This window comes from Molothrus ater, chromosome Z (assembly GCF_012460135.2).
Source record: "Molothrus ater isolate BHLD 08-10-18 breed brown headed cowbird chromosome Z, BPBGC_Mater_1.1, whole genome shotgun sequence".
In the NCBI taxonomy this organism is placed as follows: Eukaryota; Metazoa; Chordata; class Aves; order Passeriformes; family Icteridae; genus Molothrus; species Molothrus ater.
Genome location: NC_050511.2, coordinates 45330824 through 45475002, shown reverse-complemented (window position 1 = coordinate 45475002; position 144179 = coordinate 45330824). Strand labels below are relative to the sequence as shown.

Below are 144179 nucleotides of genomic sequence, written 5' to 3'. Positions count from 1 at the left end.
CAGTTTTCCTAGTTACTTCAGTTCCACGTGCAGCTCCAAGTGGTAACAATGGTAAAATCCCCCACTAATTCTATCCATATTTCAGAGAAATCTCTTCTTCTTGATAGAAGCACTGTGCTCTAAGTAACTCTTTCCAAGCCTGCAGAGAAAGCTGCCAATACCTGGTGATTTCTCTTGTGCATTTTGCTGTTTCTGCTTACAAAATTGTCCTTGCGGAGGTATAGAATGTAATTCAGGAGGATTTTTCCTAACAGAAAAACCTCATTGAAGAGCAGAATCATTCTGGGGGTTTGGGTTAGTTATACCAGGCTCTTCTCTTGGACAGCAGCTGAAATACTAATTTCATTTTTCTGTTAGTTAAAAGTCTAAATATCCCATAATTTCTGCAACTTGTGATAAAGGATGCTAAATGAACTTTGGAGCACTTGTTCAAGGACCACTAATATTTTTGCTTGAAAAGCATTTTTGAAAGTAATTTTCAGTGACAGGATAAAAAAGGTAAAAGCTAATGTTAAATCACACAGTCAAAATAACTTAGCATCCTCATGCAAAGCATTGCTCCCTTACATTAAATGAGTTGTTCTGTAAGAGTGTTTTTAACTAGATGCATAGACCTTAAGATCAGAATGAGGATGGAAACTATCTGAAAACAACAGTGAAAAATTAGTTTAAATAACTTTTTTTCATATGTAAAAGTTGATAGAAATAAAAAAATCCATTTATAGGCCATGACTTTGTACTGTTAGATTGTCCCTTATAGACATGTCCTAAAACTCAAATGCAATTTAGAACTCATCACACTGGACTTAAACTACTTGCTGATTACTTTTTCAGGTCGCATATGAGGGAGATCCTTTTGCTATCCACTTATCACTTGGCCTTCTGAAAGGCAATAGCATTGTTACACAAAGTTTGTAGAAAACCCAGTGTAAAATTAGCACAGAAAAATGGTTACTGTACATTGAGAACATTGCAGAATAAAGTGTGAACCAATCTAAGATTTTCCTGAGAATTATAGTACACTTGAAATATTGGGACATATTGATTCACAGCTCTTTATGGCATCACCAGTTAGTGTCGTATTGTATTTAATTCCAAGAGAAGGAAAAAATCCCTAATTTATTGCACAAGTTAAAGGGCAACAAGAAACTAACCCACAAAATCCAAGCACGTGTAGAACTGTTACACAGGAATGATGGACTGTTACTGTCCCCTGTAACACAGAACATGATAGTAAAGGTCCTTGTGCACTTTACCTTGCTGAGGAGCACCTTATTTCCCAGAAGGCATAATAGGTTTCTGCAATAAAACTATTCAGCACAATAAAATGAGAATCTGCCCTGGTTTATTTATCAAACATAAAGAACAATTAATATAGTCAAACATAATATTTACTTCTGACTCATGAGTTAGCATATCTAGATACACACATGAAAGTCTGTGGTTTCTTTGGTTTTGGAGGTTAATTTTTGTCTTGCAAGTTTTCTAATTTATCTGCCACCATGAGAAATACAGCTGTGTAACTTCCAACAGTGAATGTCAAGTATTTCTATATTACAGTGAGGTTGCATACGTCTTTCATTTGAAATTAACTTTTCAGTATTGATGACAATAAAGAAGCAGGGGATCATGATCTAAATCCATTATTCTGAATTACCAAGTGCCTAGGAAAAGAGGATGCTATAAATCAGAAGAAAGTTAATGAAGAACAGGACTAATCTGGGATTTTAGACAATAAGAATGTTAAATACTGAGAAATCCCCAAATACTGAGAAATCCCTACAGAAGTAAATAAAGGCAAAACAATTAGGGTTTGAAGGCTGAAATGCCTTCCCTTTTGTAAGGGAAGAGGCTCCTCTTGGCAGAATTTAGAACAAAAATTTAGAACTCTGTTAAAGACTTGGTGAGGTAACATCTGGGTTAAGGGATTGGGCTGAGCAGTGATCCTCTGGCTGAAAGGCTTTCCAAAATTACATACCCAGTTTGGAATTAGATGCTAAACAAGGGTTTCTAGGTTTTTGGGGTTTTTTTTTCTTTTCTTGATGACAAAGAGACTAAGGGAGAAAGGACATGCAACATACGAAAATCCAAGTTTCAACATAGGTAAGAAAGCATGTGCTCAGAACGCTGCCTCCTTTTCTTTCGTATTGAATGTAGAGAATACAAAGGGCTCTGCACTGGCCACAGTAGAAAAGCATCTTGAGTTTGTTTGATACTGCAGCTGTTAAAGCTAAACTCCATCACAACTGCTTCCTGACACCATTTCAGATGGTCTTCAGATCTCTGACTCTGACTCCTTGTCAAGTCTGTTATTCATACAAATATTCACACCATTTATCTCCAGTCCAAGTATGGGACTACGAGTGGCTGTGTCTCAAGTGCTTTCAAAAGGTGCTTAATCTTAACTTCCAATAACAGAGAATTCAATTTCCCTAAGAAATTATTTGCATATTTATTACTCCTTGTTAATATCTAGCATATAAATGAATCTAGTCATCTCAATCACTTGAAAACCCCACCTTTCATGTGACAAAGCAAAATGTCAGGATTGTTAGCTGATTAAGTATGAATAAAAAGGATCTTTATGGTGATAATCATGATCATTATTAGCAATCAAAGTCTTAATCATGGCACAGTTATTTTAATATTGTGAATATCTTGATCATGTAACAGACACAATTTTGGAAAAGAAAGTTTACGAGTTCTTCAACACATAGAGAATTTATTTTGTGAACAGAATCTTCTGAGTTGTTACACAGGCTGTCAACACGCTGCTCCTGTAGATTTTTATTTAATGGAAGGAACTGATGGAGACCTTACTAAGTAAAACATAGGTTTGACACAGACCAGACAGACTTGTCTGACTGAAGGAAAAAATGTGTTGAACGAAAAAAACCCAACAAAACAAAACAAAATAACCCCAAAACCCAAATACAATTAGAATGCAGGAAAAAATAACTGAGTGCTAATAAAGAATATTCATTCATTATGATGGAAAACTCTAAAAAGAGATATTATTGAAAAAAAGAGAAAATTCAACTATTTGATTTTCAGAACACATACTTAACTCTTACAGACACTATATCTTCTTGGATTTTTACATCCATTTATGAGAGAAAACAGGGTTTAAATTCCAGACCAATGACAGGAATATGGCACTCTGCCTTTAGGAGTATCCATTTCCTCTATAGAAAATTATTTTTGGTGAAATAATTTGCATGGTTATACAATATATACAACATCCAGAAAGGGGAAATAAACATGACATGGTACAGTGAGTTCTAATAAAAATAAATTTAAAGATCATATCTGTGACATTCTCAGCTTTCAGGCACATGACGTTGCATTCCAAAAATTTTCATTATTAACATTCAATGATAGAACATAAAAATGGGAAGGCATCCCTAGAAATCTCAATATCCTCTAATTGTTTGCCTCCCTCAAGGTTAAAGCTGTACATTCAGCTATTTTTGAAAACAAATAGGACTGGGAAGTTTTTTACACAGAAATTTCATGTCAAAAAGGAATGGAAAAACCTTTCTCATTGAGAAAAAAGCATAAAAAGCAAAAGAAAATGCAAAAAAAAAGCTTGCTTATAATGTTTTTTAAATTGTGGGGGAGAAAAAATAGTCTTGATGGTGTTTCAGGTAGAGATTTCTGAAATCTATGAAGTACAGCATTATAGTGGGGCAGATTATGGTAGGAAAAGGGGGAAAGGTTTTAAACTACAAGAAGAGAGTTAAATTAGATATTAAAAAGAAATTCTTTGCTGTAAGGGTGGTGAGACACTGGAACAGGTTTCCCAGAGAACTTGTAGATGTCCTACCCCTAAAAGCATTCAAGGCCAGTTCGGATGGTGCTCTGAGCAACCTGGTCTCTTGCAGGGAGGTTGGAACTAGATGACCTTTAAGGTCCCTTCCAACCCCAAACATTCTATAATCCTGTAATTCTGAGGTTCAATGATTCTATGTCAGTACACACTGATTAAACCTTTCACTCAGCAAAGGTTTAGATTTCATCTTTCATGCATTCAAATGTTCACTTTCCAGCTCAAACAAATGAAGTTTTTGATAAGAAAAATGAATTTTCAAGGAAATCCTTATCTGTCATTGGCAGGTACCTGCTCTGGTTATAAAGTGCTGAAAGTTACACTTGCAGATCAGCTCCACATGTCCTCTGCAATTCCAAGTAAGTCTCTGGGACCAATAGATTAATTTCTGTAGATGAGGAATCTTCTGTGACTGTGAGTTGTGGTTTAACCCCAGTCAGCAACCCAGCACCACACACAGCCATTCTCGCTTAATGCCCCACCAGCAGGATGGACTGGGCAGAGAACTGGAAGGGTAAAAGCTGGAAAATTCACAGGTGGAGAATAATTCAGTTGCATAGGGAATGCAGAAACCACACACAGAAGCAAAACCTCCAAAGAACTCATTCACCATTTCCCATTGGCGGGCAGGTGTTTTGCATCTCCAGGACAGCAGGGCCCCTTCAGGCCTTACAGGGACTTGGGAGGACAAATGCCATCACCTCCAACATCCCCTCCTTCCTCCTTCTTGCATGCAGCTTGAAACACTGAGCAGGATGTCAGAGGGTCTGGAATGTTCCTTTGGTCAGCTTGGGTCTCTCCCCAGCCTCCTATGTACTCCCAGCTTCCTCACCAGCTTGGCAGTAGGATAAAGCAGAAAAGGTCTTGGCTCTGTGTAAGCCCTGCTGAGAAATAACAAAAACACTTCTATGTTATCATCCCTGTATTCAGCACAAATCCAAAACACAGCACCATACCTGATGGATTGAAAAAAACTAACCCTAATCCATTCAAAACCAGCACATAGTGCTGTCATTATCCCAAGGACTTGCAGTCAAAAGCATCCCATAAACCAATAGAATATCCTCAGGACACAGACACTGAAAAGAACACCAAAAAGTGAAAACAATCATTAAAATGTCACAGAAAAGGAAAGCCAACCAGAAACCCAGAATCCACTCAGCATAAAATATTGAAGTTCATGAAGGAAGAGATAAGGTCAAAGTCACAGAGAACTCTAAAAATAGATGTACCAATATTATCCTGAATTTCATTTTAGTTAGAAATAATTCTGATGAAAATCTTTCACTAGTTTTTATGATCTTATGAGAAGGCATATGATTAGTAGTTAAGAGTGCATTTTTATTTGGGTAGCACTGTCAGTTTGATTGTATACAGAAAAAGTACTGCTAAGAAAAAGTAAAGATTTTTCACTTTGTAGTTAATACTAGAGTGTTGCATAATTAACCCTTCCATGTCCGTACAGTCTGTCAGGCTGTGAGGACTATCCAAAATTGCAGATGATAGCTCCCTTTTCCTTTTATCTAGGGGAAACAAAAGGGAGACATCCTGACATATGAACAACTAGTATCCATGTTCTGGAACTCTGTAGCAAACAAATGTATTTCCATTTAGAGCATTGGTTTTTGTTTGGTTGGCTTGGAGGTTTTGTTGTTGGTGTTGTTGTGGGGTTTTGTTTGGCTGTTTCATTATTTTTTATTGTTGTTTTGATTTGGTTTTACTTTTGGATTGTTAGTGAGGTTTTTATACCCTGTAAAAAATCCCTGTGGAAAAACAAAAGTTGGAACAGAAAGACTCTTGGTGACTTTTTTGACCATGACACTACAAAGTCAGAGTATTTTACTGAATGTAATTTGCTAGTTTTAACACTGCATACTTAAACTGTACTTGGAATTCATAGCTAAGTTCAGCCCATCTGAAGCACAATTAAATTATGCATAGTGTGGTGATGACATGTCCTTCTAGTCCAGTGTCCAACTAAGAGGACCAGCAATTTCCATTACCTGATTGTGCCTTCCTAAATGGAATTTAGTTTCTACAGCTTTGCAGATAACAAGGAAATAAAAGACCACATATTATGTGTTGAGAAGAACTGACAATATAAAACATGTTTATGTGAACATCACATGTTAATGTGAACATCTCCACATATGACCTGAGTGTTTAAATAATGCATTTTTTCAGCACTCTGAATGCTGAGATACCTTGACTCCATAAGGAAGTCAGAGTTGAAGCACAGTTTTTTGCTAGTTCAAGAAAGTTTCCAATTATATAATTCTGTGCATTCAAATGTCAAAATCCCATGGCAAAATTATGTGATTCTTACATAGGATATGTATACAATAATGAGTAGAAGGAAATGGAAATGACAAAAACAGAATCTTCTGCATTAGTTATTGGGTGCATAAGATTCTGAACAGGAGAAATTGAAGGTTTAGGACTGTGTTAAATACATAATCTCAAGCACTAGTTCAACTCCAAACATAAAATTTGCCATGCCCTGTTTGTTAAAGTCCCTTGGGTGTTCTTTGAAGATGTGTCCACTGGACACTACCACTCTAGCAAACCTCTCTACGAAATTCCTGCTGCTGCTGAATTTAAAATGAACATGCCCTGGGATTAAGTGTCCCAGCGTACTCTCCAGAAACAGATCTAAGGTCAGCAGAAAAGACTGCCAGAGATTCAGGTTCTCAGCAGGAGTTTTTTAAAGGCAAGTAGTGTTTGTGGTAATGAGGAGGACACCTAGAGACTTAGCTCTCTCTAATTATGTTAAGATGTCCTCAGCCTTAATTGGAATATTGCTGCCAGAAACATTCTAGACCACACACCTGGGAAAATGGCACTAAGCACACAATATTCAAAGTGGAACGGGAAACAATAGCTCCAGAGAGATCAGACAGATGAAGGGAATGACCCTATCTCAGAGACTGATGCAGTGCAATGACCTGGAAGGCTCAAGCTGTGGAGGTGCTGACTACCACATATTCCACAAGGACTGTGTTTCAGCATTTTCTCTCTACTGCCCAGAAGTCTTTGTCTTGAAGAATAGCAGCAGATTGCAACCAGATGTCCAGGAAAAGACTTGACTTCACACAGCTGACTTTTCAGTCAGCTGTGTGAATTTTAGATTTTAATTCCAAATTACCTTCAGAGAAAGGAATACAAAGCAAATTTGGGCCAGCTTTTTCTTTAATATCTCTGGACAGGTCTCCCAGTTAAAGCTGAGAAAGGTCAGGTTCAGTACGTGCCATCTAGAATGGCTATCCTGAGGTGAATCTTGTACAAAGATTCCTAAGGCTTCAGAGGATATGTTGCATTGGCCAACAGAGCAGAAACCTCATTATTTAGAAAACTACTACAGATGTTCTCCATTTCTTCTGACATACTCAAAAAACCCCAGCATTACCTTTTCTGAGAGTTCCCTCTGCATTCTAAAAACAAGACTTAAAAGCATTGTCACAAAATCAGAATTGGATCACTTGTCCTTTATTCCTGGTTGTTTTTTTGAAATGATTGCTTCCACAGGATAATACCATGTTTTGTATTCAACAATATAACAATCTCAGCTTTTGATATTTTGATATTTGTGGGAGTTTTTCAGTAGCAAAAACCAGTCAGATTTATACCATGGGTAAGATGGCCAAATGAAAATGTGGGCTTTTGGACCAGCTGATCTTCCAAATCTGGATAAGGCAAAAAATAAGCCACACATGTGTTCATGCTCTTCTTCCATGGCTGATAATAGATGAAAACAGAGGCACTGTTTATGGTTTGACAGCAATAAGAATGTCATTTTAGACAGATTTTGATGTAATAATACTATGGTAGAGTAGCTTTTGTCATTCCCATGTACACAACAAAAGAGCTTTCTTTTTATCTCATTGACCAACCATCAAAAAATAGTTCCAGCCTTTTGTAGCTCAGGGATCACATTTTCTACCACATTCTAGTAGTCTCTTAGCAAGATGACAATCAGTTCTACTCTCAGACAGGCAGTGGAGTACTTCTCCACTGAGACAGGGTTTTCCAGGTGGCACAACTGAAGCCTGTGTCATGGAGTTCCCTAACAGAAAAAGGAAACAGGGGGTTTGTCCAGTAGCAGAAACAGCCATTCAGGGTTTAGTCTTTAACACAGGCAGAGTTTTGCCATGGTGTTCACCACTTTTAACAGACAGAAGGCAAATATTTTATTGCCCCTTCCCAGAAGTGCAACATATAAACATCCTTACAATAAGAATCCCTGGTTAGCTCCTAACACTTTCCTTTGCATCAGGAGGAAATCCCAGTCAGAGCCCCTTGGTACCTTGAGGCTGGATATAAAATTGTGGCTGACACCTGGCATAGGAGTATTTATCCATTGCACAGTGAACATTTGAAGTATAGGGCACATCTACTGAATATTTAGCAGTGGTTCACTGTGCTCATAAAACATGGCACCCATCAAAAGAGGGACAGGCACCAGAGTTTATTCATAACCAAGCTCAACATCAATATCACTAAGTATCTGTAAAAGTTTCCAGGAGTACAGACAAAAGTGTCCTGATATGAAAATCCAGTAAGAAATTATACATGTTTAAAAAGTGATTATCTGAATTTAAATCTGTTCTTCCATTCAGTCATCATTTATAGATGTTCTCTGAGTTTATGAAATAGTCTCAGAAGTAAGGCTAATGGATACTAGTGGTAGATGTCAGGGAATTATTCTCTCCACAACATAGAGAGAAGCAGAACATGTATATTCTTTTCTGACTGCAGTGCAGGAGCTGTACACTGCTCTGTTTGTACTTAGCACAGAGAAGGTAACTCTGAAAGAGTCTGCTGTAGTGACCCATCGTGAAGCTTTAATGGGATGGATCCCTCCTGATGGACAGATCCAGAGCTGCCTGACACAGACTGACTGACCAAAAAAAAACCCCAAAACTGCGCTGCCTATACTCAAAGCAGAATTAGTTATATCTGGCTTTAGTAAAACGGTTACAACTATAAAATTACTTTTGTTTACTGACTGAAAGAATGCTTAAGCTCTCAGTACCAATTAATTTATTCTGAACTGCTCTATTTTAAGAAACATTAGCAGCACATCTTCTCTACGCTTCTAACCAATAGCATGGATGTAATGAAATACCGATGGTTTTGTTGCTCGCAAGCAGGTTTGCTAAAGTAGCTTTGAGACTGAGGAGGTCTAGATACCAGAGCATAATCATATTTTTAGTGAAATGTGGGTCCCTGCTTTCCTTTATCAAGGGCATCTGGAGGGTGATTGAGAGCTTTGAGTCAGGTGTCTATATTCACACCTCAGCATCTAAATGCCCATTGTTTTTTTTTTTTTGAGTCATCATCAGAACCTTTGCTTTCCACAGACATAAACTAATCGTGCAAGTGCTTTGATCTCCATAAAATATGCTGGGACTCATTCATAGCTGTGTATGGAAACACTCATCTTGCATTTTCAGCAACAACTTATGGACTCTATGCAAGCTCACCTTTCTAAAATTAACTTGGAGCATTTGGTGATTCACTGCAAAGTACAAGCTAAAGGATTTGTCTAATATGAAAGCAGAAGATTGAACTCTTCCTGCACTTGTTATGTGGACTGGGTAAAAGAACTCTTGGCGTATAATGGGCATATAAGTTGCTAAGACAATAATTTCAAATTATAAGCAACAGAAAAATTTGTGTAATAGCAGGGTAATACAAAAGAAACTTCCACTTCCTGTTTTGCTTTTCAGCTATTTCAGAGCATAATAAGAGATGTCCCAAATATTCAGAGACATCTCTTAAAGAAAAGAAACATAATACACTTCAGGGCAATTAAGATTTTCACTACAATGTCGTAAACACTTCTAACATAAGGATTTAATGAAAATTATTAACTGTGTGATTAAGGGTAGTTGGGAATAATGCAGCCTAATAATTATTAGTCACAATGCTTTTCATCATGTTCTATGCAGAAAACAATGTTTAGATACCATCCTTTCAAACATACTACAAAACAGAAAAAAATTAAATGCCCTCAGAATTATGGTCTAACCAATAATAGTATTCCTCTAGGCAAACAGGGGCAAGCATTTTTGAGAAAAACATGACACGAGAGTGAGTGTATTGGCCTTGCTTATGTATCAAATGCACAATGTTCCTGCAATGCCTATTTGGAAACATAAAGCAGTATTTCTAAAAGGATTTGGAAGTCTTAAGTGATTAGAAAAATCATCTCTACTACTCAAATAAATTTTCCTGATGAGGTATCATAGCAACAATATGCAACTTTTGTTCCACTGGAGAGAATACCATGTTTCTGGTGAACAGCTTATACTTCACATTCCTTGCATCTTATCACATTTTATTTTCTGATAGAAAATTTTAACACTCATGTCACCTAAATTGCATAAATCTCACTTGTGATTACCCATAAAAGGGGCCAGTGAAAAGATTTGCCTGCCTTGATTTACACGGATGTATTGAAGAGGGTTGGTGTTTGTCACCATCCAGACTCAGTGAACTCGATGAGAATAGTTCCACTGGCTTGTCTGAATCCATCCCTGAGATTTTCAGTATTTTTCCACAAAATGTCCAGTGCTTGCTCTGACTCCAGAAGTCTGGTCCCCCTTCCCTGTTCCCATACAGTTGGTGGGCTCATCAAACAGTAGCTTCCAGAAAACAGGAGAAACGAGCAGAGCTCAGCTAGAGGAGGAGCTGAACCCAGGGTGAACTCAATCTTCATGCACTTCATTTTTCTAAGAAACATTTTCTGAAGTGCAAGAGGTTTTATTTTCTGATTAGGGAAACTGAGGAAATCCTAAAAGTAGGTGCTTCACCAGCTGAAATTACCACAACCTGGGATTCTGTCCTGCTGCTTTTCTGAGCTGTGATCTATTGGTGACAAAGTGTTCCATGCTGCACCTTCGAGGGCAGCAAGGCAGCAGGAGCCAACACAATTTAATCTAATTGTTTAAATGGTTTATCCCACCCACCTGCTCTGACATCTCTTCAGGTACAGTGGTTTGCAGCACTGGCCAGTGTGTGGAGCACCTGGCAAGAGCCTGCTAACACTGCAGTTTGTCCCTGCAGAATGTTTTTTAGCATCAGTCTTAACAATGATTACTGTTTGGGGTCTTATTTATTTAAGCATTTGAGTTATAACTCCCAATATTTATGCTGTGTAGCACCTGTCTGTACTTAGCAAAAGAACACTTTAGCTTAAAAGAAAAAAGTGCAATAATAATAGATGCTTTATATTCACTAGTCAAAATGTCTTTGTGAAGATGTTCAAAGCACAAATGAGAATTCATGCTCAGTGATGCTTTATACAACAACTTCCATTGATTAACCATAATTTATGATTAAAATTTTTTCTCCTTTTAACATTCAAAGTACAAAAAAAACTTTTGAGTATTAGAAGCTTTAACTTTTTATGCTATAATATAGGCTCTATTTCATTAAGTAAGATCAGGATCACCCAAGTGCACTTTTGTTAGGAGTAAGTTTATTGAAGAGAAAACCTATTTTAATTTTTTTCAGTCAAGAATATTCACAGTATAGAACAGCAGCACCAATAAGGATGAAAGTGAAGCTGTCATACCAGGAAGTTTGGACAACATAGTTCTAGCAAGTGCTTGAACAATTTCATCTCTGTTTTTCCCTGATCCCTGTGTTTTTGTTCATGGCTGCAACTCAAGAATTATTACAATTAGAGTATTTATCTCTTTATGCTGTAGAGAGAAGAGAAAGAAGAAAAAAATAGGCATCCTTCAGAGAACTTTTCAGAAGCCTCATCCTGTCTTTTCTTCTTTTTTTCTTTGTTCATAGGACACATTTCCATGGAATATTTGGGGTTATTATCCTATTTACATGGCTCACTCCAGAATTTAATATTGTTATACTGCACCAACTTTCTAGTTATGCACCAACTCTTTCAGCTATTTAGGAAAAGAATGCATGCACAGGAAAAATGCATTTCCTAAATTTCATACCCAGAAATATACAGTATTTTTTTTAATTCTGCACCATTCTAGTCCATTGAATTGCAGACTAGGAATACTATTTAAATTCAAAAGAGATGCTTACAATCAGATTAAAGTGTTTATTAATACTTCAAGCTGATCGTTCTAAAGACAATTTTCACTGATTTCTACATAAAGAAGCTTATTCTTCTCAGTATGTTTCTAATTTGACCATTAAACTCCTTATATATATTACTAAATGAGACCTCAAACATGAGGAAATGAGTTAAAATTTTAATGATTTTACTTTATTATCTTTGTTCTAGATATTATTAAATCCTTGTTGCAAGCCCATAGGAACAAAGTTTATTAAATATTGTTTTATTTATCTTTCCTATTTTCTATGGGAAGGGTTCTCCTTTATTTTGCTAGTAATTCACATTATTGCTATAGAAGCCTAATTGGTATAACTAATTTTAATTTATGGACACATACTGGAGCTTTTTCCCCCCAAAAAGAGAGCTATGAGACCCCTACATTAATTTGGTTCAAAAACTGCTTCTAAAACCTGAAGTTGATACCATCTTCCCAAAAGGAATGGTATGTGTTTTGTTGCCTAATGGATTTAGAATAGGAATTTAAATAATTAGAAATCCTGTAGAAACTGTCAGATAAATGGCAGAATTATGATTTACAGTTCAGGTTACTCAGAATGATACAAGGTGAATGTAACAGTGTTTCTAAAGTCAAGGGTGGTCATTATTAAATACAAGTATAAGAAGAAAGCATATCTTATCAACTCTTGTGATGAGCAGAAACAAAGACAAAAAGAGATGAAATTACTTACCCAGGGGGTCTGCAGTACAATTAAGAATTATACAAAATGCCTGCAATTCTACCCAAAAACCTTAAGCATAAACTAGAAATTTTTTCCTTCTTGTTTATGCATCCATTAGTTGGTATTTAAGGTCTCAGAATTCTTATCCTGTGTGTTTCTAAGCATATAATATTACTTTGATTCAGCTGCTATAAATGTCCTGCTTAAGAAGATTTTAGAGGATTACTAGGTTACCCGTAGGAAAAATGAATAGGATTTAAAAAATATAATATTGAGAACTTGAATATGAATAGCTTTTTAGTATTCCTTCAAAGTGCTCCTTTGTGAAATCAGAAAGTATAAAACCACTATCCCACAAAAAGTGATGGATTTGCACAAAGCCATGGATAATATATATGCTAGCGTAGAACATAAAATGTATAAATACTAAGAAGTTATTTATTAAAACCTGAGTTGATAGGAAATGGGCTGAAGAGAACATCCAAGAATCTTCTGTTATGCAAGAAAAGCCAGATCTAACAAGTAGTACAGCCATTTCTCATTATTTCTGCTTAACAAACTGTGATTGTTAAATCAAATTCACCCTTTAATCTACAAAGTATAATTCATTTAACAAAACTATTTTAGAAATCTATTTAAGAAAAATCCACAAACTTGAAACATTAGGTTGGCATTTCTGGGCATTTTACGGAATCCTGCATCTACACTCAAAAGGTTTCAATGTATTCTTTAAAGTCTCAGCAATTGCCACGCACTGAGCAGAGTACACTCTCGTTGCAGAAACATCCATTTATTTATACATCCACATAAAGTATTTTCTTATTAATTAAATAGGTAAAGTTAAAATCAGCCTATACATATGTTATCCAAATAAATCAAGGATTTTCCTTGAAGTATCTGAAGATATATGTAATTCAGCATAAGAAATATCAGTGTGAAGACATGGATGGCAAACTTTTACATAGGTGTGACAGATCAGTATCAGCTTTTGATATCCTCAAGGTGAACCCTGAAACTGAGGGGTTTGCTCCCATTAAAAATCCCAGATATTATTCTGGAATACTCTGTCTTGTCTGTGGAGGACAATCTGAAAGTTGACACTTTGTCACACACATCCCCCAACTGTTCTGCAGACAACACACAGATAACAAAAAAAGATTTAGAAATCCTAAGATCTATTTCAAGCTTGAGTATTGAAAATTAAATCACACAGCTAAAGTGAGCCAAATGAATCACCTGAAGGTGGTCACTGAAAGGGAGAGTGTTTATTTGTTGCTCTTCTGCTCTCTGACATGAAGAAGGAATTAAATAAAACCATTAGGTCAGTTTATGTATTTACAGATAATACTAATAAAGTAATGCTTAAATAATCTGCAAGCAAGATTCATGATAGAATATTGCTAGTGCCAGATCTATTGCTAGATAAAATATTGCTAATGCCAAGTCTGGCCAAGAATGCTTCCCTGCAACTCTGCCTGCTGATCAGAAAATTTTGCATATTGGAAATGAGGGAAATCAGCAATAATTTACCATGGAAAATAGCAGTTTTCTATATAAACATCTGTGAAGACTATGACTGAATTTTAGCATATTGCTTAGATGCATTGAGTGAGCTTGATTTTGGATCAAGATTATTGCTTCTCTGTACCAAATAAAACAGGTAGAAAAACACTCAACTATTCACATTCATGGAGTACAAATATAATACCTGAGTCTGAATAAACAATTCTACTCAGATTGTCAGATAACTGAAATATTTTCATCCTTTCCTCGAAATAGATGTACCTGATTCTGTATATTTGTCGTATTTCAATGCGCCAGAAAAAAAGTATCTTCAAGACTTGATAAAGACTGAGGCAGTTTCAGATGCAGTATTGACAGATTTCTGCTGAACATAAAATGCACAAAGAAATATTATTTCGTCTTTCTAAATATTCTGAGTATTTGGATTGATCTAGGAGATTTTTTTAATTGTCATGTACACAAAAGTGGAAGTGCCCTCATATCAGAATCAGTTCTTTTCAGTTGTCAAAGTATAAAGCAATACTGGTAGTACTATAAAGTACATGTGTCAAGCAGTAAAAATGATGTAAACATTGACTATTGGACATCATACATAAGCAACTCTATACCTGATTTGAATATGGTCATGGTTGCAGCTGTATATTTATGCTTTATGGCCTTTATTTGCCTCATCGCCCATGTGAACAAACAGCTAATTTGGGTCATCTATTTGTATATGTGCGCAATTTCCTACATAAACAGAATTGATGCATGTGCAAAACAAGCACTTGTTTTCAATTTCTTCACTTGCAACTTCAAATTATATCTTTTGTGGGATCATCTATATGCATGAACTATTTTTGTCTTAATTTCATATAATGATTGAAAGGGTTTCTAATTCTATATGGAAATACTAGTTTCTTGGTAAGAGATAAATGAAACTTCCTAGACATGCAAACCTTCTAAAACTAAATTGGTATCAGTAGTTTGATTACACATGGGCATACAAAGAGACTCTCTGAAAAACACAAAATGCATTTTCATTTGGCTTGTCAAATGAAAAGTGGAAACATTCTCAAGGGAACAAGAAAAATTATGTCAGGTATTATTACGTGCTCTGACTTTTATCTCAAAGGGCAAATATTTGTGATATAGTAAACAAGAAGTAAAGGTTAATAAAGTGAATATGAGAAGGCTAAAGAAATGCTGTGTCTTTTAAATGTAATAGAATTAATTTTTGTTTCAGGACAACTGCTAGAAGAAGAATAAAAAAAGAAATCCTTATATGGTATGTGTGGAACATGGAGATGTTTTACAGTGTTTGTCTTCAAAGGCTGATACATCTATATCTGAGAATCTAATTCTGAGTTACCTTGTGGTTTTACATTTCCACACATTTTTTTCCCTGTCATTGGTAGTTTTTCCATTTTTAAGGGTCTGGCAATTTATGGAAAACCAGATTATCAGAGTTGATATTCTCATGAATGACACATTTCTTTGAAGTCCTTGGGTAAAATCTAGAAAGAAAATCTTTTTTCTCTAGAATAGTTTAGGAGTCAGGGCTACATAATACCAAAGCAATACAGTCGCATTTTCATATTTCATAAGAGAAAGAAAGAAAATAAAAGGAAACAAAGAAAAAATATTTGAATAGAGACAATTAATTCTGCACAAGAATCATTAGAATAATCAAATATTAATTTATATGCTCTCTCTAATATAGTAAAACAGTTTCAAAGGCAATGTGAGGGCTGCTTATGGCAGTGTTACAAAGTTGGTGGATGAAAGTGACTGAGCTTATCTGGACTTGTGCAAGGTGTTTGCCACTGTTCCACACAACATCCTTGTCTCTAAACTGGAGAGATGTGGGTTTGCCAGATGGAGCCCTAGGTGGATGAGGAATTGGCTGGATGTCACACTCAAAGGGTTGTGGTCAATGGCTCAGTGTCCCAGCAGTGGCCAGTGGTATCCTCAGGGTTCAGTGCCAGGACTGGCGCTGTTCAACACCTTTTTTGCCCCATGGATGGTGGGATCAAGAGCAAGTCTGCCACTGAAACTGAGCTGTGAGGGGCAGTCAACACACTGGAGGGAAGGGATGTCACACAGAGAGACCTTGACACTCTAGGCTGGTGGGTCTGTGCAAAGCTCATAGAGTTTAATGAAGTCCAAGGTCCTACACTTTGTTGGGGCAATCCCAAGCACAAAATCAGTGTCAGTGGGGAATGAAGAGAAAGCAATCCTGAGGAGAAGTACTCGGGAATGTTGCTGGACAAGGAGCTTGACATGACCTGGTGATGTGCACTTGCAGCACAGAAAGCCAGCCTCATCCTGGGCTGCATGCGAGGAAGTGGCCAGCAGTGGGAGGGAGATGAATCTGTTTGTGTGTGATCCTGCCTGGAGAGCTGTGTCCAGCTATCCTGAGATCCCAACACAGGAAGTACATGGACCTGTTGGAACAAGTCCATTGGAGGTCCACAAAGTAGATCAGAGGGCCGGAGCACCTTTTCTACAGAGACAGGCTGAGAGTGTTGGGGTTGTTCAGTTTGGAAAAGAGAAAAATCCAGAGGACCTTAGGGCACATTCCAGTACCTGGAGGGGGCTACTAGAGTTCTGTACAGGGACTTTTTACAAGGACACGTAGTGGCAGGACTAGGGGGAATGGCTTTGAACTGAAAGAGGGTCAGTTATATGGTAGAAAGATGGTAGAAATATTTACTGTGAGGGTGGTGAAGCACTGGGGAAGGTCCAGAGAAGCAATAGGTGGCCCATTACTGCAAGTGTTTAAGACCATGTTGGTTGAGGCTTTGAGTAACCTGGTCTTGTGAAAGGTGTCCCTTCCCCTGGTGGGGGAGTTGGAAACAGATGATCTTTAAGGACATTCAAATCCAATCCTTTCTGTGATTACATGATTGTAGTCCAAACAATTTCTCTAACCTAAACAAGCATGTACTTTCTTATGCCAAAAAACAAATCTTTTGAAACTCATAGTGGGCTGCATTCTGCAGATCAAAATGGATTTTGCCTAGGAGGGATGCTTGAAAACTTATTTCAACAAATATACAAGGGTCTTTGACTTAAGCTTTGCAAAAGAGTTCAGAATAGTATGCCCAGTTTTTGATTTGTATCTTCTAGTGCATGGGGAAGGTGACTATATAAAATATATAGTATTAGGCAAAGAAAGCACTTTCATATTTCAACAAAAAGGAGACATTTGTATAGAAGCTCTGCCTCATCTTTGGAGCCATTTTTCTCTGTTATACTACACACAGTTACCTTGGTTCCCTTACCATTGCTATCATAGCTGGAAGCTATGACTCCAGTGGAAGTTGGGGCAGTAATGATGCAGTCTTAAGTATCCTGAATTTAGTACCAGGTACTAAGATTAATGGGTAATACATCACCAGTTCTAGAGCAGAATGTAAGAGAGGTTTTTGTAAGAGTGAAAAACTATAATAACCTTGCAGAAAACACTGCAGTGTTGTGAATGCCCTGTTCAGTAACCTGTGGTACCAGAAATAAATTGTCTAAATCTGTTCACTGATTCCCTCAATACATTGAACAGACGCCTGGTCAGCCTTAAAGGGGAAACTTCAGGCATTAAAGTAAGCAGACAGTATTTCTTTGCAAATGTCATGAAGGTATGAACTCAAGCAATGGTGGATTGCTCCTGCTGCAGAGGGTGAGAGCATACAGCTGCTGCCTGCTCTGCAAAGGCATGAAGGCTCTCTCTGTGGATGCTCTTTCTGTGAAGGCAAGAAAGAGATAATCAGCTGGGTAATGGCTAATGCACTCAGCAGACAAGATAATGGTAGAGTTCGAAGAAGACAGCAGTAAAGCAGTTGCATAAGCCAAAGACTGTGACTGTGACTGAAAATGGTGAGATGTGAAAGCTCCTTACTGTGAGGAAAAGACATTTCATTTTGTGTTAGAAGATAAAAACTGGAAATTTGCTTTTCATCTTGGAAAAGGTAAATGGTCTCTGTTAATATGAGAAATTTGGGGGGTTTTATATACTTATTTTTGAATAGGAGACTTCAAGAAAATTACCTATGACTTGATAGGCAGCATGTAAGAATATTTAACTATTCTGTGTATAAGGATTATACGTGGAGTCTTTAAGTTAGAAAGTTCTTCTTTCTGAGAAAAAAAAAAAAGGTTTAAAAAATCAAAACCTCTGGGTTATATTAAGAATATTTCAAAGGCACTCAGTTTTGACTCATTAATCTGAGTCTGAAATTAGTAGGGATCACACATCCTGGACTTCAGTTACAATATCGTTTGTTTCACTGAATGCTTCAGTTTTAGAGAGTATGTGGAATTCAGCCCACCTAATTTTAGCCTTCAGAAAGAACAGTGCCTTTATGTTATCCTGCTATCTTGAACCCTCCCCAGTCAATGGAACAAAAAGATCACTTCACTAAGGTCATAATAAATCAGGAAGAATATCTAAACCAGATGGAATAAACATGTTAAACAGATGGAATATGCTGTGTCTACACAGTGTGTTTTTCCTCTTTCACCTCCTTTTCCTTGCTTTTGTAAGGGGCACTAGAGACAGCTCAGAGAAGAGACCTATTAGTTTTATGCCACAATTAAGCAAAATACTTCTGCCTGTCAGTAACCAGCATTCACCCTACCTTTAGTTTGCCATGACAAGCTGTATTAACAAGAAAAACATCTTTGGGTTCTGCAAATGCTTTACAGCTTCCATCTGGCAGCCAGTTGGTGGTGTCAGCTCTGGGCCACGTTACATAAGCTGCCTTCTGCAGAGCTGTTCTTCCCCAGCAAGCGCCAGGAGCAGACAGCCGCCACGCCGCAGTACAACTGCTGCGCTTGTTATCCCAGGCAGGGCAGCCCACGGCCCCTGCCTGCCTGCCAACAACGGCTTCAGGAAAGTATCACCCTCATTAAATTCACCACAGATATTCCAAACAAGAGACACAAATGTTTTCCTCTCCCTCTGTGTTTAAAGCAAAATGCAGCGCGTCCTTGTGTGGAGAGGGTTTTGTGCAGTTCTAGAAACGCGCAATGACCAGAGCACGGATCACACCTTGTCCCCCAGGGCACAAAGAGGTGTATCTGACCACCTCTCCGTGTGCTATGGCTGAAAGCACTAGTGCTCAGGAAAATTCCTCTGAATTGCCACTGCATTAGTTCTTGGAAAAGTTGAAGCTGTCAATTCAGCACTAGAAAAATTGTTTAAACAGCTCTTTGAATTCTAATCTCTACTCGAATGTTGATCTCCTGGTTTGGACTCTAAAACAAGTTTCCATCATTTTTAATATTTTTCCCCCAACTTCTAATCACCTTTGTAAAATAAAATATGTACATCTGTATAAAAAATATACATATACATACACATGTACATATATCTGTAATAAAAATATACATCTGTAAAGAGATTTTCTTTTTACACAGATTCTTCCAGATTTTTTCCTAAGTGGAATGAATGAAAATGATCTTGCAACCATTTTTTTTTAAGTTACAGCAGCAATTTTCTCAAGAAAATATTTTAAAAATATAAAAAAGAAAATACATTTTTGCTCTCAGCTTTTGAAATCTTTAGTGCAGAGTGAGATAAATAATGGTAAATGTTGTGAGAACAGGATTTAAGCTGAAACCAATGGCTCTTTAATATGCATTTGTAGTCTTAGAACACATAGCTCGGCAAGTTTTCATTGCATGACTGAAGAAATATGAAGTTGTATCTACAACAATTGATAAAAAAGAAATTCCTGCACTTTGAGATGAAGCTAAATAAAATTTATAACATTGGTAACAAGTAAACTACTGTTGGCTGTAGTGGAAAATGGGATAAATATTGGCTTACTGTAAAATCAGTAAAGGAACATTAATAGTATTTTTATTTAAAAATATTTCCAAAAATCAGTATGAAAAGAGACTAACAATGGAGGCATATATATCCATGTGTCCACTCCCAGTCTATGACCTTATATTTCAGATATATACCTTATTAATTGAACTGCTTGGAAACACAGAGATTACTTTTTATTTTTGTGTTTTCTTCCTTTGTCTTGCAATTTTATAAGTTAGTTTTAAGTAGTAACCTTGTGCAGAGTTTTCTGCAGAATCACAACTAATATGATTGATGAGATGCTTCATAGTAGAGAAATAAATACTGCACTGATTTCTTTTGAGATAGGTCTCTATATAAAATCTGCAGAAAATACTATTACAACTGTGAAACTCTTCTTGAAGAAAAAATCCTAATTACATACAACAGGCAGAATAATTGTTTTCATAACGATCTCTTCCTATCTGCTTCAGTACCTTCAGACATACCTGGCTAACAGCACCAGGAAAAAAAAAGCCCCACAAATGCAAAAAATATTTTTCTCTGCATTTTGCAAAAGAAATATTTTTTAAAAAAATGTAGCTGTCATTTCTGTGAATGCTGGCCATCTGTCTGCATGAAGTCCTTTTGCAGGTTCATTAGCTATAGGAATTAAAAGAAAAAAACAGTAACTATATATTTAAATTTTCTTTCCATTTTTTATGGTGCTGTGAAGTTAACAGATGGACTCTAGCAACATGGAAACTGGATTTCCATTTTCTGAATTAAATAGACTTATCTACAATAGGTTTTAGCTCTAGTCAGATGAGCATGCTGATTACATAAAAAGTGGCATTAAAATTTTGCGACATTTGAATGTGGGAAAGAGATTTAGAGCAGAAAAAGATGTATAATAAATGGTCTTGCAGAGATGGGCATAAACATGCTATAAATTAGCTGAAAGTTGACATAGTACATCCTATTACAATTTAATGGCCTTGTTTAGCTATTATAATATCCCATTTTCAAGCAGCAGTTACCTTTCCTAACGGGCAGAAAGAATGGCCAGGCAGGAGAGCCAGCAGCTTCATTAATAAGATGAGGGTTGCAAAGGTAAGCAAGTTCAGGAAGTATGGAGAGAGAGTATAAAATCAGAGATATCATGGAATATTCATTTCTCAGAACCTCTTTAAGGTAACCTTGCTTTCTGGGGCACTTATGCTTTCCTAATCTAGGAGTGTTTTCTTTCTCTTTAGATTTCATATAGTAGGATTCTTTTTTTTTTGCTAACTAATGGCTTAATTTGATGTCCATCCTCCTCTTTTAAAGTATACTGTTATTCCCCTTCTACACTCTTTTTATCTTCTCAATATAAAGTCCTGTTATTTCTTTTTTCATTAACTTATTTTCCAGGTTGAAAGTTACTAGTCTATTTAATTGTTCCACATAAAAAAGACTTAAAAAAATTTAAAACCTCCAAAGTTTTACGTCTGTGATGATGCTTATTGCTCTTTTCTAATCTTTTATTATTTTTTTAAACTTTTCTTTTCATTATTATTTATGCAGCTTTTGACAGGGGATGACCAGAATAGCACACAGGATTCAATGGGACCAACATGATTTTTACAGAGGTGTAGTACAGAATTGTGCTCCTCTCCATTACTTTCCTTCCACTTTTTTGCCCTTTCCTGATTGCTGCTCTTAGGTTTTCATAGGACTGCGTGTCAAATCTCCTCGGATTGTCTTGAAGGAAGAATTAGGATTTTTTTCCCACATGCATTATTTAAAGTTTATCTATACATCTGCCATTTTATTATTCATTTTACTGCATGAGATTCTTCAGCAGCTCTTCAGTTTGCTTTTGTTTTTACTTCTCTGTATATCTTCAATAATGCCACTTTGTTGATCATCCCCTCTTACAGGGCAGTTACAGTCATAATGAACACAAGTGATCTTAGCAAGGAGGTTCATGGGTTTTGACTAATTGCTTGCACCATTATGAATGCTATCTCCTCTGGTGTTGGTTTTTGTGTTTAAACAAGTACAGGCACTCCTACTCTTTCATTGGAGACTTTGCTGAGTACTTTGAATGCCAAGAGTGTTACCAGTATGACAACTGGTTTGCACCTTTAATTCTTTCAAAGACCTGCAACTGATCCATGGGGCCTGACTTCACTTTACAAATGGAATTCCCTTGCTGTGTGATGCTTCCCAAGAGTACTTGTTTATCCATTCTTAGGAAAAATGGGTGATGACATTCCTGAGAATAAATTGACTCATAGAATGAATCATAGAATGAGTAGTAAATTCTATGATTCTATGATTCATATTTTTTTCAAATTTTCTCAGTCTCAACAAAGACTGTTGTGTAGCTTCCAAGAATGTCTCTTGAGTCCTTTTTAAAAATTGCAGTCACATTTGCCACAAAGTGAACTGCAGATACCAAGGCAATTTGAACTGGTCTATTTACACTTGAGTGAGTAGTACTTTTTTTTATCCTTGCAAGGGTCCAAATTTTTGAGGTCAATGCTCCTCTGCTCTTGTTACTTGCAACTCTCAAATATATCGGGTGTTGTATCCACATCACTTCTGCCAATACTAACATTTAAGACAGAACAGAGAGGTTCTGGTTGGGAATTACTTAAAGTTCATCCACCAGAATTGAAAATGCAAACTTCAATTTATGCTTTCTGTCATAATCATTCTGTTATTTGATAATTTACTTAACTGGAGATTTCCGCTTCTGGTTTCTGCTATCATTGGAAAATATCTATTCATGATGATTTATTTTGCAACCACCTCTCTGGAATTTTGAATGAGTCAAACACATCACATGTTTTTAAAAAGCAAGGGAAGATTGGAGTTTATTTCGTGCTTCCTCAGAACCTACATTTCCATTCCTGAGACTTGATATAGGTACTTGCTTAGTACTTGTATTTACATGTACCACATTATACATGAGGACTGAAATTGCAATGTGTCATGACTTGTTGGAACTTGATATTCTTAAGTACCTCCAGTGATGACAGTTCATCCCATTTCATGTAGTCATAAATAAGGTGTGTCTTAAAACATAAAGGAAGATAACTAAAGACAAATACATCAGTGTGTAAAACCAACATCCACAAATATATTTTTAAAAAAAAACATAAAGCATAAATATTTTATCTGAGAGATTCTATAAGGAAATGGTTTTTTATTTTACTTTGTATTTTCATTGTCAGTATCTGGCAGCACAGGGACAGGACAGGTTTTACAAAGCAGAGAGCTTAAATGGAAATGGAAGTTCCCATGAGCAAAAAATACCTGAAAAACAGTTTCAACTTAACCCCAGCTAGTAACTAAGCACCACACAGAGCCACTCAGTCACTATCCCCTTGGTGGGTTTGGGAGAGAGAATCAGAACAGTAAAAGCTGGAAAACTTGTGGGTTGAGATAAAGACAGTCTAATAGGGAAAACAAAAGCTACACACACAAGAAAGAAAAGCAAGGAATTCATTCACCACTTCCCATGGGTAGGCAGGTGTCCAGCCATCTCCAGGACAGCAGGGCCCCATCACAAATAATGGTGACTTGGATAGACAAACACCATCATTGCAAATGTCCTTCCTTTGCTCTCACCCAGTTGTGATTGGCTGAGCATGAGGCCATGGGGCATCCCTTTGGTGAACTGAGATCAGCTCTCCTGGCTGTGTCCCTTCTCAATTCCTTGTGCACCCCCAGCTCACATACAGTGGGATGGTGTGAGAGACAAAAAAGGCCTTGGGTCTGTGTAAGGGCTGCTCAGCAGCAGTGAAAACATCTCTGTTATCAGCACTGTTTCCAACACAAACCCAAAACACAGCCCATACTTGTTACTGTGACAAAAATTAACTGTATCCCAACCAAAACCAGCACATGTGAACAGCTTGTTCTCTTGTTAACTTTGGCTTAATGCACTAATCCAATTTTTAAATAACATGGTGTCACAAAACTAATTAAAATGAGTAATATATGCTAATTCCTATATGTGTGATTTGGGGGACAAAATAAACAATATTCTAATTGCATTTAGGAAGTCTTCTTGGAATTGGGGAGTTTGGAATTGGTTGGAGGTTCAGAAGAATGAACAAAAGCACAAAACCTACAGAAAACTTATGGGAGATAACAGTTAAGAATTGAAACTAAAGACAGAAGATATTTATTGAAAATTGCAAAGGCAGTAATTATGTGTTGTTTGTGCAACCATATAATAGCAAAACCAATCTTTTTTTGGAATATAATTTTATCACCATGTCTTGAATACTGACATCCCTTTTGGAATCACTGCTACCTATTGAAAAAAAGTAGAAGGTCAATGAAATTAATAACAAAGAAATTAGAGACTATAGATATCTAAGCAAAGTGAAATCGTGAGAGCTGTAAAAATGAGCACCTGGTGGTGGTTGAAGAGTAGATGCAGCAAAAAATGATAGCTGGCCATATGTTATGTAGACCTTTCTATGATTCAGCTCTCAGGCTTTAGAACGGGGTAAGTGTACGGTTTTCCAGTGGATTGTCATTCATTCTTTCATAAACGAACCACATCTATGTAATGCGGTACACCTCAAAAAGCCATAAAAAAATAGGAGTGTCCTGAAGGCCACTATAGTGTAGGTTACATTTTACATAACAGTACAGCAAATAGTGACTTTTAAATCATAGAGCATTTTTCCATTTATCCTAAACTGTAAGTGAGAATTACAAGAGCACAATTCTGATCTTTGTGAAAACGTGCTCTAATGAAAATTACATACTTGGCTGGGTTAAAGATTTTACAAGCTCTCATAGAGCAAACTCCCATGTAAAGCTGACTTGGCAGTTTACCAGAAGTATTCCATTTGTTTTATTGCATCCTACATCATGGTTTTCTGCAACAGAGCCTTGGCTTTATCCCAGTGACATTTACTCCAGCCTGCAATAAAGCAAATGTTTTATGAGTGTTCATAGTAAGTACAATTATGTATCACTTTTGAAATAACTGAAGCTTTGGGATTTGCATTTTGAAAACTCTGGAGCTTAACTGTTGAAATCAGTGTTTTCAGTGTAATTTTCAGACCTAAAATGAAAATGACTTAATTTTCTGAAGAGCTAAACACCACCAAATCCATGAGCACATAATTTTGGCAGTAGTGGCCTAAAAACCAGAAATCAAGGCATCATTAGGTATCTAGTTATTCCGTATGACTTTAGACACAAAACACCTGCTGCTGTTCTTATAAAGGTGAAGAACTACATAATATACTAAAATATAAAGAAATATATATCTACACTTACACTATGCAGATGAAATCTCAGCTTCTTCTAAGGCAGCAGTAAAATCTTGCCAATTGTTACAAAGCTTCATGCATGGCAATGTAGCATCAAGTATTATGACACAATAAGGATACATTTAAAGGAGACTGGCATTTTAAAGAGACCAAGTAGAGTTCTTTTCCAAATAAGTCTAAAGATATGATTTCCTAAATATTACTAAAATACTTTGATATTGACATCTGTAAAAATCTGCCTAACAGCATGTGCAATCAAACAGTGTAATTGATGTGTTTCTAAACATCTCTGCTTTTCGTGAAATTGCTCAGAAGCCTTAGTTGGGTCGGCACATGTGCTCAAGACGATCACCAATGCAGGTGAGGAAGATATGTCTTTATGCAGAGGTTAAAATCCAGCCTGAAGATTCTCTGTGAATTGTTTTCCAAGATGTGCTTTTCCTAACTCTGCAAGTGCAGAGGTTATCAGAGGAAATAATGATACAGCTCTACATGAATGCAGAAAAGATTAGCAAAACAAACTGTACCTTAGCACTAAATCCATTGCTTCTTCAACAATACCCGACAAAATCACATGTATCCTATTTTTTTATTGTTATACAAAGATAATTAAGAATTTAAAAAAACCCACAATCATCTGGGGTACTGATTTAAAAATGTATCATGTCTAGAAACAACTGCTTCAGTATATCCACAAGCAAAAGAAAGAACTCTCTTCAATCTATTAATTCAAATAATATTACCCGTAACTGTCAATGCTTCAAGAAATTGAAGTCACCTTCTAGAAGCTGGACCTGCTTCATGTCACAGGGAGGAACTACAAAAGAGCAGTGTCTCCAAGTAGTCTTACTGAAGCCACTGTTCCCACTACATTCACATATATAGACTGTAAATGGCACTGTACAGCTGTAAAAAACCTCTAAAAAGCAGGAAGAACAGACAGAAACTGCATTTAAGATCTATGTTCCTCTGTAACAGCTACAAATCTACAAGCTAGTCTGGGTCTACCTTAAACCGAGCTTGAACTGGCTTGTAGAGAGCCATGCCCTCACTCTCTCAGGACTCATATTTCATTATTCCTTTCACAGAGAAGTATTGGAGTTTGGAACAAGTAGAATTCAAAAGGAACCAAAACTTTTCTGAAATAAGGAACTTTACCACAAATAATTTCTAAAACCTGATCAGTCTTGAGTCTCAGGAAGCTTTTGTCACTTTTTTATTTCTTTCTTCCTCCTGCTTCTCCATAGGAAAAGGCTCCAAATCATCGTGCCCCCATTCTGGATGAATACGAATTCCAAAGAACTTTACATATGGAACTATCATTTTCTCTGCCATGATTGTCTAGTCCATACCATATCAATAATCTCATATCTAGGTCATAAATATGACACAGATAAAAGAAACAGATTTTTTATGCTTCTAAGATAAAAGCCCTTGGAACTTCAAAGCGAACACACATTTTATTACATTCACTGGGAACACACTACAAGGATTTAAAGAGAATCAGAAGACACAGACTGCATAAAAATCAGTAAATAATTCTTTGGGTCTTGTCTGAGCAGGAGGATTGAGCTAGGTAATCTCCTGCATCTCGTCTAACTTCAGTGAATCTATGGTAACAAATAGATCATTTTCAGACTGACAGCCATGCCCATCCTACTGCTAGAGGAAGTTTTTGGTATGTGTAGAGTTTATTACAGCATGTCTCATCAAACAAGGGCACAAACACTGACATGGTCTGGGTTTGGAACAAGGAACAGGTAAGTGTGGGAAGAAGGGAGAAGTACTCCACATAGTCTTTTGCATTGCTTCTGTGGAGGTGGAAGAGGAGTTTTGAACTGCCCCATCGAGGTGTGTGGCAAGATCCTTTTATGAAGGCATAGGAAACAGAGAAATGGGCTTTAGGAAGCTACTTACAGACAGAGCTGAGCTGGTGTCTTTGAAATTGTTAAAAAATACATTCAACAACATGAGACACTGTCACTATGAAAAATATCCTTTTAAAACAATGGGTTGAAAACCACAGAAATATCTTTCAACTATATCCAGTTTCTTTTGTTACCTAATTTAGTGAAGATAGGACTACCAATCCCATCCTTTTGCATTTCTTTCTGTGCACTTCATATCAGTCATGCCACATAAATCACTCCGTGTCTTCAAGCCATGGCACATCCAGTTTAACAAGGCATTGCTCTTGAGTAGAGAGAATACTCTGTGAAAATCAAATAAAGAGAACTACAAATAAAAGATTAGGAAGTGCATCACTTTCAGTAGAGAAAACTTAACCCAAGCCTGTGGCAAGTTATCAAACCAAAGTCAGAAGTCCCTTGGAGGCAGAATTCCATTCCTTATCTCTAAATCCTGCTCTTTGCTGTAGGGTTTCAAGGCACAGTGTAAAGCTAGACAGGACTTGGTCAGAAGCTCAGAAAGACCTCAACAAACATGGGTGCACATTGTGTGGAGAGTCTGACTAAGTGTAGTAGGAAGAGCCTATCCAGATTATCATTCCCTTCAAAAGTCTTAGCAGTTTTACTAAATAGTTGAAAGAAGAACAGATTAGCTTTAGATGAGCTCAGTAACTTAATTACAGCCAAATCCTGGAGTAATTCACTAGACTATCTGAAAACATTACTCTTGATTTCATGCACTAGATCACAGTTTAAACTAAAGATGTCATAGACCCTCAGTTCTCACTAGTGATTCCTTTATTTTTTCTCTAGAAGTAGCAGTGTATTAGATGCCAAACACCATAAAACAGCACTAGGGAGGCAAGATGACAAGAAAATTAGTTTAAAATGGGGACACCTTCAAGGCAGCATATTCTTATTTTTGTTTTGATAGTGATAAACCAGAGAGAAAAAAAGTGAAATATTAGGGAAAACAAGAGTAGAAGAACCTGGTCCCTTTAAAGAGTTCTTATGTGACCTTGAAGAAAGTTGATTTAGTCAAATGTTGCTTGATACTTAGTTTAAATTCATCTACCTCACAGTAAAAATGACCTGATTTCAAAAGATGATGAATAGTAATCAGTCATGGCAAAAGATGGTAAGAGGAACTTGGAGAATTTCTGTCAGTGGTTTGCTAATAATCCCTTCAGAAAATGCTTGTAGAGAGAGACTTAGGCATCTCAAACCCAACTTTGGAACAGAAGGGGATGAGCACTCTTGGTCCAAGAGCATTTTGTAAGATTTATTTAAGCATCTTAACCTTAAAAAGAAGCTTACATATATGTATACACGCACATGTTTATATGTGCTTTGAAAGAGAAAGAAATTTTATTTGTCACCTAAACTAAGACTTAATATAGAATATGCGCTGGAAGTAAAGCATGAATATTTTTACAACTTCAGTGACCTCTTCAGTTTCTCATAAATGTACATATATATAGAACAAAAGCTTACCTGAGGTATGGAATAAAGAAGTCTGGCCTACATTGTAGGGTAAATTCATAAAGTCCATGCTAATCCCATCTCTAGGAAATATTTCAAACTTTTTTTTCTACAAATATTCTGGTTTCTAAGTGTGGAAATTTTATTGCAATTTAATAAGATGCTATCTTGGGGCATTTAAAACATGGGTAATGCAAAAGGCTATTTTCTTAAAAGATATTCTAAATAAACCTACTAAAAACACTTCAAAGAAAAACTGATACACAGGATCTGTCTCTGGTAGAGTTGCCACTGCAAAATGCATGACAGAGTGGTGACAACTGAGTATTTCTCATGAGTGGCACTCATTTTCTATAACATTTCTTCTGCCTCCTTCAGTCTTGTAGTAATGTAAAGAAATATATTTTCCCACAATATTTTGCATGTTCTCTGTAACTAGGAACTGAACACTGGAGGAAACTTTCTTCTCCCAAGGCTGAAGTGGTTACAGGGACAGCTTGTCAGAGCACATTTGGTATGTAAATGTTAAGTCATGCTGAAGGAGACCTGACTCCACTTAAATTTCTCTCTCTCTCTTCTGTTCACCAAAGGCAGAAACTCAGGACAAGGGATTATTTCTATATTGGGTACTGTGCACTTCTAAAATAATGAAGTGAACTTAAAACCCAGAGGACTCTGTTGCATTTGGTGGCTTTAGAGCTGCAGAAGTTAATACCAAGAAAAGGTAGTAGCTAATATTTATTCTACAGGCACTGTGCCAGCAGATCATGTAAACTGACTTCCTGATCAAAAATTCTGAAGAAGAAAAAATTATGTAACATGTTCTGAAGATTTTAAAAGTAATCTGTTGATGACCTTTACTTCAACAAAGTAACTTCTCAGCTCTGCTTTCTGGGCAGGATGGAGATATCTAAGTTATTTTCAGCTACAGAGCGACAGCCTACTCAAAATGTCAATTAAATTATGCCACACCATAGAAGTTGAGGAATGTCTTTTAAGCAGAAATCTACATGGAATATGTGCAAATAGAAGTTGTTCTGCAAGAAAGGGAAATGTACCCAATTCCTTAAGGCTCCCTATTTAAAGAATCATAGAATGGCCTAGGTTGGAAGGGACCTTAAGACCACCCAGATCCAACCCTCTGCCACAGTTCAGAATATCTTCTGCTACATCAGGCCCATCAAAGCCACATCCAACCTGGCCTTGGGAGGGCAGCTTCCAGGTACCCACATCTTCTTTGGGCCACCTCTGCCAGTGACTCACCACCCTCACAAGAAAGAATTTCTCCCTAGTATCTAATCTAAACCTATTCTGCCTCAGTTTAAAGCCATTTCCCTTCATCCTGTCACCCCACTGGAGAAGGCCACCCATTTGTCAGGCATTATCCACTTAGCGAAGGCACATTGCTGATTGGTCATCAACAATTACCTAACCTTTTTCTTGTGCATTTCCGTATTTTCCAGGAGTATCTGACCTATGATGGGTCCAGAAACCTAGGTGAGACTTACTGGCCTGTAGTTCCCCATTCCATCCTTACATACCCTTTTTAAAATGTAGGTTATATGTTCCCTTTTCCAGGCAATGGGGACATCACCAAACTGCCACAACTTCTCAAATATGCTGGACAGTGTTTTAGTCATTTCCTTTGCCAGTTCCTTCAGGATCCATGGGTGAATCTCATCAAGTGCCATGGATTTGTGCACCTTCAGGTTTCTTAGATGGTCTCAGAACTGATCTTCTCCTATAGCATGTGTTTCTCCAGTCCCTTTACTTTCTGTGACTTCCTCAATTTGGGCAGTGTGGCTGAAGCACTTACAGAGGAGACTGAGTCAAAAAATTCATGGAGTGCCTCAGTCTTCCCTATGTTTCTGGTAACCAGGTCTCCTGCTCCCTTCCAGAGAGGGCCCATATTGTCTCTAGTCTTCTTTTAATCACCAGTGTACCTACAGTAAATTTTCTTGTTGCCCTTGATATCCTTGGCAAGTTTTAATTCTATCAGGACTTTAGCTTTCCTAACCTTATCCCTGGCTGCTCAAACAGGATCTTTGTATTTTTCCCAGGCTGCTGTCCTTGCTTCCACCTCTGCGCACTTCCTTTTCATGTTTGAGTTTGTCCAGAAGCTCTTCATTCATCACATAGGCCTCTTGATATTTTTGCCTTACTTCCTCCTTACTGGGGTGCATCATTCCTGAGCTTGGAGAAGGTGATCCTCGAATATCAACCAGCTTTCTACGGCCTCTCATCCCTTCAGGGAGTTACCCCATGGTACTCAACTAAGCAAATCCCTGAGGAGGCCAAAGTGTGCTCCTCTGAAATCCAGAGTAGTGAACTTGCTATGTGGCTTCCTCACTGCCCCAAAGATCTCAAATTCCACCATTTTATGGTCACTGTAGCCCAGGCTGCCCTTGGGCTTTCCATTCCCCACTGGCCTCTACTTCTTGCGAAAACAAGGTCCAGGATAACGCCTTTCCCTGTTGGCTTCTCTGTCTCTTGGAGAAGGAAGCTGTCATAACTGCATTCCAGAAACCTCCCAGATTGCTTATGTCCTGCTGTTTTCTCCCTTGAACTGCACTCAGGGCAGTTCAAGTTCCCTCTGTGGACCTGGCTTGTGAATGTGAGGCTGCTCCTGTCTTGTCTACAGAGGGACTCATCTGCTCAATGTTCCTGGTCAGGCAGCCTGTAGTGAGCCCCTGCTATAATGTCACCTGTCCCTGCCCTGCCTTTAATCCAGATCCATGACCTCTCAGTTGGCTCCTCATCCATCCCAGGGCAGAAATCCATCCACTTTAGCAAGTCCTTGACATGGAACAGAAGGCAACACTTCCTCTGTAGAAATAATCCTATCCTGGAGAAACACAAAACCAAAAATCATCGCATCAATAATTTATTCCATTTCTGCTCAGGAACTGCAAGCATGTCTCCTGCATTTGATTGCTGCAGTAGGTCAATGATTTCTTCATTGTCCAGAGAGTTTCCATGAGAATCTTTCTGAGAGTTTTGTCTTCAATGGCCCAGATTTTTGTACTTTTTTTGGCAGCATTGGTGCCCACAGTGATTTGAATCCTTTGATCTTCAAGCTCTGATTTCCACAGATGCACATCATCACTAGGGAAGATTTGTATTTCTGTTGGTTGCCCTGACACTTGTGATCCTTGTTTTCCTTTTCTTCAATTCAAGACTTCAGAAAGTCTCATTTTACCTCAACAAAACTAAAACAGATCCTTTTCTGTTTATTCACCTCTTCAGTGTCATAAAGGGATCACCATAGAGAGTCTCACACTTCCATAACTTGCTGTTTCATCCTGGTGCTGATGCAGGGCTCAAGCTCAGCCCAATTAGAGGCTTCATTTGACAGAGCTGTCAACCCTTGACAGCTAAAAAAGCACTGCACCCACTCCTTATTAGCAATTCTACAGACAGAGCAGAAGCCATTCTCCTAATGCCTGAACATACAAACTTCCAACACTTGCCGCAATGGGAGTGTCCATCTCTCATACAACACTCTACCTGTGCTGCCTTCAGTACACTTTTAAGTTCAAGTTCTTGAAGCCAGAACCTTGGAAAAGACATGCTTAATCTTTTCTCCATCATCTCTGCTGCTGCACAATCTGTGGACCTTTTCCTACAGCTTCTTCAGTTGGGAGCACCATTTCTCAGCACAGGCACACTTCCTGCAGCACAGGGAGCCTTAGCCCACTGCTCCATTCCCAACAAGAGGCCCTAGGCCCTCCTGGAAGGCAGCATCCACCCACCAGAGCTCTGACAGGATAACAGCTCAAGGGACACAGGGACAGGTACCCCAGCAGCTGTTGAGGGCTGCTCTGTGCTGCAGAGACACCACTACTGAGGACACACATGCCTTTCTATGCCAAGCTGCTGAGCCCCATGCTGTGCGGCTTGTTCTGCAAACTGCCACGTTTCTTGGCTGCCTCTGAGCTCTTCCTCTGTTAGCTGGCCCCTCTTACCAAAGGACCTCAACTACAGAACAGCCTGGCAACCAGCATCTTCACATGTATACAATAAATATGCCCATAAATCTTCACATAGAATGAATTTCAGAGAGTAAACCTCATGATAGAAACTGCTTTCCAGTAGATTTTAATTTTCTGAGTAAAATAGATGTAATGGAATAAATAGGCAATTATGGCACTCAGGTATTGAAATTACCCCATCAAACATTTTAGCATGGTTGAGCTAGAACTCTTTTTTGTGTTTCCAAAAGAGCAGAAACTATCTTCTGAGGACTACTTGGATAGTAAAGGCAAACCATCCTGGGTAGCCATAATAAAGTATTCTTGTATCCTATACAGTTATGGTTTTGAAGACTCTGGGCAATACTCTACATTTTCTGACCTCAACAACACTTTGGGAGGAAGCACTTTTCTGCTATACTACTACCTGTTCAAATTATTAGATTAGGATTCTCATTTATACAATGTCAGTCTTAGTTCAAAGAGGATTTCTTTCTTTTTCTGACTGCTGTGATACAGGGAGAGGTCACACACTAGGCAGTCAAAAGTTCTGGTCACAAAACTGTTTTCATCTCTCCCCAGGGAAGAAGGTGAAGAAAAAACATCCAAGAAGAAGTTTCTTAGCTATGGTTTACAGGAAGAAACTAAAATTTTGATGTGATTCGTGTCTTCTGGATGCCACCTGCTGGGTAGGCAGGAAAGTGTGAATTCTCTGTAGCCTGTCCGATAGACAACACCAGGAAAGGAGTGCCACGTGTACAGTTTCTCTCCAGATATGTCAGTACACTTACTGCTTCCTCCAAAGCTTTTCTTTCTTTGGCTTTCATAGATCTGGTTTCTGTAGTTTCTCTTCCTCTGCCTCTTTTGTCTTCTCAGAAGGCTTTAAGAATCTTTGTCACCTTTTTCTCTCACTGTAGTCTTGTCTGTGGGGCTTGCCATCAGTAATTAAAATCAAACAGCACTGCTATGTTGTTTTAAAATTAATGTTCTTCCACCAAGATGGTTTCCAGAGTCATGGTCTTAAGCTCTGCTGTTTCCTTTTTTTTCCCCATCATATATTTTTTTTTAATAATAAAACATTTTATGTTCAGAAAACCAGGAAATATGTCTTAGATTAACAGATTTACCCTTTGAGGTTATTAGGCAGAGATAATTATCATGAGTTCCTTGTTTCACATTACCTCACAAACTGAGAACTGTTCTCTAGGAAAAGCAGTTTTCGGTGGGTTTTCCTCCTACTTTTTTAGACAGCATCTCTGGTCTTGTTTGTTACACAAGGAATGATTACTGTAGTTTGTTCCCAAAGGGCCATCAAGAAGCGCTCAAAAGCCCCTGAACTTTTCATTTGGTTAAGCAATTGACAGTAGCCAATATTTTTGAATAATTTGGTATGTATTTCTGAAGAATTTGGACTGTTTTAGGTATGAGGCCTGCTTGGTACTCTTGAAATATTAAGCCCTGAAAAAGAATCATTGGAAAAGTAAAACATTGACTATAGTACAACATTAAGGACAAAGATGATGATGTTATTGCTCATTTAAAGGGTAGCTTATTTTGTCTGCACCTTCTTACAAAGTATTTGACTACATTTATATACAAAAGCACTCAGAGATATATAAAAATGTATTTGATTTTAAGGACACCCCTTTGTCTTTTTTTTTCCTCGTTTTAATTTTTCTCTTTTTGTATTGCCACGTGAAAAGATGCATATTTGGACCTTCTTATTCCTCTTTCTCCTTCAACTAAGAACACTGTTTCTACAAGGTAAAGCAAGTTAAATTCTCTGCAACATTAAGCTTCAGCCTTTCCAACTGATTAGTAATCATTCCTCTGATGATGCTAGAAAATAATTCAGTTTTGACTATGAACTTAGGTCACCTCTCTGAAATATTTATTTACCTACTGACTTTCACTACAAGCAGGCTATCAATTTTCTATCCAGACCTGACATATCACTGTATTAATCAGAAATCCTACACAGTGGTTTTTTCAGCTATAGAGCAAATGTAATATCCTTCTCTGTTCAAATGAAATAAATAAAAAGATTAATAAATGGTACTGAGCAAAATTTCTCTCTTCCTTCTTTCAAAATAAGTATCTTGATTTCCATGAAAAATGCTGTCTGCATATTTCAATCTGGTATTTCTACTTCTCTTTACATCTGATAGTTGCCTATCTAATCCTTCCTTTTCAAATATATTACAGGATTCCTCAAAATGACGAGTATTTACATCATTCCAGAACATCTGTATTGCAATCTACAGGTAAGACTGTACATACATTTAATTATCACTTGCAACACTGAAAATTGACAAAGTGACCACAGAAATTGGTATTAATGACATAAATACTCACATGATAAATCCTATGGGAGATAGAAAAAAAATTGAAAACCATGGCAAACTATTAAAAAGGACTAAAAAAAAAATCCATGACCACTCCTTCAAATCCACAAAAATTCCAAACACATTCTTCACAGTTTCCATTTAACATCTCTAAGTCATGGAGTCAGCAAGACCCATAGCATCTTTCTTACTATGTGGGTATGGTTCATGGATCACCTTCAGCATGAAAAAGTCCTGATAGAAGCCAAAGACACAAAGGCATGAGAGCTTTCAAATGTCCATAAAAGGGAATTTAGACTGCAAATAAGAGATTTGGAAATACTTGAATAGAAGGATGGTCACTGAAACCCTTCTGATTATAGGGAAGACCTGAGATGCTGGAAAAAACAACTGCTTTTGATACAAATAATCACCATAGACAACCACCTCTCATGAAGGGAGTAATATGGACAGGTAGCCTCCTACGTTGATTTTTGGTTCACACAAAGCAAAACTCCTGAGAAGGATGTGCTCTGTATTGTATATCCAAGCCAGGGATAGAAAGCTATGCAGCATCCCTGGTTAGACTGCAATCCCAAGGCAAGCCAACCCATGACTGTCTGTCCAGCTGCTGGAGCTCCTTGTCCCAGCACTCTGTGTGGGAGACATTCCCAGTAAATTACAACTGTCTCCTTCAGTTTTAGGTTACTACAGATTATCTTCAGTGTTACGATTTACACAATTTGTTTGTTGCCACATCAGCCAGATCTTCATGCAGCAGATCAGTTTTTTCTGTTCCAAACTCAGTGTAAATTATCTGAAGAAAATAAAACTGGAAAAACTGGAAAACTATATAAAATACTATACAAAACTGGAATAAAACTGGAAAAACTATATAAAGTAGCACAGTTCGAAAACATCTTGAAGTCTACTGGTTCACCTTTTCAAAATTAGAAATGCAGCAACTCACTTATAAATATATTTATTTTTATTTAAAAAGACCTGATTCTTAAAATTCGTGCTTGGTTTTTCCAGTGCACTCACACCCTTATCTCAATTTTCAGTTTAGTTTTTCAGCTCATTAAAAGCTCCACCCTCTCATCTTTCAATATAGGTTACAATTGGCAATCAACTTATTCTAATTACAATTAAATTATGTTTCATGCCTCATTTTCTGTCAAATCACTCTCACAACAAAAGTGGAATATTTCAGGTATTGTCACCTGTTATCTCATAAACATATCCTTGCTTACTTGCATGCCAAATTAATTCTTCCTACCTCTACAATGAGATATCTTCTGGGACTAGGTAGAAAGGAATTCCTAAAAAGTCCTAAGTTTCCACTCACAGAAGTCAAACAAAACACAATAAAACCTTTGCTTGTCAGAGAAGAGTGGAAGTATCTTTGTGAAAAGTGGTTCCCTCTGAAACCTCTTCTCATAAAGAGTTAAGTGATCTGTTCTTTTTGATGAAAATGATCTAGCTTTAATTCCTTTTCATTCCTTAAATTCCTTTTAAGCATAATTGTTTTGATGAAATTCATTGTTTTAAAAAAAAATTCATTCAGGGCTGGAGTTTAGTGTAAAACAAATGGTGTCAGTGACAAATTCCTTTCCCCTTTGTTCCTTGGAGCTGAATGATCAAAATGTTGTGTGTAATTTACCCTCCCCTGGGACCTGCAAAGAGGCAGGGAGAACAATTAGTGCTCCCTGATATTGGTATCGTACATGCATATCTGCTAACTCTTGAACTACCATGGGACCTCATTTGTCTATCCAAGAAATCTCACTGAAGGGGGAATAAATTAATTTCAGCTGTTACAATTAATATGTAAACTGTGCCTTTGAAAGCAGACTTTAAAAAAAAAAGTATATTTTAATGTGTTGTTTTTTTTTTGCTTTTGTTAGAAAGGACTGAATGACCTTACTCCACAAACAGTTACTAAGGAAGAAATTACATATATTGGAATAAGAAAGAGCTGACAGGAAGCTGGGATGTTTTCAGACAACATTGCTGCTGGAGAAGTTGTACTGTCAAAGCCTTGCCAGCCATTGCAGCTACAAACACATTATTATTAACAGCTCCCAAGCATTAGCAGCTTGCTCTTCTGAAAAACAGATCAGCTACTTCTGTGACAAACAGATCAAACTTCCACTTATCATTTTATTTTCAGAATTTTTAGCAGGTCCTCTTAAGTATTTGGACCTCAAAAGCTGCAGTCATTACAGTGTTATATGTAGTTCAGACTATTCACAAGGGGAAACTTGTTTTTGGCAGTTGGAGACCACAGATGGACAGAACACTCTTTTATTAATATAGTCATTTCCAATCATTTCATAATAAGTGCTGAAAATTAATTTTCCTGCTAAATGTAAAGGCACATGGAGGACCAGGATGTGATTTGTGACAGCCAGCATAGCTTCACTGAGGACAAGTCCTTCCTGATCAGCCTACAGTGGCCTTCTCTGATGCAGTGACTCCACCAGTGGACCAGCTTCAATTTATCTGAACTTCTGCAAAACCTTTGACACAGTCCCCCACACCATTCCTCTCTCTAAACTGCAGGGAGATGTATTTGATGAGCAGACTGAGAAAACGGTTGGATAATTGCATCCAGAGGGTGGTTGGTTAATGGCTTAGAGTCTCGATGGACATCAGTAATGAGTGGTGTCCCCCAGGGGCCCATATTGGGACCAGTGTCACTTAAAGTCTTAATTAGTGACAGAGATGAAGGGATTGAGTGCACCCCCAATGAATTTGCACATGGCACCAAGCTGGGTGGTGCAGTTGACACTCCTGGAGGACAGGATGCCATCCAGAGGGATTGGGATGCTGCAACTAGGTCACCCTGGTGCATTCTCTTCTCAAGCTGAACAATCCAAATTTTCTTAGCCTCTCCTCACAGAAAAGATGCTCCATCCTTCACGAGAGCAGAGCAGAGGGGCAGAATCCCCTCCCTCCCCTGCTGCCCACGCTGCTCTGGATGCAGCCCAGGACACGTTTGGCTCTCTGGGCTGGGAGTGCCCATGGCTGGGTCATGTCCAGCCTCTCAGCCACCAGCACCCCCAAGTCCTTCTCACAGGGCTGCTCTCCATCTGCTCATGCCCAGCCTGTGCTGATGCCCTAACACTGATGCAGCACCCTGAATTTGGTCTTATTAACTCCTCATGAGATTTCTACTGGCTCACTTCTCTTTACCTGGCAAATTCTCACATTTTTTGTCTCAAAACTGTTCACTTGAAACAAGGAACACAAGCTTCATTGTTGTTTTGTTGTTTAATTTTGTGTAACCTCTGAGGTTTTCACTATGCAATAGGATATAGTGTTAGATCAAAGGAACACCATCCTACAGATCTAGTCATGCTGCAGACATCTAGATAGTAGTTTTATTAGCATCCTCATGCTGTGAAACTTAAGAGAAAAGCCTGTTGAGTCAGTAAAAAAGCAACCTATCAAGCCCCCTCAAAAAAACTTCAAACAAACAAGCAAACAATCCCCAAAACAAAAACAAAACCAACCAAACAAAAAGCCCCCAACCAACCAACTGAAAAAAACCCACCAAAAAAGCCCACCCCACAAAATCCACTTAGCATGAAAACAGAGTGGGTATTAAAGAAAGAGTAAATAAGGACAGATAGGATGGAAAAAAACATTTTCATGGCATTTTGTATGGAATCTCAAAGAGTAGGTAAATACTTAAATCAGGCAAGTAATTTTTAACCATCACTCTAAATCATAGACAGTCTCAAGATGACCAAACCTCTTCAGTATTTTTTATATTGTCTAGTTCAAGGTCTAAATTAATCAAGGCAAGAGGTTTTACTATCTCAGACATCCTAACTGTCTTCTATGATCTACCAATGACAAATAAATCAGACTTCAAAAAGACATTTGACTTTCAGGAAAGTCCAAAGTAGTAAAATTTTGAAAGGAAAACAAAAAATTATTGAAATAAACATTTAGTGCTTCTTCACTGCCACAATTTAATATTTTGCCATCAGGGTTGACAAAAGAGAAAAATTACATCGGGCAAGAGGAATTGCCAAATTTTGAGAAGCTCCCCAATTAATAATTTTTATTAATTCCATAAAAGCGGTTGTTGTATGCTGCCATTTCTTTTTAGCTGGGTTCTTTGGGTTCCTCAAAATGTCATCTTCTGTTTATTTTATATCAACATGTTTTTATGGGTAGGTAACTGCTGTTTGGATCATAGAGTGAATATACTTTGTGAGAAAAAGGATGGTTGCATTGCTGGCAAAAATATTGATAATAAAAGCCAGTTTACAGCTCAGCAGAAGAGTCTGGATTTGTTGAGTTGAGCTGTCAGGGCTAAGCCTAGATGTGAATTAAATGCGGATAGGTTTTCTTTCTATCACTGCTAGTAAGTTGCCTGAGTGGTAATATACTACAAATATAATCCAAAATAAATTGTAATGCCAGGCTATATGGGTGTGATTGAACATCACATTAGAAAAGATACTGGCAATAATTTTTAAAACTTTGCCATATAAGAGGCTACAAGGTAAAAAAAAAAACTGAACTATGAGATGCCTCAATTTTGTGCTCAGCTGTAAAAATTTAAGGACCATATTTGTTAAAAGCAAAGTCACCGTGGTGCTTAATATATAATTAGAATAATGAACAATAGAATCATGAAATATTTTAGGCCAAAAGAAATTTCCAGGATCTTGTATATGAACCTTCTGCTCAAAGTGGGACTAATCAAGTTAGGTTTCTTGTCCAATGGACCACTTGTCTCTACTTGACCAGTAGACTGCTAAGTATCTCCAAGGATGGAGATTTAAAAATCTCTGTGAGCAAACTATTCCAGTATTTTCTCACCCACATGGTAAAAAAAAGGACAAGGCAAAAAAACCCCGACCCCAAACAACTTAGAAGACTCCTTAGAGTCTTCTCTAGGCAAATCACCAAACAAACCCTGTTCTCTCAGACATTGTTAATATTCTCTAAGGCATTGTTAATATGTCAGGTGTTAACAACCCCCTCACTACCTTGGTGGCTTTCCAGTGGAACTAACTCTAGGATATCAAAATCTGCAGCAGAAAGTATTTCAAAATGTTGATATTCAAATGAAGAAATAATTAGGAAAATAATTACCTCAAATGTATTTCTTTGTCTTTTCCAATTTGGATTCAATAATCTCTTGTGTACTTGATGCTGTCTAAGTACAGCAATTTAGATAAATTGGCACATAGCCTGTTTATCTTGTATTAGTTGTAGCTACAGACATCAGAAAGAAAAAGAACTCTTTAGTAACAACTATAGCACATTTCCAGCTACAGGCAGAGTATATCCGTGAGTATAGGTGGATGCCTCCATTTTATGCTTAGTTATGGAATACTGCACATGATATAATTCAAAGTAATGGAAGAGATGAAACAGATACAAGTCCTTCATTCACTTTTCCAGGTCATCTTGCAAAAGGCGGCTGCACTGGTCCCCTCCATTTCCAGGGACACACAGCAGCACAAACCAATGTACCCAGGATATTGGACATCAGACCTGCAATGTCTGCTGCAATTCATTGGGAAGAATGAATTGCCATATTATCCCAGAAACTTTTTTCTACAAAAACTAGGTATTGCAGAGGAAATATGCAATCTGTGAGGTGAACTGCACTGGCATCAAGCTCTGGAGCAGTGGATTGCATCAAGCACCACAGGGAATTTTCCTAAACTGGCAAAAATTCAATCTCAGTGCAGAGAGAAGTTCTTAAGTAAGGACTGCTGGGACTGTGACAAGAGGCAGCTCCAATCCCATGCAGGCACAACTGGGAGTGGCATCAGCCAGATCCCTGCATGAATCCCTCTGCATGCACCACAAGGGATGTGGGGAACCTCGACAGAGCTCCCACAGATTCATGCATCCATCTGGATGTCAGGGTGTGGGGAGGGCCAGAGCCTGCCACTGGTATTAAATGGCACTTGTGTGAGGTGCCCCTAGCTCAGCCAGTAGACAAGCTGCTCAGCCTGTGTCAGAGCTAAGAGAGGAGGCAGAATGGCTAAGAGGCATCAGGGACAAGGATGCTCTTCTGAAGAGGAGATTGTCTGGTGGAGCCATGCTCAGCCACCCCTGAGATAAGCTCCCCAGCTGGCTGCACCACAGGAAGGGAAGGATCCTTCACCCTCTCAACCCCCTGCAGAAGGAGAGGACCTAATAGATGGGGTGAGATGTAATCAGATTGCTTCTTGGGGTGGCAGGTGAATCCACTCCTGGCCTACCTCCTGGCCAGCATGACCAGGGCAGCAATTCACCCCTGTACTCAGCACTGGTGAGGCCACCCCTCAAGTTCCATGTGCAGTTCTGGGCCCCTCATGGCAAGAAGGACATTGGGGTGCTGAAGTGTGTCCAGAGAAGGGCAGCAGAGCTGGGGAAGGGTCTGGAGCACAAGTTTTATGAGGAACAGCTGAAGGAGCTGGGATTGTTTAGCCTGGAGAAAAGAAGGCTTGGGGTGACTTTATTGTTCTCTACAACCTCTGAAAAGGAGATTGTCGCTAGGGAAGGTTTGGCCTCTTTTTCCAGGCGGCAGGCAGTAGGATAAGAGGAAATGTCCTCAAGCTGTGACAGGTGAGGCTTGAATTTCATATAAAGAAAAACTTCTTCACTGAAAGGTTTTCAGGTATATGAACAGAAAATGATGAAACTATCATCCCTGGAGGCATTTTAGACGTGGTGCCTAAGGACATGGATGAGTAGTGAACAGGGCAATGCTGGGTTAACAGATGGATTTGATGATTTTAGAGGTCTTTTCAAATTGCATTGATTTTATGTTCCTATAAATGAAGCTGAGAAAGGTGTACAGAATAACTTGGTCCAGGTATATTTTGTTATTAAAATTAAATTGAGTTTGGTTGCTATTTCTACTTTAACATCTTTTTACTTTTGATGTATCCTAAAATCATCTTTGTGCATGTGATGCCCAGGCCTTTATCTCAAACAGTCAGACAAATATAAGTAAGTAATATATGTAAAAACAGTCATAGTAAAGTAAAATTTCCAAACAGAGATAATCATTGGCCATGAGAGCACTGCTTTGCATATGCCAACATTGCATTTCCTATGCTATGAAGTTATATTTTTCTAAGAGTTGTTAACAGATGCAAACTCCTGATTACAACACTGTCACAGTTTTCTTATCCTGTTCTCCCTATTTTCGCTATCCAGAAATACAACTATCTTCTTTTCAGCTTATAAAATTGCTAATTAATGTTTTAAGAATCAATGTCTGATATTTTTGAAAGACTCCACAGTATATATAAATATGTACTCTTTGCTATACCTCTTTGTCCAACTGCAGGTTTTCACCAAACATATATATATATATATATATTTATTTATCACTTAACAGATTAACAACTCTGTAATTAACACTAGGAAGGAACTTTCCAACTCTGTCTGCTGGACCACAGGGAGTGAAGAAGGCTCACCACTAGAGAATCACAGAATCATTTGGCTGAAACAAGTGATTATGCAGCAGGTGAATATTCCCAAAAAGAAAAACCCCATGATGAGCAAAGCTGTACCCAGATATGCTACTGCTCTACATTTTAATTATTCACTCAATTTGTGAAACAGGAAAAAGTTGATACACACTATGCCTTTATAAACTGACAGCTGTATAAGTGAAAGTGAATATACAACATATAGAAAATAAAGTGTAAGGTTGTGAGGCTTAAAAAAATTAGCAGAAGACCTCCAAAGACTATAGGTATCTGAGACATGGTATTTCAGTAAAAAAGTAATACTTTTATTTTTCTTTCTGCATTTAAAATTATTACTTTGATCTCCTAGAAATTCACAGAGTTACTGGATTTCTTCATTTTGGCATCAATGTGATGCCAAGATGTTTCTTCAAAACAAATACAACAAAATCATATTAGCAGTAATCAGTGTAGTTTCCACCCATTGACCGTGAAAAACAGAAAGCAAAAGCAGACAGATAATGGTATGTGGTTTTGAGTGAGGAATAAGTACCGGTTTAAAAGTGTTTTGTACAGTATTTTTCTGCAGAGTACCATTTGAAAAAGGTCTGGAAGTTATACTAAGTCTGCTGATGCTACTAAATTGTTGACTCCCTCGAAAGCAGAGAGAGCCCAAAGGGAGGCCTGGACAAATTTACAGGGCTGTGCAATCACCAACAATATGAAGTCTAACCAGAGAAAGAGCCAGATTCTGTTCCTAAAATGGAGCAGTACTGGATGTGCAGCCAGCCTGTGGAATGAGACACTGGAGAGCAGTACTGCAGAAAGAGATCTGAGGGAGGGTTGAGGGCAAGTTGAACATGAGTCAGCAGTGCCCTGGCAGCCAGGAGGGTCACCCGTGTCCTGGGATGCATCAGGCACAGCATCACAGCCAGGCAAGGGAGAGGATTGTCCTGCTCTGCTCTGCACTGGGGCAGCCTCACCTCAAGTGCTGGGGGCTGTTCAGGGTGACATAATATAAGAAAGACATTGAGCTGTTAGAGAGCAAAGGGGGTCAACAAAGATGGTGAGGCCTTGAGGGGAAGCTGTACAAGGAGTGGGTGAGGTCTCTTGGTCTGCTCAGCCTGGAGGAAACTGAGAAGAGACCTCATTGCAGTTACAAGTTCCTTGTGAGGGGAAGAGGACAGGTAGACACTGATCTCTTCTCTCTGCTGACCAGTGACAGAATCCAAGGGAATGGCCTGAAATTGTATCAGGGGAGGCTTAGCTTGGAGATTGAGAAAAAGTTCTCCACTCAGAGAGGGTGGTGGGGCACTGGAACAGGCTCCCCAAGGCAGTAGTCACAGCACCCAGCCTGTCTAGCTCAAGAAGCATTTGGACAATGCTCTGGGACACATGGTGTGACTCTTGGGGTGTCCTGCATAGGGTCTGAGTTGAACTCAATAATCCTTGTGCTTCCCTTCCACCTCAGGATATTCTATGATAATATGATTCTAAATATGACATAAATTTATCACATAGATAAGTACAAAAGAATCCATATTTGTAACTTTAGCTTCCCTGAAAGTAATCACCTATTGCAAAACCAGAGAAATCATTTCAATATCAATATGAATAAATTCATCAAAGCAGCACTATGTCCCAGACTGAGCCAAACCATTGAACAAACATTACTTCATATGAGAAGACGCACATTCATGGCTGTTTTAGGAACTTCAGTGCTAGGCATTTCAATTATTTACAGTAGGAGCTCATTCAGTTTCAGAAAAATCAGAAGTAACCAGGATGGCTAAACCAAAATACTGGTTTTTATAGACTTTCAAGAATCCAACAGCTATTCACAGTTAGGATGCATATCCCATGGTGAAAAGTAACATATTGCCATGCAATTAAAGGCTGATAATAAAAACTTGAGGTCTAGCCATAGAGATAGCTCCTGAGAATAACTACCATACATGGAGTAGCAGGGAGGAAAGTTTTATGGATAGATACTTTATTGTCACAGGTAATATATTAGATGAATTATATGCAGAGCAAAGTTATTGCACTGAGTGAATGCCATTATTTCCATTGTTATAAAATTCTTTTAAAGAATAGACTATGATAGAGTGGCAAGTTTGTGAAATCTATGGACAGGTGTGTGTACTTGCGGTCTACACAGTACTGCCATTTTCTAGGAAAATATGAAACAAACAAAACCAAAATGCATTACACTTAAGTTGGTCCCAATCTGTAAATTGAGTGATGCCCTAAAAATTGAGTACAACCCCTATTTCTATTCTTTTGTGTGGTTGAAGAGGTTAAGAATTGCATTGATCTGATCATCAATGAGAATTAATTCAGCAAAAAGGGAACTAAAATGTTGAGCATAACAAGCCATGGGAACGGGATGCACAGGTGTTCACAGTCACAAAGAACAGATAGATCTAAGATGAGTCCTATACCCAAAATCATCCTAAGCCTGAGTGTAAAAGCTCAGATGTACAAGTGTGATGTTTCTTATTGAGATGTGAAACTAGTTTTTACAGTTACAGTTTGGCAAGTTCAGTCTGAATGAAGTCATAAGCTGCAGGTATTTCAAACTGTTTGTCTAAGTGATGACAAAAAAATGATGCAGGTATTGAAGTCTGCATAAAGACACACGTCTATGCAGGATTAGAATGTTTTAAATTATCTATTTACAGGTGTTTACAAAAGTTAGCAGGTGCAAGCTCACAATCATTGATTACCCTGCACCAATCCCATTTTGTCCATGCTACAAGTCAATGTCATACTTATGGATATGAACTATCAACCCAAATGGATACAAGTAGTTAAAAACTATAAATACAAGCTTTCTACAGCTGTATCCAATAAAAATCCAACAGTGCATTAATTGAATAACAAAAATTATAATTAAATCCGTAAATTTTTTGAGGTTATAACCAAACTTGGACCCAGGTAACCATAAACAAATGTACACTGGGGTAGACTCATTCTCATGGCATGGTTATTCAGACCCATGTCCCACTAGTAATGTCCCTATTTTTGCCTTTCAAAATTGTTGGCAGAGTTGGCACGTACAGAAATGAAACACACTGTTGTCTTGGGCGGGTTTATACATGAAGAAACTCTGTACCTCAACATCCCAGCAACAATCCCTCTGACATTCCTGTCAATATTTATCAGTGCTGTTTAATTTAGGAATATCTCTGTGTAATTTAGGAAGATTACTAGGAATTAATGCATCCAGTACACCTGCTGAAATGAAGAAATACATTACAAAGCCATTTTCTGATGGAGTGTATAATTCAGCTTTCTTAGGATTATCCAAGTTTCAACAGATGCAGGGATTAAGAAAAATTTGTTTAGTTCATGACTAAAAAATAAAACTTACACATTTCAAATATTAGTGAAATTTCCAGAGAACACTAAAACAAAGCTGCTTTTAATTTTCATTTATTTGATTGCTTCAAAGTACAGAAAAGTAAAACCTACACATTTAAATACAGTCCTAGGAAGTCTATAATCACTCTAAGAAACAGGAGAAGACCAAACAGGCTATTACTACTCAGAGCATAGTTCTGTAATAACTTCCTTATTAGGAATTAAATATTACACAGAGCTATACAAGAACAGATAACCTTGAACATCTGAGCACTTTTTTACTTTTTTTCACACACATAATTTTACTAGCCCTGCCCCAGAACAGCTTGTATATAATTACATCTCCATAGGTGTGGCCTACCTGAAATTTGCAATGGTGTTTTTGAGCAATGTTGGGCTTTAGTGGCATTAAAAAAAAATCTCAGGTTTATTATTATCTAGCTCTTCTTGGAAGACCATCTAAGGGAGGAAAAAATTTTGAGTTTCAGTGGAGTAAATACAACTAGAAAAAAAGTCTATTTTTTAAACATTTATGTCATAGTCTTTAATGCAACACAACATTAGGTAGTTCTGATTTTCCTGAAAAAGAAGGTGAAATATTTGAAGAATTGTTGTAGACCTATCTTTCTAAAACCTGTGCCAGCCCGTGGTGGGCTGATCCTGGCAGGATGCCAGATGCCCACCAAAGCTGCTCTATCACTTCCACTCCCCTATGGAACAAGGGAAAAAAATATAACAAAAGCTTATAGGTTGAGATAAGGACAGGGGGAGATATTTCAGCAATTACCTTCATGGAGGGAACAGACTTGACTTGGGAAAATAAGCTTAATATATTAAATCAGAGTAGGGTAATGAGAAATAAATCTTAAAACACATTCACTTCACCTTCCCCTTTTTCCCAGGCTCAGCTTTACTCACAAATTCTCCAGCTCATCTGCACCTCCCCAGTGGATCGGGGAAGAGGGAATAGGAGCTGTGGTCTGTTCATCACATGTTGCTTCTGCTGCTCCTTCTCTCAGGGGAGGAACTCTTCACATTCTTCACCTGCTTCAGTTTGGAGTGTCTCCCATGGGAGACAGTCTTCCATGAACTTCTCCAATGAGGGTCCTTCCCAAAGGCTGTAGTTCTTTACAAACTATTCCAACATTGGTCTTTTCCCTGTGGTGTAGTTCCCTTTCCCTTCAGGAAAAGGCTGCTCCAGGGTGAGTGCCTCCTGGGGTCACAAATCCACCAACAAACCTGCTCCAGCATGGGTTCTTCTCTCCATGGAGCCACAGGTCCTGCCAGGAGCCTGCTTCAGCCTGGGCTTCCCAAGGGGCCACAGACTCCTCTGGGTGTCCACTGCCCCATGGGGGCTCTCCACAAGGTGTTGGCGGATCCCTTCCAACAACTCTTTTCCAAGGTCCCTGGATTCCAACAGACAGATTGTGATGTGAAAGCAGTAGTACAACAAAGGAGCTATGATACCAAAACTCTAACATGACTAACAGAAAATGCCAGAGCTTTGAGCCAGTGACATCCAATTACCTCCTCCAGCTGTCTGAGCTGGGAACCTCCAGGTTCCTCCAGGCTGCCATGAAGCCTTTTCCAACATGACAAAGACACATGTCACTGAGTTTGTATTACATATTTTGAATGTCAAGCAGTGCTAGCTACAAGGTCTGCCAGCCAATAAATACAATTTACCAAGATAAAGCTACATTTTAAGAAATGTGTAACTTTTTAGAATAGGATGAAGGAGCTTGTGTTAAAATGTTTCCAAGGCTAATACAGTATATTCCCATCAGAGCATACCCCAATTTATATATTTGTCCAAGGTAATAGTACTTGTGGACATTTTCATTTGAAAACAGTTCAGCTGTTTTCAAGGACATATAAAGTTACCAAGAGTCTGGTTAAAAATGAATAGGGATGTAGGTCTTCATATAGGAATAAGCACATCCATAGAAACATTTGACAAAACATACTGCAAACACTATTACAAGGGTCTAAAGGGAGATGGAAAAAGTTTATGGAAGCAAAATCTGTAAGATGTTACTAAGTACACATCTAGCTTAGAAAAGTGCCAAAGCCAAGAACTGTTGACAGCCGAGAAAGTTTCCAAACGCTGGCCTGTCCTGTGCCTCTGTGTATTCATTGTCCTCACCATAAAAGCAATTTTGGGACTAGTTGCCTAAGTTTTCCATGTTCCTGCACCACACAGCACTGCCAAGAGCAGAACAGTCTGTTCTCTATTCTTTCTACTTCTTACATAGAGCTTTGATGATGTTTTCACTTCAGTACTCTATACACAGGCAGGTGCTACACATTTCTGAATAGACTTCTCTACCCACTCCTTAACCCCTGAATATGGACCAAAAAGCTTAACTTGTCAGTAGAAAGGAGCAGACCCTGAAGGGCTCTACAATATTATGGACTTGAGATACATTCAATCAGTCATAATAATTTTCACAAGAAAAATAACATGCTCAGTTATTGAACAGACCTGTACTCCAGAGAATACTGTTTCAGGAACTGAGATTTCCAGTTCTGAACACTGTAACTATAAACAGAATCACAGAATGGTTCAGGTCAGAAGGGATCACCGTGGATCACCTGGTCTGACCTCCTTGCTCAAGCATGGTCATCCCAGAGCACTTGGCAAAGGATTGTGATCAGGTGGCTCTTGAGTACCTGCAGTGAGGGACACTGTACACCTTCTCTGGGCAATCTGTTCCATGCACAGTCACCTGCACAGTAACAAAGTTCTTCCTCAGTTCGGGTGGAACTTCCAGTGCATGAGTTTCTTCCTTTTGCCCGATTGCTGGGCACCAAGAAGGTGGTCTCATCCATGCTCCTGACACCCTCCCTTGAGATATTTATAGATATTGGTGAGGTCGCCTCTCAGTTATTCCTTCTTGAGGCTGAACAAGCCCAGCTCACTCAGCCTTTCCTCATTAGAGAGATGCTCCAGCCTCTTTAATCATCTAACCTATGTTATCAAGTAGAGATAAATTCCCAGTAGGTGGCACCAGGTCATCCTCACACAGACCATGATAGAGAATATTCCTCAAGAAAGTCAGTATCACAGTTTTGAAAGAACCATTTAGACAGCATTTGCCCTAAATTTTTAAGTCTACAAATGAAGCAGATTCAAAAGCAGATCTTTAAAATATTATTATATCTTTCAACATTCAAAGGGTTCCACACTTACAGCTTGCTGTCCCTTCCTTGCTCTGTCTCGTAGTTTTGTGTTATGCACAAATCTCAAGGCACTTGGGTTTGTGTGTTTGGGAAACACACAAACCAGACTTTCTTCTGGACTGCTGTTATTATTGACAGCACTAAGTAACCCCTCATTTGAATATCTGTCAAATATGCTGTTTGCTCAAACAGAAAGATTAGACATCATAGTGAGAGAGAAAGTTTCTTAGACATTATTACTTACAAATGAAACGTGTATTATTTGTTAAAGAAAAATAACAAAGTTTTAGCAACTTCAAATATAAGACTTCAAATGCATAATTTCTTCCTCCATAGCTGTATTGGGTTTTGCTCAATAATGTTAATTTTCTACATAGTAGCTTGTATGGTTCTATGTTTTGGATTGGTGCTGAAAATAGAGTGATATCCATGTGTTTTAGATACTGCTGAACAGTGCTTGAACAATGTAAGTCCTGTTCTGTTTCTCATGGTGCTTGGCTGGTGAGCAGGAGGGGAGTGCACAAAAGGTTGGGAAGGGACACAGCTGGACAGTTGACCCCAACTGACCAAAACAATATTCCATATGGTATGGCATCATGCTCAGCACATAAGGCTGAGGGGCAAAAAGGGAGAAGGGGTATGGGCACTTGGAGTTATGGTATTTATCTTCCCAAGCAATCATTACATGTGATGAAACCTTCCTTTCCCAGAGACCGTTGAACATCTGCCTGCTGAAGCTTTGTTTGCACACACAGTTTTTGCTTTACCTATCAAACTGTCTTTGTCTCAACCCACAAGTTTTGTCACTTTTACCCTCCAACTCTCTCCCCAAACCACTGAGGGGGACTGAGCAAGTGGCTGTCTGGGTCAGCTGCCTGCCACAATAGTTCAAACACTCCTGCTGTCTAACTTTGCAGCAATTAAATGTCAAATCTTCTATTTTCTTTCTTCAAACAGATGAAGTCTTTGCTGTAGATCTTTCTAATTCAGTCTGACTACAGAGAAGCCACTCACAGACCAGTCCAGAGAAAGAAAATGACCTGATGAGATTTCTCTATAAAGTCAGAGATCCTTGACAAATGGGTCATTGAGTTTCTCTTGCTAAGGACCTCTTTCTGTGTGCAAGATGAATCAAAGTAGTAACCAGGAGGACATGCACTAGGTAGATATGTTGATAATATTTGCTTATTAATTGCCAGACATTCACGCCTTGACCATGTCTAACAGAGTACATGGATTTATCATCCAGACAGTATGTGTTTGAAATGCTGTATAACATCAAGAATTAAGATGCAGCACCTTGATTCCATTGGGAGGATAACTGATATAAAAACCAAGAGTGATATAAATCCCAAGAAGAGCAGTAAAACCAAAGAAACACAGATGATACTTTTTGTCAAAGCACACCAGGAAGGAAGGGATTTTCTTCAAGAAAGGCAGAAGGACTGGGAGTCCTTCTGTGGCTTTCTCTCACAGATATAGAGGCAGAAATAGAGCAGAGTCTCTCCTGCAGGAGGGTGATAGATATACAGGCAGCCTGATGTTTACTTATGGCCATTGGATGGAATTCGAGGCTCTTGTGGTTTTATTTTCTGTGAAAAAGTCATGATTAAAGCACTTTGAAGGATTTGCATATGGCAAAGTCTTCAAGATATGCCTCAAAAGAACAAGAGCTGTGGTCTGGCTGGAGTTCAGAGGAATTAGCTGCCAGGACTGTATATACACTGGCCATTCATTTCTCTAATTCGTCCAAATACACGGCACTCTAGAGAGCTGAATATTGTGGGATAGACTTCTCATCTTTAGTATAGGTAATGGTTTTTATCTCTAAGTGTACTTTTCTCCCACAGAATTTTATCAGTCACATTCCAGCACTTAGATATATATTTAAGAATATAATACTTCTATGTGGGGAGGGAGCACCCCTAGGGCCCTTCTTAAGAAAAGAGACAGCAAGGCCCAAATAGAGCAAAACTACTAATCTAAAACAGTAAATGATGCCTGGGTGAGCAGGAATCTGATCAAAGTACTCCATTTTCCCACTTTAGTGTTTTAACCACATAATTTTTTTTGTTCAAGAGAGAACAAAATGACAAACAGAACAAGACACAGAGTACAAAGATAGAAAACAGTGAGGATGTACTGAAGGCTTAGCAACAACTTTGCCACATCCACTTAGAGTGTGCATATTTCCACCCTGGGTAGCACTGCTTCACAGTGAAAAAAAAGCAGTGTGGAAAAAAAAAAAAAAAAACAAAGGAAAAAACAAAGGAAAAAAACAAAGGAAATTTTAAGAAGGCAGGTAAGAGTTTCCTTTCAAATCACCATTCAGTAAGAGCTGCCAAATATGAACAATGGTGAGAAGAATAAGAAGACATAACCACCACTTAAAGTGAGGCAGAAATATATTTGTACTGCTGACTGAAATAATTCTGAAATAGGAAGCCCGTAGCTATGAAGCTAGGGTAGTTTTCCTAAAGCCTCAAGCCTGTTTCCTTTTGCATGATGAGTATCAGCTTCTGAAGTACATGAGCAACATCTAGTGTTAGCTGAGGCATATTCCACATCTGTGAATGGTTGAACATCCGGATTATGGACAATCAATGACTATGCAAGAGTTTTCTTGAAAACTCTTGGCCAGGTCAAGAGGATACATCCTAGAGATCAGACAGGTATTACCACAAAAGCCACACATCATATATTTGTTTCCCTTGTCTCAATGCCTGACTGCTGTAAGTTGTCTGTTCTGTTGGTGTCCATTTTAAACTTACTAATAAACAGTTTGGACCCTGAGAAAGCATGTTAAAGGTACAGGACCAATTCAGAAGTGATATGTTTTAGACAAACAAGTTTCTAATCCACAGGATATCCCTGTATCTACTCTGGGAGTCATCCAGCAGCCATGCTTCCTGCAAGCTATACATCATTCACAAGCCACAAGTAAGCTAAAAAAAAAATGCTGTCAATTTCTTCCACTGGGCTCAGTGCAAGGTGCTGGTGGCTGCTGCTGCACCATGAGGTCAGACAAGATATTAGATCCAGGTGTCATGCTAGCCCTTTTAACTGCATAACCTACAGTTTTTCTTCCCATGCTGGATTTTCAAAGATAGCAATATAGTTATGTTTCTTGGGTTTAGCAAAATAGAGCTGGTTTCAACAAAGGAGGCTTTAATATGAGTTTGATACTCTTTTTGCCCTGGCCTGTACTATTCCTGACTCAAATCCAAGTTGCCAACGATAAAAATCTCTTGTCTTTTTGTCATCCTACTGGGAAAATATCTTCTGCTATAGGTATGTGAAGGTAAGAGCATCTGTCCTTGATTAAGTTTAATCAAGGACCTCTTCAGTGCAAAAGGGAAAATAAATGAGAGGGGAAGTGATAAGGAAGAACACTAAAAGACAAACCTGATAGACAACAGATAAGACAGATGATGCCGAGGATTAAAAGTTTCTAGTTACTAATTGATGGATGATTGAAAGAAACTCCCAGGCCCAGATTTGGAGATGGCCACCTTCATAACTGATAAGAAAATGGGGAAAAAAAGGATTGTGAGGATTTGAGATGTTCAAGGGGAGAGGTGTAGTGACTAAGAAAAATTTACACAGGAATGTTTAGTGAAAGGAGACTGGGGAGAAACAAGGAAAGGGAGTAGAAAGAAAGTGGTACAAAACAGTCTGGTTTGCTGGTCACTACACTTGTCTGAACACACCCTGTGCCTGATCAATAAAGTTGCTCCTATCTTCTTTTTTAAGTCTTTCCTTAAATACAGTGGGTGGTGGTCTTGGCCACCAGCCACCATGACAAGAACAGTGGGCATCCTGAAAAACAGTAACTGTGAGGGAGAACAAAGCAGGTGAGGGGCTCAGCTCCAGCAGCTGGACTGACACCTCAAGTCACAGGCAGAGGTGCGGGGCACCATCTGCCATGGGGCACAAGAGGGTCTGTGTCTTCTGCCAAGCCACTGGGTGCAGATGTGGGGTGCACTTCACTGGCAAACCTCAAGCTGCAGCTGTCAGCAAGCAGAAGGTGCTGGGTCCAAGCAGAGGTACCAAGCAGGCAGAGAAGCAGGGTTGGTACCTGATGGCACCTGAGATTGTATGAGATCTGTGAGATGAGCATGTGAGTTCTGGATCTGTTAACTGTACAAAATGGTGAGTAGGAGACTTGTGAAGCATGTAAAAGGTTTCAGGATCCAGCCAGGAGTGGTGGATAGACAGACGGGTGGGCCGTGCCAGTACAAGCTGATTGATTGCAGCAAGGCAGAGGTGCTACAGAGACCTCTAACATGCTCTGGTTTACCACATACAGAACAGACATAAACACCTCCAGTTGTACAGCACACTTACTCTGCATTAAAAAACTTACTTTTAAAAGAAATCTGAGTTTTAATGAAATTAAGGTGCAAGAAATTCCATGTAAAGCTTGGACACATAGTAGAGGAGGCAGACTAGACAAAGCAGATAAATTCAGTAAAGCACTGGGCATTTGAAGAATATTCAGCTTCTTTTTAGCAGTGGCCACTGAAACTTTGGAAAGGTTTTTTGTCAATTTTTAGGCTGTAAACCAATCCCTGTACTGTACTTCATCATTGACATCCTAATTTCTAGGCAATTTATTTTGTATTCATTCACAGTGGTACACCTAAACACTTCATGGATTATCCGTTTCCATTCCTGCTGACTAGGTGATGAACTGTTAAGACATTATTTGCCAGCTCTTCTGCAAACTGCTCTACTTGCCTAATTTCCTTTATAGCTAATCAGTTCTTGGGCTCAAAAAAAGAGGCTTTTTCAGAATTCTGAAACCCAACTGATTTTCCTCAAATATGAGTCTTACCATGGAAAACAACTCCAACATCACAGCTTTACCTCCCAAGCAGACAATGGACAAGTATGCCCACAATAATAAATAAATAAACAATGCAGTTAATTCTGCTGAGTGTAGTACTTTGAATGTGTGTAAGCTTCCACACATTCAGACAATTTAGGCATCAAGCTTGAAAAAGCTTGAACAAATTTGAAGAAGCTCTTCTGTCAGCCCAAGATCCTTTGGTAAAATACGACTGCATCCTAGGCAATGTTTGGTGATTTCTATTGCAAAGACTCTGTATTTTCTTGTATCACTGTTAATATGAACAAACTTCACTAGAGTGACAGTGGTCCCAAGTCACCTTCTAGAGAATAAGTTCCTTTGCTAAGTAGTACTTTGATTACTATACTCTACTTCCAGGGGTAGCAGTGCAGACTAACAACACTGCAAAAAACCCCAGTAGCACTGTGTGGCACTCGTCTTGAGGGAAAAGCAGACTGTGTACGTGCACAGGAGCCCGGGTGTGGGATGTCTACATAGTGATGAAGTTCCCCAGCATGGCTGAGGTGTTTGCACAGCAGCAAAGTCCTTGGAAACATTAAATCCCCAAGGCAGACAGAGAGCTGCTGTACCTGTGTTGCACACCTTTTTGCCTTCCATTCCAGGGCAGGAGACTGATATTCAAGATTGTTGTTGCTTATAGCATTTCTTCTCCAGCACTTTTAATGGCCTTTGTCCATTTTATCCACTTAGGTGTGAGTTTATATCCTTGAAGCTGTACTGGCAAATAATTATCCAGTTTGCTGCAAAAGTCCAGCACAGAACTTCACATGCCTTCCACATGCAACTGACACCCGAACCCACCATTGGAAGGAATCAGAGAACAGCCTTGCCTGCTACCAAGCTCGGGGATGGGCCAAGTGAGTTTATACAACATTCCACTATGTTAAAATCAGACACCTGAAATCAGGCACCAAATAGCCAGGTGGAAAATCACAATAATATAATGTGTGACTACATGCAGCTGCATATCTGCTGCAATGCAACTTGAAAAGACAGTGTCTTATTTTATTTTACTTCTAATCTGAACATAATCCAAATATCTGATTATTACCATTTCTTTAGAAAAGGCCACCTCCATGCAGAGGATGTCTCCCTGTATGGAGACAGCAGCAGGTAAGAGGCCACCAGGAGGAGCTCTGGCTCCAAATCCCCTCTAGCAGAGGGCTGAAAACATGTCTTAGCCAACATTTCAGTCTCAGAGCTACCTTAGGGTAAAAAGGCTCTGCTCCATTTTTTCTTGGGACTCCAGCAGCAGTTCCTCCACTGGGTGTCCATGTGTAGAAAGCTGGATCTCTGACCTCCTGCTGGTACCACCCAGCTGCTACTGGGGTGGGGGGAAGCAGAGAGGACAATCAGCAATGACTGGTCTGGAAGGAAAAGTAGGGACTGTAACCACTAGTTTAGTTCACAGATATCAACCCAAGTCCATAAGACCCTCAAAAACATCTTTATTTGATTACTTTGCAGAAAGACTCCCAGGATGCAGCATCTGTAGGCACACTATCCACCACAGTTAAGTACATTTCTATTTCTCTGACAGTCAGGCACTTGGAAAGAGGCTACAAAATGAGTTACACCAGCAGAACAGAATTATTCACAGTGTTACTGCAGGTCTCTGTTATTACAAAGTATTTTAAAACCATCTTTCCTCATACCAACCTAAGAAAAACATTGATGGCTGTTTCACTCAACCCAGTTACCCCCACAGAGATGAAGCTCAGGAGCCACCCTGGAGGAGAAAACACAGAGAAAAGGCAGCCTGGAGCTGTTTTACACAGCAGCCTTGTAATGGAAAAAAGAAATGAAATCTCTGCTTCAACCACTTTCTCCCAGTGCTTGCAGTGCTCTTTCAATCTGTGCTACAGGAATGAGATGAACTCCTAAGGTCCCTTCCAAACCAAACCAAACCAAACCAAACCAAACCAAACCAAACCAAACCAAACCAAACCAAACCAAACCAAACCAAACCAAACCAAATCAAACCAAACCAAACCAAACCAAACCAAACCAAACCAAACCTAACCTAACCAACCCAAACCATTCTATGATCCCATGTGCCCAGTTTGTCAGGCCTGCAGTGCATTTTTGTAAGTAACCTACACTTCATACCATCTCCTCCTTTCAGGTCACATTCAGGTCAAGGAAAACAAGCTCCAGCTCCATCAGGTGTATGACCAGTGAAAGACCAACCAGAGGGAGAGACAGGGGAGCCTGACTGCTGTGAAAGCCAAGGAAGACAGAATGAATTCAGGTACTCAAAGTCTTACAGTATTATGTGTGAAAAGGAATTCACAATGAGGTGGTGCTGTCTTCTACTCTAGCCCAGACACATTTAATCCCCCACAATGCTGCTGCTCACTGTGACACTTAGCCTCTCCTTTCTGTTTTCCTCAGCAAACAGAGGCTGTGTTCAGGCTCAGCCCTTCTGGAAATGGACCGAAATTTTGAGATCAAGAGATGAAAAGCCTGTTAGGAAAGCTGGAACCTTTGTTTTTCCTCTTCTGATGTTCTAAAGAAAGCTATGAAAAAGATCTACTTTTTGCAGTCAACGGAAAAAGCAGTGAAGTAGGTGTAAAGGCATAGGGAAAGGAAACCTGAAGGTTTTTGTCTTACTGGGGCAGATGATTACTATCTTTCCCAGTTACTAAGCTCCACACAGTGGCTCCAAGTTCACCCATGGGTGAAACTTCAGAGATCTTCCCAGTCAATGAAACCCTGCTAAGAGATGGGGGTGAAATATTACTCACAAATTAAGTGTGATCACAATGTCCTGTACAAATACAGAAAATTCATCACCACTTCCAAGCTTCTTTACATTCCACAGTCAACAGCACATCTACTTCACACAGACAGTAAAGAACTTAAAATAATTTGGAAAGTAATGAACTTAGTAGAAAACTTGAAAGGATTTTCTAGAATTAAGTCTTAATTGTGCAAATCACCTCTTGAGAACCTATTTTGGGAGACTCCAACATTGTGATTTGTGAAGTTCCCACAGAATTGGTTTTTTTCTTAAATGTACATTAGTTTGCACTTATAAGACTTGCCCGGCCACTAGAGGTTCAGGGGGACCCATCTTAAATAGCACCAAATAAACAGCAGACACATTCTGTTCACAAGTGTTCACTGTTTTATTCTACTGTAGGTGTTGCCATGAACCTTTATATGTAATCTGGAGCCCTAACAAGCAAGAATTAAAAGCATTACCAGTAGAGACATAAAATACCAACTCTCTTTCCCAGCTGTGCTCATATGATCAAAATATTCTGTTCTAATAAACAAGTCAGTGGTGTGTGAATCTTTTTACAAGGCACTGAAGGTGAAAAATATGTACTTTAGTTGGGCTCAAACAGCTAAACAACAGCTATGTTATAGCGGCATTATAATCTCCCCAAAGTATTATGGGATAACATGAAATCATTCTTCTGCAAGAGAAGGATAAATAACACTTTCATTAAAATATCTTCTCCTCTATTGGGAAGGTCAAACCAGTTAACAGAGTTAATGATCTGGACTCAGGAAAAGGAAGCAGTTTAAGAACATCCCAAAGAATAGGTGTCCCACTCATAGTCTTCTATTTCTTTTTTGCATAAACTTCTTTCTTTGATTTTTAAGGCAAGAGTCTTGCAGCTTGGGTCCTCCTGCGTTTCAATGAAGCATTATCTTACACAAAGTCAAAGTCAGCAGTGGAAGGCAGAGGGAATGGGGAATCTGGTGAGCCCTGCTGGTGTCTGCACGAGCGTGGCTGGACCGCCTGTGGCCCCGGGGCTGGGGCTCGACCGTGATGTAGCCATTGATGATGCGGATCCGCGGAGGAGGATCAGTAGCACTGCAAGGCAAGAGAAGAACATCAGTCCTGACCCAGCCCAGAGCTGCCCAACAGCCACAGAGCAGGAGGTGGTCAGCCTCTGTGACCCCCTGTCAGTTTTCTGGGTCCATCCGAATGGTCTCTTGTACAAGTTACACACTGACCAAAACTCTGTGCCTCCTAAATGGCAGAGTGCTGTTTTGTCCCTTCCTCACACATGTGGACAGCTCCCACACCAGCCCACAAGGATGAGGTGCTACCCAGCCAAATTGTGACGTAGAGTTGAGGGGGAACAGTGAAGAGACTGAGGAGGGTGATGACAGCACCAAAATACTGGCCCTGTCTCAAATCTACCCAGCCTGCTCATTGCTCCCATACAGTCAGTCAGGTGCGTAAGATGACCATATTCTAACCTCTGTCAGCTGAGCAGAAAATAGATAAGAAGAAAACAAGTGTTGTTGCAGACGAGTGTCACTGGTGGGGCACTTTTTGAGCACAGCTGAAGTGAAGCACCTGTTTTCTGAGTACATCTTCCTCAGCCATGCTCCATGCACCACACTTCATAGGGGCCCACCTTGTTCCTATACTGTATGATCTCTTCCACAGGTCAGGAATTACAAAAAGATTTACATGACATACTTCAAGCAGAGAAGAATGGCTTCCAGAAACACATCCAAGATCACCACATTTCAGAGTATTTCCCAGAGGTAGAGAGTACTCTGACATCATGATGATCAAGAACTGAATTAGAGCATACATAAGCTGAACTCCCATAGTGGTAATACATGATGGAGGAGAGAAATTTGTATGCTCCAGGCTGCTAAGACCAACTGAACCTGATCTGGGGGAGATCACACACCACAGCAGGCCAGGAGTCAGAAGGGTCAGACACTACACAGGTTGTAGTTCTCTTTGGCAATGGACTGAAAGCAATGCTTGACACCACAGGTGTGCGCCTCACATACCCCCCAGGACTGCAGGGTGCTGTGTAGAACCTGAAGATAAATCTGGACAAAACTAAAAGCAAGTCCACCTAGCAAATACAAAACCAAGTAATTTCTTCTGCAGCCAATCTCCAGCTGCTGTGCACCATTCTTATTTCAGTCCACTAAGCAAAAATGCTTTGGGAAATTAAAGGCAATTACAATCCTTTTTAAAAACACTTTATTCTTCCTTACCCAAAGGGCTCCCCGGAAGATCTGAACAATGGCCAGAGAGAAGCCAGCTGGCAGCACATCAAGGAAATTCAGCCAGCGGCTGATGCATACAGGGGCACGAACCAAGGCCATTCTGACAAGCACACTACAACACTACTAAATCACTTGAGCTGCACCTTTCACATTTTCAGGCTCACGGGAGGAATCATAGAATTATGTAGGTTGGAAAAGACCTTTAAGATCATCAAGCCCATCTGTAAACCAGAAAGCTGTGAATGGCCCATTCGTAAGAAACCAACAGCTTTACCGGTGTCTGCACACCCTGAGCAATGTTTGGAGCGAGGGCTGAGACTCCCGGGCAGACGTGCCCTGCACAGGCGAGCTGGAGCCCAGAGGTGCTGGATTTCCTTGGGAAGGGATGCTCTGGGAGGTGGGGCTGTCAGCCCAGCCCGGCAGCAGCACGGGGGCTGTGGCAGAGCCCAGCAGACAGCCAGGGCTTTACAGAAGCCCAGTGCACGGGTGGGGCTCTTGCCTGAGGGACAGCTGCCTTCCCTCGGCACTATGGGCACAGCAATCTCCCAGGCATCCTTTGTCTTTCTCAGCACTGCCATGCAACATCTCCATCTCCAGATGTTTAAGCTCCTCTCTGCTGCTAAGGAGTCGCCCTACAAAGCATTTGTCACCTAGCACCAGGGTAAGCTTCTAGCACAAAGGACATCTTAAATAGTAGAGGAAGAAAGGAAACATAAAAAGAAGAAAAGAAAAGCAGCATTGCCTGTTCCCATATTTATGCAAGAGTTTCCTAGGCTGCCATCAATGTCTTCGCTTTTCCCTCACTACTGCCTGGCACTACTTCAAATCTATGCAGCCCTAATATGCCTTCAATTTGGTCACAGTAGCACATCTTCCCATCTTCCGTCTTCTTCTAAAGGCTTGATACAGCAAGTGCACAGGTGTCTTAGAGTCACTGCCCTCTGACTTCCTGAGCTTTGTGGGAGCAACTGCATGTGAAACACTGAACATGGCATTGTGGAGGCACAGTGGGAGATTAAGACAGATATTTGTTAGCATTTTGACTAAACAGACTATCAACAGAAACTCCAAAAATCCATTCACAATCAGCTAGTATAAACTACATTAACAGAAAGTAAATGGTACAATAAGAGACAAAATGAAGTGTGATCAGTATAGGATTTGTTATACTGGTGAATCTTGGACTGTGTGTAGCTCTTTCAGATGACATGTTACATGAGCATTCGTCTCCCAAATAGTTAATATTAAGGCTGAAGGAAGGAGCAAAGAAGGGAATGCGATCTAAAAGATCTGACAATGGCTGAATGCCCCAAAGAAAACAGCTGCTGCAGCCACTTGTGGTCAGCCTGAGCCACGTATCACTCATAGCAGTGGTACAATTAGGATACAGGGACATGATAGGAAAGGCATAGGAGAACTCTGCTATACTGAGTAATGTGGGGAGCAGGAAGAAGTATTCTTCAGAGGGGAAAAAACCCAAATAATGTACAGGCTTAGTTTCAAGAACTGTCAGACTTTTTCCACTACCCCCACCTGTCTGGTTGTTTGTGGTATCACAAAAATTTAATGCCTTCAAGCTGAGTATGGCAGAGATACAAACACACAAAGTACAAAAGAAAGCATATTTGGGCATGTGTGTTTTCTGACAGGAGGGAAACATTAAGGTATACATTCAGTCACAGGCCTTATAGGTAATGAGAGAAATTGGCTTTTTTTTTTTTTTCCTGAGGGTTGCTGTAGTTCTGGTAAGTAAGCTTGATATGTGTGAACATCTGCCCCACAACACACTCATTTTTTAATATAAACTCTGCCATCCATTAGGATGTCATGCTTTTTCAGACTGAAATAATACAGAGACTGAAAATACTGCATGAATATTGCCCAAGTACAAGGAGAACATATGTCAGGAATAATAGTTTCCTCATATGCAGCAGCTTTTGTTTAATGATCCAACGCTTTGATCTGTATCATCTACCACTGGACCCAGCCTTCCATGAAAAAGAGGACTGCCATATGCTCACAATCCCTCAAGCCCAAATGGAGAATGATCTAGACAAGACTTCCACTTATTTTATGCCTAGTTTTCTGCAAATCTAGCTATGCAAAGAAAAAAAAGAAAGTTGTTTTTTTTTTTTTTTTGCCACTAAAAGCACAAGAAACCTCATGCAAATGCTTCAGAAAGAATCACAGCAGTGGAGAAGGTCAGATCCTGTCCACAGGATATATCTACCCCTGCAGAAGGTTGAGGGTCTGTATGAAACCATCGAAGTTAAAGCCCAGTTTGACAAGCCATCCTCCCCCTCCCCAGCCATTAGCTACCTTTCTTCAAGGCGAACCCAGAGGTCGTTAAATTGTCGCAGTTTTTGTTTCTTCTGCTGCTTTTTCTTCTTCTTTTTGTACTTCCTGTCCACTTTCACGAGCACATCAATGCTGTCAGGGAATAGCAGGTGGGGCAGGAACTCTCCCTCCTCCTCTTCCTCCTCCTTCTGGGGGTGCAGTGGGAGCTCATGGGACATGACATAGGGACTGTGTGATGATGAAAAGGCTAACAAGGTTTTGGGAGATTTTCGGCTGGAAGAAAGAGAGAACACAGATAGCATTTAAAAGGGCTTTGAGGCAAAATCCTGTATCAAGGCACATACATATAAAATAGATGTTTCTCCCTGGATGCTCATGTCTCTGCTGTTTGTTCCTGCTCCCTCTTCCTTAAGCCAATATTGATTTTATCATCAAAATAGTACTCTTTAGCAAAAAAAAAAAGCTTTGGAAAAGAGGCAGTCTGTGTCAGAGGAAAGAATGCAGTCTGGATAAGGGTGGAGTATAACTCTTGGTAATAAGCTTGCACATCTAGAAAGAGACAAAAACGGAATCACTTCTAAGTCAGAGTGAAACCACACTCCTCTAATCTGATGTGCTGCAGAACACAGACCAGATTATTCCTTTCAACATTCCTGCCCAGAGCAACTAACTTGGGGGACAAAGGGAAGGGCAAACAACACAACTAAAGCACAACAGCTGATGAAACCAGGTCTGGATCAGCACCTCACACTGGTGGAAAAGGTAAGAAACAAGGTAGCTCACAGACCATGACTATGGCTACAGAAACACATCTTGAAAATTACCGCCTTTGAAGGGAAAGGCTTAGCATGCCATTAACAGTAACATGGCTGCATGCTGGACCCAGAGAAGGCTGAGGTTCTCACTGACCACTATATGTCAGTGTTCAATGGCAAGTGTTCCAGCCAAGCTGCCCAAGTCAGGAAAGGCAAATGGGAGTATGAAGGCCCTAAGCACAATGTAGGAGAGAATCAGGTTTGAGACCATCTAAAGAGCCTGAATGTGCACAAGTGAGTGGGGCCTGATGAGATTCATCTGTGGGTTCTAAGGAAGTTGGCAGATAAGTTGCTAAGCTACTACTAAATAATTTCTGAAAACTTGTGGCACTCAGGTAAAATTCCCAACACCTAGAAAAAGGGAAATATAACCCTCATTTTTGAAAAGGAGAAAGTAAAAGTCTCACCTCTTGGGTGAGGCAAGATCATGGAGCAGATTCTCCTGAAGACTAAAACAAACATAGAAAACAAAGAGGTGATTGGAAACAGCCAACACAGCTTTACCAAGGGCAAACAATGCCTGTTAAATTCGATTATCTTCTCTGATGGGGCTGCAGCACTGATGGATGTGGCAGAGCAACTGCCATCGTCTGCATGGACATAGGCAAAGTGTTTGGCACTGTCTGACATGATATCCAAACTAGATAGACACAGATTTGATGGATGGATTGCTTGGTGGATAAAGAACTGGCCGGAAGGCCGCACACAAAAAACTGTGGTCAACAGCTCCTTGTCCACATGGAAACCAGTGATGAGGAGTCTCCCTCCAGGGTCAGTCCTGGCACCACTGCTGTTCAAGATCAGCGGCATGGACAGTGGGATCAAGGGCACCCTCAGCAAGTTTGGCACCAGCACCAAGCTCTGTGGAGCAGCTAACACACTTGGCAGGCAGCAATGCCATCCAGAAGGGCCTGGACAGGCTGGAGGGCTGTGTTTGTGCAAACCCCACGGAGTTCAACAAGGCAAAGTGCAGGGTCCTGTCCCTGGGTTGTGGCAATCCCAGACACAGCCACATGTTGAATGGAGATTGACAGCAGCCCTGAGGAGGACTTGGGGGTGATGATTGAAGAAAACCTTAACATGACCCAGCCATGAGCCCAGGAAGGCAATGGGACCCTGGGCTGCATCCAGAGCAGGGTGGGCAGCAGGGTGTGGGAGGGGATTCAGCCCCTCTGCTCTGCTCTGGTGAGAGCCCACTCAGAACACTGTATCCAGCTCTGGGGTCCTCAGCATAAGAAGGACATAGTGGAACTGCTGGATCAAGTCCAGAGGAGGTCACAACAGGGACTGGAGCACGTCCCTGTGAAGACAGACTGAAGAAGCTGGGCCTGTTCATCCTGGAGAAGAGAAGGCTGTGTAGAGACCTCATTGCACTTTCCCAGTATCTGAAGGGTCCTACTGAGAAGCTGGAGAGGGATTCTCTCAGGAATTGTAGTGACAGGAGTAACAGACACTCCTGTCTGTTACTGAAGAAGGGATGCATTTAGGACAGGTATTGGGAAGAAATTCTTTACTGTGAGGGTGGTGAAATACTGGAAGAGGTTGCCCAGGGAGGTTGTCGTGCCCCAACCCTGGCATTTTTCAAAGCCAGGTTGCATAAGAACTTGCAAGCTGGTCTACTGGGAAGTGTCCTTGCCCATGGCAGGGGGATTAGGACTAGATGATCTTTGAAGTCCTTTCCAATCCCTTAACATTCTATGATTCTATGATTAGGGGAATCCTTTGGGCCATCAGTCTGCATCAACTGAAAGCAGATTAGTTTTGGCATCACCAAGTTCACTCTCTTCTCATTTTCTTCTTGATGAAGGCAGACAGTACAATGCAGTGGATTCACAGCCTTTACAAAAGATCACATCAGAGGACATGTCTGACACATAAGAGACCAGAGCCCAGCACACAACTGTGATATTGGCTTCTAGGGTTGAATGCAAAAGGGTGTAATGCTGTTCTGCCACTCGGATAAAGCACACCAAGAAGCATGAAATGGTGGTCCTAATGGGTTTTATGGACAAGTATGGAGGGCTACATGAAAGGGAGGAAACTGAGAAATTGCATCTCTCTCATAAACAGAGCTGAGCTTTGCACACATTTATAGGAAGTAATGACGGAGTAGGAGTCAGACCTTAACCTCCCAGCTGCCCAGATCCTGTATTATGCTGGTAGCATTATTGGGAATTTCAAAGCAGCTCCAGTGAGATATGTACTGAGACTATGGGCATGTACAAACTGTCCTATACAAGAAAAATCTTGGAAACCCCAAGTAGAGCTCCCAGAAAAAGCTCTCAGGGCTATGACTACTCAGCTTCCTGCAAAGATAAATTGAAAAAAACCAACAATCAGCTTCACTGTGATTACTGAAGCTGTTTCTTTATTTTTAGAGCAAGCAACATCTCATCTATACTCCAAAGCAGGCAGTCTGCAGTATTCTATTCAGTCATGGCTTTGCTGGCCCACATTTCTCATTGTTTGGAACAAATTTCCCTTGTTACTTGTTTATGAGCATCTTGGACAAAACCACAAACTCAAACCACTCTATGTGCACACAGAACCTAACAGGAATATCTGACTGATCTTTATGGCTACTTCATAAAGAGAAGAAATGCAATAGTCTTTTGTAACAAAAGTGCAGACTGGCTTGGGCTGAAATTCAGGAAAGTAACAGAAAAACACAGACCATCGAGCAGAAACCTGCCTTTGATCAATGAAACTTCCCTAGAACTGTGTTCCTTTTTCAGCTTCCAATGACATGAAAAGGAGGTGGTCTGGAAAGAGGCATATTTCGGCATGGGTGCACTTTTAAAGCTAGCCCATCACTGTATGCACACTTATTTGACAGCAAATACAGGGTAGTTACTGGAGAAGGGGAAATGAAGTTGTGGACTAGAACATTGAGAGAGTAGATGGAAAACAAAGAAAATTGTCTTATTTGCTGCAAGGAAAATCAGAGTGATCACATGTTTTTTGAGAGAGTCTGCTGCAGAACAGACCCTGGTTATCAATCTCATTCAAAATCATTGCAGTGTCACACATTGTCACACTTTATTGCCTCTGGACTGTCATCACCCTTCAGCTTTCCTCCTCAGCTGCTTCACATCATCCACTCTTTAACTCCACCTTGCAGAGTGATGAACTCTCATTAGCTCTCTCCAGCAACCTGATTTAATCTGTTTCAAGATCTTCTGCCCATGATTCCCTTTTCCACCATTTCTCTTCACTGTTTTGTTCCTTAACTAAGTCACAGAGCAGGTAGGACCTCACCCCTGTGGATTAGAGTGCCATGCTGCCTGCAGCCTTCCCTTCTGAGCCCATGGCCACACCATGCTGTAGCTCAGCACTGCTACAGGTAGAGGATGACCTGCATCATGGACAGAGATTTATTCTGATAGATGCAGCCTCAGACACGTCCATATTCCAAACCTCCTTTGCAACACTTCCTGCAGGCAATTCTTCTAGAGACCACTGGAAAAGGAACAGATTCAAAAGCCCATCCTTCTTCCCCCCAGGCCAATTTCGCATCACAGCAGCTAAGGGAGAGTCAGCAAGCACCTTAATTATGGCTGCAATTGTGTTGAATATTTTACAATATATTACTATATTCTAAAAGCAGGAACAAGAGTTAAAGACCAAAGTGAGTCAGAAGGAGCTTGACTAAATTTGTGGTACTATTTATAAACTGTTCTTTGCAATACTGCCTGCTTGGGGCACCTCTTTTGCCTTCCCTGCCTAGGAGAGAACAGGGAGAAGGAACCTTTCTGTCTCCAACTAGGGACATCCACCCCATTTGCTCTGCAGCTGGAAAGTAGACCTCAGGCAGCCCTGCCTGCTACAGGAAGATGAGCATGACTATCCTGCATTCTCATTGGTTCTACACACAGATATCTACAACATATCTCACAAGGAACTTTTTGTTTAGCCAGAGCACAGGAAGCAGCAGACTGTACTGCTACAGCAAAACATCATGTTGCAGGGAAAGGAGATGAATGCAGACTTCCTCCTCCTTGTATTTTAGGATCTCTCAACTAATATACCTACTGTGTCTGACACCAGAGCAGTCATTTAAACTCTCTGTCTCAGTTCAACCACTTGCCTTTTTTACCTTGTCTCAGTCATGAACAGTAAATAGTCCACAGGTACTGACTGGACTGTGTGCAGCACTACATAGGAGAATAGCTGGATACAGCTCCACATTTACGTGAGCAGCACTGGGTTTCCTGTCTAGGCTGCTCTGCTATTTGCCCCTAGAACAAGCCCTGGATAGCAATTAAGTGAAATCTTCCTTCCAAGCCCTAGGACTCTGACAAACTCTTTCCACAGGTCCTTTCCCTTACCTTAAATGCTCTTTTCCTTTGAACCCACATTTTTCTTAAAATGCATTTAATATTTTTAAATCTGTTTCCAAGTCATCCAGAAATGCCAACAGTGAAGTGCCATCTTGTTACTCAGGTTTAGTATCAAGTCTCCAGGGAAGATGTTCTGTTCAATAGTTCTAATAAGAGGTTTAAGATGCAACTGATGGCAAACCGAGGGCTTTCAAAGGCACAAGAGGCTGAAAAATGAACTCCCACAATGTGGTTATGGAACTGGGTGCCCAGCTACTCCAAGTAACCTTGATACCAGCCTTCCTGATAAATGAAAATCTGTCCCCCCTTTATTCAGTTGTCTACCCTTACAGTTACATCTTTACAGAGCAGTATCAGATCTTATTTATCCTCAGGTACCTATTAAGCTATCTTTCTTAAAGCTTTAAGATGCTGTTGTAGCTGTTTTTAGGAATAACTAAGCTAAGAATGAAAAAAACATGAAAATATCAGTGCAGGCTGTTTTGGGTTTTTCTTTGTTTGTTTGTTAGCTTTTAATCATCCTTACAAACACTGATTTTCTAGCATAACTCCAGTGTCACAGAATCATTAAGTCTTGTGCTTAAGCACAGGTACTTCTCCTTGTCAGACCACATGCCCACTGATAGAAACAGGGTTAGGGACTGGCATTCATATAATCCTGGGCCAAGTGTTGAATCAGTTTTTTTCAGTGCATGTAGAGTTAATGATGTATGTCCATATTAAGAATCATTGCAGAAACACGACCTGCCAGAATTTCAATATCATGTTTTCAGACAACAGCAAAGGTGGCATAAAGAGAAAAAGGAAGCAATCAGAGTATGAGAAAAACAGCTGTTACTAACTTGCACCACACCTGTAGAGCCCTTGGCACAGACCAAGACCCAACACTGTGCCCTCTGCACAAATCCTATCAAAAGGCAGTAGTCCTGCCTGAGAGTCCCACATCAGAAATGTGGGGAAGGAGGGACAGAGATGTAAACAGGGACACTATGGCCAGCACAGAAGATAAAAGGAAAACAGTACTGTAATTGAGACCAATTTCCAATTTTCTCCTTTGTGGTTTTTAGGAGAGAAGAGCAAGTATGTCTGACAGCTACATGTTTGGTAAGAGTCTGCAGAAGGGGAAAGCAAAGATTGCAGACCCTAAGCTGGTGGCAAGAATTCCAGGAAGAGGTGAGTCAAAGCACAAGTAATTCTCAGTAGAGAGTGGAGGAGGAGATTATCTGGCATTCTCTAGTTACTGAAACCATGGAGGTGGATAAAAGCATCCAGTGAGAGATAACAAGAAGCAGGAAGGGTATATCCCAAAGGACAGCTGCAGGATGAACCAGAACAACAAGTACCTTAGCTGAAAAATGCAGAAGAAAAGAGGGGACATGAAAGCAATCAGTCATAGACACAGCTTGCAAAGACTCTGGGCAATCAGATTCCAGACTGGGAGAGAGAAAAAAGAAATAATAAAAAATAGCAGTTTAAAAGAAGGGCATTATTTAAAGGCAGGGGAGTCAAACATAAAAAAGAGAGGAAAGAGAAACCTGGGAGCCTGTTTGATACAAGACAGCATCCAGATCTGATGAACCAAGCATGCATAATCTGTGGCTGTTCATTTAAGAGTTAAAAACTTACAAGGGTAGAAATTTTATTAACAAGAAAAACAAAAAACAAAAAAAATAAAAAAAACCCCCAACAAACAAACAAACAAAAAAACCACAAAAAACCCCCAAACCCACAAAAAAAAAACCACCACAAAACCAACAATAACAAACCAATAAACCAAAGAGCCCCAACCCCAACAACAAAACCCAAAAAACAAACAAAATAAACAAAGAAAAAAGCCCCACCAAAACAAAACCAAATAAAATCCCCTTTCCAAACTAGCTCATGGAAGAGAAAAGCAAACTGCTGGGAAGGAGAGAAAAAGCCTAGGTCCCTCTTAGTTATAATTCCAGCTACCATTCCTACTTCATAATTGTTTACAAACTCCCCCCAATGGCTGCTCAGCTAGGTAAAAGCATGCATTACTTGTTGACGGCTTGTCCAGCTGGGGTGTGTTCTACTTCATACCCTTCTCTCCTCAAAACATCAATCACTGTGTTGTTGCCCATGAAATGACCTGCAGTTAAAAGAAAAATGACATCAGAACTCACCAACCACATGGAACGAGGGAGAAGAACAACAAAGTCCTTCCTCATCACAGGAGGTGCCACACTCAAGGCCGGCAGGGCTTTATCACTCCCCATCAACATGCACCAGAAACACAGGATCTCTAATGAGTGATTGCTGAACTTTCCCAAGGTCACTCCAATTACTACATTGTGCCTTTCTAAAATGCAGATGTGATTGCAATTACTCTGGTCCCACAGGTTGCTGCATAATGGGCTGCCCAGGGAGGTGGTGGAGTCACCATCCCTGGAAGTGTTTAAGGAAAGAGTGAATGCGTCACTTAGAGCCATGGTCTAGTTGGCATGGTGGTGGTTGGGCAAAGGTTGGACTTTATCATCTCAGACATCTTTTTCAACCTAACTAACTCTGTGATTATCAGGCCATTGTGGATTACTTGAGGGAATAAGAGATGAAGTTTGGACACCCCTGTTCAAAAGCAGCAGTGAGTCTACTACTGGTGGTGATGCAAAGAAGGTCAGAATCCGGCCAACACTCTCCACCCTGAAAGCCAACGACTTAGACCATCAAATGGACCAACTTCTTCATTATATACCACTGGGGCCAGAAACTTGACCTCAGCCACGCTTATGAAAGGACTCAGTTTTAGAAGGACTTAGATAGTTCTGCCCTCATTCTGTGATTTACATCTCTACTCCATTTTCAGACAGCTGTCATGGCTGGTAAGATTGTATTTTGGCATCATAGTGAATAAATGACTACTCAAAGACTGCAGGAGCTTTCCTGACTGTAGGCTCTGCTCACAGAATAGCTTCCACCATCACTCTAATCTGTCATCAGACCAGATTCTGCTGAGAAGCAGAAGAAAGAGAGAACAAAGAGAGAACAAAGGCCTTGCACATGCCCTCATAGATCCAGCTTTTATAAAACATTTCTTCATTTAACAGCCTACATAAATTAGAAGAATCTCTAGAAGAACTGTTTTCTGATAATACTGTTCATAAATACATGGCAATAGAACCAACAGAATTATTCTAGTAGCCAGGGAAAGCAAGAAGTTATAAAGAGAATTCTAATAGACCTGAGAATATCAGGAGACTAAACATAAGGGATTAATGACTTTTCATTCCAAAAGGGGTTGAATGAACTGGAGTACTAAAATTCCAGCTTGTCATGCCACAACAGCAAACTACTTACGATGTACCAGCTTAAGGCATGAGTTGGATAGTACCATTTGAGCACAAGATGAGCTCCCCTCAGAGCCTAAGAGCATAAACCAATCTAGCTCAAATGAAACCTTTAAACTGAACAATGCAATGCACACCCATTGGGTACCATATTTTCTCAGACAGTAAATGGATTTTGCCCCACCTCCTCAGATTAAATTTTGTCTTCAGAAGGAGCAGAGCTTATGTACTATTATGTTGACCTAACCTAATACTGATGGTATCTGTTGCTTCAGGATGGCTCAGCTCCAGGTACAGCTAAGCAAGAATTCCATCATGTCAGTAAAAAAGACCAGGTGCAACAGGGAACAGGAATGACTGCAATGAAATATTGTAATTGAGTAAAATTAGCTACTGTAAAACAAACACTAGGTATATAAGATGCCAGACCCAGCTTCCATCTCTCACCTTCAACACAGAGGAGAGGTATGTGCAAAGGGAAGGGGAGAGGGATTCATTCCTCCTTCCCTACCTCCACAGCAGATGAAGGGGTGCTTCCAAAGGGTGATGCACTCCTTTCAAATGACAGGCAGGTTGGTCAACTTGGACTTGTAGAGAAGTGCCTCTCAACTGACAAGGATAGGGACAGTGTATATTCCAAATTCAGATGAGGCATTCACCTCATGCAAGCAACGATGCATGAGCCAAATCTCATCTTCAGAAGTGAAAAGCAGTGCCAAGTCTCTGTACTCATATTTTCCTAATCCAAATCTTTCAGAAGGAAAGGGACAAGACATAAAGATAAGCAATCTATGGGGCAATGTATGGTCTTAAAATAATTTTCCTTGAGCCAGTTTAAGAGCTTACAGTTACATGGATTTCATGTGTGAGTGAGCTACTGAATAGCTGCTCATACCACACCATTTAACATTCTACTCCTCCATCAATCTTCAGTCATCCTTGCTCAGAGCAGTGATTTAGACTGGAATGTAGGAAATCACTGTAGCACATGGATGAATCCCATTTCAATAAGTCAAATTGCTTGAGTGATTTTCTGTAGCTGGGCTCTTTATTTTAAATTTAATTTAATGCAGTGATAATAATATATTTTTTATCACAGTTATCTGTACATACTTCCACGGAGTGCCTTTGCTCACTGTTGCCAAGGCAATGAGCTATGTCTGCATGTGAGAGAAAAATGATGGGCTAATATTGTGCAAAAGAGAACAGACCAGTTGAATAAATATGTGTGAAAGAGATGCATACAAATACAAACAGGTATGGGATATTAGATTTTTCACCAGACATGATCAATCAGGAGTCACCCAGGCTAGGAACATAAAGGGTTGGGTGATGCAGTATTCACTATCCAGAAGGCGGGCCATTCACTCTTCATGAGACAAAGCTTGTTTGTGGCCCAGAGGATCTACAGGTTCAACTGAGTGAGATGCAAGATTTAAAAAGTGGCAGAAGGGTGAGAGTCTGAGGTACAGAACTCTATCAGGAGCCTCTCTAGAGTCAGAACTTTTGAGTCATTACTGGGGACCATCACAAAAAGCAATCAGTGGTGTATGAGAGATCAGATTGTCAAAAACAACAGTAAGAAACACAAGAAAGAGTCACTCCCCAAGGTATAAGATGAAGCAGCTATTGCTGCAAGGGAGACTTAGATGATAAGTCATGCGGCAGGGTGCAGGCTTCTTTCACCTGTTTCTATTTTAGCCTAACACACTTGAATGCTCCCCAAAAGAAAGGCCCTGGGCTCTGTCCTATCAGAAAGCTTGCTCTTTTCTTTCTGTACATAGCCCTGCATTATCCTCACACCACTAGGTGAAGAGATGCCTCCAAGAGGTCAATTTACTCTGGCAGGGGGTGGGGAGTCATGAATCTTTATTCTTCTATGTTCAAGCTCAAACAGAAACTAGGAAGCTGTTGTGTGGACCAGCTCAGCCATGCACACTACTGGAGAGTAAATAAGACCCAGGCCTTTAATCTGCACTGAAAGGAGATGGCATGCAGGGACCCCAACAGGCAATATGCGCAAAGAACAATGCAGTTGGACCAATGCGCACTTGCAGACTTGACCAGGCTTTGTGTGCTTCTGACCTTCCTCAACAGCCATACCCAATCCTGCAGAACACAGGCTCCTACTGCCCTGAAACCTGTCTCCTGCTTGCAGCTTTTACTGTCAGCGCTTGCAGAGCTGCTTCTGTAACCATGCCAGTTTGGGTAAGTTTTATCTAGATGACTGGGTTTCAGCAGTCAAATTTGAGGCATTGGGAGTCTGAAATATTTCTGTGTCTAGCAAAAGGAGTTAAGAAATACTGCATGACAAAGTTTCTGTTTCTGTTAATAAATTTTAATTTTTCACCAAAACCAAGTCTGTAAGACTAATGAAAACTATACTCCTCTCTGAATTTCAATAAAATTGACTATTCCAAGCAGATAAATAAAGTTCTTTGACCTCTTAGAGTTGTGTAAAAGGAAACCCCCAAGTATACATAATTCTGTGTTTTCTTTAGTAGAAAGATGGCACTTCCCATCCGCCCCAAAAGCATGTCAAGACCTCACCATGTACAAACATCCCAAGACAATGAATCACTGGACATACATGTAAAGACACCAAACTGTTTCTTAGGAAATCTGATCTTGACTGCTGACTTCCAAGATGTTGCGGGAACAACTAAAGCCCAGAATTATAGCACTGCAATCACAAAACAGCACAAATTAGCCCAGCCACTGGGGACATCATAAAGCTGGATGTTTATTTGGACTACAAGCACTTGAATGGACTTTTGGGGCCAGAGACTCTATGCATCACTGAAACAAATACTTTCAAGAAAGTTTCAGAGGTATGGATCTTACAATTATTTAGAAACTTCCTGGAAATGCTTATGGTAATTATCATCTGCATTCATTCTTCATAACTTTGCCTTTAACATAAACACAGTTATACTTCTTAAGTACACACTGGGATGCAGAATTTGGGAGTAATTTTAACCCAGCTAGTACAATCATGGAAGAAAAAAGCTATACAAAGTATTTATTACGATCCAAAGCAAAAGAAGGAAAGCAGGTGATGTGATCAATTCAATTACAAATCAGTTTCCTTCATACATATGCTTTCTGCACACATTTTCAAGAGGAAGACACTGTTTTCAAGCATGAGTATGATACACCCATGTGTAGCAAGCCCACACTTATCACTTCTCCCAGAATCAGGAGGAGGAAATTTTGCACAGTTGCATTAGATAATCCAAGCAACATATGCAAAACAGAGCCACCAGATAAGTGGCTGGACTTCCAAATCTGCCATTTAAGTGTATCAAATGCAAGACATGTAATACTAAATCCAGTAAATTCTTGCTTCTCACAGTATTTCCAAGTCCAGAAAAGGCCAGGTACCAGAACAGAAACCAAAGGACAAAGAGCATGGTAGTCTCACAAATACTGCAGGGAGAAGGAAATGACAAAGATTGAAAGGGATGAAGTGGCAACAGTGATACTGTAAGTCAACTTAAAGAATCCCTGAATTCACACTAGGTGTAGCAGTAAAAGGATGTTGCATTAAAACACTTCTGCAGGCTTGCAGGTCAAATCCCACACAAATAGCCCTCCCATGCCTTCCTGTATTTTTCAGACCACAGACCTCCAAAGAAAATCCTTACTTTGATTACCTACAAGATGAAATATTTATGAAATACTACTCCATAAACTTTGAACCAAGGTTTTACCCTACTGAGGCCATGATAAGTGTTCGTCCACAAAAACATGATTTTGTGGAAATCTTTTATTAGTACAAAGTCTTAGTGGACCATACTTCACTACTCTTAAACAAAACAGGAAAATCTGGTGGGTACAATTGTGGAACAGTGGTGTCTCTAGAAAGTGCTTTCCCTAGACATGGAAAGGCTTAAAGCAAGTGCCTCAAACTTAAATTCACTCAGGAGGAAAAAATATAATCTTCCATTTCTTCAAAAGCGATGTGGTTTGCTAATCAACTCACCTATGTAACTTCTCAAAGTAGTAGATGTTGTGCAAGTGGCCTTGTACAACATGGAAAATACCATGGAAAAGAAGCATGTGGAGTTACAATTTGAATGAGCCAAAATGAAGGCATTTTTCTTGAGAAAGATAAGAAGATATTAATCTACCTGTTTCTGTTGAAAATTAGGCCTCTTAAATGTAAGACGTATTTTTTACCTCAGGGATTCCCATTTTTACCCTTAGGCAAGTCAAACACCCTAACAATCACCAAAAAATAGTGAGAAAAAGCTTTTTCACTGATTATGAGACTGAATTTATAGCTAAATTAACAGAGAAGAAAAGTTTACATGCCCATATTGCTTGTTTTGTAAAAAAAAACAGTTCAGAGAAACAGTTTATATACAGGCAGCCTTAGCTAGTGGGTATCCATTTACTGAGAGTTTTCCTTAAGTTATGAGACAAGAAGACCCTTACAGAGGTGCTACGCTAGTAGCCAGCACTATGTTACCAGTAAGGGAAGGAATTACCAGTGTAATACCTGAACTACACTACTCACAGACACCTCTGCCACTGAACCTGCTCCCATTACACACCACTCCTTCCTTTCCTGCAAAAAAGTTATCAGGAACTTGAAATTCCCCTAGCTCAAAACACACATTACGTGATGAAAGTTTTCCCACTTTAGTTGCCCAGTAAAGGCAGTAATGGGCAGACCCAGCACTGATAAGAAGACTGTCAGTACCTGAGCAGAAACAGCACAGTATTTTGGCCAGGCTGATTTTGACAGCTGTTCTAATATATTAGAACAGAGGTGACTGTCTCTAATGGAGAAATGCAAAGCTTTCTTCATTTCGGTGTCAGAGATGTCAGGAATAGTGCCCTTCATGTGAACCCTGCGGCGCTGGATGTGGGTCCTGCCTCCACACAACATTATCTTTCCCCTTCAGGGGTTGTTGTTCTAATAAACCCTGTCATTCTGAAGACTCAAAGAGCCGACTAAGGAAAACAGTCTCAAAGCTGCTGGTTTGTATCTGGCATTCTCAGATTACAGAGGTACAGGCACACCTTCAGGCACTCAGCCTTTCCTTCCATGCAAGGAAGTTAAAATGCTGCTGCATTCCAGAGACACAAGCATGCAGGCAATCAGCAAGCCCTTTGAGCCCAGGGAGAAGTGAGATGGCCCCACAGGACTCATTTAATCTGTTTTTAAAATCTATTTTATCACTACATTGTCTCCTGCTCCTCCCACCAGCTTTTTTTTACCTATTCCACGTTCCACATATATTCACCCTCTTACAGACTTTTCATGAACTTATTCATTAAACATTTCAATTCTTTAACATAAGGCATAGGTAAATCTACATTCCCTGTGGAGCCCATATCTGCAATTCCAAATATACTGATGGCAGCTTCAAATTTTCCATGGTGGATTCTGAATTCCCACCAAATTTCAAAGTGATATCTCATTTCCCTGAGCAATTTTTGTATTCCCATGGCAAGTTTTTGTTTGGTTTTGTTTTATGGGTATAAACACCCATACAAGCTGGACAGACACATCCTGGGCTTTTACGTCTTTGACTGCTTTTTACACCCACTGCTGACAGATCCTTTCTCCCATCTTTTTTTACCCAGAGACAAAAAATCTTGGTCTTCCTGCATAATTTCACATCTAAAGATTCCAGATGGAAAAGAAAATATCAAGAAGTAAGACTGAAGAGCTCTACACAGAAACAGCACCACCTAACATCACTCAGATTCAGCACACTTGCTCCTGGAATTTTTGTTTTGGTTTGGTTTTTTTTGTTGTTGTTGTGGGGGTTTTTTGTCGGTTTTTTTTTGGTGTTTGTTTTGTTTTGTTGTGGGGGGGTTGGTTTTGGTTTTTGGGGTTTTTTTTTGTTTTGTTTTTGTTTTTGTTTTGTTTTTTCTTTTTATGACATAAGGATTGATGGAAAAGGGTTTAGACATGCCTGTGTGGCACCTAAGGCTGACACAAAACTGACCTCTCACATCACAAGGATTGCCTCAAAACCTGGAGAAGCTGAAGGAAGCCATTTGGTGGACTACAGCAGACTGGGATAACCATTGGTGGTAACACATTCTGTCTGGGAAAAAAAACAGTCAGTCCCTGGAGATTTGACTCCATACAATCAGACTAATGCCAAATAAACACATTTGTTATTTCCTTTAGTAATTAGAAGAAATGGTAGCTGAAGAAGTTCTCACCAATATCCTTTTTTTCTTTGTGTTAATGGTGGCTTACCAACATCCAATACACTTTAAAGCCTCAGAATGATGTTTTTTTCAGGAGCAAGGAAAAATAGCTCTAAGAGAAAAAGGAATTTTCCAGTGTTCTCAAGATTAAGAGGACCAGCTTCTGAGGTTGTCAAATCAGCCAGCCTCTCTCACTGAAGTCAGTAATTTCTTCCATAGGGATATAAGGAATCTTAGATCCCTCTGTACTTCTTATTCATGAACTGACACTTTGGAGTTTCTCAACTGTTCAAAGAGGCAGGAGAGACTAGAGGGAATTTAAACTTGGCTCCTAGAAACCTGGCTTCAGCAGAGGTCTTGTCTGTCAAAATAAAGTCAAGATCTCAAGCCATTAATTATGCTTCCTCCTACAAAATAAAAATGCCAACACTTTTTTTTTTCTGTCTTATTCTTCAGCTCCTCTGAGAGAAACCATAAGTAAGCTAAAGGAATAAAAAGGAATAAAATGACCATGCTGAACAAAAACCCATCTAGAATTGAATCTGGTTAGAAACATCAAGGGGAACATGGAACACCTCTACTGGCACGTCAGCAGTAAACTGTAGACTAGATAAATATAATCTAAACACCGAAGGGGGCAGAAGACCTGATGGCAAAGAATGTGGAAAAGGCCAAGTAAAAAATGTCTCTGTTACTTTATTTAGTGGTCAAACCTACCTTCAGGAATCTCAGGTTCCCATGACTAGGGCGAAAGTCTAGGGCAAAGAAGGTTCACTATGGGTGGAGAAGGATCAGGTTATGGAACATTCAAATAGACCAGCCATGTTCCAGTCCCTATAGGATACATCCAGAGAAACTGTGTTAGGTTGCTTAATGTCAATAGAGGCCACTCTCAATTACCTTCAAAAGGTCATGGCAACTGGGGAAGGTCCCTGAGGACTCAAAGAAAGCAAGGGTAACTCTTGTCTTCAAGAAGCACAGGAAGAAGGATCTGGGGAATTAAAAACTGCTCAGCAACACCTCTGTTCCTGGGGGAGGTGGTGGGGCAAATCAGCCTGCAAACTATTTCCAAATGTGTCAGCGATAAGCAAATGGTTGGGAGGGGTCAGTATGGCTTTATGATGAGAGAAAACTCAGTTCATAAAGTTCAGCAAATCAAGTTCTGTACCTGGGCAGGAATAGCTTCAGGTACCATGACAGGCTGAGCACCAGCTGGCTGAAGACTAGTTTGGCAGAAAAAGATGTGGTGTCTTGGTGGTCATCAAGCAGGCCTTAAGCCAGCAAGGTGTCCTTGTGGCAAAGGCAGCCAATGGCCCCCTGGGCTGTGTGAGGGGAAGTGCTGCCAGCAGATTGAGGGGGGTGATCCTTTCCTGCACCTCAGCCCTGGTAACACATAGCTGGGTCCATCCAGAGTCTAGATGGGTGCTTCCCAGTACAAAAGAGATGAGGACATACGAGAGAGTGCTGCTAAGGGCCACAAAGAAAATGAAACTATTAGAACATAATTGTGTGTAATTCTAGGAGAGACTGAGACTATTCTGTCTGGACAAGAGAAGGCTGGGGGTCAATAACTTATGCATAAATACCTCATAGGAGGTTGCAAAATAGAGCAGAACTTCTCCCAGTAGTAATGTTCCATGAAAGGACAAGAGGCAATGGACAAAAACTGATATTCAGAAAGTCCAACTTAAACATAAGAAAAAGCATCTTCAGTGCTTAAACACTAGAAAAGATTACTCAGAAAGATTCTGGAGTCTTCATCTTTGCCCATACTCCAGTCCTAGGAAAACTGCGTGCTCTATATGATCCTGCTCTGAGCACAGGGATGAATCAGACAATTTCCAGAGCTCTCTGCCAGTATCAACTATCCCTTGACTCTGGGAAGGTTTAGCCAGCATGCAGCACCCTTGTAAAACTTGGACAAGTGGTAAAACTCTCCACAGTACAGCAAGACAATGCAGTTCTCACTTTGTCAGTGTTCCCTTCCTAGACAAACCAGAAACCTATGGCATTTCCTGGCTGGCTGGCTACAGAATCACATGTGCCATCACTCTCATTGGCTTAGCATCCAGAGCCTGAACATGCCACTCCAGAATGCAGTGAAATCAGAAATGCATTGGGAAGGAAGACTGTTGGTGAAGGATTATAGCTGGCTTTGCTTCACAAGTTCTACCACTGGCAAAAAGGAGTAGGCCTGGCTTGTTACCCTGGTGCTGCCATACATAAAGGCCTGTCCACAATTAAGACAAATTTTTACTGAACATAGCGGAATGCTGCTGGCATTGCCAGCTCTCTCTTCCCATGCTTTCCTCTAATTCCCTCAAAGAGACTTACTTTGGCTTGAAACTTTCCTTGTTTGCACTCTGGCCAGAAGCAAAGTGTTTTGGATCTTTTCAGCAAAATCTGCTGGTTTTTAGTTCTCTGCTTTGGCGCAAATTACTTCCAAACAAAAATAGTTCCAGAAATGAGCTCTGACTGTGAAGCATTTTTGACCAAATATAGGGAGAGTCTGCCTGATTGTTTTTTAAAAAGGCATAAAATGTAATGAATCTAATGATCTAATTGATTATGGCCCAAATTATCACACATAATTCAATGTAAGAAGTTAACATCTATAGTCATGCAGCTATATCAAGACCTAAAAAGGGAGGAGACTTCTTTTGCACAATGTGTTACACCTCTCTAAATCCCATCAATCCAGTTAGCATATAAAATAAATCAGTATTTTCTGATTTTCCTCTGTTTAAAATAAAAATACCAAGAGTAGTTTAAATAACAAGAAAAGGTACATGTGATACCACAGTCACCCACAAACCATGATCTTGCTTGCATATAATTGATGATAAAAGTTGTTTTTTCAGTGGTGTTTTGTTAATTAAAAGACTGAAGTTTCCTTACAAAAAGCCTAGCTGTTTTTTTCACAGGGTGAAAAAAATCTGTAAAGAAAACAACTGTAAGTCTTCTCTACTAACTGGGAGACCCTTAAATATCCTACTACCATTTTAATACAACCTTGTCCTGCAGGTTATAAGCTACTGCTAGGAGATAACTTTCTTCACTGGTGGTCAGAAGAGGGCAAGCCACCACGCCATCATGATTTATTTCCATTCCTATAGCCTTTTTTTTCTGCTTCTCTTTTCCTACTACTCATTCTAACCTGCCTTGTATGAGGACTTTCCTGGAACCTTTTCACAGTAATTAACAGCAGTACAATTCCAAACAATGCTTAAAACTGATCACAAGATATTTGTTCATCTTCGCTGCTTGCTGGCATAAAAATAACTCTTCCACATAATTATCTATCACATACAGCAATCTGCATAAGCAAACGGCTGAATTAGCTTGCTGGAAAACAACGAAAGACTGCATTCATAATTGTAATATGCACTCAGGAAACCTCAGAAATCTGTAAAAATTGATCTGTTTTCTGCAATATATCCTGTGATGCTACTTCTCGTTTAGATGCTTAATAAGAACCAAATGAAACAAATAAACAAATGAACAAAAACCCACCAAAAAACCTCATGCAGCCAAACAAGGGTGTAATCAAGAATTGTGCTGCTAAATGTGGGAGGCTGGCACTATCCTTTGAACAGAACTATTTGGAAGAGCAGATGAGAACAGAGTACAGACTGGTATCAAAGCCAGAGAGTAATTAGAGACAATTTCAAAATCAGTCCAAAGTCCCCAGAGAAGACAGGGAAGCTGTCTGGGTTCAAAAGTATGATGGAAAAGCATGAGAAGAGCACACCGGGTTCTTGGAGATCAAGCCATGTACACACAGCCAAAGATCAAGGGTGTTCATTTAGGCACAAGGCTCCTGGGAGTGCTGCAGTATAGAAATGTTGGGAATCAGGACACAGAAAAGGTGGAACTGGGAAAATAAAAGGAAAAAGAAAAGCAAGATTCCAGCAAGCCTGGGAAAGGATTTTAGTACTGCCATGAATGCTGAGAACAAGAAAGCTGAGAAATTAAGGACAGGGATCTGTCCTGCTCCTGCAGTGCTTCTGGGCTCTGAGGCAGTGCTCTGCACACCTGTGATATTGAAGGCAGTCTGGGCAGAGGGGCAGGAACAGAAAGAAATTGATGGAAGGGGAAACAAATGACAAAAAACCATCTAACGACATGTGATTTGCAGCTGCTGGGATTCAGAGTGTGTGCAAGGAGGGGAAGAAGCTCTCTCCTATCAAAGGATCTTGCTCTTGGGACATGTCAGAGCAACACATATGTCTGCTTACATGGACTGCTTGTCACTCAAGCTGTGATGCAGTAACCAAAGCCTAAATATCTGCAACTGGCCTCCTAACAGAAGAGTAGCTACCTGCAACAGATGCAACTTGGACCTGGGGCTGGCACATGCTTTTGTCAGAAACATCAGTGCAGCAGGTTCAAATGTGGTCAGAACTTCAGCAGTGGAGTGCAGCAACACCCTGATCTTAGCCGACAGAATATATACAACCAGGGCCTGCTTAATTGTTCTTTGTCACAGCAAGTTGCACAGAGCAGTGATACTGCAGGAAGACTGCAAGTTACAATCTTCACACATATCTGAACAAACATGGTCAGCCACCCTTCCTGACATCTCAGCTCTCACACATTTGGCCCTTGTTATGGTAAATTTGTAACCACAACTCCCTATTGCAAACACAGAAATTCTCACAGACTCTGAAAACAAATGCCTTTAGTGTTTAAGTAAGTATTTCCCTTGCCTTGTCTAGATCTTTCATCCTCACTAAAGCAATATGCACTGAGACTAGAAAACCACACATGGATGCTGACACCAGTCTCAGTTTTCCCCCTTTCCCAAAGGCCATATGGCTCATGGCGGAGGGGATGTGATACTTCTCTGGGAATTAGCACCTGTCTTTTTTAACGTTGATCCTAACTTCTTCCTTTCCCTGGAGCTAGAGTAGAAGATGGGAGTCATGGCAAAACAATCGTGTTCACACCCTCTACCCAGCCATAATCTGAAGCGTGGATGCTAACCTTATTGAGTTGGATGTGCTGCTGGATGTGCCTGTAGAGTCCTGCTGACTGCTAAGAGGCATAAAATGGAGTAGGTTTTCCCCAGCTGGGCCTACTGTGCTGCTCCAAAATAGTAGCAGACACAACTTCCTTGTGGAAGCACAGTGAAAGAGGTAAGGAGGTGCAGGAAGAAGAGAAAGGCAAAATTGTGCCTAGCTTATTCCCTTGCATTTATTGAGTCCCTTAGATTCACACAATTTGGCATATTCTTCTTTTGAACATGTCCTGAAAGGTTAATTCAAGCACTGGTGCAGCCTCAGATGTGCTGCCTTTCATCTCAGTTCCCTATTGCTCCCATTCTCTTGCATTGCTTGCCCAGACAATAAACACGTGTGTATTTTGATGACCTCCTGTGCATGCACTGTAGTTGACTCAGTACCTTTGCCTCCTCATACAACAAATATGTCTGTAATTACCAGATATTGCAGTAAGTACATGCATTGTGAGCTCTTTGCACACTGAAGAAAAACAGTCTCCTACACTGAAAAGGTTTTCCTACTAGGGTACAACTGTTGGGGAAAAGCTGAGTTCCGTGTCCGCCACAGTAAAAATACTGACCCCTCTTTAAACTGAGGCAAGCATTTGCAAAATGCTTCTGAATGACACAGGAAGGATGAGTTCAGGTTAATTGGCACCACAGTCACATACCAGCTCCAAATGCAAAGAAGAAACTCTTGTCTGGGTGCTCTTCCAGCAGGTCCTTCACCCTCCTGCCCATTCGCTCATTTCGTTTGTAGATGAGCTCCTGCCGGAAGTAGCTGTCTATTTCTTGGGCAGTAATGCGTTCATGAGCTGGAAGTGTAGCATTAATGAAATTTGGGACCTAAGGTAGAAAAAAAAAAGTCTTCATGAAAGGGGAATTTACTTCAGAGGCAGCCATTATGCACAGGCATTTTTGTTCCACACAGAGTGTAGCAACTGCCTCATCCCTCAAGGCACAGCCAGTAGGACAAAACCCAAAGCAAGCTAAAAAAAATATTTAATAATCTTCTAATGATGCATGGTGCTTCATTTCTCTCAATGCATCATTTCATGAGCAGATGGATTTTTTTAAATTGAAAGTCAACAAATACTATCATTTTACCGTGTTGAAGACCCTAAACCCTGATTGTTCAGTAGAAGAAAGTAAGTATTTGCCCCTAAATGCCTTTAGCTACATACCTCTTTCTTAAATTGCTACAGGTATGACATAACTATAATGATAATTATGCTCTTCTAAGAGAATTTGACTGGTATCAGAGCCTTCAGGCTGCCAAAGAATAACTGTGCAATTTGAAGTAGTTAAAAAAAAAATCTCTAAACTTTAAGAGGCCCAGATTTTGTCAAGAAGGAACGCGTTACCACCTCCACTTGCCCTGTCCTGACAGTATCTTTTAAAATGCTGGCTTTCTCCCCTGGGGCCTCCAAGGACAGCTGTGGCTGCACACTACCCTGACCTCTTGCCAGTGGAGAGAAAACTTGGGTCTGCTATTGTTGCAGCAATCCTGGCTTCTTGACAAGTAGCTTTAGGCATTCAGTTATGGGGATGGTTAACTAAAGGGCCTGCAAGCGGTGATTTCTGGAGAGCAGACCCACTAATAAGCCAGGTGCTTTCCCTTGCAAGGCTGCAGCATATGCAGAGACTTTGGGTTCCCCCAGAGACTATTACAGAATCTTTCCAAAGGGTAGCGAGCCCAGATGTAGTCATCTACTGGGCAACATGGAGTCAAATACAACTTACGGAGAAGTTCTACCTCAAACATAAGCTGACAGTGTGGCACACTATCAGTATTCAGCTGTGCTGCCAAGGAGAGTGCCCTGAGGTGGAGCCCCTCACATTAAGTAAAGGACAGTTTTTCCCTTGGCAACATGCTGGTCTCAGAGCTGCTCTCTCCAAGGACCTAGGGGCAATGTCTGCAGTCTGTAACATCTCCACAGGATAGTGGTGCAGCATCTGCATCCTCTTAAAATGCTGGTCTCCTCTGAGAAATGCTTTGAAACCTGTGCATAGAGTGCACAGTGTAAAAGCTAGGCAGTACTGAAGACCAGGATGCCTGCACCTGCAGAAGGGTGGATGTGCAGGATGGGGAGGCAGCAGCACACACACCAAGCTCGGCACCAGAGAAGCAGGAGTTGGTATGGCTCTGCAGCTCTGCAGTTCTGCACTGTATGCCACAGCAAAACAGTTATTCAGCACAGAAAGGTCAGGTACCAACACCTATTCAGCACTCTAAGGATAGAGCCTGTGTTTTCACTGATGTGCATGAATTGCCAGGCAATACCTCACAAACAAGAACAGAGAGGCCTGATGTCTCAGCCTGAGGTTAGTTAATCTAACAGCCCAAATAGGCCAAATTGGTCCCTGCTGGGCATTTTCTCATGGTTTAAAGATCAGTGTTACATTCCATTGTGCTGCTTAGGAAACCATCTCCATAAACCCAAGTCTGTGAGGTCTCAGAAGGTCTCTTTTCCTTCACATTCAGTCTAAATCTATCTTTTCTTTGTTTCACTCCATTTCTCTCCTTTGGGCCTTGTCCACAGCACACAATCATACTGATAGGGAACATTAAAAAGCTTGTAACTTGCCCAGCCTTACAAAAGTGTCCAAGCCACAAGTGCATTGCTCTGTTCTTATTTGCACAAGAGAGCCTGCTTCTGCTTTCTGTTGGCATTAGGTTTGCTCATACCTAAACTAGCTTAATTCCACAGGATCCTTAGAAAGTAAATTATTAACTCATAGAGCTTTGATGCTAAAGTGAACACGGCACTCATCCAAAAGGGAAAGCCAGGTGCACCTTCACTGCTTGGGTGCAGGAGAGGGGTTGAGGTGGTGCAAACTCCTGGAACAGAGGGCTCAGGAAAGCAGATGTGCCACGGAACCAGAAACATGCCCCTGGACCTCACCCAGAAAGGAGTGAGAGACGAGCACACATGTTACAGGGGTTAGCACTACAGGGAGATGTGTGTAGCACAAGGGCTGCAGCGGCAAGACTCACTTGAGAAGTGTCATGGTTGAAGATGATGGAGCTGAGGTCCCCACAGTTGTAATGCTTGATAAGGTCTTCTGTCGTATAGGGGATCTGGAAACTGCCTGCTCGGAGGCTCTCCTGCTGCAAGAGAGTCTGATTCAAAGCAAAGACCACCTGAGGGAGGGGGAGAAGGGAGGAAAAGACAGAGTTCCTGGTAAGTTCTCTTTTCATCCCATGAGAAGGTCACAGACACACAGCCACTGGCTGAAGGCTCTCTGAATTTGCTCCTGCTCTGAGCCTGCCAGTCTAGACATCACCAATCCATGCCTCCTACAGCTCCATAGCTGCTCACACCTTGGATCCTGGCTGCTCAGGGGGAATGGACTCACCACGTTTAACTCAATGGGGTTTTGCCTGTGACTTGATGAATACAAATGCTACAAAGAGGCAGGCGGAAGCAGGGGCAACCTTGCTCCCTTAGATGACAGTTTGCCTGACCACCACAGAGCCCCAGGGCCTGACAGGCTCCTATCCTCATATCTCCTCAGCCACCTTCCTAAACTAAGCATGGCTTCTCCTTGTTTGCCCTTCCTTCCTCATTTGCAAGAACAGTCACAGGCTGTTGTTTCCTGCTTTGTGTCTCCTCTCAGACACCACATCTATTTCAGGCAGGAATGGCTCTCTGGAGCAGGCCAGGGAAGAGCTGTGGCTGTTGGGGGACACGGGCAGTTGCTTTCCCTGCAGCTGTTCAGCACTCAGTCTCTCCCAGCTGACTGCCTCCCCAGGCAGGGTGCTGACAGCATTCCTTCCTCCTCAGCCTTCCCCTGGGAATGCAAACATTCCCATCCCCTTTGCCTCAAGGAAAACAATCTGGCTGCCCAGGGACCTCTCTGTTGCCCATAAAGAGAGAAGATCAGAAAAAATCACCCTCCAGATGTGGCTGCCTCCTCACCTCCAGCACAGCAGGGCTCTCCCAAGGTGATGGCCTCAGGGCCTGACCCAGACACTGGCTGCTGATACAAATGTCCCCTGCCGTGGGCACTGCACAGCCCATGAGGGTGGCAGCCACTTAAAGGGGACAAGAGAGCACTTTGGACCAACAGGTGTCTCTGAAGCCAAAGAGATGCAAAATCTCTGTACCTCTAGCCACTGCAGACAGAGGCCACCAAGCCCCAGAGAGGCAGGAAGCCAAGGAAAGACTTGGGGTGGAACTCCCCAGGCTGAACATGGGATACCTGTGGGCACCTTTGGTGAGGCATGGAGCTTCATACTCTCCTGTGCAGGGACCAGGCCTCTGTCAGCACCTGGCAAGTAAAACACTACCATTTCTTCCGAGCACATCTCTTCATGCTTACACTCAGGCTACCACTGGTTTTCATACCAAAACTGGACAACTGTAACAAGCTTTCTGACTACCTACTGCTCTATTATTTTTATTTTTAAAGGAAGTAAGCTCAGATATATTGCTTTGAATTTTTTCAAAAATTACTCATGAGAGTGTTATTTTGTAAGCTCTGGTTACTCTCTGTGTAATTAACTCCTGGACATTTGCCTCAAACACCATCAAAGGCACTCTAGAACTGAAAGTATTTGCCAACACTATGAAACTCACACATGAGTAAGCATACTCAATGTACTGAGACTATGTGAACCAAATTTTGGGATTACAGAGCAGATGTAGAAACAAACAGGTGCAACTTCCCCACCACAACCATCTGTCTTCTACAGAAAGGTGCAAATTCCATCAAACTTGAAATCATGCTGTTCCCACTATAGCTAGACTTACCTCTTTGGATCCAAACCACTGTGTATGTAACCCAATATGAAAGCACACAACGGAGCATTAATTCTGGGAGGGTGAATAGCAACATTCACTCACATCTCATTTGTGTAAAAAGGGAAAGAATTCACTTTGTTGGTCCAAATTGCACTCAACTAAAATAATAACTCCATGTAGATGTTCAGGCAAGTTACATATAACTAAGCAGTGCCTATCTTGCAAAGGACCTCTGTTATATTTTAAGTAAATTGAACAAAACCAAATTGAAACCACTTTACATTTGAACAAAGGTTTGCATGCAGGCTAGAGTTTATCAGACTCCAAAGTCATTATTTTCCATTTGTTTGGCTTCAGAGAACTCTTGGTGGATGCTGATGACCAGACAACATTCACTGAGAGACAAGCCAAATCCATCCTGAAAATATGGGACTTCTACAGCCATGAGTGCTAGGTCATGCCAGGAAAATGTCACATGTACAATCAGTCCAGCCGAAACCACTTCCATGAGAATGGCCTATTTTTAAGCTATTGGATACCACCTGCTTGATTATTTACCATTAAAGCAGTATGCCCTTTTTCAGACTTGGAAACAATGACCAGACAGTCTCTGTCCAGACAGCAGTCAGGAAATGTAGCAGCCTCCTGAGCTGTTCAGGTAGCACTGCCTCAATGTAGACTAAGTACATCAAAGAGGCTTTGCAATCTTTACTGTTTGATTTTCATCCAAACACAAATCAGTAGAAGGTAACTGGCTTCTGGGGAGAAAACACCAGCCTGCTGGGTGAGACGTGAGAAAAAAGACAATCTTCCTCTCTCTGCTGTACCCCTGCAGCCTGTACTCCTGCTGTCACTTGCTCTGCATGCTACACTCAGATCCAAACAGATCTCTTCCCTTCTCCCTTGCAATGTGCTTCAGGTGAAATATTGTCTTGCCTCCAAACAGACTGGGCCTGCACTGCAGCAGCCAGGCCAAGCCATACAGACATCTTCCTTCCCGTAAGCACACAGTAAGCTGCAAAGAGCTACACAAATCTGCCCCAAAAATACAGCATAAATTTCAATGATGACCTACAGTTATGGAGGATGACTGCACAAATTTTCACAGGAACAGAGGCAACTCACCCCCTTGTCCTCCATATCTCAAATGTTACTGCTGACATGACAAACAACTGCCCCAGTGAGGCAGCTTTGGCAGCTCTATGGCCTTTGCTAAGAGTCCACCTTTCTGGTTGGAGGTGTGAGAGTTGATACTGGACATATGAAGAAATTTCAGGACGGCAGCAGCTGAAGGGCTTGCCTGCCCAAATGGGAAAGCACGAAAGACCTTTTACAGTGAGGTTGTTCATGTTTCATCTGAAAGAACAAAGCGTCCCAGTGCACTGCTCAAGACTCCTACATCCCATCCTAATCACAACTGCCTGGGACTCCATGGCCATATTGGTGGTTTGAGTCGCAATGCATCAGCTGCTTTTCTTCTTTTGTCATGGAGGACTACAGCTGTTCCCTGACAGCTCAGGTTTCCCCACAAACAACTTTCTCCACTTAGACCACCTTATATTTCCCCACTTAGACCACCTGTACTATCACTGTACATAGTACATGAGGGGAGGTCACACAAGAACCACCTGAAGTCCCCCACATAGATAGTGGGTCTCCACCTTGGTGCTGTGAGGGACGGGGGTGGTCTCTGCTCCTTTGAGTACAGCAGCAGCAGCTCAAGTCCTTCTGCACCAGAAGCAAGAAAATCAAGATACAACAAAGAGGCAGAAATCAAGAGAGCATCAATGTCCTTGACAATCAGCCCTCCCTAATGAGTTACAGTAATTCATGCATCAGGCTTTGCACAGCTGGAGTACAGGAAATTCTGTTGTCAAAAATACTCTCCACATCAGCTGGTCTGAACAGAACGGTGGCATCTGCTGGAGGGGGGATGATGGCACACCTACTGAACAGCTACACAGGATTACAATTTGCCATCAGTGTAAGTGTACAGCCTCTCAAAGCAATTAGATAGTTCCCCTCAATTCCTCTATCACTCCTACCTTCTTGGGGGAATTGAAAGTCCTCAGCAGAAAGAGAGGAGTAAAGGGGCAGGATCTGTTTGCGATATCAGAGGTTGCTTAAAGCTCTGCCCTAGTGAGAAGGTTATCTCCAGTAAACAGTAATGGATAAACATTGTCAGGGTCTCAAAAAAAAAAAAAAAAGGTTTAGATTCCTGAATCTACTGTTCTTGAAGGATTTAATTTACTGAGATGGGTCTTGCTCAGAAGTTGATAACTCAGTATCTGTCATTACTTCTCAAAGAAAACATTAGACTGGGTGCAAAGTGATACTTAAAGAAGACCACAGCCATCAAACTCTGCAAACTGGATCTCAGTCTTGTTTACCAGGTGTGAAAAACTGAAGTCAACAGAGCAGAAGCAGGTACCACATCAGCAGCTGGTCTGAAATTGCTATATTTGCTAGGCACAAATACTGCTTGCCTTCCAAAATCCCCATTTGATCCTGCAGTCCTTTTCTTGCTAGTAATTACAAACAGTTAAGAAAACAGCAAATATGGAAAGGTTAAAAAGAAATTTTTGTTTTTTCTTAGAAATGAAACCTAAGAATTTGGGTAGATCTGAGCTCCTCCAGTACGTGGTACCAAAAGTATTCTTCTGTTTTGCAGATATCTCTTGTATTACACTATTTTACTATTTCCAAGATCTTTCCTGTGTGGAATGCACAGAAATCACTCTACATTTATCCTCCTTGCAAGGCTATTCTTCCTCATTTCACACACCCCCTCCAGCAACTCCATCCTACTCTGCTCCATTAAGTGTATTCATACTAGCATCAAAGCATCTTCTGAAAAGATGCATTTGGAGAACAAAAGTAACAAGTTTATTAGAAAGGGATTTTTTTTATCTCCCACCTCCCATTTTCACTGTGATCCCTGTTTTCCCCCAACCCTCTCCCTTTTTGTACTGTGGAAAAAATCGATTAAGCTCTCCAGTATAGATATTGCTGCAAAACTCATTCTCCTCCTGGAGATTTCTTCAGCTGTCAGGAGACACTTGTCCCCTTTGCTAGCATTGTTGAAGTGGCCTGCTAGGCTAAGGGGGTGGGGAAAGGGGAGTTAGAGCCTGGCAGATGCCTTTTTTGTCAAAGACAAAAGACCCCCTGCCATCCTCTCCACTTTTCAGTACTTTCATCCACATTGGATCAAAGTGCTACTCTGCATATGAAAGGAACCTGGCATTATTTGCCTCAAATTAGCCTATCGCCATCCCGCTAGCCTCCAAGTCTTCCCAACAAAAGCACTCACATCTGTTCCATCATTTGCCTCATCTTCGGGGTTTTTATTCTTTCTGCTCTCAGTTTTTGAGGGCCATTCAACCCCTTGAATTATAGTCTGGGGAGCATCTTCCTTGCTCTGGGATCGCTCAGCCGGACAATTTGCTTTTAATTGTCTTAAGGAATCATGGGCTGCTTTTGGGTCCTTCCCAGAGAGAAACTGCATCCATTACAGCTTCCATTCAACCCCTCTTCAGCCAATTCTTTCCCTTTTTCTCCTCCTTCTCAAAAGCATGTTTCTCTCCTTGCTCTTCACCTGGAGGAAACCATTGCTTCTTTGGGCCAATGAACACTATTGCCCCAAATCAAACCGGGCCCTAAATCAAAAGCATCATGACTAAAAAGTCAATAATCCTCCTTTGTCATGGTAATGATCCAGGAGGCCAAGTGTTGAGAAGAAAGCAGGATTTCTTGCTCCAGTGTGATGCAGCTCTTTAGAAGTCTGGTGAGCCTTCAACAAAAAGTTGGGACTGGCAATGCCAGTGGCCTGGAAGTCTGAATCCACCTACCATGAGGAGCTCCTGCACACACAGGCACGAGAAGCCTGATTTTGGCATGGGCTGAAAATGGCAAAAGGAGGTTTAACCCACCATCTGCAGCCTTCAGAGCAGCCTAAGTCACTTTCAGAACTGTTGCTTTAGTAATGAAGAGAGAAAAATGAGGCAAATTCTCAAACTTGAACCACTTCTGTGAGAAAGACTGCATTAAAGCCATTAGCAGAGAGAGGTAGTATGAGGGACCTGTCCAGCAGACAAGAGACAAACACTAGAAGTCAATGAAATAAAAGGAAATGGAAACTACTTTAGGATACTCATGAGTTACCCATTTCCCATGGGCTTCGTATTATTTATATTTGGGTTTTTGCTCAAAGCCAGCATTGCAAATACAGGAAGCACCTTTTCTGTAGCAGGATCATCCAAGTCACTTAGATGACATGCAGTTTACCTCAAGTCAGACAAAAAAATGCAGGCACAGATAAAGGCAGTGAAGAATTTGATCTGTCTCTGCTGACAATAAACTCACACTAACACATCTTTTGCCAAATTTTTGCAGTGTGTCTTACCAGGACCAAACAGAAGACACTGAAAGTTTTAAGTTGTTGTCTGGAATTTAAATAGGAACACACAAACCAACCCTTTTTCAACGAGGAGCTATAAAAGACAAGGCTTTAGAAGCAATTAATGAATTTTTCCTTCTCTTCTTATTGCAGAAGGATGGTTGATAATGTTGAATCAAAGGAACACTACTTACAGCACTTCTTCCACTTGCAGCTGGAAGAACTGCAATGCATTTACTTTAATAGACTGCACTAATACATAGCCCTTTGTCTGAGCAATTTACAGTGTAAAATGTAATTTTTTTGTTTCACAGACTGTAGCAGAAATAGATGCCCCACTATGTGCTGAATATGGAGTAAGACCAGCAGTAGAGTATATTGTTCCCATTTCTCAGGATGGCTTGTAATTTACATCTGGACACCTCCAAGACCTCACAGGAACTTGCTCCCATTTTCTATAGGGTTAATTATGTGACTATGAACCTGCAGCTGCACTCATCCTGAGAAATCTCCATCTAAGCTTATTGGGATTCCTCCCTGTTCTGCAGGAATCTCTCAAGCTTTCATTCTATAGTGCATAGGAAGTGCATTCTTCCTATAGTGTAGAAAATCCTAGAACTGGTGATCCATATTTACACATTATTGGAGAAAGATTAAACTTTTTTTTTTTAAATTCCATCTTTGTTAAAGATTTTGTAAATATTACCAAAGTTTGTTTCTAAAACCTTCACATATAAAATCTCCATCAGATACATTTTTACTTCAAGAAACAGACTAGCCCTTTGTCTAATTTCAGATTTCTACAGTCCTGAAGCAAAGTTGAAGGCAAAAGAAATCCCCTCTATTTTCAACCTACTACACTTAGAATTCCTACCTGTCTCCTACTCAGCATTTCTTCAGTTAACAATGTCCAGCTTCAAAATAATTTGGAACAATGACCAAAATGAAAAGGAAATACTAGCTATCCTTATTTCTCTTAGAATATACTCACTTTCCAATTTACAGACCTGTCTAACCAGTACACTAGTACCAACCATTTCTTTCTTTTGTGCAATACTTACTTCACAAGACACTTAACAAAATCATCTCAAGATTGTATTAAAAAAATAAGCAAGTTGCAAGGCAAAAAACCTGAAACTAGGGTTTCCTGGGCTGAGACTAGTTATACTTTTAAAATTCAACATCTGCAACTGATGTTTTAGTTGGCATTTTGTTTGTTTGTTTGTTTTGAATAAGCTTCTGCTGAAATAGTTGCTTTGATCCACTTCCTCCGCCTTCCTTTTCACCGGATAGTCTTAAATGCAGTTGCAACAAAACTAAAATCCTGAGGTTAACGGACTTCTTTTCTTACACTTTTTAACATCCATACAGGAAAATTATCTTAGAAAGGTAAAAAAATTGGCTTTCTGACTGTAGAAAGCATTTAAAAATGTAGAAATTATAACACTTCACTGTGTTTGTGACTGAAAGGAGTAAACTAGTAAAATTGCTGAAGACTGCCCATCTTTCACAGCTTCAAGAACAACATTTAGAAGCACTTTCTATCCTCTTGACCCACAAATACAGACACTAAAAGAACTTGGTATTAATGACCTGGGGTTTAGCAGCCATGTTTTTTTCACTCAGTGCTCACAGATGCTCTTTGGAATGCTGCTAGATGAAAGAAAAATTCTTACTTGTCTGCTTACCTTCAGTATTTTTTTAATTTGTCCTCTCTACCACAGGCCATGTATAGCTTAGGACTAAACTCAACAACAGAGATTTTCCTTAGAAAATTTAGAAATAATTTCTTCCTTAAAAATTTAGAATACTGAACATATTCTCACCAATATCTGTACACCTTTTTTTTTGGTGGAATGAAGTAATTCAGAACACGTATTTTTAATTGGCTGGAATGCTTCCCCCTCTTTCTGCAAAACTGATGTACATTACTCGCACAATTCCTCTATGTGTGAACAAATCAAGACTACAAGGTTGCTAGAGTAAACAACCTAACCTTGCAATGCCACAAACAGGCCCAGACAGTTATCATATGTCTTCTGGTAACCATGCAACAAGATCTTTGGATTTTCTTGAAGTTCTGCCAGCTAGGAAAGCATGTTCTGTATAAAACATTCAGCACTGATAAAACATTTTTCCAGTCAATAGAACAATTAGGCCAGGACTTTGGCTGCTGTTCCAAACAGAACAACAGTTTTGAACTACTCTTTATGTTGTAGGCAACTATTAAGAGAAGGTTCTAGCTTCCCAAAGGAGTACAGCAGGGCTGAGATGACCTTTCCATGGGTACAGGGGTGAAAGGAAGAATTTACATTATATTTCTATGTTGTTATATAATGTTACACTTGCAACAAAAAACTTCAAACAAGAACTGCTGGAATGGTCCCTAGCTGATTTCAAGAGGATCAAAGGCTGGAAGTTCTCAATGCAAAAGTTTTCCAAGAGGAATGACTGACAAGATTTTCAAACAGTGAGACACAGGCCTAAATCTATGTTCTTCATAGTACCTGTGAGCTCAGCCACACAGAAAAAATAGCATGTCCCAAGGTAGGATGGGAATTTACAAGCCACCAGCTGTGCATTAAGAACCTCCTAAGATGATACCCTTGGAATGAGTCACATGGATCCACTGCCAGATGGCACCTCTACTCACCTCCCTGGCTGTCCACATTAGGACATGACCAGTTGTCCCAATTCAGCCAATACACCAATCTAAAATATTTAGATTTTCAGACCCAGGAAAATCCATCTGCTGCCAATGCCATGAGGAAGCTGCTGTTTGGCACTTTGGAGCAAAAGGCTAGAAAGTATCTGGGTGGTTTTGTTACATTTTTGTTTCACTCTTGGAAAGGATTGTTGCATGTCAACAAGGATCCCTCAGGAATTTTAAGTGGCTGTCTAAATTCAACTGATTTGCAAGACATCTCCTATAAGGTAAACTGTTACTGGCAAAATATGGAAGATATTAACCTGTGGACTTCTGAGCCAGTTTCAATGCATCCAAAGCCAGAAGAAAAGAGTCTTATATTCCTCTGCTAACCCTGAGCAGTACTTGTTCATTGTACTACATACCTTTATTATTCAAATTCCTCTGCTACCTACATTTGAAAATAAAAGTGTTATATCATCAAAATGTAACTGCAGTCCATCAAGATAAGAAGGCAGAAGGATGCTAGCTCAAATTGGATAGCAGAAGCTTTATTAAAGGTCTCCTCCATCACTACCACTTGGAACGGACAAAAAAAAGTTACTGCAAGATTTTGTGGGGCAAAAAAGCCATGAGAATATCTCTGAACTTAAACCTTCTAGACCAACTGAACAGAAATGTCTTAAACATCTCAGTGAACAAGGTAGACAACTTTTCCAACTGCTAACCCTATCTTCTTTAGCACTTTTGAGCCCTAGATAGACAAATCATTTTTTTAAAGGCCAGGGCAGGTCACCTTCTCCACAGCAGTTCCAGCACACTTACTGTCAGGGTAAGTGTTCTGGATAAACATTTGCTCAAAGATCCCTAAGAAAAGCAGAGCTCTCTGCCAAGAGCTCAGAAGTTTTGCTAAGTCACCATGATTATGTAAGTCTGACTGGCAAGATTAAAATGGTCCAAGATAAGCAGGCAGGCTCTGGGGTGTGATGAAATGAACAGAAACAAGAACAAAGGATGTCAGGATTTATCTTATGGGCATATTACACTTTGACCTCAAAGTGAATTACTGGGTAGTTTTCCTGGGCTAGGCAGGGCAATGCTTTTCAGAAATTACGTGAAAAACCCACAGTGTAACTGGTATCAACTCAACCAGCAACTCTCTGTAGGAAAAAATGCAAGAATATATTGACTTATGGCCTGTAACATTCAGCACCAAAGCAAAAAGCTCTGGTGCAAAAGATTGTAAAGGATTCGAAAACATCAAGTGACTTAACTCCATTTTTTGAACAAGAAACCCTCAAGAAGGTCTGTACAGCATAAGCACGAGACTTGTACTACAAAAAGTCTACCCTAAAAATTTACATGTGAATGAGAACACAATGTGTACAAAGTCCTGGGTTAAATTTCACTACTGTTATCCACCCCAAAGATCTGCTGAAGTATGCCTCCCTCCTGCATCATTACATTGTTAGTAGCGTGCACCTTCTTAGTGTCAGGCAACACCACTGGAGCTCCTTATGCTTCTGTCTCTTCAGTTAAAATCTGAGATGCAGGTCCACAAGCCTTGTGTCTATGTAGTGTTGTGACACTGGATTAAGGATAAAAGAGTTCAGAGATTACTGATCACTGATGCTATGAATTGTGACACAGAATAAGTAACATAAAGCACATAATCAGCCCTTGCAATATTCTACATATCCCACATCATATAGCTTCTACAGGGTTTTTTAAAATATTCATATACATTAAAGGATTAAAACACTCATCCCAAACTCATATTCAAGGAAAATAAAGCTGGAATTGAAAAACTTGTGTCAAAATCCATCACCAGAAGAAAGAAACTCTCATAAACATGAACTTCTACGAATTCTTCATTTGAGCATAAGAAAAATGCTGCCCTGTTGGTATTTTTGACTCATCTGTAAACTCTCTAACTAACAATTTCTGACACAAATTTGCCTCCTAAGAACTGGACATATGGTGTCTGAGAGCCAGCGATGCGTCATTCCCAGGTAGGGAATCTTTTACCAGAGTCATTAACCGTGAGGGCCCCAATGGGCTGGGTGGTATCATGGCTTACAGGGAGCCCTTCCCAGCACTACACACACCAGCATGCCACAACACACAGGGCACCCTAACGCTGCAGTCCTTACACTGCATTCTGTTACGAGTCTGTTTCCAAAGCCATGCTTGTTTGCCCTCCAAAGCAACCCTAACTCCAAATCTCCCCTTCCTTTCTATTAGCTGTTTTTTTCTGAGATGCACTAGCTTGCTTTCTACTCAAGTCCACACTTGGGAGTGGTTTTGCCTCCTTATACATGACCAGGACAGGGATTCACTGATGACAGAGAAATATCAGTATTACTTCTTGCCTAATTTTTTCAGACACATCAGTATTTCATCAGGGAAGAAAAGCCCACAAGAGCCCTGCTAGTGTAGGAATCTTCCTAGACATTTCCCTAAGAGCAATCATCCAAAACCACCCCTCCACCAAAACTAGACTTGTGTTTCTCCCAGCCATGCCAGTTTTTTAGGCTCTGCACCATTCAAGATTTAATAAAACTAAACAGAAACCTAACAGGACAACAGAGGTTCCTGTTCAGAACATGCCATATTTATTGTGTTGTTCAATGAACTTGGTTCTGAAAATTAAATTCACATCAAACATCTTGTATAGATCCAGCAAACCTTATATAAATTAACATCTGTTTGTGACAGCTCAAACATGGAAAGAAATCACCATCCCTCAAAACTGCATTTCAAACTCTTACATAAATCCCAAAAAGCTCAGAAACATGGTCACACTTCCAGAATCTGCTGAGAGGTTTGGAATTAATGTAAAAAGGAAATGTAAGTTTTTGAAGAGATTTCAGAAGCCACTGGATACCTTGCACATCACTATGATCTCTGTGAGTCCAAAATGCAGTGAATGCACATGCAAATTTCAAGCATAGAGAACATTAAAGACTTTTGTCATGTGCATGCACATCACTTTCCAAAAATTCAGCTCTAACCAGCTACATGCTTCCAGCTGAACAGTGCTGAAAATTAGGTGTAACACTTGCTAGTGTCTCACTTCATTGCTTCTACTCGCCTTCTTGTACTCAAAAATAGGATTTCACACTATATGAGCACATTGAGCTGGTTGTGATACATGGGCTGAAGTCCTTCTTCTTGCTGCACAAACCAGAGCTCTATATAAATTCTCTTCCTTTTCCATTCCAAGCCCCCTCTTCCAGGCTTACTTGTGACCTGCTGTCATCCACTTTGACTGTATGATTATGCAAATAAGCCACTCAGCCAATGAAAGTGCCATTAGTGGGGTGGGGACCTGACAAGTCGAGTCAGATCTCAGCCAATTCAGTGCTCCCAGTTTTCTGCTGCTCCAAAGGAGGGAAGAATGGTAGGGTCTATTCCTGATGGTCACATGTTAAGTGCTGTCACATTTGCTTTTTATAATGAGGCTCTCCATACCTCCTGGATGCAACAGCAAAGGGTGTCAATATTTCAGTATGAAATTTGAGCTGCAGGGTGATGTATCAGATTCTCCTGACATGGCAGTATTGATTCTCTGCCTGATGACAAGAAGCACTGTGGAAGGAAGTGCTTCCACATCCAGCCATAAATGGTGAGAATGAGATCACAGGGAAATAACTCACTCCCTTGGTATGTCCTCTGCTCATCATCAAAGCTTCGTGCCAAACCCAGAATCCCAATCCTCTGCAGCCTCTACTACAATCCCCCCAGTACAATTCCTTCCAGGAGACGTTTCAGATGAAGTGGACAGAACTGCTACCTGAGAACAGTCCTGCTTGTTTTGTTCACACCAGAACAGTGCAAGCTCACAAACACAAAACAGCAGCACTACTGCTCAAAAAGTGCAAACCTGAGTCATACAGCAGGCTCTCAGCATGTCCAACTCCATACACATTCCTGAACAGTTCAAATCAAATAAAACAAAACTTGAAGGCTGTAAACCCTGGCAAGTAACTACTTGATTCTCTATCCTTGGCTAGGGAAACAATGTATTCCAGCAACAGAAGGTGGCATTTCTCTGAAGTCCTCTTTTTGCAAGAAGGATGGTCAGATAAACGTCAATCCAAATCATGAATGTGCTCTCAGCCTGTCTGCTAGAGATACACAGCCTCTGCTGGGAATATATCACTCCTCTGCAGAGGCCCTTAGAAAATATTTTAGCACATTTATTTTTTATCCAGGATGGAACATAGAGACAATTTTACTTACATTTCAATTAATCCAGGCCCATGTTTTCAGTTTACTCAGCAATCACACAGCTCTGCTCCAGAGGCCCTCAAAATTTTGTCAGCCCAACCTTTTGTCTTGAATGACTCCATGAAACTCAAAAGCAACTGGGTCAACCCTCAGTACATTGTGTCAAAGATGTGATTGGTGCAGCACAGTGATGATTTAAATTTTGGTCAGACAGAGGAGTCATCCAGGGACACCGGGCAATTATATATTAAATGACTGCACATTTTGAACAACTTAATCAAAAATCAAACCTAAGCAATTATGAAATAAAAATAATTCTTACTTTAAGCCTATCATAATTTTTTCTGTACTGATGGAATTGTTGCAACAGCACTACACAGAATGGTCTGCAATCCTCTACCAGCAGAAAGGTTTAATTCAATTTCGAATCAAAAATAACTGAAAAAGTGTTTTTTATATAAGTGCTGACACGTTTGACCTTCATAACATTTGAAAATTTTTTTAATTCAACTTTCTGCTTAACAATTTCCAGGGACATGGCTTTTATCTTGTTAAAGACTGTTACTACATTTGCCTAGCTTAGTTTCCTTGGATCTTGTTTGTTTTCCATGGAAGTTCAAACAGGCTGCCTAGCAGTTTGTAGTATCCTGTGCTAGTTCCTTTAGAAGCCTTGGCTGCACGTGCCTGCTTCTGCAGGTTTTTAAATAGTTACTTTTGCCAGGTATCTTCTCACTCTCCCCTCATCAGTAAGTTTCTGATGAAACCAGTATCAGTTCTATTCTCTTCCTGATGGTCCATAACAGCACTTTTTTTAAACAAAAATATTTGCTTACTTCAGCCTTTCTGCCATGCTCAGGTAGTCCAAGGCTGTTCTTTCAAGTCCTTCTCTCCTCTCCTCTCCTCTCATCTTCCTCTCCTACCTCCACAGCTTCTGCTCCCCTGCTGCAAAATGGTGCAATGAATATTTGGGCATAACAAGGGCAGATCTGCTGGTGGACAGTGCTCAAAAAAACTGGCCACCAGAAAAAATATTTTGTACATTACTTGCTTATGTCCATTCAATTTTCTTATCACATTCATTAGACTTCATGGCTTTTTCTACCCTATAAGAAAATTCCTAATTTAACAAGTCAAAGAAAAGTATTAAATGACCACCAACCTGTAAGTCAATTTCCCTCATTTGGAAGGGAACATAAATAACAAAGCATCAGCTGCATAAGTAACAGTTTTAGCTAAACCCAGACAGTCCTCTGAAACTTTTATCCTAGTTTTGAAGGGCAGCTACACATTGACAGGTTACTAGAGGGGGCGGGAGTGGCTGTAGAAAGGGAGTCCCGTGGTCGCTTTCTATAAAAAGGTTTTTTACAGTCTTTTAAATTCTTAACTTCTGACACAAGAAAATATGTCTGCTTCTGTCATAAGGTTCTTAATCCTCAGCCCTGTTCTTTTCAAAAACAAAGCATGGGGTGTCTTTCAAAGGTGTTGGCAAGAACTACAGCTAGCATACAAAAGAAGCCTTGCAGAAAGCACACACTCCAGAGGGGAAAAAAGCCCCACAGTTAACAAACAGCCCAAGTGCTACCACCAGGTTCCCTTTTCACAGAGTGACCAGATAGTTGCACCAAGCCTGTTGAAACAGCTCACCAGGAACTACCAAAACTTGGAGCACGGGCACACTGCTGGCACTAAAGCTTCTCACTGCAGAAGTCCTCCTCTGCAGATGTGAAATATCACAACCTCAGACACACTGCTAAAGCTCCCAAAACATTTGCTGCTTCTCTTTCCAAGCAATGCATACCAAACTTGGACTTTAGCTAGAGCACACACAGTGCCCTGTGCTACTGGGCACAGCTGTACCACAGCTTAGGAGTCTGCAGTCACACATGGCCTGGGACTTGTGCAGCACTGCAAAACACACTGCACTCAGGATCACTGCACAAACTGGCACAGCTGAATGAACTAAAACACCATAATCTTTCCACATTTCATTTTATTCTTCATATGTTCTGACATTATTTAATAAGTATTTGATATCCAATAAATGCTTATAGGATTTACTACATTAATGAAATAAATGCACAATTACAATTAATTTGTAACGTTTCTGACAAATTTGGGTTTCAAGCTTGTCATATCTGTTGAGCTTCCAAACCAAATGGGCACAGAAATCAAAGGACTTTTTAGACTTAGAAACAGGCAGTATGTTTAGGCAAGCTAATTTATGAGGTCTTCCCAGGACAGGGGCTCTCACTGCAAACTGAATGAGCCTTTCTGTAATAGGCTAAGGAGCTAAAAATAGCAAAATTGATTGTGAACTCCTGGGTCTCTATCTCAGTACATGAAGATTTATACAACAAATTTTGGTGGGGTTTTGGTTTGTTTTGGTTTGGTTTTTTTCATTTTTGGTCAGGTTGTTTTAATTCCAAGGTCAAAAAGGTCACTAGAACTTCCTCTTTGGAGATAGCACAGTATTTCACAACAGTTATCGTAAAATGAAAGGATAATCTCAGGTGGATCAAATCAAAATGTGGGAAGCAAAAATCAGGATCAATACAAAAATAAACATGAGGAATTATTGAGAAGGTAGTCATACCATCACAGGATCTGTGGGTGGCAAGGCATTAGAAAATTTGTGAATCAACAACATGATGTTTTTGCCAAAGCAATTTCCAGTAGTATAATCCATAACAACTGGGAGGTAATTAAGCTGTCCTATCCAGTCCTGTCAAGGCCTCTGCCAGTCTCTTGCATTCTGTTTTGTACACTACTGAGAAAGAAAGAAATTCAGAGGAGAAAAGGAAGACTGTTCAGAGGGTTGCAAACATAAGCTACTGGAAAGGATGAAGATACTGACTTAATCAATTCAGGACAAAAGAAGCCTGAGGAAAGAGAAAGGCATCACCACAGTTCATCCTGCCTACAGAAGACAGTTAACAAACAAAAAAATCAGCAAATTATGGTCCACAAGAAGAAGACATCAGCTTGCAACAGCAAATGTGTTGGGTATGAGGTGAAGCTAATTTGGGAAGGAAAGAAGAGGAATGGATTTCCCTGGGTCACTGTACAGTTTCCAGCACTGCACTTAAGACACCATTAGCTTCATTTTCATGCATCATTTTGGTTCACTTTTACCTTGGGACAAGAAAATAAATTTAATTCAGGAAGTTTTTTTAACGGTCATAACCAAGTGCTCTCACGCTATAAAGTATATGCTTCCTCAGGCATGAAGACAGCAACTCTAGACAAATAAACTGTTAGGAAAGGCTGAGTTGCAACATCCCTTTGATAGTTCTTCAGCCTTTGATGCCTAACTAGTCATGTGCTTACTACTCTTGTCAAGCTGTATTCTTAAGGAAAGGATGCTCAAAAAAAAGGCTCATTTCAGAAAGTAGAGTAAGTAGAATACTGTATATTACCTGTATTCGGACAAAAAAAAAAAGCAAAAAGGAAACAAGTTCTGTTTTTACAAGCCATACTAGAATTCATGGACAAAACCAAGCAAAGTGTCTCAAATTGTCATTTCCTACATAGTAGCATCAATTGAATTGCCCAGGTCCATCTCCATTTTGAAGTGATGTAATACTTGGGGATTTTTGCTTTCTAAAAGGTTTGTTGCCTTATTTTCCCAGTTATCTCTGAAACATTCCTAATTTTCTAGGTCAGGCTACTTTGTCCAGAACTTTCCCATTTCACGTGATACCAGAACACCAGACCTTTCCAGCCCTGAAAAAGTGATTGCTGAAATGAAACCAAGAGCTCTATTGACTGATAGGTTGCTCCAGACTCTAGTCTTTTTTGCAAATTTGTTCCTCCCTATTAAAAAGGTTTCAGCTGCTGCTGTAACACTGTGCTGGTTTTGGATGGGGTAGAATTAACTTCCGTCACAGTGTCAAGTATGGGGCTGTGTTTTGGGTTAGTGCTGCGCACATGGTTAATAACATAGAGATGTTTTTGTTATTTCTGAGCAGAACTTACACAGAGCCAAGGTCTTTCCTGCTTTTTGTACTGCCAGGCTGGTGAGGAAGTTGGGGGATGGCTGGAAGGAAGGGAGGGGACACAGCCAGTAAAGGTGACCCAAACTGACCAAAGGGATATTCCAGACCATGAGACTTCTTGCTCAGTGTTTCAGGATGAGGAGAAGAAGGAGGAATGGGGAACATTTGGAGTGATGGAATTTGTACTCCCAAGTCATTGTGAGATGTGAGGGGGTCCTGCTGTCCTGGAGATGCCAAACACCTGCCCACCCATGGGAAGCAGGGAATGGGTATGGCTTTTGCTTTTCCTTTTATACTATCTTTATCTGGGTTGACTATGAGTTTTCTACCTCTTACCTTTCCACTTCTCTCCCCAATCCCATTCATGTGGGAATAACCAAGCTGCTGCCTGGGGCTTGGTTGCTGGGTTGCTGGCTGGGATTAAACCACAACTACAAACCTGAAATTGCATACCAAATATTGTACACACAATAATTAAGAGCCATCTAGAGCAGTGAAAAGAAATGTATGCAGAGAGAAAGTCAGCAACCAAAATAATACCATAATCTTCCCAAAAAATTAGTATCTGAGAAGACAGACTATAGAAAAGCATATGCTCCGCGGCAATTTTGTAAAACTCCACAAATGCACAAGATATGAAATGTTTCTGTTTGTTACATGACAAAAAAAGTCATCTTGGAGATTATTTATATAGTGGTGGTTATAATTTTCTCCGAATCATGAGACCTGGTGATAAAAAATTCATCTACATCATATGAGCTCAGTAGCTGTCTGCAAAATGGCTCAGTCAGGAACTTTAATAACTGCCAACTGCAGGCCCTTCAATTTCAATTTTATTAAATTAAACCAGTCAGTTTATCTTATAAACCTACTTAATATACCAAGTGTCATTGTTGAATTAGCTGTTGATTTAGTTACTGAGCAGAAATTATTCATGGATACCCACAGAGCTCAGAGACCACTCAACTCATTCCTACAGCACAGACATATTCTCAAGATATTTCTAGTAACCAGAAAAGGTTGCTGAAAGTGAGACTGCATCCAAGGGACTGCAGTAATCTCTGCCACAGATGAGCCCCTTCTACAAGTCTTTATGCCAGAAGGCAAAAAAACCCCCAAAAATCCCACTGAAATAATAAGTCTCGCAAAGAGAATTCTGATTTCCCCATACTCCAATCCTTGACAAATCATGTCTCTACCAAACCCTATCTCTCAACTCCATGCCTTTCTCAGATCCCCTTCACATGTGTCACCTCCCATCACACTGCTGCTTCAGCTTAACACACTCATATGCACACACACACACACTTGAACAGGAATGTGTGTAACAGAATCACAGAAATCACAGAGTCATCTAGGTTGGAAAACACCTTTGAGATCATAAATCCAACCTATGATCAAACACCTCCTTGTCAAACAGACCACAGCACCAAGTGCCACATCTAGTCTTTTCTTAAACAGCTCCAGGGATAGTGACTCCACCAGGCTGCTCCCTGGGCAGCCTGTTCCAATGTCTGTTCAGCCTTCCTGAGAAGAAAACTCCTCCTGATTCCAACCTAACTGAATTCACAGGTACAGAGTTCTAGTCTTTCCCTACTGCCTTACACTGCCAGAAACTTGAAAGCCCATGAGAAATCTGCATAGAACAGCTGGATCTTTTAAAGACTGCCAAGATAGCAAGCAAACAGGCACTCTTGGAAATACTGGGCAGAAGGAAATCAAAGCTATCAGAATTTCAGAACAAGCCCAAGAAGTCTGCACAATGCATATCCATCCAGCTTTCTGAAAATCAGAGTGATGTTTTTCAAATGGGGCTGTCCAAAGAGAATCAACCTATGATTGAGTTCCTGTGTATAAGATATTACATGTCAAAAGTCCTGTGACTCTTTTGGCCCAATTCAAAATCACTGGCAGCCAGTAGGACTAAAAAAAATATTTAACTTTTACATGCAAATATAATGAGATTTAAAATTTAAAAATTTGGAGATACAAAAATGTCAGAGTCCTTCCAGGTTTCCTGTTGTCACAAAAGTAAAGTCACACTGCTATTCAAAACAGAGAGATCTTACTGAAACCTAGAAAATTCTAGTGGAAAAATAAACCCTTTCCCACACACTTTTAGTTGTACCTTTGAAAGTCAGACCTGAGAAAATATGATTCCTTGCCTTCTGGCTATGAACAATCCAGTGGGGAGAGAGAATAAGCATCAGCTACCAGGGTTGTGCTGAAAGACCCTTTAAGCTACAGAACTCAAGGACATGGCTTGTATTCCCCAAGTCAGTCTTCCTCCTGATTTATTCCCTGTGATAATAATGCTATATCAATGCTAAAAAAAGTGTGAGTTGTATGTGCAAAAGGTTCAAATCTCCTTTGACCTGAGTTATATCACATTTTCAAAAAGCCAAAAATGTCACCACCCGAGATCACTGAAAGATGATTGTTTGCACCTGTCTTTGTCTATCCTGCCATCTTTGCTGTAAGCATAATCCATGGAAAAGATACTCAGCAAAGGAAAGTTAGCCACAACTTCCACTCTGCTCTAGGCCAGAAAGTGTGCTGATGCTTTCCCTCAGCATCTCTGTTACATAGCAACACAGCTGAGAGCACAGCCAAACCAGCAAGAAACCATCTTCTCACCTCCAGCAATCTGAGTTGTTACATTGCACTAACAGCTGGAAAATCACTTGTTCACACATCCCTGACGTTGATGATGGGACTGTCACAACACAGGCAAAGAGATTCAGACCTAACATCTTTTAACAAACAGTCTCCACAGTCTCCCTGAAAAGAAATAGGACCCTTTAATAGCTCTTTCAAAAATCCAGAATTATGCAGACTTTGGGTTATCCCAGCAAAGATATTTAGATGCAGACTGGAATATAAGAGTCCAAATAATATTGAGACTAAAAAGACTTGTTCTTGTAACCCACCTGACCCTTTTCAAAATCTGCTTCAGCCAATACGTATTTACTTATCTTACAATTTGCTGGCAAACATCACATCCAGGAGCAAAGGGATGCTCTTCACACTGCAAGAAGCCTACAGGAAACTGTACATCACCCCCTGCACTAAACACAAACCCATCAACATGACACATAGGCTTGAACTAAAATTTGCCATGACCCAGCTTAACTCATTTAACCATGAGACAAAGCACTCATGAGACAAAACTCTCAAGAACATTATCTTCAGGCTGCAAAACAGCATCTGCCAACACACCCTCTTCCCCAGCTGAAAGGCACCTACCCTCCTGCTGTTTTCTTAACAGGCCCATTGGTACAGAAATGTGAAATACTGTTCCAGTCTCCAAAATAATTCATTTACACTCACTAGAGCCCTGAAAATAAGGAAATCAGGAGACAACAGCTATCCTCCTCTCCACAAAAGTGTGTAAAGTCACTGGTGCAACACTATCCTTTAAAGCACTTGTGTTTTAGAATATAATCTTTCCAAACATGAAAATTTAATTCCTGCTAGAGAAACTGAGGTCTATTAAGAGGAAAAACACAAAACACCCAGCTACTGCTGGGTCTCTGCCATACTGGGCCACTGTCAATCTTAATAAAATTTATGGTAAAATTAAACCAACATAAATAAACAAAATCCACATTCACTAAATCCTTTAATAGGAAACATCATAAAGAAAAGCAGCATTACCTGAGATTAAAAGACATATTAACAGATCAGTGGAGAAAGTAAGCAAACTAACCCCATTCTGGTATTTGCTTTTGTCCTATGTAATTTTTTGTCTGTTGCTTACAGGACAGATTTTGTACCCATCCAGGAAAGAGTATTTACTGTAATCTTGATGCATTCTTTCTACTTTTTTACCAAAAATACATTCTTAGCTCTTGAAAGAAAATATTTGAAATCTAATTTATTAACATAGCTTCACTGCATGTGAAAAACCTAGACTTCCTGGGGAACTAAATCTATCTTCATTCAAAGGAGACAGAGTACCTCCCATGTCTCCTCAGCTGGCTTTGCAGTACCAACCCTGTTCTACCTCCCTAAAAGGCTACTGCAATGGCTTGCTACTAATAAGGGAACTAGATTCTCAGACTAGGAAAGGAACAAAAAAAAAAAAAAATGAACCTAGAGTGTGAAAGCATGTGGCCAGCCTGTATTTGTTTAGGAAAGTCAACAGCAGAAGCAGCATGCTACCATCCTCTGTTCCTGTGGACTCTTTTGCTACTGCTATTTCCAGTAGCACAGCAGTATTCACTGCAACATCTCCCTGACAGCTCTGCACAGCACTGTTAATCCTGATATTATACAAGGAACAGAAGGCACAGTACAGGCAGAAATGCAAGGTCAGGTCTCAGAATTAAAGCCAGGTCTTCCTATTATAATTTCTCAGCCTGAAAACACTAGGCCCTTTTTCCATCCCATATTATCCCAATAATAATCACAGTATAGCCTTTTTCAAACTATCATCAAGATTACATTAACATGTTCATGGTTTTCTTTCAACTTACGCCCCTCTGGCCTTTTCACAAAACTTTTGGTAGAAAAGAGTTTCCCCCAGATCCTCAGAGCATCTCTAGTCAAAGCCCACTGCAGAACTGGCAATCAGGAATTGCAGAGCTGCCACAGAGCTAGCTGAGGACACAGGGCATAGGTGAGACATGGAGGGCACTACATCACCTGATCACCCTGGTCAAGATACAGGGGAGTTTGCAGGAACACAACAGCAACAGCACCCACTTCCCCTGCAGCACACAGGACCTGTTTGCAGAAACTTGCCTCCAGCCACCACTTGCAAGTAAGACTCTCCATCTCCTTCTCCTGAACACCAAAGCCTGCTCCTACTCTGCACCTTGTCTTGCAGGCTTTGCCTGGCATTCTTGAACACATCCTTTGGGCTCAGACTTCTTTCCTTTTCACTGAATGCCAAGTCTCTGGCATGTGTCAGAACTAATCACTGCAGAGCACAATGGAGCAGAGGTAAGGGAGAAGAGACCATGCAGCCAGGTGTTCTGACACCAAGAGCACATGTTTGGAGCTTCTGATCCCTGATCTCCCACTTCACATACCCCAGTCCTACAACATCATCAGTGCTCTATGCTCATCTCTTCAAGAGGAGATTCATTGTCCATAAGTAGGGGACTTGCAAAACATGCTACACTGCAATGCAGGATCCAGGCCAGCCTAGCTTATGTCATGTGAACAATTAACATGGATATTTCAGCACACTGTTCCTCTGAATCTATTGCAGTGAGCTAATTATGCAATAGCATTTGTGGCATTCTGATTCACTCCTTTATGGAACCACATCTTGTTCAGCTCTCCCTCCTGGCTACAGCTGGATAAGAAGCTAGCCAGGCCTTGGAGGGATGCAGCGTAAAAGCTAGGAAACCATGACCTCAGAGGATAAAAAACCTGGAAAACATTTAAGGCTAACACTTACTAATTCAGCTGTCCTGATTAACATTCTTTGACCTGTTGGAACTGTGGGAAATAGTAAAGGTAAAAAGATTTCCAGAAAACGGTAAAAGCAGGCCTTAGAAACAGAAAGAACAGAAAACTTAGAACTAGCTGCAGCTGCAAAATCTGAAAGTAGAAAAAGTTACAATAGTACAGCAAGCAAGGACATGAAACAATAACTTGGGTTTTAGGCTTGGCTAAGATAGACTTTAAGACTGCAGAAAAATATGCTTAGCAAGATAGTAGAAGGTTTTGAGCTTAATAATGAAGAACTGTGTATTGTTAATAGGGAGCAGACAAGCAAGCACTGTGTGAAGCAAGTGTATGTGTGCTTTTAGTGATTGGCTAGAACAGTTGTCTGTAAGCTTTAGCAATATGCTATTGGCTAGAAAGCTTTAAAAATGCTCTTTAACAAAGAAATCTTTGGCTGCTGCTGGCAAGATGTGAGCTATTGCCATCTTTCTATTGTTTCAACTATGTAATGAGGATGATGCTTCAATAAAAGCTCAAGGAACGTAACCCAGCAGTCCCATCCTGTTCGTGAAAAAAACACCAACACAGGAACAAGTAACACTGTTTATCAGAAGGTCCAGATCAGCAGACATACAAATCACATTACAAGGTAGATGGTTGAATGGAAACTTCTCTTGTAGATCCAGTCCCAAACTAGTTCCTTTTCCTGTGCTCCCTTCCCATTTCTAGGGAAGTTATCTACTTCCACTTTGAAAGATCAGTGGAGACAACAGATAAATAAGTCTGTTAATGTGTCTCATTCTCCAGTAGAAGATACAATAATTTTTTTCTACAGTATACCACTGCTAAGAGAATATCTGGATCCTCCTCTCATCCTTTCTAATTTCCTTGCTTCTAAATACAATTTTCTGCATGTATTTTCCACCATGCTGTGCTGTGTCCAGCACTGGACCCTTCTCTGGTCTGCAAGCCATTAAGTATATGTCTTCTATGTTTTCTGAGTAATCCAATCTCTAGATTTTGGAATTACAAGCTGGAATCATAATTCCTAGATTTTACAGATAAGCAGTGAATGCAAAATTGACATTAATGAGTCAGGCTGCGCTGCGATGGTGGGAACTGCTATGTTCAATCTCTGTCCAGGATTTTCATGTTTCACTGCTCACTGGAGAGAATGTAAGTGAATAAAAGATGTCTTCTTGTGCAATTTTCAGTTGCAAACTGCTAGCTCAGGAGAGGATAACTGATCTACAAAGCATAACTGGAGTCCTTGTAATGTCTGATTAGATGGAGCACAGAAATGCAAAGTAAATTCAGTAGAGTCTACTATGTAGCAGGCTGCACATCAGGGGCAGACTTACTAGTCATGTCAGCACAAATCAAAAGATGAAAAGGTTAGAAATACTTTTGTCAATCACACAGGAAGAGGGCTGTCTGCTATCACAGGTGACACCACTAATAATTACTGATGCAGTACTAGGCAATCTTTGGTACATTTCTGCAGACAACTTGCAGTACAGCATTATAGGATTGCAGTCAAATAGAAACCATAATGGGCTACAACCCAGTGGGCTCCATAACTGGTTTTCCATGCCCCAACCCGTCTGCTTCTTCCCAACACAAGCCTTTCTTGTGAGTCTACAAAGCCCTTGCATAGCCACAAATCAGCACAGGGATTCATGGCTGGCAAAGCCATGTGGAGTCCTCACAGTTTCACCAGGACAAGTTGTGAGACTCTCCACAGGGATCCTCAAATGACCTGGATATCTAAAACCTGAAGTGATATATGAAAAGTGATAGAGAACATCAAGCATCTCTCTCATGAGCGGTACCCCATGTCTTTAATTCTGCAGTTAAGCATTGCTTTATGTAGCTGCCACTCCATTTGCCACCTGAAGTGATGCACAACAAGTGTCTCACCCCTACATCTCAGGGGCAGAGCCTGGTGTAAGAATAACCACCTTGAAAAACCTTAGAGCCAAATTCTGGAAGGCTACACATTGCTTGAACATCAGAAAAAAAGAGTAGGAGCAGGTATGCATGAAATGTAAACACTCAAGAGCAACCAGACATCTACAGGGCATGCTAAGTGCCTGCAACTGACATAGCTTGGAGAAGCAGAGGGGAAAGCAGTGATGCCAACACTAGGAGCTGTTCCATTGTGCCACTTATCATGTGCTGTCACTTACTCAAGGACTGCAGTATCTCTCAGACTTATAGTCTCCATCCTTGAGAAATTTCACTTCAGCCCTCTTCACTCCTGCACCAACCATTTCACAACCCATTTTCCCACAGCTGCTCATGTTGGGCAGTTTTGAAGGCTAAACTAGCAACCCCTTTGCTGTTTGACTCATGCTGGGACAGAGCTGTTTCCTACCATGGTTCTGCCACTCTAAAATAAGATGGCATGTGACTGACGATAAGATCATCTTCATGGTAGGAGCTGAAGCTGAGAAATGGATTGGCTTCAGTCACCACTCTCTGAGACCTAGACACTTCACCAGATTTTCATTCCTGTGAGTCTTAGCAACAAGATAGTACCTTAATTTTCTCCTGCCACTCATATTAGAGGTCATAGCAGAGATAAGGGATGACTGCTCCTACTCAAATCACTCTGAGGCAAGTACAGTTTCTGCCTTCATTAAAACTAAATGCAGTACAGCTTTCAGAAAAGTGCTTTCCCAGCTGTATTAACTCTTAGCTATGAAAGCCCATCAATAAAATCCTCTGCTGGAACTGTCTGTGGCCAGGATAAAATTCCTGCTATCAGCTAACTAATCTGCAATCACTCGCCTCTAGGGACTGTAGGGGATGGAAGAACATCTTGGCCAGGGCAAATGTTATTAGAACCTGAGTAAGCTATCTACAGGATGCTTGAAAACCTTATGTAATACTTACAATACCTAATGTGAATATTCATACATTGGTGAATCTCCAGGTTTCCATTCTGTGACATACAGCCAGACCTTGGATGATAAATTGACTAGTTTCTAGGATTGCCAGGCTGGATTAAAATATAGTGAGAGCAGAAAGCAAACAGGAGTTCAAGCAAACCAGCAGTGCCAGTGCAAACACTTGAGCTCTGATACTGTAGAGGCAGGCATTTGCAAGCAGAGATCCTGGGACTGAAGAAGATCATGGTCAATTTGGTATGAGATCCCAGCTTCAAAGCAAATGTTCCTCCTAATTCAGCAGTACTGCACCTCTGCATGGCATGAGTGACTGGGAAAAAAAGGAGGGGACAAAGAGGGGGAAGAGAAAGGCTCTGAACAGAAGCACTGCATTGTGCTCTGGGACAGTACAGCAACGTGAAGAACCTCTGGTTCACTGAAAGTCCTTGAGAAAGGCAGGTGAGCATATAAAACCAGGAACCTCAGCTAGGGAGAAAATAACTGAGAAAATGCAGCAGCTCTAGAGCGAATGGCTTGTTGCCAGCCTTGAAACAAGTCACGTTTTTGTTCCCTCTGCCAGGCAGAAGATGACAAATGTCTGCACAGCTCTCACCACCAGACCCTGGGAAGCTCATTAACCTTCAGTGGAATGGCACTATCTATGTATAGCACGTGCTCTGGGAAACCCACATCATTAGCCCAGGCTCTGGCCTCCCCTTCACAGCTGGAGGGAAGGGCATTCCTTTTTACTTCACAAGGGGCTGTCAGTGAGTGGAAACCTAAGCCTTATCCCACCACTCCCGGCACCTCTGGCTGTGCAACCTGCAGAGCATGCAGATGTACAAATCCAGCCAGGAATGCAGTCCTGCCTGGAGGGTATTTTCAAGCAGTGTGTAGCAAAGTCTTGGCAGTCAGACTGGCAGGAATCTGGGCTTCTTTCTTGGTCATCTCCTAGCACCACCTGGTGCATGCACACTGAGTCCAGGAGCACAGTGGGGAGACCTGCTGCCCTGAGCCCTGCACCCATCTGCCAGGACATCACACATACTGCCTGCAATGCTGAAGGAACAAACATTCAGCAGACACCAGCTTCCAGGAGGCTTGCTGCCACTACAACAGGGAGTTCAAACAGTAATGCTTTTGCAGGGCTGATGCCTGTCACCCAAGAATCAGGAAAGTTTGCTTAATGGTTGCCTTTGTCTTCAAACATGAAGTAAAATTGCTTGCTTGATTAGTCAGAGCTCAGGCACTAACTCCACTGGTATGCATCAGACCTATCCAACTGTGAATAACAGTGTGTATTCCAGGAAAAATACTTGAAAGGAAAAAAACAAATCAAATCAAACCAACAAACTTCTGGCCAAGGGTTGATTTTAAACTGTAAAAAGGAGCCAGGCAGGAATGCAGTTAAAACACAGTTCTAGAACTGTCCCTTTGTGCTTATTCCAGAAAAGAGCAGGAGTCCAGAATTTGGCAAGGGGAAGGAAAAAAGAATTCTGCTCATCCTGAAGAGGAACAGAACTGAATTTCTGATGCCTGTGGGGTTCAGAGGCAGCAGAGAAAATGACAGCAGCAGGATTATATGGAGCATCATAGTACCAGGCAAACCAGACCTGACTTGAGAGTTTCTGTAAAACTAGGCCCTGGATGTGGGACAAAAGGAAGAATGACCATCATGCCATGCAGAAAATGGGAGTAACTCAAATCCCTATGCTTTTACCTCTCCCCTTCTTCAGACACACATACCTCAAGGTTTGTCATTGCTGTGAATACAACCATGTGAGCACCAAGTAACATTTCATTTAACTTCTGCAATCAACAGTGACATCTGCCCTAAACCACACTGTTGTTAAGATAGGGAGAGAAGAAGAAAACCCATCTGAAGGGAAAGTACAACTGAACATGAGTGTTTCTATTAACACTGTGTCCAAAGCTCTTGACCGCTCTGTTTCCATACTGCATGGCAAATGCCCTGACTTGGTGAGGTCTAGCACCATGCAGCAATCTACTGACCTGCTGGAACCAACAGGCTCCCAAGAGATCTCCAGCATCTATATTAGGAGGAAAAACAGAAAAGCATACAGCACATGGGACCACAACTGTGTACACTAGGGAGATACTACTGAGTCACTCCATCACTCCACTGCACTCCCTGAGAACTTGCTTGATGCCAGCATCCAGTCCTGCACTCCCTGACAAGCCATAGCCATCAGCTCTGAGTTCAGCAAAGAGCCTACAGGGTGGCTCCTTCCAGAGAGATATCCCTCTGGTAGGAAGATACATAAAAACAACAATTATGGATGAACATACATCTCCTAAAGATAATGGTATGTGGAAACACCCGTTTCTCCTGTCTCAGTCACACAGAATCACAGAATTAACTAGGTTGGAAAAGACCTTTGAGATCATCAAGTCCAACCTATGACCTAACATCACCTTATCAACTAAACCAGACTAACTCATTTAGGTTCCTAAGCTAAGGACATAATTCCTCTAAATTTTAAATGTCTGCTTAGCTGCATGTGCAATTATACATGGTAAATGGAACATGAAAGCAGTGCCACGGACTTCCCCCTGCAAGCCCATGATCTCTGGAGGTTACAAAAACATTATGCTCCAACAACAGAGGCAACCCATCTTCCCTAATCCACCACAACAGGGAGCAGATTCACTCACGACTGGTCTTCAAAACACCATAATAGCCTCGAAACACTACCTGTTAGAAAATTACCTGAGCAAGGCAATGTCTTCGGCCAGGTTTCCAACCCTCACTGAGCATGAGGAGGACAGAAGAGATATCCCCACCTAACTACAATGCTTTCTCTAACAGTGACAACATAATGACATTTTGGAAGCAGATTTGCAATCATGGCAATGAGCTCCAACTATTCCTTTGGTAAGCTGGAAATGTTAACTTTTATTGTTAAACTGGACAAGCCTAAAATAACAATCAGATTTTGGCCAAAAGTAGATTACTCCCAGGGAATTCATTACAGTGCCACTGTGTATACATGCTGCAACTTCCTCAGACAGTATGAACCTCAGCTGGGGAGGAAATACTGAGAGTATGAACAAGAAGAGTGAATGAAGAGTGAATGAATTCATCACCACTGCTGCCACAATTTCCCACCTCAATGCACCACCCTGACACTGCTGCTGTCCCAGTAACCTTCACAAAGCACTGCTCTGGGGACCAACTCAAGCATCTTAACAACAGCACACAGGAAAGTGTCTGGACAGCCTTGAATTAAGGGGACCTGGAAACACAGATGCTTTTAAAATCATTCCTCATCTGTATGGTGCTCCCTGTGCTCAGTGCCACACATCAATGACAAGCTGGGACTGTTATCACTTATCAAAATCCCAGTCCCCCACTTAGCACCAGGTATGGGAAGGGCTTTTGTGGATATGAGGGGACTAGTGTCAGACCACATGCACACAGGGCATGCTGCTCACCTGCTGTGCATCCCTGCACCTGTCACACTCTGGGGGCCATCCCCTACCCTGTGCCAGATAGAAACAGGCCCTTTACAGTGTCCTGGAACAGAGGGAAACCATTAAGGTTAAGGCAGGGCCTTAGTGAGATGAAGGCCCTGTTGAATTCCAGTGGATGATTCCTGAATAACCAGAGGAATGTGGCTTCCAGGCAGCATTATGGCTTTAAGGTCCCACTTCATTCCTTGCTAAGCAGCTAAACAGAGTCCAGAAGAGATTATACCTGCTCCTTAGGGACCTTTCTCTGCAGGCACTGCAGCACTGCATGCACACCCACAAGTCTTTTGGTTCCTGTCACATACACACACACACACACACACACACACACACACAGACTCACACAGAGCTGATGCCTGAGGGCATTTCTAACAAGGTAGCAAGGGCCTCCAGTACCTCAAGACCCCCACTTATCAACTTTCATTTAAATGTTTCTAAAAGCTCACTCCATTTGCAGAGGATGTGCAGCAAAGAGCACACAGCTTTGACCTGCAGCTGCCACATTATTCTTGCCTGCTGAAGTTATTCTTGCCTGCTGAAGTCACAGTACTTCTGCTTTAGAAAACCTTATTGTCCTATGACTCGTTGTAAGAAAAAGTCTGGTTTCACATTAGCATAAAGATAGTCCCTGGCCAGATAGATCAAAATGAACATTGATACCCTGCACAAATCAGGAGATACCTAGAAACAGTTTCTGTTTCAGAGAAATATCTACTGGCAACTTGAAGTCTAAATAATGGCAGCTCCACTAGGTCCTAAGGAAATTTGTTAACTGGCTAATTGCCTTCACTAGAGACCAATTATATTGAATCTGATAGCGTGTTTCCTCAACAACATCTAGGCCACTAGACATACAGCATTTCTTATATTATCCTGCTGCCTCAAATACCCAAGCAAATTTAAAGAATAATTTGTCTGTTTCTCTAGACATAACTTGTCAGATCAAGTTCAGTTTTGTTGGGTTTTTTAACTTTCCTGTTATAAAAGCATGGTCTTCAGGTCCCAGAATAATTGTGTAGCTCTCTCCTGGCCACTATCTAGCTCTTCAATGCTCTCTGAAGTGCTGACACCAGGACTAGGCAGCATTCCTGCACTAGGATCCTCAGAACATCTCTCCCCTCCTTCTATCACTCACATGAGGACTGCAAGTTGCCTCGAAGCTGAACTACTGAGCTTGGGAGTAGTTAATGGATATTTCCAAGCCTGTTGCACCACCAGGATATTCCAGACAAGGCCTCTTGCTAGCTTGACATCTGTGCCTTGCTCTAGATGTACATTCTCACACAGAACAGCTGACCTTGTGTACAGTTGTGTACGTCCCCTCCAACTGCAGCATTCCCACACTTGTGCCAACGCTTACGCAGCATTTGTATTACTGGCAGAGCCACTGGGTAACACAGGACCAGGAACAGACACCTTCAATGCTTCTTTACATTATTTTTTTAGCTTCCCTACTCTCTGGTGGAGGAGACTCCCCATCTGCAGCTTTTTCATAAGAATGCATGAATATTCTCAGCTATTTACAATAAGCCACTTTGATTTTGTCTGGTGTGTACTCCTGTATCAGAGTATCACCAGGAACAAGGTCAGAAGCTTCCAAAGCTATGTGTAATTACTCCACCAATTATTCCAAAAATCATACTCATATGAAGAAGTTGTCTGACAAAGCCAGTTTCCCATTCAGGGAAAATTGGCTAGTACCAACTGTCTTCTCTCAATTCTCCACCAGCTGTAGAGCTTATCAGACTTTCTGTGCTCTGATCAAACTGAACTTTGGGTAGTCTGGCAGGCTAGTCCCTCATTGTCCCAGAAAAATGCTCTTACAGTAGTTTTTTTTCCACTCCCCTGAATTTTTTCAAGTGCAATTAATGATTCAAAGATCTCCTTGGCTTAGTCTCTAAAAATTATGGACTGTAAGTTAACCATTGTTTTGAACATTTAAAAACAATGACATTTAACATTTTTGCCAATTACTGGAAGCAATTTGTCAGCAGAGCAGAAAACATTCTCTTATGACCAAGCTACGAATAGAGTCTTCTCTTTTCCAAACATCACAAAATAAATAGTAATTATTTCCGCCACTGCTTTTTTACTATGCTTTTTTACTCCTGGTTAGTATGGAGCCTAGAGCACTGCTAGCATTTCAGGAATCCCTGATACATTTAAAGATTTTATTGTTCAAATCTGCTGCCCAAAAGCTCTTCTCTGGTACCCTTCAGTTTCCCCATCAATTGTCTGTCTTTGCTTGCAGATTACTTGTTTGTGTTGCTTGCACTATTTTCTCTATTCATTGTATTTTGAGGTTTTTTAATGCTTTAATCTCCTTTGTTAACCAAACCAGCTTTCTTCAAAACCAAAAATTTTGTCTTTGCAAATGCAGAACTGTGGTTTATTGGGGACCTAATTAGGATTCTTGAACAACTCCCAATTATCATTCCTATTTTTATGCTTAAATTCTTCCTTCTACTTTATTTGGCCTATAATTCTTTCCTGTTTCAAAAATCTGACCCCCCTTAGAGCACCAATCATACATATTATTGGTTGGGACTATATATTCTCTTTCCACATAAAAATAAAGTTCAGTCATTATTATTTGTACCTAAGGAAGGATCCTTTTCAGTTCAGTGATTAATTCTTTTTTTATTAAGCTAGACGAGGTCTGAAATTGCATTACCCCAAGACAGCACCAATACTTCCTAGACAGTGTTATTCACATACGTGTTTTAGGTAAATAGCTTTCTTGGATTGCTGAAGTACCTAAATGGGAGTATAATTTTTCTCTTGTTCTTCTCTGGTGGAGTTTCAAGGAGATGCTCATCCAGGAACTGTGAAATACTGGTAACAAGTACTTCCATCCCCTGCATTACTGCTGATCAACTAAAACCTTGAGCTTTCCATGTCTTCTCCTTTTGACTTACCAACAGCTTCAAAGCAAATAAAAATATATTCAGTGTTACCTTCTCTTTCTTCTCCATTTCATCCTTCCTAGAAAACATGTCTGTAGCTACTTTGTTTGTGAACATTACAAAACGCAGCTTATCTCATGGGACTCCAGCTGTGACAATAGCTCATTTATCTTTATAAACAGGCCTTATAAATTCACACAGGGGTTAAATTTGTGATCAAATTACCCTAGCATAACAAGTTACTGTACACTGGCTGAGCAGCAGAGACTGTACAGGAGCTCAGACTTAGGCTGCACAGAGTGACTTATTTCATCAGAAGCTTCCAACCATTCCTGACATGCCTGCATTTTACAGAGTCAAGCCATATATACAGGCTGCTGTGAAACTGGAAATGTAGTGGCCAACGCAGGAGTGAAAGGCACATTATCTATCTATATTAGTCACTCTGGTCTCAAGGAGAGTAAGGATACACCTCACCTCAGGATATCTGCAAGTACTTGAGTACAGACATTTCAGCCTTAAAAACTTCCAGAGATCATTTTGCCAAATATATCAACAGTGACAGGAGTTTAGTTCCTCTCTCAAAGAGCTACTGAGGGGTTTGCTATGTTTGCACTTTGGGGGATACCCTGAAACTCCAGGGACAGGAATTCCCTCAGGCATACATGGAAGTTGGGAGAGTTCTTACAAGATTATAGGCTTTGGCTATCACAGGTGGCCCTACGGTTAGCTCATTTGCTTAGAGCAGGGTACTAATAACACCAAGGTTGTGGTTCAACCCTGCATGGACCATTCACTTAAAAGCTGGACTTGATAATGCTTCCAACTCTGAATATTCTGTAATCTGGAAATTGTGGTTCTGTGATCAGGTGATCAAACTGCTGCACATTCCCAGCAGAATGAGTTGTTTTGGCCAGGATAAGGCAGGAGCTTGAAAACTGAGCTCAAAATAGTAGCAAATCTGTCTGCCTAGCAGGGGCCAAGGGCATGTCTTTCCTGCTGAGACAGCTCTGGTCTTGGCTAGCAATCACAGAGTTGCCATAGCCTGAGTGAGATGTCTAGGGAAAGACCTGGGAGTTAGCTTTTGTTGATCCTGTGCAACCATGGAAAGCTAAGCTGCTTTAGTTTTCTTTACCAATGGATTCTGACATAACTAACCCTCCTTTCAGAAGACAGAGAGGTAAAAAACTGGGAAGAAACCAGTGGATTTTGAGCATTTGAGTGATTTAGCCAGCTCCCCTCTGCAAAGCAAGTCCAAATCAATACCTGCTTTTTACCCAGATTATTTAGGTGTATGCAGGAGCCAGGACTCAAAGATTTGCAATTGGAAAGGCAGGAAGATGTTTAGGACAATGTCTAGATGAAATTTTCTCAGTGGTTAGGATCTTTAAGAAGTTAATCCAGCATCCAAACCAAAGGTAAAGCTTTTAGCTGAGAGAACTGAAAATTTGGCCTACACTCCTGAATCAGGCAAACTGCAGTGTCAGTACTAGAGTCCTCAACAACACTTTGTGCTGGGATACCTCCAGCAGCACACCAGAGCAGGGCTGTAGCTCTCCTGCTAGTGTAGAGCATCTGGCATTATTTATACAATATGTTCCCATGAGAAACACAAACACTTCCCCTGAGCTTGGAGGAAGCTCTTCAAAATGCCAAAAGATGATGGAAGAGCAAAGCCAAGGAGCTGCATGATCCCATCCTGTGCTGACTTCTCTCAAGCAGAAGTGAAAAAAAGGCTTGTGCAGGCTCCCCACTCAGCCAAGTGAAGCACACCATGAAACTCATGTCCTTGGTGGCAGCAGGATGGCTCATCCTGTGTGACATCCCAATGAGCCCGCTGAAAGGCACAGGGGCTGACACTACATGGGGTGCTCTCAAGACATGATATTCTCCCCACAAATCATGTCTCAGTGGGGTCTCTCCCTACAGCTATTAGAAGTGGCCACTGTGACCATACCTGTCCACCAGACATACCCAGCAAAGGCAGCCAGAATCTCAGCTTTTATCTTGGAGAGAACAGGATAATGCTTGCTCTCTGCATCAAGTAGCACCTGGAAGAACTGATTTCTTTGGATTGAATTCACCAGATTTGATGCACAGTTGCAAATCCAGTTAATTTGAGGTTTGACAGCCTGATGGTCCTAAAACATGCATAAATATTTTTCACATATGGTGCTATCTGGGGAATATGGAGGGAGTGGGATACACTGATGAGCCATACAGAAATGAAGGGTTTGAGTGCGTAAAATGCAAATCAGTCTCTAACACTATGTGTTGCTAATGAATGAACTCAAAAAACAAAACAGGTCACAAAATAAACACATAAAATCTGCCATTAAAAAATTAAAATTTATTTGCTAGAATAGTCTTGTAATGCATTTACCAGACCTGACTTTGTAGAAGTCAAGTGAGTGTATCTATTTTTGTTGAAGATTAATCTGAGTTCCAGCTGAAGCTAGCAATCCTGCTAATCTTGTTAGGAACAAAAGGATTGAGAAATGCACAAGGCCACTTACCTAAATCTTCCCTCAAACAGTAATAGAACAGGATTGACATCACAGTTAATTGCAGACTAAACACTGTTACACATTTGGTCTTAATTGACAGGACTGTTCTCAAGATCCATGGATAAACCTTCCTAAACCTCTCCCTGGCTTCAGAATTCAGTCAACTGCTCCCCACATACTCAACTGTTCACGTGACCTCTGCATGCTCAAGAGAGATAAGTTTTGTGAAAAGGGAGAACATGTGGGCATCTGAATGCTCCAGCAGGGACACTGCCAAACTTACTGCAGCTGACCCATTCCACATCAGCTTCCAAGCCCATCTCAGTTACATATTGGGAACAAACTGTCCACATTTGTGCAGGGGTGCAGAAGCCCATAACCTCCAGAACAACTCCTCCACTCACACCTGCCCTCAATTCAAGCTTTCAGGAGCCGAGAGATGTCTTGATCCAGAGACGGCACTTGGGACATGTATGAGTTCCCCCAGTGTGACTATCCTTCATCCATCTGTCTAATCCCTTTGAAACTGCTCACACACCTCAGTATCTGAGCATCTTTCATCCAGGCATGCTGTAAATGGATGATGTCTGGTGTCCATATAGCTGCTAAGCTTGCTGGATTATAAGAATTTTATTGAAGAATCCAATATTTTCTCTATCATCAACAAAAAATGAAGAATTGTTCCTACTCTTTCCTTTTTGCCTTAGGTCAGAAAAAGAAACAGTTATCTTAAAACTTATCTTATTTTCAGCCTCATCCTACTTGCAATCAATCTTTCAAATTATCTAATAAAAGCCTTCATGAAGATTATTGCAAATAATTATAGGATATAAACACTTTAAGTCAATAAGTATAATGAAAACCATACCCTTTCCAAAAACCTTGATAGTGTTTTGCAAGTTTTCTGCAGTAAGACAACAGAATCAATGAATAGTTTTCTCAAGAGACTGTATGGCAGTAGGAATTTAGAGAAATACAAAACACTTCGAATACTGAAGACACAGGGAACAGAAACAGTACTTAGAAGACCTAAAAATACAGATGAGAAAGAATATGTAAGTTGGCTTGCATGTTCACCTTGACCAGGGAGCAGACAGGGAGTGGACCAACAACAACAGTAACACTTTTTCTTCCCTGGGAAGCAGGGTGAGTAAAAAGGACTTTGACAGCCCCAAGCATGAGTGCTCAGAAAACTGCTGCGCCTGAAAGAACCACAACCAAACACAGATGCATAAACAAGCAAAGATGGGGACAGTGACAATACCACTGCACCAAGCACACAAATGACTGCCATGTCATAAGACAGATGCTGCTAGGCCTGGGAGTAGCTGAGTCAACAGTTGACAAATAGAAAATATGCCCTTCTGGGATAGGCTCAACAAATAGAACATCAAAGTACAAACTGGTTACAGCTGAAATGCTCACACAAGTACAGCAGAGGCTCTTCAGTGGAATACAAACCCTCACAAAATCAAACAGATGAAAACTAAAGCTGGGCTTTATTTTTCATCTGATTTGTTGATGAAAATTAAAAATCAGTCTTCAGAACCACTGCCATGAGTCATGTCAGTTGGAATGCAGAAGGCGACATGGATCCCCATGGATCTTGCAATCCAATCTGGGCCAGGTCTCCCCTGGGCCTCCTCATGACTAAAAAAACCCAGCTACCTCAGCAACTCCTCATAAGGCAAGTTTCCTAGGCCCTTCACAAGCCTTGTTGCCCTGCACTGGCCACACTCCAGCACCTCAATATCCTTAATGCCAAATACCAACCTTCATATTTGGTATTAAGGATATTGAGGTACAGGAGTGTGTCCAGTGGTACCAGAAGTACCATCTCACCAGTACTGGACAGGAGGGTTAGCACAGGATAGGAGTGCAGTCCAGATCTTAGGTGTGAAAGGAAGCTGTCTTCCACAACTTCCACAGGCATGTACCTTTAAGGCATGTACCACTGGTTCAGACCAGTGGTAACCCTTTTGTCCAAGGGAAAACCTGGCAGCCAGTCCCATGCTTTGGGTTCTCTAGGGGCAATTAGTGAGCTCTTGGGATCAGGCATCTGACAGAGCCATAGCATCAGACCACTGTGATCCACCACTGTAATTTTATCAGAACTTGAGAACATGCAGAACAAAGCTTCATGCAGGGGCACTCAACTCCTGAACAGCTGACCAAGCCAAGGCCATATCTCTGCCCTGCTCCACACTCCTCAGTTTCGCCTGACCTGTTCCAAAAAGCATTCTGCTCTGTGTGCTAGCTTGAGTGGCCATGATGCCTGGCAGCCCTCAGCCTGCTGACAGGGCTGTGCTCCTCTGCAGCAACAGTGCCCTCACCCAAAGCTGGAGGATCTCCAGTGACATACAGTGCACCTGCCAACCAGCCCACCAGTTTAGCACTACTAGTCGGAGGACAGCAGGATAACCCAGCCTAGTGCACTTGTCAGTAGTTAGCACGATAACCCAGTCACGAGAGCTCTCAGAGCAGGGCACACATTTCATTGCCCCACCCTTGCTCACTGAATGAAAAGGAAAGTGCACTGGCATGCTCACACTGTAAAACTGCCAGCCAGACATTCACAAGGAACCTCCTCGGGAGCATCAAGGACAAGATAAGAAGAAGCCATGTTTGCCACCTGACATCTTCTGTTTCTGCTGTGTAATATGCTGAGCTAAGGGCATTTTTAATGGGAAAATCCAGCTAGCTGATAGGCATATGGAGTGCAAGTGCAAGGAGCAAAGTTCACAGTCTGGGATTTCAAAGCCCTACCACAGAGTCCTGGCTGTTTGAAACAAACTCCCCACCCTTTTGAATGCAGAGGCAGCATATCACCACTGACTACCACTTTCATTGGGAGAAGAGCTCTAAAATCCCCAGACAGTTAAAAAGATCTTAATTAAACTGTAATTATTTCAATACATAGGCAAAGCCTTAGTTATTTTGGTTCCCACCAGCCAGCCCATTCCCCATCCCTGATGTCTAGACATGGAGTCTGCAGGTTTGTTTACACACAAACTGAAAACAAAAACAAATCTAGGTCACAGACCCCAGCAGCTAAAGATGCACACAGGATCAATTCATTTGTTCCAGCTTCAATTCATGTGCACAAAACCCTGATGTTCCCATGACTTGAGGAAAAAAAGCTGATATTAACAAATAAATCTTGAAGTTACACCTGTGGGGCAGCAGATGCAACCACGTTACTGCAAGCAGTGTCCCATCCAACATGTTTAGCAATAAAATGCTCTGCTCCTCTGTCTGCTCCTTCACCAAGAAACTGCTCTTTGCCTTGCTCTGCTCCCTTCCTTGCTTTTTTCTTTCTTTGAGATTCTCCATTACTGTTCTTGTCAAAGATGAGCCCAAACCAAGGTTTTGTGAATGGAAACACTGCCAAATCTGGCCTCAACATTCCAGAAATTAAAGACAACTATTATAACTGGCCAATCAAGTGCAGCAAGAACCCCCTTTACTCAAAATGAGAAGACTAGCACAAATCTCACCAATTTAATATTGTATATTTTGTGCCTAATTTCAAGGCATCACTTCTAACTTCCTGAGAACAGGAAAAAAATCCAACCAACAAATCATGTAACACTCGTTAACAAAGCAATGGTGTCTTTGCTTCCTGCTTTCCCCATAAATACAGGCTTTTCCTACATAATAACTTTATACAATGGGTTATCAAGGGTGGCCCTTTCACCCAAGTGGGTACACAGATTAAACAGCAAAAATGATGTTGCTGTCATGTCAGAAGGTTTGTATTTGCTAAGCAGCAGTCTACAGTTCTCACAGTCATGTTAGTAATCCAGAACATGGAAATGCTGGGAAAAGCAAGACTCTCTCAGCACTCTGTTGCTTGCAAAGGCTGTTTTTTTTGAGTAGAAACATAAACAAATAATGTCATAATTATACAAAATGGTCAAGGTAGAAAATTTTGCTTCCTTTTCTATCTGCAATGAGCTATATGAGAGACTGGCTGGAAGATGAAAATGACAGGACTTTCAAGCCCTCAGTGCCAGAGTTGGAGCCTGCAGAGCTCCCAAGGCCTAGCCGGGCCAGGGAGCCAGCCTTGGCCGGGATCAAACCTAGGTCATGGGAAGCAACATCCTAAATTCAGGGACATTGTTTCAAGTTAGGGAGAGTTAAAGTTTGTTCAAAGAGGATCATGGGAATTACTTTGTTAATATGGGTTTCATTGCCAGTTATTATTGGTTAGAATGTTGCTAGAATGTTCTGTGTTAGTGTATATAAATAGGGCTCACCCCTTCCTTCTGGTCTTAGTGTTTGGCTGTCTTCCGGGCTGCTCCTGTTACTGCGGCAGAAGAATAAAGGACTCTCAGATTTTTCCACCTAAGACCTGTGACCCGCTTTTCTTCCACACCGACCTGTCACAACCATTTTCTGTCTTGCGGGCGTGGACAGAGCAACGCGACAAGTGGCGCCTGAACAAGGACCTCTCCAGTTTTATAGAAGATCTGGCTGTTTGGGAAATCAGCTATCAGGCCGCAGTGGTTAGCTGATTCGGTCAGCAAGGCCCCTGGGAATTTTGGAGTGCTGCAAGAAGCAGGCACTTGGAGTGGCTGGAAGTAAAAGCATCCAGATCCAACTACTCATCTGCAGCGAGAGTGCGGGTGAGCCTGTGCGAAATTACCATAGGACAAGGAATGTTCGTGGAACAGGGGGGCATGTATGGATGTTATAAGGCAGTTTCAATTGAGCATGGCAAACAATTTTCAAAGAGAGAAGAGGATAATGAAGTGGATCTTCCACAGTTTTCCCAATGGTATGACTTCAATGATCATTACTGTTGATTTTTGGGATTCTGTGAGCATTAAACTTTATAATCTAGCTACTAGGAGAGACCCTGAAGCACCCTGTATGCTGCCTGCTTTTCACCTTATTTTGGAAACCTTAAAATTAGAAGTTAAGTTCAATGGCTCTGGTACTTCTGTTATCCCAACCCCACCCAAGGCAGCACACTCCCCTCTGCTCCTTGCCCTTTGGCCCCTGTGAGTAGGTTACAAGATGAAACCTGCCAAGAGGTGTGGATGAGATGCCGTCCTTGTCTCCTCCTCCTCCAGCCCAAGATGGTGGTGGCCAAAACATCTTGGACCCTCCCCTTCTCGCTGCTCCACCTCTTCCTCTCTCCTCCTCTTCTTCCAGCCACCATTTTCCTGCGTCCCCCCCAAGCCACCATCTTGCCCCAGGGCCCCTGCCATTACTCTGCCCTTTCCATGGGCAACACCCCCTCTGTGGAATCAGAAACCAGAACTGGAACCTTGGCTCTGGAAGCCACCATCTTGTCACATGGCCTACCACCTTCCTCCACTACAGCTAAACATCACTGCCATAGCCTTTCTAAGAATAAAGCTACTTTTATTTTAAGTTATTCTTCCTTGGAAGAAGACCTGGACCCTCCTGGATCTGAGGAACTTCCACCACATGCCCAGGTTCTTTTCCCACCATTGGGAAAAGATCCAAAAAGCTGTGATTAAAGAAAGGGATGTAGAAGTGGCAGCAAAGTTTATTGTGGCACTGGGACAGTATGGAGCCACAATTAGAGCCACTGATTTATGGGGAAATAAAGGAACTACATAAAGCAGCTAAGGACTATGGGAGGGAATCACCATTTTTTAATAATTTATTTCATGCAACTGTCACAGCTTATGTTTAACCCCTTATGCTATCAAGTATTTAATGACAAGGCTGGTATCACCAACACAGTATACCTTATGGGAGTGAGGACTAAAAAGGCTATTAAATCAATTGTTGGTGGACTCCCTGGGTAATCAAGCTTTGGCAGCACTGATTACAGATCATCTTGCCAGTGAAGGAGCACACAAACAACCTGAGGACCAGCCAGCAAACCTCCTGAGGCAAGCCTTAGATGACATTAAAAATGCAGCAAGAAAGGCACTTATGCAAGTTCCCAATAGCAATATGCCTACATTAGATTTTGTTAAAATAAAGCAAGGGCCTAATGAGCCCTACATTGATCACCAAAGGCAAGCCCAAGAGAGATAAGTTACACACAAAAGGGCAAGAGATTAATTGGTAAAGAAATTGGCTGTATCTAATGCAAATTCAGTGTAAAAACGTATCACGTGCCCTTCCACCAGTGCCTGAACAATGCAAATGGTTAAGGGTTGTAATCGCCTTGGGACATCAGAGCACTCTGTAGCTCTTCATGTGCAAGCTGTAGGCCAGGGGCTTGCTGAAGCTTTAATTGCAATGCAAGCCATTCCAAAAGGGCTGCAGCAGCAAGGTCCTGGCCCATGTTATGGGTGTGGCAAGCAAGGGCACATTAAAAGAGACTGTTATAAATCTAAAGCTCTTTATAAATGCTCCAGATATAAGAGAAGTGGTCATCACCCTAGCCAATGCTAGTCAAAATATGTTGTCGACAGCAAGCCACTGCCAGGAAACCTCAAGGCGAGCACGAGGCAGCCCCATGCAATGACAAAAATGCCCCAGCTGCCTATGCCCACAACCACCAGAGGCCCAGCAGCCTAGAGCTTCAGAACCTTATCCCAGAGCTACCAGCAACCTTGGAAACTTAGGAGCTAGAGCTCCTTGGTTCGATTAGAATGGACTATTGTGTAAAGTTTAATTATTCAAGCTGGAGTTTAACAAAAGATCAGTCAGCTCTGTGAGATGTTTCCCCTCACCACCCTGTCTATATTAATGAAAACCTTTGGTGCAATAACACATCACCCACACCTTCATGGTCCAGCAACAGACCCCTGCAGTTGGCACCAGGGATGTTTTTCATTTGTGGGGATAGGGCCTGGCCTGCTCTTCCGTCACACATTAAAGGTGGACCATGTAGCCTGGGTGGACTTACTTACACCCAACATCACACTAATTCACAATATAGAAACTCAAGAAAAATGATTCATCCATCAATTTGAATCAGAATTGATTAAACTATTGAATTGATTAAACTATTAAATTGATTTAACTCAACTAAAGATGAGGTTATTTATTGGAACAAAGAAAAAAAAGAGTTGCAGCATCCATATTGGCATCTTGGGTTAATGCAGCAAAAGCACTAAAACAATTGGATAGCTTGGGGTGTTGGCTGAGTAAGCATACCAATGCTACGTCTCTTGCACTAAGTGGTCTGTGCATGCCACTCTATATAACAGGGTTGCTTTCTACTATAAAAGGTGACTTTTCTGCTGCTGGCATAAGGGCATGGTTGCCAAGACTTTGAAGGACTATGCTGCATGAATCTGTCTGACAATAATGAGTCGATACACTGGAACATCTATTAAAGGAATTAACAACTATTAGAGAAAGGAGTCAAGAAACTACAAGTGAAAAATGTTACAAACTGATTAAACGGACTGTTTAAAGGTTGTGGCTTATCAGGTTGGTTGTTATCTCTGATTAAGACGTGATTGTTAGTTCTTGTAATAGTTGTTGTGTTGATGTTATTACCACGTTTAGTGAGTTGTTTACAGAAGATTTTGCAAAAATCTTTGTAAGGAATTTTTATTAAATTCCCAACAGAAAGGGGGAGATGTGGGAGTTGGATTGGCAGGGACTGACCGTGAATTTGCTTAGGCTGACTATGCAGAAGGTATCAACCTAAAAACCATGGGATCCAAAGTGCAGAAGAGAGAGAATACTGTCTAGACACAGTATGAAAAGTTGTGTGGGTACCATCAAGATAGATGCTGTTGTTGAGCTAAAGAGCCTGCCAGTTTAGGCATGACATAATATTATAGGTTGATTAAATATACAGTTGAATAAGCTAAGGTAAAGTGCGTTAAGTAGCTTGTTAAGGGGTTTTGCATAGAGGATTGTGGGATTGTTATGTTAATAAAGACTATGTCATAGTTTCATATAAGGTAACATTGTTAGTGATTGGTAAGCTATGTTTCCATATAAGGTAGTAAAATTGTTGATTAGTTGGATAGGGCACAGAAGAACTATAGTCAAGGGTATATATATTGGCATGTCTTCTGCATTATCTTGTCTTCTGAGGTTGCCCTTCCTAAATTCAATTATGTCTGATGCTCTAATAATGGAGCTTCTAATCAAACCTAAGTCATTCCCACCTCTTTCATTGCTGACGGTAGTTGGTGTCCCCACAGACAGGCAACGTAAAGGGTTAATTGTTATCCCACAGCTGGAACACGGGCAGCATGAGCCAGGATTTCCTGATCAGTCAGCCCTTAGTGGCTCCCAGCTTCCTACTGCATCCCAAGCAGCTCTGAAGACTGTGTCTGAATATGCAGCAATGTAATCAGACAATCAGGTGCTCAGGTAGGAAGAATGCTGTGACAAGGTATAACCACAGGAAAGTCATGTGGGGAAACAATTCTCAAATTAAGATCAGGTACAAGAATCTTCTACCAAGGGTCCTAGTATTGAAAAAGCCAAACTGGCCAGGGTCATGGCTAGAAAGTAGTGATGGCTGGACAGTGTTTACACTCTTAACCATGGGTCCACAAAAGAGTAGACATAAGTCCAACCTCCTTGTGTTCAAGCAGGGACCAGTTTGTGAGGAATACAGCCTGGATACCACCATAGTGTACCAAAGCAAGTGCCTGGCACAGTACAAGGGCCAACACTTGCTCCTCTTCTGAGCCAGTACTAAGCCGATGTTCGTGACACTACTGAAGCCAACAGCAAAGCTGTTTTGGGCTGGAGCACTAATGCCTGCAATATAGCAAACATGTAAGCACGTGCATAGCTATAAAGGAAGACTTGGGAGGGACTGACTCCATGCTGGAAGTCAGCAGTGTCAGATCATACATAGCTACAAAGCCCAGACACAGCTAGGAATGAGACCTATACAGGGTATTGCAACAAGAGAGGCACTACCCAGCAAAGAAGGTGGAGTGGGAGACAAACTAGGATGGGAACAGCATGAAAGAGGAAAAATAAACACCATGGCCCTGGCATGGAGACAAACTAATCTTTCTATACTCCTGAAGTTGCACAGAACTTGGAACAAGAGAGAGAGATTGAGAAGGCCGTAATGTATTTCACAGATTATGTACACATCATTGTGTACTGAACAAAAATGATACTTTTATGATTTGGCAATATGGGCAGGCAGCCTGAGCTGAGCATGAACAGAGAGATTTGGCAGGTAAAATAAGAGAGTCATAAACCAAGAGTCTTTGGAACAAAAGCCCAAAGAAAAAGAGCCCCTTGACAGGCACTCTTGGCTGTTGTATGTGGGTTTTGTTTGGTTTTTTTTTTCATTTTTACTGTTTTCACAAGGAGAAGAGAGTTGCTAATTTGGGTTTGTCTGTACTTTGCAGTTACTGAGCATTGTGCCCAGGGAGACAAGAATAAACTGTTCCAGACCTTCACCTGCATACACACACCATCAAGGCCTTGCTCAATAGAATGGATCAAAACAGGGACCTAGCCAGTAACAATGTATGGTTTGAAAGTGGCTTGGGAGTCTGCCTTACCACCACAAGAATAATTTTGGATGTGAAAGAAAAATCAAACCCTATGCAGAAACAAACTGAAAACACTGAACTTGCTTTTCTGCTAAGTAAATAATTTCTCTGTGATTCTGCTGTAAGAAAAAAAGCATCTCCCTAGCTCCCTAGATGACATCCAGAGGGTCCTGGACAAACTTGACAAGTGGGTCCATGGGAATCTCATGCAGTTTAACAAGACTAAGTGCAAGGTGCTGCATCTGGGCCAGGACCATCCCCAGAATCAGCACAGGCTGGGGGTGAGCAGATGGAGAGCAGCCCTGCAAGAAGGATTTGGGGGTGCTGGCGGGTGAGAGGCTGGGCATGACCCAGCCATGGGCACTCCCAGCCCAGAGAGCCAAACGTGTCCTGGGCTGCATCCAAAGCAGCATGGGCAGCAGGGGAGGGAGGGGGTTCTGCCCCTCTGCTCTGCTCTGGTGAGAGCCCACCTGGAACCCTGCATCCAGCTCTGGGGTCCCAGCACCATGGATGTGTTGGAGTACATCCAGAGCAGGCCACCAAGATGGATTAGAAGAAAGGAGCACCTCTCCTACAGGAAAAGGCCAAGACAATTGGGATTGTTCAGCTTGGAAAAGAGAAGGCTTTGGGGTGACCTATAATGCACCTTCCAGTATGGGAAGGAAGCCTACAAGAAAGACTTTTTACAAGGGACAAGGGGGAATGGCTTCAGAGTGAAAGAGAGTGGGTTCAGATTAGATATTAGGAAGAAATTCTTTACTGTGAGAGTGGTAAGGCACTGGCACAGATTGCCCAGAGAAGCTGTGGATGCCCCATCCCTGGAAGTGTTTGAGACCAAGTTGGATGGGGCTCTGAGCAACCTGGTCTTAGTGAAGAGTGTCCCTGCCCATGGTGGAGGGGACGGAACTAAGTGATCTTTGAGGTCCCTTCTAGGTCAGATCATTCTGTGATTCTATATTTCTTGTACAGTGTTAGACTATTCCTTATGGGTTTTGTTCCACTTTCCCCAACAGAAATTTCTAAGTCACGTCTGTGTGTTTGCACAGAAGTGGCCCAATACTGGGGCTTTCCAAACAGCAGCACACTAAAGAAAGTATTTTCCAAAGAGCCTAGTTCAAACTCTTTGTTTGGCTTCTATTAAACACGTAATTAACTCTACTGTCTGAAAAAACTGACAAGAAAGCTCTGAAATCAAAGACTTACACAAATTGCCAACTATGAAAGTTCACAAGTCAGTTTCTGAAACAGCCATGAAATGGCTTAGAAGCACAAAAATCATCTGCCTCTGGTATTCCTTTTCCTTGAGCTGCCTGTATTGGAAATCTAGTAGTGGGCAGCAGTGGAGGTATGAATTTGCAGTGCAGTAGCTGCTCCAGACCTGCTCCCTCAAGGGATAGTGTGCTCCTTCCCTGGGAAGTAAGCAGGGAGGGAAGGAGGTGCAGCCTTCATGATGCAAATGCACACCTCCACTCACCCTGGGGCAACCAAAGGGTATGATTTTCCCAACTAGAGGCTAGATTCTCCTGCAAATTTTGTCTCTCTGGCCTTCTCAGAAGGCTGGGCAATTTTGGATGTTGTTGTGTCCCTTGCCCATGCAGCTTCTTGGATCACTTGGTATTTATCCCATCTGCTAAACAACAAAAAACCACCTGCTCTTCGAAGAAAGCTGTGAAGGCCTAAGAGTCAACATTTACATGAGCTTAGCAGGGATATGATTTGCAGTCAATATATTTCAGTCTCCCTACTACTTTCTTACAAGGCAGTGGATAAAAACGCCCTCGCCTCCACTTCTATCATGATAAACTATAGGGGCAATGCCAGCAAAAGAAAAACATGGGCAATAATGCTTATAAATCCTCAGCCAGGTAAGAGCTGGAAAAGGAGGGACTTCCCAGCCTATTCCCAGGTTAGCTGCAAGGAAACAGCAACAGCGTAAGGATTCAAAGCACCGTGTTAAGCAAAAGACTGGAGATGCAAATGAGGTTGCCCAGCTCCAGACAATGGAAAAGAGAAGTGCAGAAGGCCTTCCTGCAGTTAAGGACTGCTCAAGTGATGCAGCCTGGGTTGTTGTACTATTCCCTGCACCATGGTCCCCACACCAATGCTGTCTGGGGTAGCAGCTCTTCAGACATTTGTCCTGGGCTGCTGTCCCTGCCCTTGCTGTGCTGCACTCGCCTTCTGCTCTTTCCCTTCCAAACCTCTGTGCATCAGTGACAGCAGAGGCTTCAGGATGCAGGGGAGAAAGGTCAGGCATCAAACTCCCCAGCCCTAAAGGTCTTCCCATCTTCTGCTACTAGGGTATATTGCAAAATGCAAGTCTTGATTATTCCTAAGCAAATGCCACTCAACTCCCCAAACTAGCATCACCCTGCAACAAAGTTACCCCACATCTGAGAGCAATGTTATGCCTGTGATCCCACTGGGCAGAGACAACAGCAGACACCACTGCTTGGTGTATTTGGTTCAGAGAGGAGCACCTCATCCAACACATGGACAACACAGAGGTCATTCTGCTGCATGAACAGCAGTGCTGAATTCCAACAGGTTTGCAAACACAAAGGCATTTACACCAGGGTCTATACTAGTCTGTGCTGTGCTGACCCTTGCCTGGTAACAAAGGAAGGGAAAAAAAACCCAAACAAACAAAAAATACTTTTCTCATTGCAAATGATGGGCCCCTACTTCTGAGGGCATCAAAATATTCACTGTGATGCTTTCCAACCAGCAATTACTTCTCAGACAGCACCCTTGCTTTCCCCAAGTAATCACTTCTTTCTTTTAAACTTACTATTACAAAAACAAGTTTGGAGACTGAGCCCCAGCCTGTCCTGAGCTCCTGCAGGTCAGCCCAGTCAGAGTTAGAGACCACACATCCAAAGGGGCCCAGTGTCTCTGAGGGTAGAACATGCCCAAGGAAGAGAACAGGTTGCCCAAGGAAGAGAGTAGGCCAGGCCTGGATGAATTCAGCTCTGGCCTGATCCTGTGCTAGCAAATTCTCCTGAGGATGAAGGCAAAGGCACGGGCTGCAGGGAGCAGACACAAGTCTCTGGGTAGAAAGCACTTACCCCGCACCCCAGCCCATGCTGTTTCTGCTGTGATATCTAGCTCAGAAGCTAGCCTGGCACCCTGCACACCACTCCACCTCACCTGGGAGAAGTTCAGCCCATTGAGCGGGTGGCACTGCTCTTCTACTTTCTCCACAGCACCTGTTTGCTTCCTCAGCCGCTCCGCTTCCTGGGCCAGGAACAGATCCAGGACAGGCACGCCTCGTGACTTGATGTCTACCTCTGTCAGGGAGTTCACCATCAGCATCACCCACACTGGCCTCTTCTGCTCCCAGTTGCCAGCAATGGCATTGAAGAGGTAGTCTGCATACAGCCCTTTGCCCCGTTGGTCTGGGGTCATCCAGGATGGCATCATGAGCTTGACATACTCCAGATGCCGCTTCAGCCGGCGGTAGAGGTCTCGGGGCAGCACATCTTGGAGGTTCTTCCCCTGTGGCAGGAGTTGGCAGCTGGTGAGAGCTGAGATGGTGTAGGGGTCAGTGAGATCCAGCTCAAAGTACACAATGTGGCTCTGCTGGAAGGCTTTCTTGGAGTTCTCTGGGATAAAATCCCAGACACGCGTGTATGGGACATGGATGGTGCCAAAGAAATAAGATGGGGGATCTCTCTTGATTGTCCACAGGAAGGAGTTCAGCTCATTTTGCTGGGAGAGAGGGAGACACAGCTGAGTAAGTACACAGGTTTACGCCAGGCCACTGCAGCACAGGGCTTAAGGAAAACATGGTGCCAAGCCAGCAGGTCACCTGGCTCAGCAGCTGGCCAGCATGGACTTTTCCTAAAGTGACTTTGCTCACATAAAGTCCTCTTTGACCATTGTTTTTCTCAGGTCCTGAGGTAAAAATTCAATTTTCATGAAATAAAAACATAAGAATATTGGCCTGGGCTTTCTCCTCCTGAAGGGTAACACTGAGTCTTCTCAACAGTAGTATCACCTGATACATCATCGGGGTATCTACCAAAAGCAGCAGCAGAGCACAGCCCTAGCACACCATGATTCAGGCACAACACTTACCCAACTTCTGCCTTTCATCAAGTCATAAATTGGCACCACTTGCTGTAGCAAAGCAGGATAGCAGGATTTCTATCACTTTCATCTCTCACTTCAGCACAGCAAGGCACCTTTCATCAAAGAAACTGCTGTGATGCCTAGTCAGAAGGTGGTGCAGCATCATGGGTGAATTTCCCATTTGACTGTGCTGGTTTTGGTTGGGGTGGAGTTCATTTTCTTCACAGTGGCTGGTATGGGGCTGAGTTTTGGATTTGTGCTGAAAACAGTGCTGATACTATAGAGATGTTTTTGTTAGTGCTGAGTAGTGCTTGCACAGAGCCAAGGCCTTTTCTCCCTGTCAAATGACTGCGAGCATGCATGCTGAGAGTGCACAAGATATTGGGAGGGGATATAGCCAGGAGAGCTGACCCTAACTGACCAAAGCAATATTCCATACCATATGGCATCACACTCAGCACAAAAAGCCAGGGAGGTGGGGGAAGAGGAGAGAGGACATTCAGAATGATGGGGCTTGTCTTCTCAAGTCACTGCTATGTGTGATGGAGCCTGCTTTCCTGGGGATGGCTGAACACCTGCCTGCCCTGGGAAGTGGTGGATGAATGTCTTGTTTTGCTTTGCTTGTGTGCATGACTTTTGCTTTAGCTATTAAGTTGTCATTATCTGAACCCAACAATTCACCCTTCCAGTGCTCTCTTGCAACCTCTCTTGCATGGAATGGGAATTTAATGAGTGTGGTGCTTGGTTGACAGCTGGGATTATAACACAACAGCAAGACACCAAGAAAATGAATAACACAAAACACAGCTGGCAGGCAGACCTGCTGGAACAGGCAGAAATAAAATTTTGCTCATGGCAGACAGACACCCAGTAAAGACCTCTAATGGCCCGGTACTCTTTCTTGAGTAGCAGAGAAGAGCATGAAATACCTTGGAAAAGAAATGAAAAAAAATTTATGCAGGCCAAACTTGGCCCGTGGTTTCAGGGTATCCACTTGTAAACACAGAGGGATAAAAAAACCCATCTTTTTTAAAATTAGCTTTTAAAACCTTTTAAAACTCACAGCCATCAGGAAGTCAGAATCAGATTTAAATTTGTTCTGTTGGAAAATACACCTCACAGCATCACCTGAGATACCTCAATACAGGGTTGTGGTTTTCCCACGGGACAGAAGAGCAGATGGGACAATACAGATCCTGCTTGAATTTGAATCCTTTCAATTCACTTTACACCAGCAGCAGGCACAGCCTTCATCACCCACAGCAGCTCACTGGTGCCACAGTACTCACTGGAACAATGGATACAAGTGGTGTCTGTCGGCACAGACAGGAAGAGGTAGCCTTTGCATGTCTAAGTAAGAGAACAGGCTTCCAGATGCACTCAAACATCTGGTCAGTCTTGAGCCAGCAGATAACTCTAACCTCAGCACTGGGGCTAACTGTGCATGTGTGCTGATCTAAGAAGCCTGCCTGACTGCCAAAAGCAGAACAGGCTGCTTGCAGGAATTTACTGGAAGCACATTGCCTATAAACTTCTGACACTAAAGACTCAGGGTCAGAAAGGTTAATCTTAAAGACTGCTCTGCAATGGCTCATCCCAGACAACCTTCTCCAGCAGCTCTGTACATCAGAACCAGGCCACAGATCAGTTAGCACTTCAGCAAAGTGCTACCACCAGTCCTCTTCACCTGCATGGACTATGGAATATAGAATATTCTGAGCTGAAAGGGACACACAGGCATCATTGACGTTCAACTCCTGGAGCTGCATGGGAGAGCCCCAAGAACTGCACCATGTGCCCAAGAACATTGTACAAACCAAATATATTCCAAAGGGCTTTTCAGACTGTTCTGCAGCATATCAAGAGTCTGAAGGATACTTCAGATCCTGGCAACTCCCTCCTGCAACTCCAAATCCTACAGAACAGTCCTGGAATGCACACCTGAATTACAGAGCACAAAAACTCTCCTCAAGACCATAGGAAGAATGGTTAAGAAACAGGAAGAGCCCCAGGGGTTACCAAAGATACAGCACAACAGGTGAATAAAAATCTAACATAGACCAGGGAAGAACACAGAAGAATGAATATGCAAAGTAAAACAAAAGGGGAAATGAGAGAGGATTCTCCCCCAACGTTGTCAGAAGGGGAAAATGAAAGGGCATGCCACTGGTGAGAAATGAACTGGAAGTAGTGGTCAGGCAGCAAGGAGGAAGGACCAGAAGTGCTGCTTTCTATCTACAGCAAGTATAAAGACAGAGGAGGCACCTGGCACAGGCATGAGGTTAGGAGGTCAATAATTCTTCTCTTCGCACAGGTCTGATCGTGTAGGTGGGAGTGCACAAAACCAGCCACAACTGCAAGGAACAAAGCGGTCACCTGCCAGCTTTTCAGCTCCTCAATAAATCCATCCAGAACGCTCAAGCCCAGATGACTGGTACCAGATTTCAACACGATCATTAGCACTGCTCTGGACTACTGCACACAGCCCAGCTAGAAAGGCTTTTGGCATTATACTCTTTTCTTTTAATTTCCTTATCCCCACAACTTTCATAATTGGATACTGAAAGCAGGGTAATACTGCCTGGTACCAGTCGTACCTCCAAAGAAATAAAACAGGCCATCAGGCACAGAATACATGAAGTCTTCCTTTAAAGAGCCTGTAGCACAGGCAGAAGGAAAGCAGGTTGAGACACAGCAAAAATTTTCACACGGTTCTCGAGACCCTGACATTACAAAGCAAAGCAGCTGAGCACTCTTGCTGGCACTTGCATGTCAAAACGAGTAGTCATGAACTTGAAAAATCACCCTAAGCACCACTCAGATCTCCACAGAAAGCTTGGAGCCGGCATGAGAGGACAGAAAACCTCAGTGTCCCACCACTGATGGGAAGCTCCCAAGACCCTGCAAAATCAGTTTCTGAGCACCAGCAGTTTGTCATCATCAAGTGATGGTATACAGGGAGCTCCCAAAGCTCACTCTCCCTCTCAAAGGTGGCACTGCAGCTGCTCCAGACATGCTAGTGCCTCACACTCCTTTGGCATCTCCTTTTCCTTCCAAAGTGGGGACTGGAATCCCAGCAGTGCTCTGCCTCTGTGCCAGACCCCTGCAAACAGTCTCCTGTTACTGCTCTGCGCGAGTGGGCAAGGGGCAAAGCCCTCGGTGTGCCTGAGCAGGCCTGTCTTCTTCCCCTGCTGTACCTTCAGGCACTCCCATCTCCCTGCAGACCTCCTCGAGCTCTTGCATGTCTCAATGCAACTTCAGAGAGGGAAAAGCAAGGATATAATCTCACCCAAACACCATAAAAGGGCAGCTGTTAGCAGTGCTCTAGGTAGCCATGAAATAGCACAGGAGCGGTGCCCAGGCTTGCTCAGCATCACACCATACACCATCACCGCAGCACCTCGCCTCCCTGAGAGCGTGCAGGAGACAAAAGTGCTACAGCCCAATTTTCATTTGCAGTAAGATCCTTTAACACAGCTGTTGCAACAAAAAAAGTTGCTTTAAAACAAACAAATTACAGTCAAAGTGTTGTCCTGGAGGCTTATGGCAGCTGGGCTGTGCAGCTTGAGGAATTTCAGTTGCAGCAGCGTAACAACAAAAAAGGTTCATGAATAGCTCAAGATGCATAGATACATATTTCTGTCTCCACTCTACAATTTACAGGTGGTAGTCAATGCATTACTCATCACAGGAAAAACCCTGAGCAAGGGGAAAGAGCGGCAGTCTCACAAGAGAACACAGGTCTCCCAACTTGTTGCCACACAAAGGTCCAAGGAATCATCAGATCAAGGTATTTCTGAATGCTCAGCACTACAGCATAGTGCCTTCTCCTCTGCCTTGCCTCCCCAGGTGACAAAGCTTAAACAGTCACAGAGAACACACTGGGACTTGTGGGATCCACTCCCTACCACAAGACTTGAAAAGCCTCCTTTCCCAACCAAGGCTGCACAGGGGACAAACTCCACTGTCCACTGAGTTGCAATGGGGCACACAGGGACAGACAACACTTCCCCAACATGACAGGACAACAGTGTCAGTCACTGCAAAAATACTGCAAATGCATGAGTACTTCCTTGGGAGCTGAGGTTCCTCCTTTTGATTAAAACACCCCAAGCCTCAGATTTTATTCATTTTAACTAACACCAACAGCTTGCTTTTCCAGCACTATTTAGAGATCCATTATAGGATGCAACCAGTAGTCTTCAAACACACAAATACTACTGCATTTGTCAGATATCACGCATCACTTCAAGTGAGGCAGCAATGATTCTTCTGGAAGGGAAATGCCAAAGAAAATCAGAGAAAGTGTCTTTTTTTTTTCTCCCCTCACAGAAACTGTCTCAAATTGGGCTGAATTACATACTAACAAGAGTAAAAATGGCAAATATCCAGAAAACAATCCAGAAGAGCACCAGGAGGAACAAAGAATTTATCTAGTGAAAGCCCTCCAAACATCTAGAAAAGCCTGAGAGTACAAAAAGCTAAACAGAAAAGCATAGACAGAAGACTGTGCAGGGAATGAAGACTCAGAGGGAAAGGAAAACAGTCTAGAGACTGAAGAATTGGATGAGAACTCCAGACATGGACAACCTACACTTGGTCTGCTTCCTTCTACATGAGCTGCTTCCTTCCATCTTCTATCTCATCTGTGTAGACTATGCATTTCAAAGCACAAAGTGTATACCTCACTGTGCAGGTAGGTGCCCTCTGTGGCTTCACTGTCTTTCAGGACCCCTAATATTCACCACGTGACCTCACAACCACACCTTCCAAACCTCAGCCCAGAACTGGACTGTTTCTCAATCCACAGTATTCTCCTGCTAGCTACAGAAGCCAAACCGCATGGCATGCAATATTTCACCCAGGCAGGCAGCCTTATAACCCTACCTATTATGGCTTTCTCCCTCTCTCTTATCTATCCTGGCATCCTATCTTGTCATGTTCCTTTATACCTAATTGGGGCAAAGATTTTACTTGCCACATTACATGCCTATGCAACTACAGTAATGCACACAAAACTGTTAGTACATTTTTAATAGTACTCATACTGAGCTTTTGCCCACCTGCATTACTGACACTCTCAAACTCAGCTTAAGACTGAAAGTAGAACTCACTTGAGGAATAAACACTGCACTGGCTACTGCTGCTAAAAGAACACATCCAAAGTGCCAGGAATGAAAAATAAAGTTTTTAACTAAAAAGCCACAGGTTAAGAACAGACATATGACTTGTTCTGCTGAAGGGCATATATGGGGAAAAGCAGCCATATAAATTAATTGGCCCTCTGTCAGGAACAAGACATCATAAAATGCTAACCAACTACAACTACAAGTATTCCACAATTAATCTGTGATTTCTGGCTTTGATTTTTCCAATACACTCCAATGCTAAGCAAAAGAAAGCAGTACCAGACCACATTACTTAGTATATGGATACAACCCAAAAAGATTCCAGCATACTTTATTTTAAATTAATTGTTTTCAATGGTTTTTTTTCAATTTTTTTTTTTTTTGAGTGGGGGGAGGACGATTAGGCACATTATTGGTTGTAGATCTAACTATAATTTTGAGTCATGATGAGAAACCTTCTGAAATACTGTAGGTTCGTTCCTTAAAATAGAAGCTTTTCAGGCAACAACACACAACTCTTATGGCAGAGACTGAGGCAACCTAACAAAAAGAACGAAGTTAGACCTGTCTAAGAGAGGTGAGAAAAGGAATCCTATAAAAAACTAAAGTAAATTAAAAACCCCTCCGTGGTGATGCAGGAACAAGACAGTATATTTTCCCTAAGGAGTTCATGTAAATATTCATAAGGATAAACTCAACAGTTTTGTAAAAAAGGCAGACACTGCCATTCCTAGACAGTGTGGTTATTACCACTGTCCTAAATGACCCTCGGAAACGGCCTGCCTATTCCAGAACTACAGGTGGTCTCACATTTTAATGACAGCGTAATCAGCAGATAATTACCTACCATTAACACATTTCACCTCCAGTCTTGCTAGCAACTGGCAGAAGTCCAGTCAATTGTTTCTGAAAAAAGCTTCCTGCATGTCCCACCCAATCTGTTAAGTTATCCATTCCCACGACTTCTGCTCAGGAGCTGTCCTCTTTGTACTTGCTCTCACTAGCTCCTTGTAGTAGTTTCATACCGGCCCACATCTTTAACACCTCATGCCCTCAAGGAGAAGGGGGTACCCACTCCAAAGGGTTGACCTGGCTTTATGGCAGTGTCACAGCTGGCCACCTACAAATCCAGTTGACAAACTGGTTCCAAGCCAATTGTAAAGACACCATCCCACAAGGTAGGGCCAGGCTCTGTTTAACTCAAGCTCAGGCAGACACCTCCAGCAAAGCACATGTAGCTTGGCATATGGCTGATTCCATAATCCCCTAAATCCTAGGAGAAGATACTCTGGGGAACCAGCATGCTCACAGAGGCAGGAAGGCCCCCAAGAACAAGGGCTACCTGTAGAAGCAGGACCAGGTGAGAGAGCGGAGTAAAGTCACAGAGCAGACCTCCTTCAGATGCAAAACTTTTACACGCCTACCCTGCAGTGAGCCTGCTGTGGCCTTGGCACCTCCCCAGCCTACTTCTAAGGGCTTCCAGTTTCCTTAAAAGCTGCCTGGGAGGGAAGGTGAAGTGGCCGTACACATATCCCACAATTACGTCAGGCCCAAGGAGATGCCAACAGACAGCACAGATGGCCTGTTAACACAAAGTAAGTTCAAGAAGGCTTTTTGTACAAGATTTTTGGTACTTTTGTATCAGAAGTTTCAAGCTTCAATAAGAATGACTTTTTCTGATCTTTCATGGAAATGACAGACATCGTCTGCACCAGCTTTATAGCAGCTGTAACATCAGCCCTAACTTGCAGCAGGGATCCTCTGCTGCGCTAACTATCCACTGGAGCTAAGTCAGCGCATGCTACTCCTTGCTACTGCAGTCAAGCTGCTAAGTTTAGGAGACAAACAAAACCTAACATAACGTGTGGCCGCGTTTTCACGCCAAACGGCCATTTGCTGGTCCGAACCTGTTCCAGCACGCTCGGCGTTCTGAAGTGGGACTAGGCGGTAACCCTGCGCGGGATGGTGTTAGCAAGTCACTCCCGGGCACTCTGTCTTAGGGCGAGCAGCGCAGCTCGTCCTACTCACTGCAGGCAGAAGATCCCACTGGGGCTCTCCCCAGGCTCCTCCTCCCCCATGCACGGTCCCAGCACCCTGTCTCGCAGTCCCGCCAAGCCGCAGAGCCGCTGCCGAGCGCTTGCCGCCCGGGCTGGGCGCAGCGCGCCCGCCGGACAGAGGGGACTCCGCCTCGGCCGGGGGCCCGCACGCCAACCCGTTCCATCACCGCACCCCGAGGGGAGCAAACCCGCCTCTCCCGCGCCGCCGGGGCGGGCCGGGGCCGGGCGGACGGCGGCGCCCCCGGGCAGGAGGGCACCCCGAGTCAGGAGGGCACCGCGGGGCGCTTACCTTTCTGCGGAGCGGGCAGGCGGCGGCGCGGCCGTGCGGGGCTGTGGCCAGCAGGAGGAGGGAGCCCTGCAGCAGCAGCAGCAGCAGCAGCAGTAGCAGCAGCAGCGGGCGGCACAGCCCGCCGGGGCGCACCATCCCCGCGCTGCGCGCAGCCTGCGGACCGCGTCCCCCTGAGGTTCCTGTTTTGTCCCCCCACCTTTCCGTGCTTCCACACCTCCTGTTTTATTTATTTCTTTTCTTTCTTTCTTTTCTTTCTTTTCTTTTTTTTTTTTTTTTTGGACGTTTTCGGTTTTGGCCGTCCGATTAAATCCCAGAGCTCCCGCAGGAGCAGCCCCGTCCCCCGGCCAAGCCCTCCAGCCTCTGCCCCCTCCTCTTAAAAGGTCCCCTGCGGGGCGGGGGGAGGAAGGGGAGGGCGCGGGGCCCGTCGCAGCGGAGGCGGGCGGTGGGGCGGCAGCGGGGGGGTCCCGCAGCAGCCTCCGGCCGGGCAGTGCCACGCTGGGACCTCTCCGGGCCCCGAGGGGCCGGGGCGGCCGCGCCCCCGTCCCGCAGCCCGCGGCGAGCGCGCCGCGCCCGGGCCCGCAGGGAACGCAGCACCGCGGCTCTGTCCGCCCTGGGCCAGCCCGCCTGTGTCCCTGCCCTTCCTACTGCTCTCTTTAGGAGAATGTAAAATGGAATATTGTGATTCTTCACAAGCTTCTATATTGCCCATTGGCTTGAATTATTTTCACTCATTCTTGTTTCATGGGCGGCCATTCCAAAGTTGTGCGTCCAGTGTGCTCTCATAAGCAGTGTTCACAGCATCACCAGTATATTCTGTATATATATATATATATATATATATGTATATGTAATATTCAGAACATTCCAATTTTTCCGTGAATGGCCTATACAGGGATCAAGCCTGTGACCTTGGTATTATTAGTACCGTGCTCCAAGTGTGATCCTTACATGATCAAAAATACGCTGAAGAATTTATCAGTCTCTAACAGTGAAATTCAGCTGTCCCAGCCGAGGAGGCTAGTGCTTAAATCTTCACAAAAGTACACCTTGCTGCTAATACAGTCTTAAAAATATTGAGAAAAGCCAGAAATGCACCAGGTTTTAATCCCGTGCAAATTAAAAGAATGAGCTTTCATAGTGCTCAAAATATTCAGTAGTCTCCTGATAATTTTATTACAGCATGGGTAAATAATTAATATATAGCAAAACTGTTACCACTTTTAAGGCTTAAACTGGGTAAACCTTTAAAGTTAAAATCCTAACAATCTGTGGCTCATTAAGGTGTGTGGCATTATTGTATGGAACAATCCTTCTTGCTCATTCTTACTCGTTTTAATTAAATACTTCCCAACAACAAAGCCAAGATCTATTGAAGCCTTGAATAACAAGACAATAGAGCACAAATGAAAGGTAAAAGGCATGTCAGTCTACAAAGCAGTACCTTTTTGTTTAAGTAGAAGAATAAGGTATTACTTTTATGCAGCTCATTCTCTATGATGAATTTTTCCATATTTTGTCAGCATAATTATATATAATTATATTAATTATATATAAGTGTAATATATATTACAGTATAATTCTATTAGTAATATAATACTAATTATATTAGTAATATATGCTATTATATTAGCAATATATATTATATTAATATATTAGTCATATATACTATCCAGTAATTTTTACAATTTCTACCTTAGTAGTGACCATTATGCTCACTGTCCTGAGGGGCTTTCTTCTGATTAGGTTTTTTGGTTTGTATTTTTTTAGTTGCTGGTGGTCCTGACCTACCTTTGGGCTTAGTATACAGAGTAAATAAAGATGGTCTTAAAAGACTACTATAATTTCTTTATTAATGTGGACCCTTCCTTCCAAAGTGTGTATGTGAAAATACAATGCACAAAGCAACACAAGAAAGCATTTCTGGCTGTTTGCAGATTCTGATAGTCACTGTGTCTTTAGCTTTCCTATGTTCTTACTTCTAAACACATCTTTTTCTACCCCCGAGATCCAGATATCTGTCCCAAGGTAAAATTCTGGTTTAGAATCAATGGCAAATTTCCCATCAGATCAAAGAAAGAAAAGGCACCATTCTTTACTTTTGTCTGTTTTTTTTGGTGCAAATTAACTGCCTCCAGAAGAAAGTAGGCAGAGCCAAAACCCTTAATTGTTTTTCCTTCTTTTATGTGCATTGTTATATATCTGAATCTTGTGGATTTTGATGAGGCAAATTTTTCTGAAGTAATACATGAAGTGCATCTTCTTTTGTTAGGTCATGCCAACCATTTAGAGCAAAGAGCATTATATGACTGAGGATATTTTAATTATTACTTTTTTTTTCATTCAGCAGGGAAAAATACAACTAGCATTTTGCCAGCCATTAAGGTACTCCTGTAACAATCAGAGCAAGAAGTGCAGGTGGTACCTCTTTCTTTATCTGCCCTCCAAAAAAAGAACCGTGATTCAACACTGGAGCATCAAATAGTGAGTTTTCCCACCAGTCACTGATAGTCAAGCATTCATACAATACCTTGATCAATCTAGAGAGAATAAATTTTTCATGGCAGAGAGATGTGCTGGCAAACCAATTAGGTATCGTCTGTGTGACCATTTTGTTTGCTTTTTGTTTTAAAGTAGCAAAATTTGTAACAGTGCTTTCTGAAATACAGTACATGGCAATTGCAGGCAATGCAGATTAACATGCTGCTTGGCCTTATTTTTGAATTGGTGGGAAATGCATTCTTTGTGGTGAATTGCTAATGAAAAATAGGGAATGAGAAAAGACAAAGGCAGTGTTTTAAAGAGACTTCCAAAGTAATTTTTACTTGCACTGTGACATTTCAGTAGAAAGCCACACCCTACTCTATTAGCAGAAATCTAAGAGATAAACACAGCATTTTTATTTAACAAATTTCTTTCTGGAGAAATTGGATTTGTTTATCCCAGTCCCTTGCAAAATTATTTCAATAGGCCTTCAAAATGTCCTTACATCTAAGCATGTGCTTATGAACATTGTACAGAAAGGGTAAACAAGCACGCATTTAAATGCTTTTCTGGATCAGGGCCTTAGACCACAGAGTGTCTGTGCCCTGAGTTGTCACTAGATGGTTCTTAATTCGAGGTAATTGGAGGAGCTGTGTCTGCTACAGCAGCACAGTTTGAGCAGCTAGTTGAAGCAGCTGGCATGCAAAAACAGTTCCTCAGGCTCACATCCCAAGCTTTATCTATGCTTGCTAGGTGAGGCCAGGAGATCACCTGGGCTGTGTGCAAAAACAGACTACGTCTTTCTCTTTTTTTTTTTTTTTTTTTGTACCTCAGCTGATGCCTAACTTCAGTTAGTTTCCCAAGCCACAAGAGCATTTATGTGGAAATGGCTGAGAGGCTGTCAGAGGCACAAGTCTCCTCAAGTGGGTGTTACTGGTGACAGATCTGCAGAGCATCACAGTCCAAAACTCCTGCACGTGCTAATTGGGATGGCATGCATCCATGTGTACATGTGACACACATGCCTAAGAGACCTCCCGGTTATGCATGTGCCTTTATTGCCTAACATTAACCTGCAGCGGGGAAGAAAGCCACCCCATACAGCCAAACACAGTAAACCTTGAGTGAAAGAAGCTGCCACAAAAGAGGTTTGCACAGGATTCAGGACAGAATTATATTCACAGTCCTTTAACAGGCAGGTCAGCTCTGATTCACCCACTGTTGAACATGAATGCAAAACTGATTTTAAAGACCATGAATTTTAAGCATGAGTATTTCTCACCATTTAAAATTATGAAACATATCATAAAGCACATATAAAAGGAGCAAAGGAGCTTTTTTCATGGAGTTGAGAAAAAGTACTCTATCTGCATTTGAAAGGAAGTTTGCTTAGAAGGATTGATGTGGACTTCAGAGGTTCATGAACACAGAATCCCAATTATGCCTCCAGATAAAAAAGGGTTAGTGAACTTTGTAGTATGTTACTGTATGAAAGTGTTAGGTCAGCTGGAAGGGAAATATGGGGAATATATTACAAAGTGAAGTGGTTACATGTAATTATCAAGCATAGTTAGCTAAAAGCCAAAAATAAACAGGAAAGAGTAGAATTCTGCTCTCCAAATGCATCTTAATAATAGTAATCTCAGTTTGAATGGAGATAAAAAACTAAACAAAAATAAATCTCTTCAACATTGAAAGGAAGTGAAGAGAAAGTACATGACCATAACAGGGAGCTCTGAATTGTGCTAGACCCCAGCACTCTTGAAATAAAGGAGAGGATCATTTGAAGCCAGGCTGGAAGATGTTAAATGACAGTTTACAAACCGCTTTCCCCAATCTGAAAGTATTTTTATAAGAGTGCAATAAAACCCCAAACTATTTAAAATGTGAGAATGAAGTGCTAACAAAATAGTAAAAAGTAGCGTAAGTCAGTATTTCATAATGTTGGAAGGAAAAATGCAAAGGATTGGAAAAAATGAATGTGATTAATGCATGATTTTATTAAATTCCGTAAATAGGGCTTTAGTCCCTGTCTCTTTGTGGAAACTCTAGCCCCACTGCTAGCCCATATAGAGCCCTCAGCCCTTCTGGCAGAAAAACAGCTGCTTAGACCTTGGAAAGGAGGGGTGCAGCACCTCTTCTCTTTGCACTCCCTTCTCAAGCCCTTTGCTGGGCTGGGGAAGATGCAAGAGAAATCAGTCCTGAAAACTCCAGCAAACCCTAGTGCTATGCACATAAGCATCCATCTAGGAAGCAGCTGGAAATACTGGGACTCTCCAGAAGGCTCCAAAATTTGTAAAATCTTTAGTTCACGTAGGTATATTTCTGACGTCTTGTAGAAAATATCAGGACAGCTTTGCTTTGGAACAACTGAAGGAAATTTAAATCACTTAGATATGTGGCAAATTCAGTTTATCCATTAAAATCAGGATATCTTTTGGGGAGAAAATATATCCTCATTTTTTAGCAAATGTAATTAAAGATCTTCTACAAAGCAGAGCGGGATTTTCCAAGAGATAAGACTTATTTTCTCTCTGGTTTTGTAACTTGCTCTAAAAATATGAGCAAGCATGTCAGAGTTGAAGACAATATGTAAGCAACAGTAACCTGTTACAAAATGTTGTCTTATCAGTATGTAAGGTGTCTTTTTTTTTTTTTTTAATCATATAAATACACTGTGAAAGCTGCTTGCATTTACTGAGGCAGTGAGAGCCACAGAGTGCATCATGGGAGTGCAGATCCAGCACAAGGGAAAACATTTTTGGTGTTTTTCAGGATACTGACTTCAGTGGGGTGGAATTTTTCTTTGGGGTTGTGAAGGTCAGATCAGTCAT

The 144179-nt window shown here is 41.3% G+C and overlaps 1 protein-coding gene across 1 annotated transcript; it reads right to left on the bottom strand.

Moving 5' to 3' along the window:
* Window positions 1–56847: 56847 nt before the first annotated feature.
* On the bottom strand, window positions 56848–138739 carry TRABD2A (TraB domain containing 2A). The gene is made up of 8 exons (XM_036403762.1): window positions 138612–138739; window positions 132285–132318; window positions 130466–131026; window positions 83677–83823; window positions 81350–81524; window positions 68214–68304; window positions 61058–61309; window positions 56848–57569 (listed from the first exon to the last, which is right to left on the bottom strand). Exons 1-8 carry the CDS (start codon window positions 138737–138739, stop codon window positions 57389–57391), a joined length of 1569 nt encoding a protein of 522 aa, XP_036259655.1. The 3' UTR covers window positions 56848–57388.
* Between the last annotated feature and the right edge of the window lie 5440 nt (window positions 138740–144179).

Excerpts from the sequence above, each read along its gene's own strand:
- TRABD2A (XM_036403762.1), bottom strand. The coding sequence starts at position 138,739 with ATGGAACGGGTTGGCGTGCGGGCCCCCGGCCGAGGCGGAGTCCCCTCT. Across the intron at positions 131,027-132,284 it reads TCTCTGCTACTCAAGAAAGA|CAAAATGAGCTGAACTCCTT; the intron begins GTACCGGGCCAT and ends CCTCTCTCCCAG. Across the intron at positions 81,525-83,676 it reads TCAACCATGACACTTCTCAA|GTCCCAAATTTCATTAATGC; the intron begins GTGAGTCTTGCC and ends TTTCTACCTTAG.